Consider the following 144,179-nt stretch of genomic DNA (forward strand, 5'->3'; position numbering starts at 1 on the left):
GCGTCCAGAGCCCTCTAGAGGCAGCTATGTGCTTCCCTGAGTTTGGTTCTGTGGTATAATCTTGGCCGTGGCTCAGGCTACCTCGTCGTCTGCCCCTAGGCCGGCTGGCTTCACCAGGCTCCTCTGCCAGCCCTCCTAGAAACTCTGGGAATAGGCCCATCTTCTTTCAGTAAAACCCTTTGCTGCTTTATCAATCCTGACTTTTTTTTCTTGCAGATATTAATGGCAACATCCTGAAATGTGAAATAAATCAAGTTGTTCAAGTTAAATGAAAATTAGCTTGATGTCTGCTCAGAAATGAGAATTCTGAAGCTATTTGGCAAGAATGAGAAGTTAAATTACAGTGATCTTTGACATAACACACTTGTCAGCTTTAATATGCAACTTATTTCCATTTCTGGTTTCTAATAAGTGCTTAATCACAAAGATGTGAATTATTATAACCTTTAAGACAGCTGGAGGCCTGGCTGCCCCCTTGATCTTTAGGGAAAATTTTCTTGTACTCAATAATTTCTCGGCTCATGAAATCTAAAGCTCCATCTCAAGGTTTCTGTTCATCCTGCACCAACTAGCATTTGCTTGCCCTCACCTTTAAGCTCTGTTGTCCTTACATCCTGCCTTATCCATGCAACATTGACTCCATCTCAGCCACTTTTCACACACAAGCTTTTGTATATACATAGATTTGACTGAAATTTTCTGTGTGTGGAGAGGGGAGGGGGGAACAGAGAAAGGTCACATAGAGTAATGTTGTACTATTGTACTGACTCTAAATTTTTCTTTATATTAGACAAAGCAGGTGTGGCCTGCTTTGAAGCTCATCGATCTCCATACACCAAGAGGGCTCCCCTTTTACCCAGTAATAATCTTATACACTGCTTCCGTTGTTCCTGTACTTCTTTGCACTGACCTTCCCTAGTCTACAAGAGGCAGTCACGTTGCCTTGAAAAAGACTAGGATTATAAAAGCAGGCACAAAAAAAGAAAAAAAAAAAAAAGGTAGCATGGGGTTTGGGAGGTTTTGTTGTATTTCTGGGTTTTGTTCACCTTTTGATTTCTGTTTTATGTCTATAATGAGCTGTTAAGTGGAAAATAGGAGAGTCCTGAGGGAAACAGGGCATGGAATTTAATCATAATAATTTATTAGAAGGAAAATTGAAGGAGAGGCAGACAGTTTCACCTTCAAATCTCCAAGGGAACTAAATGAGGGTTATCTGGGTAAGGAGGTAACTGGGAGAAGAGTGTGTACTGGAGCATCACCTGAGAGGAGGGAGGAGGAAGAACTGAATCAGAAAGATGGGGTGGGGGATGAGGCAGCAAGTGAAGGAGCAGAGTCACCATCAAGCACAGCCGCATCCCTAAATCAGCTTCTCCAAGGAACCTGATGGAATTTGAGCCAGTGCCGGCCACCACCCAGGCCACTGCAGTGACAGCCACAGACAGCTCGATAACTTCACTGACGGTCTATGGCAACATTCTTTCCACTGCTGATGGGTGGGAGACGGCTTGTCACATATGGATCATCTACCAGAAGGACATTTATCTGGACTCTACCACATCCAAAATGTATCCTATAGATACTTCATTTTTCAAAAGTAAAAGTCCCTGAGAGGGAGTTGGAGATATGGAGTTGCAAGCTACCAGTTCCAGCATCTGGGAGAAACTGAACAGTAACAAAATTCATCCCAGTTACACATTTATCAAAGTATGACTTCCAACAAAGACAGTTTTCTCAAAGATGAATTCAGGGTTCAGCTCATAAGTTTTCCAACAACTTCATTGCAGTAAATGAAATAAAAGCTAACATCACTTGATTTTTCACATTAAAATAATCTTCTGTCAAGCAACAATAGGATTCTCCAGGTCTCTGAACTGACCACAAGTCAAGTCATCTCTTTTGGCTCCACATCAGTGATGGTACCTGTAGTAATCAGGGTTCTTCAAGAGGATGTAAACATAGATAATATAGAAGTAAGAAATTGGCTCACATGCTTATGGAGGCTGGCAAGTCCCACGAGGCCTAAAGGTGTAGTTTTAATCCAAAGGCTGGCAGGTTTGTGACCTAGGAAGCAACAAAGTTTCAATTCAAGTTCAAAGGAAGAGGAAAAAACAATATCCCAATTCTAAGACAGGCAGAATGAATTCTTACACAGAAGAGGGTCAGCCGTTTTGTTCAGACTTTCAACTGATTAGATGAAGCTCATCCACATTAGAGAGGACAATCTGTTTTACTCAACCTATCACTTTAAATGTCAAGCTCATCAAAAAATACCCCCACAGAAATACTCAGAATGGTGTTTCTGAGCACACCATGGCTTCATCAACACATAAAATTAACCATCACAGTATTTTTAGCAAAGACCTGAATCTTTGGTGCTATATTTGTCAGCAAGGAAGGAATTTCAAATTCAAACTTCTATTTTAAGGTTATCTGAGCAAAATAAGGAGAAGGCAATGGCAACCCACTCCAGTAATCTTGCCTGGAAAATCCCATGGATGGAGGAGCCTGGTAGGCTGCAATCCATGGAGTCGCTAAGAGTCAGACATGACTGAGCGACTTCACTTTCACTTTTCACTTTCATGCATTGGAGAACAAAATGGCAACCCACTCCAGTGTTCTTGCCTGGAGAATCCCAGGGACGGGGAAGCTTGGTGGGCTGCCATCTATTGGGTCGCACAGAGTAGGACACGACTGAAACAACTTAGCAGCAGCAACAGCAGAGCAAAATAACTTTCAAATTAACTCTACCAAATTGCCAGGAGTCTATACAATGCTATCTTCTCAATATCCCCATTTCCAGACTATAAAACTACTTCATCTAGCACCAGAAAATTCACACATTTGGCCACCTCCACTAGCAACTTGGTCAAAGAGTCTGCTGTTTTTCTCAGTGGTGTCCACAATTGTCACTGCAAAAACTTGAATCAAAAGATTTATTCAAGTATGCGACCAAAAATATTTTCCAGGTAAGTCGGGCCATGAATGGGCTGCTCCCATGTCAAAACTGAGAGTAGATTTACTTTCTTGTCTCTCTCTCTCTCAAAAAAAAGAGGGACTACCCTCACGGTCCAGTGACTGAGATTCCCTGCTCCCAATGCAGGGAACCAGGGTTCAATCCCCAGTTAGGGAGCTGGATCCCACATGTTGCAACTACAGCTAAGACCTGGTACAGTCAAATAAATAAATGTTAAAAGAAGAAGAAATTACTATCTGATAATGAAACCACTTGTTTCAAGGTTTGCTCTTGGAAACCAGTAAATTGTCTAACAGAGAAGAACTTTGTTTCTGGCTCCCATTTCTTGAAAAAACCTCTTTAAAAATGCTACTTATGAATTTAACACTTCTCCTAGCAGTAAGCATGCCTTCCTTCAGGAATTTTGATAGGGTATTGATGCCAACACACACTCTTGTCAAAGGCAGTGAGTCATTGCAACATGTCACCAGGCAGGAAAACCAAGTGCAGTGCCAAGCATCCAGGGACCCCATCTGTACACAGGGTATCACGATTTTTTTTCCAGGCAAAGTTCTGCTTGGCTAAGATGCACTGCACCATTTTGAAGTTGATGACAACCTTTCCAGTTTCCAAGAGAAGTTGGACCTTTTCTTTGGTGGCATCAGCAAGCACATAACAGACGGAAAACAGGAGCTGTCTGCACTAAAAAAACATCATTTGTTTTGTTGACGAAACTAGTGGTGGCAGCTCTATGATCGGCTGTGAAACATCAGGAGAAATGTCAACAGTTACAAAGTGAGTCACATAATTTAGGACAGATGTTCCTTCAATTACCCACCCCTGTTCCAAGTTCCCCCCAGTGTAGCCATTCTCAGGGCAACAGGGTTTATTGAGTCCTCTCTGAATGTAGGTAGCTTCTTTCCTTTCCTGGTATAATTAGCATTCTAGTGGTTTTTCTCTGGGGTCTAATACAAATGTTTATAAAATCTTAACCTTTTCAAATCAAGACTTTTCTGGGACTTTCCTGGTGGTCCGGTGGTTGAGAGGTCGCCTCCAGTGGTTGAGACTTCACCTCCCGGTGCAGGGGGTATGGGTTCAATCCCTGGTAGGGAAGCTGGGGTCCCATACACCTGAAGGCCGAAAGACCAGGCATGGAACAGAGGCAATATTGAAACAAATTCAATAAAGACTTTTTTAAAAAAATGTTCCACATCAAAACAAAAATCTTAAAAAAAGAAAGACTTTTCCTTGAGACCTTCCAGTGAGTTTCAGAATAAACAGACACAAAGTTCTAGCTGGTTTTTGTAGGATTCAGAATCTCGTTAGCAAGAACTCGGCCACACTAAGAAGCACACCAGCTTTTGTACTGGAGACAAAAATGGAAGCAACTGAAATAGACGTCTCATCATTTTACCTCTGCGAGTGGCTCAGTTCCAGACCTGTCCTTCTCATTCCTGCTTGGCTGACAGAGGGAGTCAAGCTTCGGTCCTTAAGCAGGTTCCACCACAGCTGTGAGAGAGGCAGACACGTCCTGCTCCCCATGCACTGTGGGGGCCCCGTTCCCTCCCCTCACTCCTTCCTTCTATGAGCAAGGGAAGAGGTTTAAGGAATGGTCATTGGTCCACATTTTAACAGCAGATGAAGCAACTTTTTCTTGAAGCCTTGCAGCCACGTTCCCGTTGCTTCTCTTTCGTTTCTTTAATCTAATTAGTACATTTATGTGACCCTGGCTCTTTGGAGCAAGTCTCCAACATTCTTGGTGTTTCAGCAGCTTTTCCTGAGGCTGGAAGATAGATCTGGTCAAAATCTTGTCCTTAGACCCACCCATCTTAGTTTCTAAAAAAGCTTATTGAAGCCTTCTGGCCTTGAAATCTCTCCTGTCCTTTAATTGAGCTTGCCAGAAGAGCCTTAAATGGAGTTGTAGGGGGATCAGATACGGGTCCAGTCAGGAAAATAGAAAACACTCTAGTCACTTAAAATAGAAAAGAAATGAATGCAGGGGATTAAGCTAAAACATCAGTGGAGGGCCCAGAGAAGACCAGAGGGGAAGAAGGGATCCAGAGATCAGGAGCTGCAGGAAGCCATGCTGTCCTCCCTGTGCAGAGGGATGTCCGCTGTGGCTGCTGCTACCACTAATGCTGCCACGACCCCTGCAGGCACTCCTAGCTGCTGGAGCCAGAAGTCCAAGGGCTTCTTATCACACAGGAGTCCCCCTTCTTATCACACAGAAAGACGCTAACTGGAAAGCAGTTATCAATCTGGGAAATGAAGCTCCCAGGTTTTCTCCTTAATGGGACAAGACAAACAGGGGGTTGAGTACACCCAGAAAATAAGACATAGTAAGTCTTGTGGATCAAAGATAAAGGACTTTATTCCTCACAGCATAGCAGGCAGTATGATGTTTATGTTCACATCTGTTCTCCTGATCACCCAGCTCAAGTTCTGCAGGGCAAGGTCCAGTGGCCAATGTTGGATACCACACACATGGTGGGCTTGTATCCCAGCTTAGGAGTCCCAAGCTTAGGAAATCCCAAACTTTTGAAAGGAACTGTTAGCAAACCTGTGCAACCATTGCTCCAGAGAGAGAGGTTATTTTTATTACCCTGAAAAGCAAACAAATATACCCTCTACCCCAAAGTAAACATTATTGCTATCTGCTATGACTATCTGCATACAAACATTCTTGAAAGAAATAGTTGGGAACAAATGCTGATATAAATCATGCAGAAATACCAGAAACCCATGAAGAATTATCTCCCACAAAAGCAGCCAATAGATTTTTGAAACAACACTAGGGGAATTATGGGAGAAGGCAATGGCACCCCACTCCAGTACTCTTGCCTGGAAAATCCCATGGACAGAGGAGCCTGGTAGGCTGCAGTCCATGAGGTTGCGAAGAGTTGGACACGACTGAGTGACTTCACTTTCACTTTTCAATTTCATGCACTGGAGGAGGAAATGGCAACCCACTCCAGTGTTCTTGCCTGGAGAATCCCAGGGACGGCGGGGCCTGGTGGGCTGCCATCTATGGGGTCGCACAGAGTTGGACACGACTGAAATGACTTAGCAGTAGCAGGGGAATTATTAGGAAGCCACTATCTGTAACCAGAGAAAGGATTTCCTTCACCTATGAAAGTTGCTCCTTTACTAAGTGAGCAGTTACCTTCCTTCCAGCCAAATCAGGAGATGAACACTAATATCACTGGGGTGACAGATATTAAAACAGACCACCATCTTTCTTAGTATGTGTGTGTTGGTCACTTAGTCATGTCTGACTCTTTGTGACCCCAGGGACTGTAGCCCACCAGGCTCCTCAGTTCATGGAATTTTCCAGGCAAGAATACTGGAATGGATACCCATTCCCTTCTCCAAGGGAGTTTTCCCGACTCAGACCTCAAACCCAGGTCTCCTGCACTGCAGGCAGATTCTTTACCATCTGAGTCACCAGGGAAGCCCAACCATGTTTCTTAAGACATTTGCAAACAGTCAAAGAGGAAGGACAATAAAAAAAATTTCTGGACATAAATGAGGTTTCTTTTGGTAATCAACTCATCTGGAAAGGAAGTACATCAGAATGACTTGAGGATCTCTCTAACAACTTTGTATTAAGAGGTGGGTATCTTGAAACGACTGAGACAGTGATAACTTTTCAAGAATTCCCTGCCAATATTTACAACACAACTAAATGTATAAATATACCAGATTTACATTTGTCCATCAATTGACAGTTTTTTCTTTTCATAAATTCCACTACCAACCAAGCACTGTGCTAAGCACTAAAGACAGAGTTGAACAAGACAGACAAGACCCCTGCCTTCATAAGGGTTATATTCCAATGAAAGAGACACATAGGAAGCAAGAAAAGAAATGTATAGATACAAAAATTACACATTTAGGGAGATGCTGGAAAGGAGATAAATGGGGAACTGTAGGAGAGGCAAAGTTTAATCAGATAAGGTGAAAGTGTGGAAGTAGCTCAATCATGTATGACTCTTTGTGACCCCATGGACTGTAGCCTGCCAGGCTCCTCTGTCCACGGAATTCTCCAGGCCAGAATACTGGAGTGGGTAGCTGTTCCCTTCTCCAGGGCATCTTCCCAACTTTGGGATTGAACCCAGGTCTCCAGCATTGCAAGTGGATTCTTTACCACCTGAGCCACCAGGGAAGCCCAGATAAGGTGAAGGTATATTATTTAAAATCAGTGTAATGGGAAGATGGTGGAGTAGAAAGACCCTGAGTGCACCTCCTTTCACAGGCACACCAAAATTACAATGATTTACAGAATAATCATCAGTGAAAAAGTTCAGAAAGTACCAGAAAAGATCTTCTACAACTAAAGATATAAAGATGGAGCCACAAAAAGATGGCTAAGAGGGGCAGAGTCATGATATGGTAAAACCTACTCTGTCTTGTAGGCAAACCACAGATGAGAAAATAATTACAACTCCAGATGTTCTCCCCAGGGGGAAAGGGTCTGAACCCCACATTGGGCTCCCGAGTCCAGGGTCTTGTGCTAGAAAGATGAAACCCTAGAACATTTGGCTTTGAAGACTAGTGGGGCTTTCAGGAGTCCCAGAGGGCTGAAGAAAATAGAGACCCACTCTTAAAGGGTGCACACAAAATCTTACATGCTCCAGGACCCAGGACAGAAGCAGTAATTTGAAAGGAGCCTGCGTCAGATCCACCAGCTGATCTTGGAGGGTCTAAAAAAAAAAAACAAAAGAAAATCTCAATGAAACTAAGAGCAGGCTCCTTGAAAAGATAAGTAAAACTGATAAAATTTTAGCCAGATTCATCGAGAAAAAAAAAGAGGCAGCCCAAATCAATATAGCCAGAAAATAAAAAGGAGAGGTTACAACTGACAACATAGATATATGAAGGATCACAAGAGATAAAAATGAACAACAGTGGACAACTTAAAAGAACTGGACCAAGTTCCTAGAAATGCACAATCTACCAAGACTGAACCAGGAAAAAATAGAAAATATGAACAAATCAATTACAAGTGCTGAAATTAAATCAGTTATTGTCAAAAAGCAACATATAAAAGTCCTGGACCAGATGGCTTCACAGATGAATTCTACAAAACATTTAGGAAAAAGTTAACACCGTTTTCAAACTATCCTTTTCAAACTATTTCAACAGCTACAGAGGAAGTACTGTTTCTGAACTTGTTCTAAGAGGACAGCCTCACCTTGATACCAAAAGCAGACCAAAATATCACAGAAAAAGAAACTTAGAGGCCAATATCACTGATAAACATAGATGTAAAAATCTTCAATAAAATATTAGCAAACCAAATTCCATAATATATTAAAAAGACCGTATCAGATCCAAGCAGGATTTATCCCAGGGATGAAAGGATGGTTCAATATCCACAAATCATTCAATGTGACAAATCACATTAATAAACTGAAGAATAAAAGCCATATGATCATCTCATTATACACAGAAAAACTTTTGACAAAATTCAGCATCCATTTATGATTAAAAAAAACTCTGCAGAAAGTGGGTTAGAGGGAACATACCTCAACATAATAAAGGCCATATATGACAAACCTACAGCTAACATCATACTCATAGATACTAGAGGAAGAACAAACAAAACCCAAAATTAGTAAAAGGAAAGAAATCATAGAGATCAGAGAAAAAATAAATGTTGCCATTTGCAACAACATGGATGGACCTGAAGGGTATTATTCTTAGTGAAATAAGTCAGACAGAGAAAGACAAATACTGTATGTTACCACTTACATGAGGAATCTAAAGAATAAAACAGACTAGTGACTATAACAGAAAAGAAACAAACTCACAGATATAGAGAACAAACTCGTGGTTACCAGTGGGGAGAGGGAAGTAGGAAGAGGCAAGATAGGGGCAGGAGATTTAGAGGTACAAACTACTATGTATAAAATAAGTAAGGTGCAAAGATTTATTGTACAGCATAGGGAATAAAGCCAATATTTATAATAACTATAAATGGAGTATAACTTATAAAAATGTTGAATCACTGTGTTGTACACTTGAAAGTAATACAATTTTGTAAATCAAATGTACTTCAATTTTAGGAAATCATCACAATGAGTGAAAAAGAGCCAGTTCCACAAAAAGTCAGGGAAGAGTTTTCCTAGCAGAGCAAACAGCCAAAGCAAAGATCTTGAATCAGGAAAGTTGCAGGAGCTGACATAAGGCCTATGTGACTGCAGCCTAGTCTATAAGAAAAGATGAATGTAAAATCTGAATTATAAAACACTTACCACCATTTCTTTCAGAACACTTTGTTTACATGTATAAAATAATAACAGACCTTGATCATCAGTAGCTGATGAAATTTTAATCTTTCTTAAGAGTTTAGGAAGACTACAGTTGTACATATTCCTAGTCTCTTTTGCATTGCCCCCCACACCCCCACCCACCACTCCCTCCCTTGCTAAAGCCATAGAGAAGCCTGCCCTGCCACTTTGCCCCTCTAGATGTCACTGGAGCAAGAAAGCTTGCTGTTACTGTCGTCTCACATCATCTTCTTCAGACTGCTCCCCTAGCACCACAGGAGTGTCTGTCACTCCCTGCTATGGCTTGGGGTGGGCTCTCCCTGGCTCTTGTAATTCCCCCACCTACCCCACAAAACTCTGACCCAATCCCTTGAAAGGCGGCAGCCCTCTCTCCCCTGGAGACTGGGAGGAGTTAGATGCACAGGTTTCCCTCTCCTCTACCACTATTAGGTGGCCCAGGACTAGCTCACCAGGCAGTGGAGGCATGTTCAGACACTTTTCAGAAAGGGTTCTCTACATGGGAGGGGAGACGTTATGATTCAGCTGATGTAGATGCTTCCTCAAGCCTCTTCATTCCAAAAATCTTCTTCCCACTGGAAGAATTTTCATCTCCTGGGTTTTTCTTCTATCTCCCCTTACTATGTCCCAAGTCGGGGCTCACGGCCTCGAGTATCTTCTGCCTCAACCGAGGAGATGGTTTTATGCATCTCACCTCCCAAGATCTTAGAAGAGTTTCAGTCCTGCAAATAAATGAGCATCCATCTTGTAACACAAAGTCTCACCAGTGAGAGCTATGGTCCTGCTGGCTCCTTTCTCAGTTGATGTATAAAATAGCCTACCCACTGACTTCTGGCAAGACTGTCATAAGGTGCCTTGAGACTTTCCTCAGTTCATAGTTAAATAACCCCTTAGGGCAGCCTCATATTCAGTATCCGAACATACTCATGAGACCTGCCTTGAAGACAGGTTCCTAGGACAAGTTGGAACTACGGTAAAATACCCTTGTTACCATGCTCTAAGAAGCCACACGTGGGAAAAAGCAAAAAGCATGTTAATAATTGCTGGGGTCCAGCCCCGGTGGGTAGAGAATTCGAAGGGGAGACAGCTTCGGCGATCAGGAAACAATAGATCAATTAAGCGTTAATTAAAGATATAAAGAGTGGTTAAATAGGGATAGCTCAGTAGGAAAATTCAGTGGAGAAAAGAGGCTGAATAGCTTGGTTTACGTGGAAAGCTAATAATTCCAAGGCAAGGAATTTACGTCACCTATGTAGGCCGCAGGCGTCCTCCTGTTCTCCTGAAGGAGAGGAGACACTAAGGCCTCCCCGGTCAGATCTTAGAAGCCCAGGCATAATTAGTAGGCTTCACGAGCCTCCACATTCCAGATGGGGATTCAGCCAGAAGGTGAGAAAAAGAACGACATGGGGAGACCAGTCTTTCGAGGAAATGATCCCATTTTTTATTTTTCCAGGTTTTATACACTGGGATGTTATACAAAAGTCACGTGGGGTCAGCAGTCCTGACGTTTATTAAAGTCAGGTGCTTCATACAAATGTATACAGAGATCTTAGGGGTGTTACATCATCTGGCCAGGGGGCCTGCTGACAATTTATGACCCTCTCCTTGTGACAGCGGTCAGGCAACCGAACACTTATTTCTCCAAGGGTGATTATTCTTAAAACAGACACCACCTTCCGAAGGTAACAGATAAAGTTACATTCCTATAGGGTTAGGGTGCAGTGGGTTTTAATTAAGGAAAGAATTTGCTTTGCCTAAGGTCTAACATAATTAATATCAAAGGTTAATACTTATTTCTTCTATATATTTATTAATGTGAATAAGGGCAGGGGATGTGGAGACTTAGCAATAAACATTGGCTCAACAAATGAAAAACCCTTCACCAATACAATTTCTAATCAGCCTACTATAGTATACTAATAGTTTTCTAACTTCTCTAAAGAACCTGTTTTTAGAAGGTTTAAAGCATCTCATGCCTCTCACAGTTGGGAGGCTGTGAGCAATCACACGTGGCTGGACAAGCCTGTCAGGCAGGCTAGAGAACCTTCAGAGAAGTTTTTAGGTTGAAACACTCCTATCACGCCCAGGAATTACTATTAACTGGAGCTCTAAGTTAACTCCTTCTCCGAAAGAGGTGGTGGGGGACAGCCCGCCATAAAGTCAGAGGTGTAGGTGAGAGCACAAAGCAGTAAAGTAGGCAGACTCTGGTTTTGGGGGTAGATGCTTGAGAATTTTCAGGGGGACTCCTGAGGCTCGATCCCACCTTTGCGTATGTTCAGCCTCCTTCCTCATGACCTTTGCCACGGGCGGAGGTCCTCATGCTGGCTCCTGGCAAATAATACTTTCCTGAAACTCCTTTTGATAGGTCATAGTTAATTTGTATTCAAAAGAATAGTCAATGTACCTAGGAGGGGGAAATCCCTGTGGCTTAATTTTCTGTCTTCTTGGACAAAATGACTAAAGATTTTATAAAAGTTAATTTCTAAATATACTTCACTCAATACTTTAATGGAACAAACTTGGGGGAAATGATGTGATACACCCCTATCAATAGAAAACAAATTTGAGATGATGGATTCTTTTCTGGTAATCCCATGGTGCCTTTTCTCCTCTAGAGATGAAAGCCTCTCATCAAAAAGATACTGGACATACATACTTTCAGAAGGATTATTTGAGTTATTTTCCCAAAAACTTCTGTTCCTGTTCAAGTCTGCTGGGCACAGCTTTTATCATTTGTAATCGGAAATTAAGAAATACTTCATAGAGTCATTTTAATCATTTTGTGCCAGTTTTTATTGTTATTCAAGCACACAATTCAATAATAGTAACCTACTTTATACTGAAACTGACTGAAAGAATCTATAGACTTGGCTTTAAGGTCTCGCTGTCTTGTCCTGCAAATTCCTTTTCCTCTTTGGGTCTCTGACTATTGATTTATTCAGATAAGTAGATGAGCTTAGTTTATAAGAATAAGAAAACTGGAGACCAATCACCTAGAGGTGACTCCTGGGCCCATCACATCCTAGCAACTGTAACTCTTTTGAAGGGTAAGTTGCTTACTTCATTGACAAAGCCTTCATTTCTGCATCTACAAGAGGTGGGTGATAGTATTTACCCTGTGTAATAGGTTCAGCATGGAGCCAGGTAACCCCCAGCAAAGTGAAAGTGAAAGTGAAAGTCGCTCAGTTGTGTCCGACTCTTTGTGACCCCATGGACTATACAGTCCATGCAATTCTCCAGGCCAGAATACTGGAGTGTGTAGCCTTTCTCTTCTCCAGGGGATCTTCCCAACCCAGGGATTGAACCCAGGTCTCCCACATGGCAGGCAGATTCTTTACCAGCTGAGCCACCAGGGAACCCCAAGAATACTGGAGTGGGTAGCCTATCCCTTCTCCAGAGGATCTTCCCAGCCCAAGAATTGAATCAGGGTCTCCTGCATTGCAGGCAGATTCTTTACCAGCTGAGCTACCAGGGAAGTCCCAACTCTCAGCAAGGACTTGATAAAATGGCAGCTGTAATTGCTTTTTTAAAAGTTACTCCATACACACACCTACAATGTATAAAATAGGTTATCAGCAAAGACCTACTGTATAACACAGGGAACTCTACTCAATATTCTATAATAACCTATGTGGAAAAAGAAACTGAAAAAGAATAGATATATGTACATGTATAACTGAATCACTTTGCTGTATACCTGAAACTAACAAAACATTGTAAATCAACTATGCTCTAATATGAACTTTTAAATTAATAATAAAAGTTACTCCAAGCATCAAAAAAAAAAAAAGTTACCTGCTTTAGTAAAGAAACCTGCTGCTGCTGCTAAGTCACTTCAGTCATGTCTGACTCTGTGGGACCCCATAGACAGCAGCCCACCAGGCTCCCCCGTCCCTAGGATTCTCAAGGCAAGAACACTGGAGTGGGTTGCCATTTTCTTCTCCAATGCAGGAAAGTAAAAAGTGAAAGTGAAGTCGCTCAGTCGTGTCCGACTCTTTACGACCCCATGGACTGCAGCCCACTAGGCTCCATCCATGGGATTTTCCAGGCAAGAGTACTGGAGTGGGGTGCCATTGCCTTCTCTGAAAGAAAGCTGAGATTTAGGCAAAGAATGACAACCATCTAAAGGGAAAGGATCCTGACACTGGTTTTCTTCTGGCTTCTCTGGGTTTACAGGCACATTACAATTTGGTGATGTTTGTAAAACACAAGCCACTTAGTAACCCAGTGCCATGCCTTTGCTGGAACCAGCCATTTGAGTTGTTCAGAAAACAGATTTCTTAACACAACACTGTAAATCAACTGTACTTCAATTTTTAAAAAGAAAGAAAACACACTTCTGTTCTATTTCATTTTTCTCTAAAATGGCAGTTTTATCACCAGTTTGTGGTGGTGAATTGTTTTTAAATGATTGGTTCTCTGAGACCAAGAACGCATTAAAAACAACCCTCCTCTTGATGATGAGTATTATTCCACTCCAGCTACCTCACTTTGGGAAACAGTGGCAGGGGTGGAAGTTACAGGCGGCTGGGCACACAGGTGCCACCCTGCCATCTGCACCTGGGTCGGTTGCAGAGCTCTTTTAAAGTAAGCCTGATGACAGAGGAGGTTTGTTTAAAACGCTCTGCCGCATTGCGAGGCCAATAATATGTTGGGCAGTCTGAAGATAGAACAGGGTTATAGGCCCCTAGACAGCTCATCAGAGAGCTTGTGTGAGTAAATTGGAAACCATACACCTGAAAAAACAGGGCAGTAAATGCTATTGTAAAAGTGATGTAAAGGAACTCTGCTCCCCAAAGAGAAGGATTTTAATGGTTCCTAATACTTACTCACACATGCTGTTAATAGAAATAAAGAAAAAATAATGCTCAGAAGTCATGTCTTTGGAACCAAAATACTTTTTAAATCTCTCAAAATATGTGAGAGGAGATTGTAAGTGAACCACTGTGATGGAGCGTTAACATACAACAAATTTGCTAGGCTTTAATTTATGTAAAAATGACATAATTTTTAATGCAGTAACTAGCAACAAATAAGGAAAAGGGGCCAATAGATTGCAAAATTAAATCAGAAAGTATAGCAGAAGATAAAAGCAAATGAGATTTCATTTCATAGTTTCAATAACAATGTTTTGCATTTAAATGAAACTCTACCTTAAAATACAGCATATGTTAAAAGAAGAAAAACAAGTTTTCTCTTATTTTATGGAGGAGAGCAGAGGTGCTCAGGTGGAGAACTCTTTATTCTACTCCTCAACACATTCACTAAATATTAAAATGCATATATCATTTTCTCATAATCAAATGTCAGATATGGATTCAATTAAATTATGTTTTAACATTACATAAGAATTTTGTGGGAAGCTATAAGGTTTTGATTTAACTGCTATCATAAAAATTTTTAGAAATTTCAAGTAAACTAAAGACTCTGTACAACAAGAGAACAGAAAATAAACAATTTTACCCAAGAAAGTTCTAATAAATCGACATCAGGTTACAAAATCACCAGATGTCACTGAGTGACATCCTAGCGAAACTTCCCTCCATCCTTTAAGGGCTTCCCAGGTGGCTCAGCGGTAAAGAATCCACCTGCAATGCAGGAGGCATGAGAGAGGTGGATTCAATCTCTAAGTGGAGAAGATTCCCTGGAGGAGGAAATGGCAACTCCAGTATTCTTGCCTGGAAAATCCCATACACAGAGGAGCCTGTTGGGCTATAGACCAGAGGGTTGCAAAGAGTCAGACATGACTGAGCAAGCATGAGTGAGCATCCATCCTTAAAGTGATGAAAAAATAGATGAAAGAAGTTTGGCCATATTCTTTACTCTCATAGAAAACATCAATTTTACTGGGAGCATTTCTCTATTTCTCCACAAGCTCAGACTATCAACATCTACTCCCCTGATACATGTGCACACACACACAATCCCACATATTCACACTCACTCATACATTCACATGCACACACAGTCAGTAGCCCTTTTATTGAGGCTCCAGTGATTGGACCACCATTCAACCTATCCCTGGTGCCATCTCTGCTCAGTTCAGTTCAGTTCAATCACTCAGTCATGTCTGACTGTTTGAGACCCCATAGACTGCAGCAAACCAGGCTTCCCTGTGCATCACCAACTCATGTCCATTGAGTCAGTGATGCCACCCAGCCATTTCATCCTCTGCCGTTCCCTTCTCGTACTGCCTTTAATCTTTCCCAGAATTAGGGTCTTTTCTAATGAGTCAGTTCTTTGCATCAAGTGGCCAAAGTATTGAAGTTTCAGCTTCAGCATCAGTCCTTCCAATGAATATTCAGGACTGATTTCCTTTAGGATTAGGACTGGTCTGATCTCCTTGCAGTCCAAGGGACTCTCAAGAGCCTTCTCCAACACCACAGGTCAAAAGCATCAATTCTTCAGTGCTCAGCTTTCTTTATAATCCAACTCTCATATCCACACATGACTACTGAAAAAAACCATAGCTTTGTCTAGACAGACCTTTGTCAGCAAAGTAATGTCTGTACTTTTTAATATGCTGTCTTGGTTGGTCATAGCTTTTCTCCCAAAAAGCAAGCATCGTTTAATTTCATGTCTGCAGTCACCATCTGCAGTGATTTTGAAGCCCCCCAAAATAAAGTCTCTCACCATTTCCATTGTTTCCCCCTTTTCTTTGCCACAAAATAATGGGACCAGTTACCATGATCTTACATTTTTAATGTTGAGTTTTGAGCCAGCTTTTTCACTCTCTTTTTTCACTTTCATCAAGACAGTCTTTAGTTCCTCTTCGCTTTCTACCCTAAGGGTGGTGTCACCTGCATATCTGAGGTTATTGATAATTCTCCCAGCAATCTTGATTCCAGCTTGTGCTTCATCCAGCCTGGCATTTCACATACATACATTTCACTACGTATAAGTCAAATAAGCAGGGTGACAATATACAGCCTTGACACACTCCTGTCCCAATTTGGAACCAGTCCATTTTCCATGTCCGGTTCTAACTGTTGCTTCTTGACCTGCATACAGATTTCTCAGGAGGCAGGTACGGTGGTCTGGTATTCGCATCTCTTTCAGAATTTTCCATAGTTTGTTGTAATCTACACAGTCAAATGCTTTGGTGTAGTCAATAAAGCCGAAGCAGATGTTTTTCTGGAATTCTCTTGCTTTTTCTGTGATCCAATGAATGTTGGCAATTTGATCTCTGGTTCCTCTGCCTTTTCTAAAACCAGCTTGAACATCTGGAAGTTCATGGTTCACATACTGTTGAAGCCTGGCTTGGAGAATTTTGAGCATTACTTTACTAGCATGTGAGATGAGTGCAATTGTGTGGCAGTTTGAACATTCTTTGGCATTGCCCTTTTTGGGGATTGGAATGAAAAACTGACCTTTTCCAGTCCTGTGGCCACTGCTGAGTTTTCCAAATTTTCTGGCATATTGAATGCAGCACTTTAACAGCATCATCTTTTAGGATTTGAAATAGCTCAACTGGAATTCCGTCACCTCCACTAGCTTTGTTTGTATTGATGCTTCCTAAGGCCCACTTGACTTCACATTCCAGGACGTCTGGCTCTAGGTGAGTGAACACACCATTGTGGTTATCTGGGTCATGAAGATATTTTTTGTATAGTTCTGTGTATTCATTTTTCTTTTTAATTTGTTTTTTTTATTGAAGGATAATTGCTTTACAGAATTTTGTTTTCTGTCAAACCTCAACATGAATCAGCCATAGGTATACATATATCCCCTCCTTTTTTGAACCTTCTTCCCATCTCCCTCCACATTCCACCCCTCTAGGTTGATACAGAGACCCTGTTTGAGTTTCCTGAGCAAATTCCTGTTGGCTATCTATTTTACATATGGTAATGTAAGTTTCTATGTTACTCTTTCCATATATCTCACCCTCTCCTCCCCTCTCCTCATGTCCATAAATCTATTCTCTATGATTGTTTTTCCATTGCTGCTCTGTAAATAAGTTCTTCAGTACCATTCTTCTAGATTCCATTTATATGTGTTAGAATACAATATTTATCTTCTCTTTCTGACTCACTTCACTCTGTATATTAAGTTCTAGGTTCATCCACCTCATCAGAACTGACTCAAATGTGTTCCTTTTGTGGCTAAGTAATATTCCATTGTATGTATGTACCACAACTTCTTCATCCATTCATCTGTCGATGAACATCTAGGTTGCTTCCATGTTCTAGCTATCATAAATAGTGCTGCAATGAACAATGGGATTCATGTGTTTTTTCAATTTTGGTTTCCTCAGGGTATATGCATACCATCTTCCAAAGTGGCTGTGCATATCAATTTACATTCCTGTCAACAGTGCAGGAGCATTCCTGCACTTTTCTCCACACCCTCTCCAGCATTTATTGTTTGTAGACTTTTTGATGATGGCCATTCTGACTGGTGTGAGGTGATATCTCATTGTAGTTTTGATTTGCATTTCTCTAATATTGAGCAATGTTGCACATCTTTTCATGTGTTTGTTAGCCATCTGTATGTCTTCTTTGGAGAAATGTCTGTTTAGGTCTTTTCCCCACTTTTTGAATGGATTGTTTGTTTTTCAGGCATTGAGTTGTATGAGCTGCTTGCATATTTTGGAAATTAATCCTCTGTCAGCTGTTTCATTTGCTATTATTTTCTCCCATTCTAACGGCTGTCTTTTCACCTTGCTTATAGTTTCCTTCGCTATGCAAAAGCTTTTAAGTTTAATCAGGTCCCACTTGTTTACTTTCGTTTTTATTCCTATTACTCTAGGAGGTGGGTCATAGAGGATCTTGCTTTGATTTATGGCATCAAGTGTTCTCCTTATGTTTTCCTCTAAGAGTTTTATAGCTTCTGGTCTTACATTTAGGTCTTTAATCCATTTTGAGTTTATCTTTGCGTATGGTGTTAGGAAATGTTCTAATTTCATTTTTTTCAATGTAGCTGTCCAGTTTTCCCAGCACCATTTATTGAAGAGGCTGTCTTTGCCCCATTGTCTATTCTTTCCTCATTTGTCAAAAATAAGGTACCCATAGGTGAATGGGTTTATTTCTGAGTTTTCTATCTTGTTCCAATGGTCTATATTTCTGTTTTTGTGCCAGTACCATACTGTCTTGATGACTGTAGCTTTGTAGTATAATCTGAAGTCAGGAAGGTTGATTCCTCCAATGCCATTCTTCTTTCTCAAGACTGCTTTGGCTATTCAGGGTCTTTTGTGTTTCCATATGAATTGTGAAATTCTTTGTTCTAGTTCTGTGAAAAATGCCATTGGTAATTTGATAGGGATAGCATTGAATCTGTAGATTGCATTTGGTAGTATAGTCATTTTCACAATATCGATTCTTCCTACCTAGAAACATGGAATATCTCTCCATCTGTTTATGTCATCTATGGTATCATTTATTAGTGTCTTATAATTTTCTGTGTACAGTTCTTTTGTCTCCTTAGGTAAGTTTATCCCTAGATATGTAATTCTTCTTGTTGCAGTGGTAAATGGGATTGATTCCTTAATTTCCCTTTCTGAGTTTTCATTGTTAGTATATAGAAATGCAAGTGATTTCTGTGTATCGATTTCGTATCCTGTAACTTCGCTATCACTGACTCGATGGACGTGAGTCTGGGTGAACTCCGGGAGTTGGTGATGAACAGGGAGGCCTGGCATGCTGCTATTCATAGGGTCGCAAAGAGTCGGACACGACTGAGCGACTGAACTGAACTGAACTGAACTGAACTTTGCTAAACTCACTGATTAGCTCTAGTAATTTTCTGATACTATCTTTAGGTTTTTCTGTGTAGAGTATCATGTCATGTGCAAGCAGTGAGAGCTTTACTTCTTCTTTTCCAATCTGGATTTCTTTTATTTCTTTTTCTTCTTTAATTGCTGTAGCTAAGACTTCCAGAACTATGTTGAATAATAGTGGTCAAAGTGGGCACCCTTGTCTTGTTCCTGATCTTAGGGGGAATGCTTTCAGTTTTTAACCATTGAGAATAATGTTTGCTGTAGACTTATCATACATGGCCTTTACTATGTTGAGGTAGGTTCCTTCTATGCCCATTTTTTGAAGACTTTTGATCATAAATAGGTACTAAAGTTTGTCAAAGGCTTTTTCTGCATCTATTGAGATTATCATATGGTTCTTATCTTTCAATTTGTTAATATGTTGTATCACCTTGATTGATTTGCATATATTGAAGAATCCTTGCATTCTTGGAGTAAACCCAACTTGATCATGGTGTAGGAGACTTTTGATGTGTTGTTGAATTCTGTTTGCTAAAATTTGTTGAGGATTTTTGCTCAACATGTCCATGTTGTTCATCAGTGATATTGGCCTGTAGTTTTCTTTTTTTGTGTTGTGTTTGGTTTTGGTATCAGGGTGATGGTGGCCTCATAGAATGAGTTTGGAAGTGTTCCTTCCTCTGCAATTTTCTGAAAGAGTTTTAGAAGGATAGGCATTAGCTCTTCTCTAAATGTTTGGTAGAATTCTCCTGTGAAACCATCTGATCCTGGGCTTTTGTTTTTCGGGAGATTTTTGATCACAGCTTCAATTTCAGTGCTTGTAATTGGGTTGTTCATAATTTCTATTTCTTACTGGTTCAGTCTTGAAAGATTAAACTTTTCTAAGAATCTGTCCATTTCTTCCAGATTATCCATTTTACTGCCATATAGTTGTTCATAATAATCTCTTATAATCCTTTGTATTTCTGCATTGTCTGTTGTAACCTCTCCTTTTTAATTTCTAATTCTGACGATTTGATTCTTCTCTTTTTCTTGATGAGTCTAGCTAAAGGTTTGTCAATTTTGTTTATCTTCTCAAAGAACCAGCTTTTAGTTTTATTAATATTTACTATTGTTTCTTTTGTTTCTTTTTCATTTATTTCTGCTCAGATCTTAATGATTTCTTTCATTCTGCTAATTTTGGGGGTTTTTTTGTTCTTCTTTCTCCAGTTGTTTTAGGTGTGAAGTTAGGTTGTCTATTCAATGCTTTTCTTATTTCTTGAGGTAGGATTGTATTGCTATAAAAATTCCCTCTTAGAACTGCTTTTGCTGCATCTCATAGGTTTTGAGTTGTCATTTTGTTGTCATTTGTTTCTAAAAATTTTTTGATTTCCATTTTGATTTCTTCAATAACCTGTTGGTTATTTAGAAACATGTTGTTTAATCTCCATGTGTTTGTGTTTCTTACAGTTTTTTTCTTATAATTGATATCTAGTCTCACAGCGTCATGGTCAGAGAAGATGCTTGATACAATTTCAATTTTCTTAAATTTACTGAGGTTTGATTTGTGATCCAAGATGTAGTCTATCATGGAGAAGGTTCCATGTGCACTTGAGAAGAAAGTGTAGTCTTCTGCATTTGGGTGGAATGTCCTAAGATATCAATGAGATCCATCTCATCTAATGTATCATTTAAGACTTGTGTTTCCCTATTAATTTTCTGTTTTGATGACCTGTCCATTGGTGAGGGTATTAAAGTCTCCTCCTATTATTGTGTTACAATACAATTGTGTACAATACAATACAATACAATACTCCTTTTATGTCTGTTAGTGTTTGTTTTATGTTTTGAGGTGCTCCTATGTTGGATGCACAGATATTTACAATTGTTATGTCTTTCTCTAGGATTGATCCGTTGATCATTATGTAGTGTCTTTCCTTATCTCTTGTAATCTTCTCTATTTTAAGGTCTATTTTGTCTGATATTAGGATTGCTACTCCAGCTTTCTTTTGCTTCCCATTTTCATGGAATATATTTTTCCATCCTTTCACTTTCAGTCTATATATGTCTTGAGGTCTGAAGTGGGTTTCTTGTAGACAGCATATATATAAGGGTCTTGTTTTTATATCCATTCAGCCAGTCTGTGTCTTTTGGTTGGAGCGTTTAATCCATTTATATTTAAAGTAATTATTGATGTATATGTTCCTATTGCCATTTTCTTCATTGTTCTGGGTTGATTTTGTAGATCTTTTTTCTTCTCTTGTATTTCTTGATTATAGAAGTCCCCTTAACATTTATTGTAAAGCTGGTTTGGAGGTACTGAATTCTCTTAACTTTTGCTTGTCTGAAAAGCTTTTTATTTCTCCATCAATTTTGAATGAGATCCTTGTCAGGTACGGTAATCTTGGTTGTAGATTTTTCCCTTTCAATATATTCTGCCATTCCCTTCTGGCCTGCAGAATCTCTGCTGAAAGATCAGCTGTCAAGCATATGGGGTTTCCTTTGTATGTTACTTGTTGCTTCTCCCTTGCTGCTTTTAATATTTTTTGTGTTTAGTCTTTGTTAGTTTAATTAGTATGTGTCTTAGCATTTTTCTCCTTGGGTTTATCCTGTATGGGACTCTTTGTGCCTCTTGGACTTGATTGACTATTTCCTTTTCCAAGTTGGGGAAATTTTCAACTATAACCTCTTCAAAAATTTTCTCATATCCTTTCTTTTTCTCTTCTTCTTCTGGGACCCCTATAATTTGAATGTTGGTGCATTTGATGTTGTCCCAGAGGTCTCTGAGATTATCCTCAGTTCTTTTCATTCTTTTCACTTTATTCTGCTCTTCAGAAGTGATTTCCACCATTTTATCTTCCAGCTCACAGATTCATTCTGCTTCAGATATTCTGCTATTGATTTCTTCTAGAGTATATTTTTAATTTCAGTAATTGTATTGTTTGTCTACATATGATTATTCTTTAATTCTTCTAGGTCTTTGTTAATTGATTCTTGCATTTTCTCCATTTTGCTTTCAAGGTTTTTGATCATCTTTACTATTATCATTCTGAATACTTTTTCAGGTAGTTTGCCTATTTCTTCTTCATTTATTTGGACTTCTGTGTTTCTAGTTTGTTCCTTCATTTGTGCAATATTTTTCTGCCTTTTCCTTTTTTCTTTTTTTTTAACTTATTGTGTTTGAAGTCTCCTTTTCCCAGGCTTCAAGGTTGAATTCTTTCTTCCTTTTGGTTTCTGCCCTCCTAAGGTTGGTCCATTGGTTTGTGTAAGCTTTGTATAGGGTGAGATTTGTGCTAAGTTTTTAATTGTTTGTTTGTTTGGTTTTCCTCTGATGGGCAAGGCTAAGTATTGTGGTAATCCTGTCTGCTGATGACAGGGTTTGTGTTTTTGTTTTGTTTGTTGTTTAGATGAGGCGTCCTGCACAAGGTGCAACTGGTAGTTGGGTGGTGCCGGGTCTTGTATTCCAGTGGTTTCCTTTGTGTGAGTTCTCACTATTTGATACTCCCTAGGGGTAGCTCTCTGGTAGCATAGGGTCTTAGAGTCAGTGCTCCCATTGCAAAGGCTCAGAGCTTGATCTCTGGCCAGGAATGAAGATTCCACAAATGTTTTGTTATGGCATTAAGTGAGATTGAAACAAATATCCAAAAACAAGAAACCAAAGATGACCCCAGACAAATGGCCATTACAAAATCAGGCAAATAATAATTACAATAATGGAATATACACATATGTATATACACCCATGAGCAAAGTCAAAACAGGCTAACAAAAATAAAGTACAGTAGACTGACCCAGAAAACGAAGGAAACCAAAAACTATATTTACCAGTTAGCTAAAGCACAAACGGGAAAACAAGACTAAAGCAATGTGCCAAGTGGGGAATAAAGCAATGAAAACAAAACTAACAAATATGTTGAGAGGAAAGGAAAGAAAGAATAAATATGCAAAGTTAAATAGAGGTAGATGAATAAGACTTATATATATTAAAGATTAACTGCAAGGAGAAAAGCACAGTAGGAAAGGCAAACAAAGGAATAAATGTAGAAAATTATAATAGGTTTAAAAATATTAAAAATTAAAATTATAAAAAGAAAAAGGAAAAAAATGGAACAAGAAAGATAAAAAGGAAAACTCCACAAAACTGCAAAAGCCCAATGTAGAGGCAGAGGTTTATAACAACAATAAAGAACGTGACTGAGGGGAAAAAAAAAAAAAAGCTTAATTAGATTTGACAGTGCCAATAAAATCGACAACTACAACAGAAGGGGAAAATAAAGGAAAAACAAAAAAGGAAAAAATCCAAAAGAATCTATAGAACAAATCAAAACATGAGAATAATAAATGTTTTGGGGGTTTTTTTGTTTGTTTTTGTTTTTGTTTTGTTTTGTTTGAGTCACTGCTGTCAGAGTCCTTTGCCTTACTGGGAGTCACAGTTCACCTAGGATGCCCTCCAACACTATGCTGATCTCTGGACCTGCTGTGGGAGCAGTTCAGATTCTAGTCTGGTCCTATTCCTGTGTGTTCTTGCCCTCAATGTCCACAGCTATCAGAACCAGTGTGCTTTCTTTTGTGGGAGCTCTCAAAGACCTTTAGTATATTCCATAGACACAGAGTCTGCCTAGTTGATTGTGTGGATTTAATCTGCAGCTTGTACAGCTGGTGGGAAGGTTTTGGGTCTTCTTCCTTAGACACATTGCCCCTGGGTTTCATTTATGGTTTTATTTCCACCTCTGTATTCAGGTCATCCACTGGAGTTTGCTCCTGAGGCTACCCTGGAGGACTTGGGTTTGCCCCTGTGAGGGCCAGGTGTGGAGGTGGTGCAGCTGCTTGGGTTGCAGGGGTTCTGGCAGCACCAGATACTCAGGGGAGTTGGCAGCTAGGGCAGCAAGAAATACAGTGCTCCAGAAGGGTATGGCAACCAGTATTGGCCAATACGCTCCAGTATTCTTGCCTGGAGAGCCCTGCTCCCTGACAGAGAAGCCTGGCAGGCCACAGTCTACAGGGTCGCAAAGAGTCGGACACTACCAAAGCACCCTGCGTGCACAGACACAAGACCTTTTTTGCCTGTGGCAGTTCTGCCCCAGTGAGAGTTGAGAGTGAAGGTGGCACAGCTGCTTGGCTTGCAGGGACCTGGCAGTGCCAAGCGTACAGGGACACAGACTGCCCCCATCACAGGAGTTATGGCCCTATCAGAATCTCTTTCTGAGCCTCTTGTAGCTGGCGATCAGAAGGCCTCTTTGGCCAGTCTTTCTCCATCATTCCACTCATTCAGGCACTAAGAGGGCTCCCTTGCCTGGGGTCCTTCTCTGTTGTTCAGCATGTCAGGCACATAGAGGGGCACCCCTGGCTGGAGTCCTACTCTGTAGATTGGCATTTCAGGCACTTAAAGGGGCACACTGGGTGGGGTCCTATTCTGTAGTTCAGTGCGTCAGGAGTTTGATGGACCAGTCTGTCTATTGTTCAGCTGCCAATGCTGGCTGTAGGGAGAGAGAGGCTATGGTGATGGCTCCAGCCCCTACGCATGACTCAGCAGTATTGCCTTGCTTCCATGGCTGCCTGGCTTTCCTCCACAGGCATTTCCCACCACAATCTCCTCCCTCACTTCCCCTTGATTTGTCTCTCCACAGTCAACAGCAGCCCTTGTCCTGAGATTGCTCCACAATCCCTAAACTCCAGCTCCCAGCCGCTGTGACTTCTAGGGGACCTGTGTCCCTGTCCAGGGTATGTATGGCTGTGGAAAGGACTGTCTGATTCTCATTCCATTTAGGCTGCCACAGATCAGCTGTTTCACTCTCAGACTTAAATGTTTCTCCTCTGACTCAGATAATTGCCGCGATGTGGGGACTGACCCCTGTCAGTTCCCCCAGCAGCCAAGTGCAGGTCCAGTCCTACTAACACTCCGGTTTTTCTCCCTAGTTCCTTCATCCTACCAAGTTTTGTGTGGTTCTATATATTCTTTTCCACTGGTCAGGTACTCCTGTCCACTATCGGCTGGAGTTCTGCATGCACTTCTGTGTCTGAAGGTATATCCCTGAGGTATCCGTGGAGATAGATGTACTCCATGTCCACGTACTCCTCTGCCATCTTGTTCCCTGGACCTCTTCTGTGTATTCTTGACACCTCTTCTTAATATCTTCTGCTTCTCTGAGGTCCATACCATTTCTGTCCTTTGTTGTGCCCAACTTTGCATGAAAAGTGGCAGCTGCGATGGCACAGGCGCGCAGAGAGGAGCTACCCCATGTCCAATTTCAGGGGCAGCGGCCGAGAGGAGATACCTAATGTCCAAGGTAAGGAGCAGCGGCTGCGCTTTGCTGGAGCAGCCGTGAAGAGATACCCCAAGTCCAAGGTAAGAGAAACCCAAGTAAGATGGTAGGTGCTGAGAGAGGGCATCAGAGGGCAGACAGACTTAAACCACAATCACAGACAACTAGCCAATCTGATCACATGGACCATGGCCATGTCTAACTCAGTGAAACTAAGCCACACCATGTGCGGCCACTCAAGACATACAGGGCATGGTGGAAAGGTCTGACAGAATGTGGTTTACTGGAGAAGGGAATGGCAAAACTTCAGTATTCTTGCCTTGAGTACCCCATGAACAGTATGAAAAGGCAAAAAGATAGGACACTGAAAGATGAACTCCCCAGGTCAGTAGGTGCCCAATATGCTACTGGAGATCAGTGGAGAAATAACTCCAGAAAGAATGAAGGGATGGAGCCAAAGCAAAAACAACACACAGTTGTGGATATGACTGGTGATAGAAGCAAGGTCCAATGCTGTAAAGAGCAACATTGCATAGGAACCTGGAATGTTAGGTCCATGAATCAAGGAAAATTGGAAGTGGTCAAACAGGAGATGGCAAGAGTGAACATCGACATTGTAGGAATCAGCAAACTAAGATGGACTGAAATGTGTGAATTTAACTCAGATGACCATTATATCTACTACTGTGGGCAGGAATTCCTCAGAAGAAATGCAGTAGCCATTATAGTCAACAAAAGACTCTGAAATACAGTACTTGGATGCAATCTCAAAAATGACAGAATGATCTCTGTTCGTTTCCAAGGCAAACCATTCAATATCACAGTAATCCAAGTATATGCCCCAACCAGTAACACTGAAGAAGCTGAAGTTGAATGGTTCTATGAAGACCTACAAGACCTTCTAGAACTAACACTCCAAAAAGATGTCCTTTTCATTATAGGGGACTGGAATGCAAAAGTAGCAAGTCAAGAAACACCTGGAGTAACAGGCAAATTTGGCCTTGGAGTACAAAATGAAACAGGGCGAAGGCTAATAGACTTCTGCCAAGAGAACACACTGGTCATAGCAAACACCCTCTTCCAACAACACAAGAGACTACTCTACACATGGACATTACCAGATGGTCAACACTGAAATCAGATTAATTATATTCTTTGCAGCCAAAGATGGAGAAGCTCTATACAGTCAGCAAAACAACACTGGGAGCTGACTGTGGCTCAGATCATGAACTCCTTATTGCCAAATTCAGACATAAATTGAAGAAAATGAGGAAAACCACTAGATCATTCAGGTATGACCTAAATCAAATCCCTTATGACTATACAGTGGAAGTGAAAAATAGATTTAAGGGACTAGATCTGATAGACAGACTGCCTGATGAACTACGGAAAGAGGTTCATGACATTGTACAGGAGACAGGAATCAATACCATCTCCAAGAAAAAGAAATGCAAAAAAGCAAAATGGCTGTCTGAGGGGGCCTTACGAATAGCTGTGAAAAGAAAAGAAGTGAAAAGCAAAGGAGAAAAGGAAAGACATATCCATTTGAATGCAGAGTTCCAAAGAATAGCAAGGAGAGATAAGAAAGCCTTCCTCAGCAATCAATGCAAAGAAACAGAGGAAAACAACAGAATGGAAAAGACTAGAGATATCTTCAAGAAAATTAGAGCTACCAAGGGACCATTTCATGCAAAGATGGGTTCGATAAAGGACAGAAATGGTATGGACCTAACAGAAGCAGAAGATATTCAGAAGAGGTGGCAAGAATACATAGAAGAACTGTACAAAAAAGATCTTCATGAACCATATAATCATGATGGTGTGATCACTCACACTCACCTAGAGCCAAACATCCTGGAATGTGAAGTCAAGTGGGCCTTAGGAAGCATCACTACAAACAAAGCTAGGGGAGGTGATGGATTCCATTTGAGCTATTTCAAATCCTAAAAGATGATCCTGTGAAAGAGCTGCATGTGATATGTCAGCAAATTTGGGAAACTCAGCAGTGGCCACAGGACTGAAAAAGGTCAGTTTTCATTCCAGTCCCAAAGAAAGGCAATGCCAAAGAATGCTCAAACTACCGCACAATTGCACTCATCTCACACGCTAGTAAAGTAATGCTCAAACTTCTCCAAGCCAGGCTTCAGCAATACATGAGCTGTGAACTTTCAGATGTTCAAGCTGGTTTTAGAAAAGGCAGAGGAACCAGAGATCAAATTGCCAACATCTATTGGATCATCAAAAAAGCAAGAGAGTTTCAGAAAAACATCTATTTCTGCTTTATTGACTATGCCAAAGCCTTTGACTGTGTGGATCACAATAAACTGTGGAAAATTCTGAAAGAGATGCAAATACCAGACCACATGACCTGCCTCTTGAGAAACCTGTATGCAGGTCAGGAAGCAACAGTGAGAACTAGACATGGAACAACAGACTGGTTCCAAATAGGAAAAGGAGTACGTCAAGGCTATATATCATCACCCTACTTATTTAACTTATATGCAGAGTACATCATGAGAAATTCTGGGCTGGATGAAGCACAAGCTGGAGTCAAGATTGCTGGGAGAAATATCAATGACCTCAGATATGCAGATGACACCACCTTTATGGCAGAAAGTGAAGAAGAACTAAAGAGCCTCTTGATGAAAGTGAAAGAGGAGAGTGAACAAGTTCTAAGATCATGGCATCTGGTCCCATCACTTCATGGGAAATAGATGGGGAAACCATGGAAACAGTGACGGTCTTTTCTTTTAGGGCTCCAAAATCACTGCAGATGGTGACTGCAGCCATGAAATTAAAAGACGCTTACTCCTTGGAAGAAAAGTTATGACCAACCTAGACAGCATATTAAAAAGCAGAGACATTACTTTGTCAACAAATGCCCATCTAGTCAAGGCTATGGTTTTTCCAGTAGTCATGTATAGATATGAGAGTTGGACTATAAAGAAAGCTAAGTGTGAAGAATTGATGCTTTTGAACTGTGGTGTTGGAGAAGACTCTTGAGAGTCCCTTGGACTGCAAGGAGATCCAACCAGTCCATCCTAAAGGAGATTAGTCCTGAATTTTCATTGGAAGGACTGATGCTGAAGCTAAACTCCAATACTTTGGCCACCTGATGTGAAGAGCTGACTCATTTGAAAAGACCCTGGTGCTGAGAAAGATTGAATGTGGGAGGAGAAGGGGATGACAGAGGATGAGACAGTTGGATGGCATCACCAACTCAATGGACATGAGTTTGAGTAAACTCCAGGAGTTGGTGATAGACAGGGAGGCCTGGTGTGCTGCAGTCCATGTGGTCACAAAGAGTGGGACACAACCGAGTGACTGAACTGAACTGCCCTCTGATGGATAAGGATAAGAGGCTTATGAAAGCTTCCTGATGGGAGAGACTGACTGTGGGGGAAACTGGGTCTTGTTCTGATGGGCGGGACCATGTTCAGTAAATCTTTAATCCAATTTTCTGTTGATGGGTGAGGCTGTGCTCCCTCCCTGTTGTTTGACCTGAGACCAAACTATGGTGGAGGTAATGAAGAAAATGGCAACTACCTACAAAAGCTCCTGTGCATGCACTGCTACACTCAGTGCCCCCAACCCTGCAGCAGGCCACTGCTGATCCACGCCTCTGTCAGAGATTCCTGAACACTCACAGGCAAGTCTGGGTCAGTCTCTTTTGGGGTGACTGCTCTTTGCTACTCCACATTATCTAAAACAATGGATAAATCCTACATAGTTTAAAATGTTCTGAATAAGCATCTCAAAATCACTGTTGAAAAACTTAAAGTCCAGAAATTCTGAATCAGAGAATGTTAAATCTGGGTCTAAATCTTGAACTCAAGACTTACTGCCTACAATCCCTTGTGATCATCATTTATTCTTCTAAGGCTCAGTAGCCTCTGTAAACTATATCAACTTTGCACATTGTTGGAAGAATTAGTAGTTATCTAAGCAAAGCACTCAGCACCAAGGCAGGCACGTATTGAGCTCTTGCTTCTTTGGGAATTGGACTCCCTCATTTTTTGCTGTTTGCACATAGAGTCTTCTTTCATTATTAAAAACATTCTAAGTTTTTTTAAGGAGAGGGTGCTCTGGCCCCTCCAGAATGGTCTGTCTTCATTTTTCCAAGTTTGTTTTCCTGATTGATTTCATTTGGGTTGGGAGGTATATTCATTTGCTGGAGTAACTTAAAAGAGAGCTTATTGTCTTTCCAGAACTTACAATTTGGAAGGCTAGAAGTTGAAGATAGAGATGTTGGCAGAGTCTGTTCCTTCTTAAGGCTGTGACGAAGAATCTGTTTCATGCCTCTCCCCTGACTTTTGGTATTTGGCTGGCAGTCTTTGGCTTTCCTTGGCTTGTAGAACCATCACCCCAAACTCTGCATTTATCTTCACACAGTGTGCTCCCTGTGTGCATGTCTGTGTCCAAATTTCCCCTTTTTATAAGGACACCAATATCATATTGGATTAAAGCCCACCCTATTCTAGTATGACTTCATCTTAACTATAATTAGTTAAGGACTAATTTTTATTAGTCCACCTGCAAGGACACTTTTTCCAAATAAGATCACATTCTAGGTGGGGGATGGGATGCTTCAGACTTCAGCATAAGAATGGGGGGGATGAAGCTGGGGCACAAATCAACCCATAAGAGGTTATAAGACTCTCATCGTTTTCATGAGCTTTCTGGACTATAAACTCCAAAGGAAACAAGCAAAACCTAATTATAACTCTAGTTGTCAGTCTTTTTATATTGCAAGCCATCTGCACTGGAGCATGAAGATGTAACTTTACGTATATGAGAGGAAGGGTCTTACCTCCATAGAAACAGTACATCTTCCTAGGATTTTATCTAATTTTTTAAGAAGTAGGGACTCTGTAATTAATGTTTTACATTTATTATTTACTTTGATATATTACAATTAATAGTTCAGATAAAAATCACTTTATTGACCAGATGGGATTTCAGAAATCACTCAATGGGAAATAAAAAACATGAGAGCGCGTGACCAAAAGCCTAAAAATGGGTTTTAACTAAATACCTAAACATTTTGATGTTGCTCCGAACAAAGAAGCCAAATCCTGAGGACTGGAGGCATTTTTTTCAATGACAAAGTTTTCTTTGGGTAGATATTTTTGTATGGCGGCTTTGTCTCTGTAATCTGATGAAGTGATCCATAGGTCAGGATGGGGGAGCTCAGATGCACAAAAGCTTTGCAGTGAAAATAAAGGAAGTCTGTGTCTGCGCCTCCCAGTTTCCACAGTTCCCTTCCCTCAGGCCGCCACTGCTGCCAGGGTCCTTGGTATCCAGAGTCTTAAAAACAAAAGGTACATGTAAACTGACACCAAGGATAGCAGCCTGTCCAGCTCCTGGCTTTTTCCTCTTTACCTTGTGTCTTGAAGATCCTGCCCTATTATTAGCTGTTTCATGTGTTGTAATTGCTGCACTCGTGTTTCCAAAATCATGATTCCTCTTTGGGTGGAACATTATCTGTATAAGCAATGCAGTTTTCTCACAGTACTACAGTGCGCCCCCTCCCCACCCCCATTTCTACGGAGGGCCCAGAAGGCAGGTTCATACCTAAAACACAGTATCAAATGGAAAGCTAGACAGACTTAACCAAGGCCTTCAATGGTGCCATTGTACTGGAGACGTTCTGCTTGGTGATTTGCAGTTAAAAGAAAAATCAGGCTTAGGAATTATTGCTTCCCTACATAGCCTCCCTCACTACTTTCTTCGCTAATAAAATTTACAGGTGAAAGAATCATTAATTCTACAACACGATTGCTGATAGCCACAGTGACACCCTCCTAGGGCTAGAATGTAATTTATTTGAAACTTCCCTATTGTTCAGCATTTATATGGTTTGTAACTGCTAAACATCAAAACAATGCAGTTATGCACATACCCGTGAATATTTTTTTGGCACAAATTGCCAATTTCCAGGCTTCCCTGGTGACTCAGTGGTAAAGAATTCACCTGCTAATTCAGGAGACATGGGTTCGATCCCTGGTCTAGAAAGATCCCACATGGCACGGAGCAACTAAGCCCATGTGCCACAGCTATTGAGCCTGTGCTCTAAAGATCCGGGGCCACAACTGTTGAGTCTCGCCAGCCCTGAAGCCCGGGCTCCACGACAAGAGAAGCCACTGCAATGAGGAGCCTCCTCACTGCAGCCACAGAGTAGCCCCCGCTTGCTGCAGAGGAAAGTCCAGGAAACAATGAAGACCCAACACAGCCAAAAAGAAATAAATTAAATCACTTTTTTTAAATTGCCAATTTGCATCCCCAGAAATAATTTAAACATTTGTTCTTAACATTTGGGACCATGGGCTTTGAGAATCTGATGGATTTTACCACTCTTCAGAAAAAAATATAAATACACACAAAAATCTTTACACAATTTTAGGGAATTTCCCCCTCAAAAAAGAACTCCAGGTAAAGAAATTAATGCCAACTATGCTCCTACCAACAATGATCCTTTCTTATACCTTCAATTTCTTTTGAAACTACTTATTGATTTGATAGATGAAAAGGTATATCTCTTTTCTTAATTTGTATTTTTCGATTCTTATGAAATATGAACACATTTTTGAAAAGTTGACTGGTCATATATGTTTTTTATACATTGCTTATTCAAGGCTTTTATATAATTCAGATTTTAACTGTAAAATTAAAATTTGTAACTCAACACTATAAATGGCAACCCACTCCAGTATTCTTGCCCAAAGATTCCCATGGACAGAATAGCCTGATATGCTACAGTCCATCGGGTCGCAAAGAGTCAGACACGACTGAGTGACTAACACAACACTATAAAAGCAAATGATAAATTGGAAATATCCAGCTCGAGGCATTCCCTGAACTAAAATAATGGAGTCTTTGAAGTATCAGATTCCAATGTTGTATGTCTCCTATTTCCCACTAGAGGGCAGTATTAGCTCATCTATTATTTTCTGGCTTCTGCAGCACAGACTGCTCAATTTACGGTCTTTAGAAAGTATTTTTCTAAAAAACACTTGCAAAGAGTTATAAATACTTAATTGTTTATATAACACATGATTATTTAAATTTTTTGTTAATTTATTTCAACACAAAATGTACAAATGGAATTTCGATCATTATTACCACACTTAGTCACTCAGTCGTGTCCGACTCTTTGTGACTCCATGGACTGTAGCCTTCCAGGCTCCTCTGTCCACGGGGATTCTCCAGGCAAGAATACAGGAGCAGGTTGCCATGCCCTCCAATCTTCCCAACCCAGGGATTGAACCCAGGTCTCCAGCATTGCTGGTGGATTCTGAGTGAGCCACCAGGGAAGCCCATAATCAGATGAAAACTATGTCTTTATTAGCATTCATTATTATATAGATTTACTGAAACTATGGAGTTTCCCAGGTGACACAGTGGTAAAGAATTCGCCTGCCAATGAGGAGACTCAAGAGACGCAGGTTCAATCCCTGGGTCAGGAAGATCCCCCAGAGAAGGGAATGGCAACCCACTCTAGTATTCTTGTCTGTAGAACCTCATGGACAGAGGAGCCTGGTGGGCTACAGTTCAAGGGGTCACAAAGAGTCAGACATGACTTAGCAATTAAACAACAACTGAAACTATTATTACTTTCAGAATTTGTTCACAGTGCGATTTATAATTGAAACTTCATAAACCATTAGGATAAACTAAGGAAAACAACTGACTCCTGAAGAAGCTTCTTGAAACGCAACCAGATTAATTCTTGATTCCAAATGTTTTATCCCACTGGCTGACGAGGTACTAAAAGATAAAACATGATATTTTTCTTTTAATAAATTTTTGCTGATCATCTGCATTTGCAGGGCACTGTTCTGGGGCCTGCAAATATGGTAATGAAGGAAACAGAAATCCCTGACCTCAAAGGGCTTATATGCTAGAAAGGTAGGGCAAGGAGCCTATACAGGCATGTGTGTCTTATATACACACTAGAAGGTTACAGGTGCTGAGAGCAAAATAAGACTGGAAAGGAAGATAGCACACTGGGGACATGAGGATACTATTTAAATAGAGTGGCCAGTGGAGATTTCTTGGCTTTCCATATGAACAGAAAGCTTAAAGAACACAGAGTCACAAAGATCCGAAGAAAGATCACTCTGTGCAGAGAAGGAACACGGGCACAAGGGGTCTGACTGGTGGGAAACAGCAAGGAATCAGAGTGGCCAAGAGAGAAAGTGAGCCAGGAAGAGAAAAGGGGCCAGAGAACAGGGGGCCTTGGCAGCCAGCATCAGGACTCAGGGTTTTCCTCTGACGTAGAGAAAAGTTGGGGCTTGAGAAAAAGTAGCCTACCAGGCTCCTCCGTTCAGGGGATTTTCCAAGCAAGAGTACTGGAGGGGGTTGCCATTTCCTTCTCCAGGGAATCTTCCTGACCCAGAGATTGAACCCAGGTCCCCTGCATTATTGGCAGAAGCTTTACTGTCTGAGCCACCAGGGAAGTCACAATAACTATAATAACTATAAGTTAATAATAACTATAAGTGGAGTATAACTTTAAAATTATGAATCACTATATTGTACACCTTAACTTAATATTATACAATTATACTTCAATTAAAAAATTCTCACACTAACTATAAGAAAAGTAGATTATTCCACCATGGAACATTTTCCTACTTTTTTCTCATTTTTTCTTCTTACCTAATTGACAACATCGTGCAAATTAATTACCTTCCTCAAAATTTTATTCATTCATTCTTGCCCAGAATCATGAAAGAAGACAGTTCTTATGTTTTTACTGAAGGACAGATGATTCTATGGGCAGGAATTACTTATACACTAAATGAGTCTCTCAGTCTAACTGTACCTGAAGGATTTCTCTCCACTGTCTTCTTAATCCCCTCACCCTAATATAAGATCACAGTCTCAAGAACTTGTACTGTTTCTATGTATTCTATTATCTTCATCGGTAACATATGTTAATAAAATGCATATTAAAAAAATATATATTTCCACTGCCATCAGTTTCCCTTGCAAACCTGAGTTATTGTTTCTCTCATGAGTTCTCAAAAAGACATGTTTTTTAACATGGCTGCCTTTTCTTTCTTGTCTAGATCTCTTTTTCTTTGCTTTTGTTCATTAACAAAATGGGTTACTTTAGGCTCCACAAACCACCCACTCCACATCACAGGTGTTTTATGGGGAAAAAGGAAGGGTGTGGCATTAAGTAACACAAATTCATGAATAATCTCCTATGAGATAAATACCATTTATAAGATAAATACCATTTATTTATAAGATAAATAACCATTTATCATAAATTTCTTAATGGACATCTGCACATTTGTTCTCATACTTGATAGTGAAGAGGAGTTTAGTAAAAACACATTTATAAGGAGGAAGAAATGAGCATTCCTTCAAAAACTAGGAACATTTTTCTCCATTGCAGCAGTGAAGAGCAAACTGAAATGATCAAACCAGAATTGCTTGGCCAGGCTTTAATAACCCTGTGGTTCTAACTCTTGGGGCAGGCATTACGGAAGGAATGTACTCTCCTTACAGGAAATGCTTTGTGCTCTCTTCAGTGGTGACCGTAGTTATTTGACTGTTAGAAAGCTTATCTGAGAGGCCTTCATTCTGGGGTCCCTGGGCCCAACCTACCCATTAGGCAATTCCAACAAGGAACAAAAGACCCATTGAAAATGAAAGAAGAGGAAGAATCAGCCTGGAAGTGGCAAGGGGAAGATGGACATTAAGAGCAACTCAGAAAAACAAGGAGCCTGTGCAGCCTTCTCCCACTCTTCTTTCTAAGGGCTCCCTGTAGGAAACACGGAATCCCTCCCAGCAGCCCCTCAGGGGGCTACACTCCCAAAGGCAAACCTTCTCACTGCCAAAACCTCAAACACTGCGATAATACCATCATTACGGTCTTGCCTACCCTTCAAAGTTTACTGTATAGTTTTACAGCTTAGAAATTCTTGAAACTGAAAAAACCCAATTGATGTAAATTACATTAATAGGCCCCAGGATTAGGCAGCCAGATCTGTCTGGCAGCCTGGGAAATTTTACCATCCTACACTCAGCTGTGCTCAGAAACCCTTCTGCTTATTTATGTTCTAGAATTCATGACACTTCTTAGGGAGGGCCCCTACCCCGTTAAGAGAGAAAACCACAGATATAACTCAGATTTTCAGAGTACAGGCCCAAGCATTTTAAACTTTCTCTGCTCCCTCGGCTCTTCTTCAAGATGGCAGCTCAGAGAGCGGTGGTGGGGTCCCGGGTACACGATCACCATCCCCTACCTTCCGTGTCCTATTCCAAGCACGGAGCCACACTGGCATCTCCTGGGCCCCAGGAACTGTCGAGTCTTTCTCAACTGGGTCTGCTGAGGTCTGACCTTTGACTTCATTTTACCCCCACCCCAGGTGGGCCCACCCTTGCTTAGTGTCACGTTGCCCTACTGGAGTCACACCCCTCCTTTTAATTTCACCCAATGCCCTTAGCTATCTAGACAGTTCTCGACAGTATTCTCAGAAGTTTCTAGAAAGGGATATTCAGGGGAATCAGGCTCTCACTCCGTCTACTTAACTCTGCAGTTGCTCACACGGTCATGAGAAGAATCACCTTGTGAGATTGCTTCTCTCAATAAGAAACGGCGCAAAAGCCACCCTTCTTTCACCTCTTCTCTCCCTCCACCTGAATGTCTCCACGTTCAGCACTGTAGTCTAGAAAAGTCCCCCAGACACTTTGTCACCATGTGTTCCCTCTGCCTCTGATACCTCCTTCCTCCCACAAGGATGGGGTCTAACCAGGACGTACCTACAGAATCCTCAAGATGCACTCGGTTCAAAGGGTGACCAGATGGAGCCCATACTCCACTTCTCTGAAGCTTTTGATGTCATGGTTCAGGCTTGAAGGTGAAAGACTAAAAGAGAAAAAATGATTATAAGACAAAACAGAAGTACATCTGTTCAATATCATATAAAATATGATTTCTTTATATCTATTTCCTCAGAAGCAAGGTTTCTGAATTCCTTTCAAAAGTTCCTTCACTAGCTTTTTGCTTCCTAATGTGCCAGCATATCTTTATTCCAAACAGAACTTTTCATTATCTTATTTGAAAAACAAAACAAACCCACCTAACTCCAAGATTTGACATCACATCAAAAGCAGCCAGCAGTGTTAGAATGGAGGCAGCAGAAGAGCCACATGTGAGAAATGAAACACAGGGTTTGATTCATAGAGAACATGATTCATGGAATTTGAGGCAAATACAAGTATTTTTGAAAAATTCAAGGCCAGCATTATTAATGAAGTAGATTAGCTTTATATGATGGTGAACATACACTCTTACTTTAATAATCTTCAATATCACACAGTGAGCACACACCTCCCAGTTTCAAAAGGTGAGCACTGCCCTATGAAACTTATCATGTAAGACCAGTTTTTCTAGCTTCTTTTAAAAATTAATCTTCTAATGCTTAACTGAATGAAGCTTTAGTATGACTCAAGGTCCTTTGATTTACTTTAGGAATTCAGTCCAAATATTGATGCAATTTTTGGCACAAAGAGTCATTTGCAAGGTCATAGGCTATAAGCAAAAATACTAGCTTTCTCATTACTTGTCATTTCTAGATAGCATATGTTCTTTTGAATATTAATTAGGACTCAGAGAAAAGTTGGAGATCACTTCTAGAGCCTCCTTATTAAAACCTCAAACAGATGCCAGGTGAAAAAAATTTGCATAGTGACTGTTACAGGTACTATTTCTACAAGTCATTTCTAAGCAAAATAAATTTTATTCAATTAAACTTATTTAAATATCTGCTTCTTATTACTTTTAGTAGATTCTCTTCAGTATTTACAAAACAGTGTCACTGTCTTGCATGGATGGCTTAGATTCACAGTCAAAAAGAGTAAGTTTCTGCTTTGGTATCTCCAGAGTTTTAAAAGGGAGGGAAAAGAGTTATGCAGCTATGATGAGATGTTTTGAAAAATAAAGCTATGAAGAAATTCTGGGGAAAACAAGCATAAATAGGAGCGATAGGTTTGCTTATGCTCCTTAAGCTTTCCTGAAACTGTTAACCAGGATGTAAAATGTCATTGAGAAAAAACAGTATTTTAGGGACTAGAGCTTCTTCAGTCCTATTTTTCATTTTTTTTAATTTCAAAATCCACTTTTCTGGAACAAAGAGACAGTAGGCATGCATATTTCATTATAAACTTCTACAACTCTTGGTTGATTCCTGTATTAATACACCATGAACAAATTTCTGCATATGCTTATTCACTTAAAGAATCCATCTTCAATTCAGGAGACCCCGGTTCAACTCCTGGGTCAGGAAGATCCCCTAGAGAAGGGATAGGCTACCCACTTCAGTATTCTCAGGATTCCTTTGTGGCTCAGCTGGTAAAGAATCTTCCTGCAATGTGGGAGACCTGGGTTCGATCCCTGGGTTGGGAAGATCTCTTGGAGAATGGAAAGGCTACCCACTCCAATATTCTGGCCTAGAGAATTTCCCAGGACTATATAGTCCATGGGGTCTCAAAGAGTTGGACATGACTGAATGACTCTCACTTCACATTCATTCCAACACACAAGCATGGACACACATACACACCAGATTACCAGCTAGGGCAGGGATAGTATCTTAATCTCTTTTAATATCCCATAATTCTTATTCCGGTTCTTGTAAGCAGTAGATGCTTAAAAAATGTACATCAAGTTTAACTGAAGTTTGCTTCAGTCGTTTAAAACTTTAGCTCATATTTTCTATAGAGCTAATACATGGTGAACTTGACATAAGCAAACACTTAAAAAGAGAGAATTCCTAAATAACTAAAAAAATTTCCATAATTTTATGGTACACTGACATGGTATGCAGGCTAAATTTTATTTTTTCATCAGTCCTATTATTTGCTTTGTTTCAGCAGAAATTTTGCTGGTAAGTCAGTATGGCAAATTTCCAGGGTTTTAGATTGTCTATGCAAAACCTGAAGCTGCGTTGACAAAAGGTATATCAAAGAAAGCAATTGCACTGGCTTCTGATTAAATTAGAACTGGATAAGCTTTATTGCTTTCCTTTTTAATATCTTGCCACTGAAGGCTCAGTGCAGGAAGGTTGAATTTAATTGTGTTATATCACGTTTCAGAAAGTACGGCTGTCCTTCCAGATTCTACCCACATTTCCCTCTAGGATAATTTTCTTTAATTAAAGAGATAAGTGTCTGCCTTTTTTCTTTTGGTTTTTTTTTTTTTTTTTTGGCATCAAGAGTGGCTCAAAATTAAAGACCCAGAAAAAGCAATGCACACACGTGGGATAAAGACAAAAGAATATAGCTTTGATGAAGCAGAGTAACTAGACAGGAAGGAAGGAAGGAAAGGGATTAAAGAAGTGAAAGATATTTAAATGAAAATGAAAAACAAAAATAGCTGGAGAAGTGAGTTTCTGAGGATTTACAGACAGAGCTGGGATTCTGCGTCTTCTTAATTTGGTTACTCTGAGACACTTATCACCGTCTTGACCGCTGTAGTTCTCAGAGAGTGTTGGTCGTACTTCTCAAAACTGAGTGTGCCTATGAACCACCTGAGGATAGGATCTTATGAAAGTGCAGATCCTAATCCAGTGAGTCTGTAGTGGATCCTGAGAATCTGCATTTCTCACAAACTTCCAAGTGATGCTGATGTCCTCTGGGGACCACACTCTGAGTACTAAAGTGTTAGCTGACACAGTTTAGAATGAACGGGTTTCTCCATGTTGGCAATCTTGACATTTTAGGCTGAATGATTCTTTGTTGCGTGGAGATGTTCTATGCACTGTAGGGTATTTAGCAGCATCCTTGTCCTCTACCTACTAGATGCCAGCAGTAAATTCCCCCATTGTGACTATCAAAAATATCTTCAGACACTGCTAAATGTCCCCTGGGAGGCAGAACCACTCTAACTGAGACCACTGAAATATATTAAGACATGTGGGGCTATAATGGAGAAAGGCTGCTAGATAAAATGCATGTTTCTTTATAAAAGCAGCCCTAAGTCTTCCAGTTCTGTTCCAGCCCTAACCCTTATGCAACCTTGGCCTGCCTTTAGAAGCAGTTGTGGGAGCCTTTACGCCAACACCTCAGATGAAAATATTACAACTCAGGCAAATGCAGCCTGGCCTCCCTCCAGGGAAACCTGCCATCGGAGGGTTACCCACTCTGTTTGCTGCAGACCTGGAAAGATTTGAGAATATTCTTAACGTCTAGGAGGAATAAAATTCTTTGCACCTTTTCTTAGGGTTTAGATAAATGTTAAACTAGTAGAAATTTTTACTATTTTCAGCAATATTAAATATATCACCTATACAGTGTTATCTCAGAGATTCATTATAACTAGGGAAGCAAATAGCAAACATTTTTTACAATATCTCAGAAAAATAAGAGAAGTTAGAGTGGCCTTTAGGCTGAATTTGAGTTTCTTCTTCATGTCAAAAAGGGTAGTAAAATAATCTTTTTAAATCATTTTGATATTGTCATTTTCTTTTTCTTCTCCATTGACAACCAAATTAGTCGAATTTTGTTTTCCTTTACCTTCTTCATTTATTCTGTGATTCAATTATATTGAATAAATTGAATTGAATATTTCTTGGGCTCTATAAAAGACAGAAATGGTATGGACTTAACAGAAGCAGAAGATATTAAGAATACACAGAAGAACTGTACAAAAAAGATCTTCATGACCCAGATAATCACAATGGTGTGATCACTGACCTAGAGCCAGACATCCTGGAATGTGAAATCAAGTGGGCCTTAGAAAGCATCACTATGAACAAAGCTAGCGGAGGTGATGGAATTCCAGTTGAGCTATTTCAAATCCTGAAAGATGATGCTGTGAAAGTGCTGTACTCAATATGCCAGCAAATTTGGAAAACTCAGCAGTGGCCACAGGACTGGAAAAGGTCAGTTTTCATTCCAATCCCAAAGAAAGGCAATGCCAAAGAATGCTCAAACTACCGCACAATTGCACTCATCTCACACATTAGTAAAGTAATGCTCAAAATTCTCCAAGCCAGGCTTCAGCAATACGTGAACCATGAACTTTCAGATGTTCAAGCTGGTTTTAGAAAAGGCAGAGGAACCAGAGATGAAATTGCCAACATCTGCTGGATCATTGAAAAAGCAAGAGAGTTCCAGAAAAACATCTATTTCTGCTTTACTGACTATGCCAAATCACTTTGACTGTGTGGATCACAATAAACTGTGGGAAATTCTGAAGGAGATGCGAATACCAGACCACATGACCTGCCTCTTGAGAAACCTGTATGCAGGTCAGGAAGCAACAGTGAGAACTGGACATGGAACAACAGACTGGTTCCAAATAGGAAAAGGAGTACGTCAAGGCTGTATATTGTCACCCTGCTTATTTAACTTCTATGCAGAGTACATCATGAGAAATGCTGGGCTGGAAGAAGCACAAGCTGGAATCAAGATTGCCAGGAGAAATATCAATAACCTCAGATATGCAGATGACACCACCCTTATGGCAGAAAGTGAAGAGGAACTAAAAAGCCTCTTGATAAAGGTGAAAGTGGAGAGTGAAAAAGTTGGCTTAAGGCTCAACATTCAGAAAACAAAGATCATGGCATCTGGGCCCATCACTTTATGGGAAATAGATGGGGAAACAGTGGAAACAGTGTCAGACTTTATTTTGGGGGGCTCCAAAATCACTGCAGATGGTGACTGCAGCCATGAAATTAAAAGACACTTACTCTTTGAAAGAAAAGTTATGACCAACCTAGATAGTATATTAAAAAGCAGAGACATTACTTTGCCAACAAAGGTCCGTCTAGTCAAGGCTATGGTTTTTCCAGTGGTCATGTATGGATGTGAGAGTTGGACTGTGAAGAAGGCTGAGGGCCGAAGAATTGATGCTTTTGAACTGTGGTGTTGGAGAAGACTCTTGAGAGTCCCTTGGACTGCAAGGAGATCCAACAGTCCATTCTGAAGGAGATTAGCCCTGGGATTTCTTTGGAAGGACTGATGCTAAAGCTGAAACTCCAGTACTTTGGCCACCTCATGCAAAGAGTTGGCTCATTGGAAAAGACTCTGATGCTGGGAGGAATTGGGGGCAGTAGGAGAAGGGGACGACAGAGGATGAGATGCCTGGATGGCATCACTGACTCGATGGACGTGAGTCTGAGTGAACTCTGGGAGTTGGTGATGGACAGGGAGGCCTGGTGTGCTGGGATTCATGGGGTTGCAAAGAGTCGGACACGACTGAGCGACTGAACTAAACTACTAAATTACAAACTGAATGGAAGATAGATAAATAAGATAGGGTCTCTAACCTCAAAGACATTATCTATTTAGTTAAGGTAAAACTAACACAAACAAAACAACCAGAGAAAAATGCAAACAGTTCTGAGAAATGGGATATTTCCTGCTTTATCAGTCAGCAAACTGCACCAGCCATTGCAGCTACCATGGATGGTGAGCTAGTGAGTCCTGAGCAACTCAGAAAGGAAAGAATACCTGACATCTAGCGGCCATCAGACTGTAGCCATTCCCTATGGTGAGCCCTGAGGAAAGGAAGCTCAGGATCTGAAAACAGGATACTGGCCCCAGGTAGCTGAGGTGCATATCAAAGGAATGATGTAAGAAAGCCTAGACCCTTGCATTTTCCCATATATAGAGAAGCACCTCCCCTCTCCCCCATCTCCTTGGAGCAGTTCTCTTAGGGTTACTTGAGATGCTCTCTCCCAGGCTTGGAGTCCTAAAAGTGAAGTGAAAGTCATTCAGTCATGTCCGACTCTTTGCAACCCAATAGACTGTGTAGTCCATGGAATTCTCCAGGCCAGAATACTGGAGTGGGTAGCCATTCCCTTCTGCAGGGAATCTTCCCAACTCAGGAATCAAACCCAGGTCTCCCACATTGCAGCAGATTCTTTACAAGATGAGCCACCAGGGAAGCCCTGGAGTCCTAAAAATTCCCACCAAATAAATCATAACTTTCAACTTTTAGGCTGTGGGTATTTTTTTTTGAGTAGACAGTTCTAAAACTCCTGACTCTTGAGCACTGTCCCTCGTGTAAAAGGCTCCCAACTAATCCTTGTGTGAGTGGACCAACCATGAGTGTTCTGGTTTCCAAATGCCACAAAGGCTGACAGATGGAGGCCCACCAGGGTGATACTGGTCAAAGAAGGCTTCCTGGTGAGCCCTGCACTGAAACCTCTGCTTTGCCTCAGCAGAGCCTAGTTTCCAGCACACAAGGCTGTGTCCCTGGAATGACCCCAACACCTCCTCCCCTGCCCCATTAAAATGCCTGCCTGAGAAAGTACAATGCTGCCAGCAAATATACTGCTTCCCTGCCAACCCCTGAGGATGGACCTTGACCTCCCTTTCTTAGAGCATTTCCTTAAAAAGGGCTCACAACTGCTAATCCTTCCTCTGTTCCTGGGAGATGTACTGCTTCTCCTACAACCCAGGAATGTCTTCCTAGAGGACCTGGGAGCCATTCCTTTGAAGTGTACACATCCAAGGATGGGGCCCCAGTCTCCCAGTCTCCACAGGCGGGAGGCGGAACCCTAATGCCATCATTGCCAGCCAGTGCCCAGAGCTGTCTAGGCACATTTCCAAGGTTGCACTGGATCCCCTGCCCTCTCTCCTCCCTACTTTGCTCTGTTAAGTGACTGGTCACCTCTACACAAGTCAGAAAGGAACTCAGCTCTTTCCCCTACTGTCAGTAGCTACAGAATCAGATCCATTTTCACAGCTTTAACTCCTGTCCAGCTTTGTTTACCCTTGACAGGAAGAAGGTGATTGGGACAATAGAATTTCCCTGTCATGGGTTCTTTTGATGAGCCTTCTACACTCCATTTCTAGATGTTGTTAGTGCCTGGCATTCCAAGTTCTCTGCAACCCAGTCACTCCCTACCACCAGCTCCCCTGTACCTGATGATTGTTTCTCCATCAGTGTCTCATCGTAGGAGTGTGGTCCTGGGGGCATGTGGTTGCACATGCCTGGAGGGAGCTCGTATCTGAAGTCACCCCACTGTATCTCACTCCCTTCAGTGCTCAAAAACAGTGGCCCACACCACGAGCCCCTACTAGCAAATTAACTGAAATTTCTGCTCCTCCCAGGTTTGGTGGAGAGGGAACGACTTCTCAGTTCAGAGATGAAAACACTGACCTTGGTGCCTCCTCCTTCCCCATCTATCCTGCACCCCTAAGATCAGAGATAACCTCCCCACGTAATAATTGAGGAGATGAAGTCCCAAGGCTTACAGCTACTACAACTACCACCACAACTTTTACTCTTGCATTCATACTCTGCACCAGGAATTGTTTCAAATGAGTCACAAATGGCACCATTCTCCCCATTTTACAAAGGAAAATGCTGAGGCTCAAAGAAATTAAGAGTCTTACCTGAGGCTATGCAACCAACAAGAGGCAGAGCTGGAACTTAAACTCACTTTTTAAAAAAAACTTAACCAAATTTCCAAACATTTCACAAATATGAAACTTAAGCCATCTTATGCCCCAAGTTTAGTAAAATATTAATACTACCACCCCATTTTGTCAGATACATTTTAAAAATATGTACAAAATTATTAGGCCTGTGGATGTGGGTGATAGAGACCATGACATATAGTTACAAGTTTTCACAAAGATTTATGTCAGTTTACCCATAATCACATGTTTCTTAAATTTGGCAAAATTTCAGCAATAGTACACTGGAAAGATGAAAACTTTAAGATAACATGTTACCCTAAGAAAAGCTATTGCTTGTAAATTGTGTTTTATGTACCTCGGTTCAATAAAAGACTAATTCAGTAAAGAACTTTGCATATATCAAAAATTCCATAAGGGGGCAACATGGTGCCATCACATATTTCACATTAAAAAGAAAAAAAACTATTTTACATTTTTTTTAAAAACCCTCTTTAACTGCAAAAATTTCCAGAACCACAACCACAGCTTACTCCAAAAATAATATGCTAAGAATTGATTTTAAGAATTACTGCCAGGAATTCCAAGTTCTATGAAACCTTCCCAATGGCAATCAGAGCTATGTATCAGAAGCATAAAAGAATATTAAGAACTGAAGTTATACCTTGGGCAAGTTATACCTCTTTGGGTCTACATGTTCTTATTTATAAAATAGGCCTAATCCCACCTGCTTACTAGAGAGTAAAGTGAGTGAAAGTCATTCAGTCGTGTCCAACTCTTTGTGACCCCATGGACTATGCAGTTCATGAAATTCTCCAGGCCAGAATACTGGAGTGGGTAGCCTTCCCCTTCTCCAGGGGATCTTCCCAACCCAGGGATCAAACCCAGGTCTCCTGCATTGCAGGCAGATTCTTTACTGCTGAGCTATCAGGGAAGCCACTGATAGCTTACTAGGGAGGGCTGGAAGAAATTCCCAATGTAACACTCTGTTGCCATGTAAGATTTGATTAAAAATCTTGCCTGGAAAATCCCATGGACGGAGGAGCCTGGTAGGCTGCAGTCCATGGGGTTGCAAAGAGTCGGACAGGACTGAGCGACTTCACTTTCACTTTTCACTTTCATGCATTGGAGAAGGAAATGGCAACCCACTCCAGTGTTCTTGCCTGGAGAATACCAGGGACGGGGGAGCCTGGTGGGCTGCCGTCTATGGGGTCACACAGAGTCAGACACGACTGAAGCGACTTAGCAGCAGCAGGTTAATTCAAGTAGATGGTAGCATCACCTGCTTGCTTCCAAGATTCTCAAGATGACCTAAACCCAGAAGCATAAAGCAGGAGATGCTATGCTATGCTAAGTCACTTCAGTCGTGTCCGACTCTGTGCGACCCCTTAGACAGCAGCCCACCAGGCTCCCCCGTCTGTGGGATTTTCCAGGCAAGAGTACTGGAGTGGGGTGCCATTGCCTTCTCCGAAAGCAGGAGATAACCTCCTACAATTTCTTGATATAAAGGAAACCAAGGTCCTTCCTCAAATCCAATTTGCCCCCAACAGGGATTAGGGGCCACCTGGAGACATGGCTCAGAACCAGTGGCACCTAGGTGAACGAGCTCCATCAGGGCTTGGGGGTTTTCTACTGGGCCACAAGTAACAAGTAGCCAATAACTGTAGATTGTAGACCTGTCACAGATTAAATTTATGCATTTAAAACTGCTCTTGAGATTATCATACTAAATGAAATCAGAAATAGAAAGACAAATACATTATATCACTTATATGTGGAATCTAAAATACAACACAAATGAACTTATTATCTACAAAACAGAAAGAAGCAGACTCAAAGATATAGAGAATGGACATGAGGTGTCCAGGAGGAGGATGGGGCAACATGGGTTGCTGAGTGGGGGAAGGATCGATTGGGAGTTTGGAGAAGGACATGGCAACCCACTCCAGTATTCTTGCCTGGAAAATCCCATGGACAGAGGAGCCTGGCAGGCTACAGTCCGTGGGGTCACAGAGTCAGACACGACTGAGCAACTCCAATGTCACTTTCTTTCTTTTGAGACAAAACTAGTACATATAGAATGAATAAACAACAAGGTCCTACTGTGTAGCATAGAGAACTATATTTAATATCCTGTGATAAGCCATATGGAAAAGAATATTAAAAATGTGTATATCAATATATGTAAAACTGAATCACTTAGCTGTAAAACAGAAACTAATACAACATTGTAAATCAACAGTACATCAATTAAAAAAAATTTTAAACAAAAAATAAAAATGGCCCTTGATTAACATTTTTGAAGATAAGTTTACAGACTTTCATGAAATGATGTGCCAAGTAGGTTGACTTGATTTACTCGCCTGCTTTTCACGTTGAAGGTAGAAACTTTAGGTGTTGAAGGCCAGGGCAATACCGACTGATGCTAATGATTCAACCATGAATACCTTGCTTTGCACATCATATTTAAGAAAACTAACTTTGAATACTGCCTTACTGTTTGTGATTTTATGTAAACATATTGCTTTGAAAGTGAAAGTGTCAGTCACTCAGTCGTATCCGACTCTTTGTGACCCCATGGACTGTAGCCCGCCAGGCTCCTGTGTCCATGGAATTCTCTAGGCAAGAATATTGGAGTGGGTAGCCATTCCCTTTCCAGCGGATCTTCCTGACCCAGGGGTTGAACCCAGGTCTCCTGCACTGCAGGCAGAGTCTTTACCATCTGAGCCATCAGGGAATCTTGCTTTACAGTTTAGGATTTTATGTACCGGTTTATCTCTAGAACTAATTCTGAAAGCATTTTGAAATTCCAAGGTGCCTTGCATATGTGAGGGCAGTTTCTTTCACCCATCTCAAAATGAGACTACTAAAAATCAAATGAGTCCAACATCTTGGAGATTCCCACCAAATCCCTTGGTAACCAGATGTAAGTCATCAGTCAGGGTCCCTGAAGAATTGATAGGGTGAGACTAGGTTATTCAGCCTAAATCATAATATGAATTTTCAGAGGGGGTCCCTGGGAGATAAAAATCTGTTTAGCATTTTCCACAGATGTTATATATTTTAGAGACAGGGATGGAAAACATCTCATTCCAGAAAATTCATCAGTTGGTGAAGAAAAAGGGCTTCCCAGATGGCTCTAATGGTAAAGAATCTGCCTGCCAATGCAGGAAACATAAGAGATATGGGTTCCACCACTGGGTTGGGAAGATCCCCCAGAGGAGGGAATGGTAACCCACTCCAGTACTCTTGCCTGGAGAATCCCCATGAACAAAGGAGCCTGGTGGGCTACAGTTCATAGGGTTGCAAAGAGTTGGACACAACTGAAGCAACTTAGCTTGCACACAAGCATGCATAAGGAAGAAAAATATATATAACCTTTAGTCAGAGTTATAATAGGCCCAACCCTTGAGGAAAAAAAAAAAAAAAAAAAACAGAGCATGTGTTCATCCATCTACTGAGTCATTATTTGCACATTCAAAACTTGCAGGTATCAAATGTACATATTTGCTTTGAAAAGAATTTTTGGAGCTGGAAAATGTTCTATTCCTGGTGACAACTTTGCCATCTCCTGACTTTTGTTCTACCATAAGTAAACATTTCTCAAGAGAAATTTTAATTCTTACAACTTTAAGGGTTCTTACTATTGTGCTAAAAAAAAAAAAAAAAATGGAAAAAACAAAAGAATTTTGCGCCTCTAGGTCCCACCCTCCTCCATAAAGCTTCACTTTAGTTTTGATTCTGAGTACTGACCCTCCGGCAAGGTGCAAAAGAAAGTTCTCGAGGAGCAGTGAGAGAAGGCAAAGCAGAAAAAGGAAAGTAGGATACAGCAAAGGGAAAATGTTCTATTTGTATTCAAAGAAAATCCTGTGACTATGGTGTTGTGATTGAAAAGAGCTACCCTTTGGGCAGGAGATATAAAGGCACAGGGTATAATACATATGAGTGCTATTTGGGAAAGAGTTCAGAGAATATTTGAAATCAGAGTTGTCCTAGACCCATGTTTTGTCTTTGGAGTTAACAAATTCTTTTGCTAGTCTCTGTGGTGTGTGGCTTCAGAAAGTCTTAGCACCATCTACAGCCTTCTTCACTTAGGCTACACACACACACACACACACACACACAAACATACATATGTTAAAACGATAGCCAGATTTCTCCAAACACTGGGGTATCTTAATGCACACTGACATTTTTGGACTGGTTTTTGTATTTAAATGAGGTTTTTGACCCTGCAATACCTGCTGAGCCAGTCATGCCCCTATAAGGCATCCTGGTCCCCTGTATGGGAAAGCTGGTTATTATCCCTGGTTCATGTCTTCAAGCTGTCAACCTGGGGACCTCTGTGCTAGCTTACACTGGGATTTTCACCCAGCTGATTCCCCTCCATGACATTATTTGGAACATTTCTGAGTGTGTTTCATCATCTGCCATTCTGCAAGCCTGAAAACAGAGAACACCAGGATTGCCCAAAGGGATTCAACACTTGTAGGAACTTGAAACATGAAACATGCCATCAGCATCATCCCTCCCAATCTTGACCATCACTCTGAGTCTGTTGCTCCCTTTTTCATGGCCCTAACCCTACACCTCAGCATCAGGGACAGCCCTCCACATTTGAGTCCCACCTCCTGATTCATGCCAGGGGACCCATGGAGAAGCTAGAGTTAGCATCTTTGGTGGGCATCTCCACCGTGGTATTTGCTGTGTTGGAGAATAAATTCAAAGATACACAAGACACATCCCACACCCTTAAGCTGATAACCATCAAGTGTCAAAGGTAATCTCTCAAGTTAACAAAATGTTCTCATACCACATCCTCAGGCATGAGGAAGTGTTATAAAACAACTAGATTGTCAAGGATGTAGATAGGTTTTATGTCTTTTGTGATGTAGGTTTTAGGCCTTGTAGATAAGCCCCAAAAGGAGGTTAGGTGAGAGTGGGAAGATTTTCAATACCAAGGAAAGTAATTCAGCTGGACTTGCTGGATTATTGATAAAGGTTTTTAGGCAAGAGGTAGTATAAATGATATGTGAATTGGTAATACTACCCTATAGACAGCCTGCCAGGATATTTGCAGGGGGAAGTGTCTGAAAGCAGAAAGGCCAGCTGGAAGGCTAGTGTAATTCTCTATCAGGGAAAGCACCAGCGTCTGAGCCAGAGAAAGAAAAATTAAGAAATAGGAAGGCTTTGCAAAGGAAGAAGCCACAGGACAGGACACAGAATGGATAAATGCAGTATAAGTCAAATTTCAACCACGAGTTCCAGAGAGAGAATTGAGTGATACAACAACCAGAAATCCTCTTTGAGTTAATGTAAATCTGTCCCTATGGCACCAAGAACCTGTGGTTCCCCAAATGGAAATCACGGTGGCCTTAGAAGTGAATCCTACTTTCCCCAGTTGTTCATTTAACTAGAATTTATTTAGTACTTCCTATGTGCTAGGCACTGGGCTTCCCAGGTAACTCAGTGGTAAAGAATTCACCTGTCAATGCAAGAGAAGCAGGAGCTGCAGGTTCGATCCCTGAGTTGGGAAGATGCCCTGGAGGAGAAAATGGCAACCCATTCCAGTGTTCTTGCCCAGAGAATCCCATGGACAGAGGAACCTGGTGGGTTACAGTCTATGCAAAGTGTCAGACACAACTGGGCGGCTAAGCACACGTGTGCGTGTGTGCACACACACACACAGGAGCTAGGCTTTAAGAAACCAAAAATAACGAAATAAGCTCCAGACTCCCTAGGTGTTCATCACCCAGTTCCATGCCTTACAGGTAATTATTTTGGTTTTCTCATCCCTAAAACATATTAATTGAACAGCCACTCAATTTTCATTCATGATTTCCCCCATAACCAATTATTATGCAACTATCTGTGTTGTTGGGTGTTGTCATTATAGACATGCCTGAACCAGCTAAGTCTGCTCCTGCCCCTAAAAAGGGCTCTAAAAAAGCTGTGACCAAGGCCCAGAAGAAGGACGGCAAGAAGCGCAAGCACAGCCGCAAGGAGAGCTACTCTGTGTACCTGTACAAGGTGCTGAAGCAAGTCCATCCGGACACCAGCATCTCGTCCAAGGCCATGGGAATCATGAACTCCTTCGTCAACGACATTTTCGAGTGCATTGCTGGGGAGGCATCGCGCCTGGCGCATTACAACAAGCACTCGACTATCACATCCAGGGAGATCCAGACCGCCGTACACTTGCTGCTACCTGGGGAGCTGACCAAGCACGCCGTGTCCGAGGGCACTAAGGCTGTAACTAAGTATACCAGCTCCAAGTACGTATAATATGCCTAGCCGCTGTTAACGGAGAAGGCAATGGCACCCCACTCCAGTACTCTTGCCTGGAAAATCCCATGGACGGAGGCCCTGGTGGGCTGTAGTCCATGGAGTCACTAAAAGTCGGACATGACTGAGCGACTTCACTTTTCACTTTTTCATTGTTTGAATGCATGTTCTCCTTGAGGTATCACTAGCCACTGCTAGTGAATAATAATATGTGAATTATTGATTATGCTCCTCTTTCTAGCTGCATTGTCAAAGAGAACACACAGCTGAAAAAAATCATCATTTTAAATGGAATATCAAACACCACAGAGAACCAGAGGCAATGGATCTACTCAGCTTTTAGCAAAAAGTATCCTTCCCCATGATTTGTCAGATGGAATTCTGTGCACCACTAGGAGGATGGGCCGTACGCTACACTGTCCTCAGAGCCAAAGGACATATGATTCTGGAGCATTTATTTTATTTGAATATCTGGGGTAATTTATTGATTTGAAATAGTTTATATTAAAACACTTACACCAAAACATTATGCAGTAGAACATATATCTTGCACAAAATTTTCATTTTAATCAAAGATTAAAAATAATTTAGTGCTGGCCTGTTTGAGAGCATGTGAAAGGATTGAGGGAGCAGAGAGAGTAAAGTAAATATACTGGCTCTTAATGCTCTCCAGGGAAACATTTTGGAACACTGATGGACATGTCCAGCACAGCCCAATGGCTCGTATGCTTTAGGATGAAAAACAATCCCGGACCACTCAGTGAGACCCAAAACAGACACACTGGGTATCAGTATGTTTTTAAAATTCCTTTCCTTTTCCTCTATTTTTACTTTCAGTAGAGCTCATATGTGCTTTATAATTCTGATCCTACTGGCTACCTATTTTCAGTTCAGTTCAGTCTCTCAGTCATGTCCAACTCTTTGCGACCCATGGATGGCAGCACACCAGGCTTCCCTGTCCATCATCAACTACCGGAGCTTACTCAAATTCATGTCCATCACGTCAGTTATGCCATCCAACATCTCATTCTCTGTCGTCCCCTTATCCTCCCGCCTTCAATCGTTCCCAATATCAGTGTCTTTTCAAATGAGTCATTTCTCATCAGGTGGCCAAAGTATTAGAGTTTCAGCTTCAACATCAGTCCTTCCAATGAATATTCAGGACTGATTTCCTTTAGGATGGAACTGGCTGGATCTCCTTGCAGTCCAAGGGACTCTCAAGAGTCTTCTTCAACACCACAGTTCAAAAGCATCAATTCTTCAGCACTCAGCTTTCTTCACAGTCCAACTCTCACATCCATACATGACCACTAGAAAAACCATAGCCTTGAGTAGATGGACTTTTGATGACAAAGTAATGTCTCTGCTTTTTAATATGCTGTCTAGATTGGTCATAGCTTTTCTTCCAAGAAGCAAGCATCTTTTAATTTCATGGCTGCAATCACCATCTGCAGTGATTTTGGAGCCCAAGAAAATAAAGTCTGTCACTGTTTCCATTGTTTCTCCCATTTATTTGCCATGAAGTGATGGGACCGTATGCCATGATCTTCATTTTCTGAATGTTGAGCTTTAAGCCAACTTTTTCACTCTCCTCTTTCACTTTCATCAAGAGGCTCTTTAGTTCCTCTTCACTTTCTGCCATAAGGGTGATGTCATCTGCGTATCTGAGGTTATTGAAATCTCTCCCAGCAATCTTAATTCTAGCTTATGCTTTATCCAGCCTGGCATTTCTCATGATGTACTCTGCATATAAGTTAAATAAGCACAGTGACAATATACAGCCTTGACGTACTCCTTTCCCAATTTGGAACCAGTCCATTGTTCCATGTCCGGTTCTGAGTGTTGCTTCTTGACCTGCATATAGATTTCTCAGGAGCAGGTAAGGTGGTCTGGTATGCCCATCTCTTGAAGAATTTTCCAGAGTTTGCTGTGATCCACACAGTCATGGACTTGACAATTCCATGAAATCAAAGAGCAAGCTATGAACAGAATGACTGCATTAAAACTGACAGCAGTATGCATGCGTGCTAAGTTGTTTCAGTCATGCCCCACTCTTTGCGACCCCATGGACTATAGCTTGCCAGGCTCCTCTGTCCATGGGATCCTCCAGGCAAGCATACTGGAACAGGTTTCCATTCCCTTCTCCAGGGGATCTTCCCAACCCAGGGATCAAACTCACATCTTTTATATCCCCTGCATTGGCAGGTGGGTTCTTTACCACTACCCCACCTGGGAAGCCCCAACAGTGTTATATATGAGGTTAAATACTTTTGAAGATGGATACCATTATCTGCATAACACAGGCCATCCCCCTCACCATCCATGAACAAGTGATGTGTCCTAACTAAAATGTCAGCAGCTCAAATTCAAGGTTTGTATATATTGTCTGCTTTTGGTTTCACCCCACCTCTCAAGGTCTTTAAAGAATTTAATAGCCCAAATTCTCTGCCCCTCTAAAATGTCTGTGTAAATCTTGACACAAAGGAAGTCATCTCCATAGTAACCATGGATGAATCTAGATGGGAGAGTGATTTTGTTTCTCTTCAACTGAAATGAGACAATCTGGTTCAAATTGTATGATTTTTGATGCTAGAGATGATGGATTCAAACTATTAAACACAAAATTATTGAAATCTGTCCTCTGTGGCATTTAAGTAAAGTGGGCATAGGATTTTCCCAGAGTTTAGCAGTTCTTGTGTCTGATTTCTGGGCCCTTTTGCAGCTAACTGAGCTTGGGTGTAACAGCAGGGTGACTTCCACAGGCAAAGCTATAGAATCTCACAGCTTAGAAAGGCTCTTAATGAGGTCCAGAGCAGAGCAGGCCTGCATCCCCATGCAGAAGTGTTCACAGGGTATGGGCAGCCCTGTGATAACTGGGAGGAGAGAGGGAAGATGTCAACAGTGCTCTCACTGAACAGCAACAGCAAAGCACTGATGGAAGTAAGGCGCTCAGCAGACTGGTTTCCCCCCAGACAACGGTGCTCCCTCCCACCCCTCTATTTGGAGGCATAATTTGGGGATGTTTTACACTTCCTGGAGAAGCAAGGTGTGGGAAAAGGTGAACTGTTCCCTTGGCTCGCTGGGGAATTTAACCTGCCTAGTCCCCACTCAGGTGCAGGTGGATCCAGCTGCAGCCAGGAGCCACAGTCCCAGAGCCTGACTCCATCCCGCCCTGCCCCAGCACATCTGACAGCCACTCAGGGGCTCGCAAGGCAAGCAGGTCCCCAGGAACATGAGGCTCCTTCAGCTCCAGGAGGAGAGGAACTGTGGGTGGGAATGACTAGCTGACTTTAGTTAAAAACGTTAATATTGATAACTTTAAATATTTAGCTATATAGTATATAGTATATGGCTGCTTTCAAACTGCTGAATTTTATCAAGCATCAGTAATCAATTTCCAAGAAATATTATCAGGGAAACATATTAAACCAAAGCCCAGTGATGGGATCAGCAAAAGCCAGAATGTGACCACTCTACAGGACAAATAAACAGATTGCAAGGAAGAGGAAAGCAGAGGCTGGAGAAACAGAGACTTCTGAAACCACTCAGGCAGCGACACTGCTAAATGGACACTTGCTGGGATGGAGTAAGCTGACTGTAACATTATTCATGAGACAGTTGGAGTGATTTAAATACCGACTGGATATTTGGCGAATCTAAGAAGTTATTGCTAATTTTTTAACATGTGGTAATGGTATTGAAGCTCCAATACTTTGGCCATCTGATGCAAAGAGCCAACTCATTGGAAAAGCCCCTGATGCTGAGAAAGATTGAAGGCAGGAGGAAAAGAGGCTGACAGAGGATGAGATGGTTAGATGGCATCACTGACTCAATGGACATGAGTTTGAGCAAACTCAAGGAGATAGTGAAGGACAGGGAAGCCTGGAGTGCTGCAGTCCACAGGATCAAAAAGAGTCAGATATGACTTAGCGACTGCGACTGAACAACAATGGTCTTGAAGTCACATTTTAAAAACAGTCTTTCATATTTTAGAAATATACAATGAAATACTAATGAATGATGTGATGTGATAGCTGGGATTTGCTTCAAAATTATCTATTGTCAGGGGAAAGAAAACATGATTAGATAGAGAAGAAACAAGTCTGGCCAGGAGTTGACCCCTGTTGAAGCCAGAACAGCATATGAGGGTTCATGAGAATATTCTTCCTAGTTTTCATAGTTTTTTCTCCTCCCAGCCTGCCTGTCTTTCTCCCTTCCTTCCTTTTAACCATATCTGTACACTAGACTGGAAGAAAAATAGAAGTACTTTGGATCAAATGTTTTTCCATGTTAAATGGGGACATTATTTATACCAAAACATTTACTATATCAAGACAGTGTATGCTGCTGCTGCTGCTAAGTCACTTCAGTCATGTCCGACTCTGTGCGATCCCATAGACGGCGGCCCACCAGGCTCCCCCGTCTCTGGGATTCTCCAGGCAAGAACACCGGAGTGGGTTGCCATTTCCTTCTCCAATGCATGAAAGTGAAAAGTGAAAGTGAAGTCGCTCAGCCGTGCCCGACTCTTTGAGACCCCATGGACAGCAGCCTACCAGGCTCCTCTGCCCATGGGATTTTCCAGGCAAGAGTACTGGAGTGGGGTGCCATTGCCTTCTCCGAAGACAGTGTATAAGGGAAAGCAATTCTGAATCCAGAATGAGCTTTCAATCTCACCTTACCAGCTGGGTGACCTTGAGCAAATCATTAAACCTTGCAGAACCACACTGACAATTTTCTCACTTGTCAAACCATAATAAAACCACTCTGTTTGCTTTGTTGTAAAAGTCTGCAAGAATGTTTGAAAAGTGCCAGGAATAGGATAGGTTTTCAGTACACCGAAGTTACAACAATTGATCCGAGACACCAGTATTCCCATCATTTTTGCAAAGATGTAAATTTTTCAAGCAAAAACAGAAGACATCATTCTTGATTTGGAAACTTTCACATTTTACCATTTAATTAGCAATTTTCTTGGGTTTGCTTTTAATGTAAATTTCTTCCTTTAATCTGAGATAACATCCCTAGAAAACAGCAAGCAATTTAAAGTTCAATATTAAATGTAGGTCCGATAATAAAATAGTCTTAGGTTATTAAATTTTACCTGATTCTCACACCAGCTTCTGGCGAAATAGTTTCTGTGTGTGTATTTATCTGTAAGCATATCCTTGTGTCAGGATTTTTGAAATCCATCAGCTCTTTTGAGTTTAATAATGTGAAAGAAAGGAGTAAAGGAGGAATGCTACCATCAGCACCACATACACCACTATCCCTCCTGGAATATAGGAGATGCTCCATTGGAGCTCTGTTTGCTTTGTTTCCCTCACCTCTTTGCATCCTAATCACTCCCCTCTCTCTCCTGCACCTTCAGTTTTTCCTTCACTACTAGGTCATTGCCTTGAGCATAAAATATGCCTTAATAGTCACCTATTTAAGGAAAAAAAATCTCTCCCTTGACCTTTTGTCCCCATTCAGCTTTCGCCCCATCCCTCAGCTCTTTACAGCAACGCCTTAAAAGATGGACAAATCCTCCCTTTCCATTCTCTCTCCAACCACTCTAACCATCTTTCTTTCCCCCTGTGCCCATGAAACAACTCTTATCAAGGACCTTCAGCAAACATAGCAGTCAGTTCTTTGTCCTCATCCAACTGCATTTTGACACAGCCTTCCACACTCATCTTCACAAATCACTTTCTTCTCTTAGCATCCATGGTCCCTCACTCCAAGTTCTCCAGTTCCAACTTTTACTTCTGTGCCCAGCTGCTAATTATAGAAGCCCAGGAATCAAGATTGCCGGGAGAAATATCAATAACCTCAGATATGCAGATGACACCACCCTTATGGCAGAAAGTGAAGAGGAACTAAAAAGCCTCTTGATGAAAGTGAGAGTGAAAAAGTTGGCTTAAGGCTCAACATTCAGAAAATGAAGATCATGGCATCTGGTCCCATCACTTCATGAAAAATAGATGGGGAAACAGTGGAAACAGTGGCAGACTTTATTTTGGGGGGGCTCCAAAATCACTGCAGATGGTGACTGCAGCCATGAAATTAAAAGATGCTTACTCCTTGGAAGGAAAGTTATGACCTACCTAGATAGCATATTGAAAAGCAGAGACATTACTTTGCCAACAAAGGTCCGCCTAGTCAAGGCTATGGTTTTTCCAGTGGTCATGTATGGATGTGAGAGTTGGACTGTGAAGAAAGCTGAGTGCTGAAAAACTGATGCTTTTGAACTGTGGTGTTGGTGAAGACTCTTGCAAGTCCCTTGGACTGCAAGGTAATCCAACCAGTCCATTCTAAAGGAGATCAGCCCTGGGTGTTCTTTGGAAGGACTGATGCTAAAGCTGAAACTCCAGTACTTTGGCCACCTCATGCAAAGAGTTGACTCATTGGAAAAGATTCTGATGCTGGGAGGGATTGGGGGCAGGAGGAAAAGGGGACGACAGAGGATGAGATTGCTGGATGGCATCACTGACTCAATGGACGTGAGGTTGAGTGAACTTCAGGACATGGTGATGGACAGGGAGGCCTGGCATGCTGCGATTCATGGGGTTACAAAGAGTCGGACACGACTGAGTGACTGAACTGAACTGAGGACTAAGTCTTCAGTTCTTTTATCTTCCACCCCACTCTACCCCACCATAGATGTCATCAAGGCCCATGATTTTAGATGCTATCTATTCACTGAAGACAATCATATTTTCATTTTCAGCCCTGACTTCTCTAACTAAGCTCTGGGCCATAAATACTATTATTTAACCAACATTCACATTTGGGTGTCTAATTGGCATTTCAAAGCTAACATTTCCAAATGGGATCCCAAATTTTCCCTTAATAATTGCACCTCTTTATGTTCATGGTGGGAAAAGAGATTATCTGTAGTTTTGTAGATGTCCTTTTAAAGATGTTTGGGTTCTATAAATCATTCAACAGACATTATATTATAGACACTGAGCTGAGAGCTGAAGATACCAAGAGGGATGAGATAGAACGTCCACCATCAAGAAGTTCGATACAGAATAAAAATGTAGCTAAATGCCCTGGCTTTGACATGTACCTAAACTTTGACATGTGGCTTTAAAATGTGCCTGGCTTTGCTAGTTGCCTAAACTTGGCAACTTCTTGCCTTTGGTTTCCTCATCTCTAAGGTGATAATGGGCTTCCCCCAGTGGCTCACTTGGTAAAGAATGCCTGTCAATGAAGGAGAGACAAGAGACACGAGTTTGATCCCTGGGTTGGGAAGATCCCCTGGAGAAGGAAGTAGCAATCCACTCCAGTATTCTTACTTGGAAAATTCCATGGACAGAGGAGCCTGGTGGTCTACAATCCATGGGGTCACAAAGAGTCAGACACAACTGAGTGCATATGCACACATAAGGTGATAGTAATAAAAATAATAATTATACTTTTCTAATGTGACTGTTATGAGAAAATAATAAAGCAATAAAAACACAAGTGATTATGTCAGTACCTGGCACATTAAAAAAAGCACTAAATATATGTCACCTTTTAAATAAGTGGTTGAAATTGCATGCCTCTCATCACCTGAAACTCAAAGTGTCTTTTCCTTTATGCCTGGAAGGGAGATAAATATATAAATAAATAGGAAATTATGCAATATACTTGAAAAGCAACACAAAAAATGATGTAAATTCTGAAAGAAAATGTTCTCCAACAAAATGCCCAAACCAAACAATTGTCATATAACCATACACTGCATGGGATGTCTTTTTTCTCTGTCCTATGCTCCCTTTTTTCATCTTTGTCTGATGGTCATCTCTTTCCTCTCAAGTATTCTTCATGAAAAAGGCACCCAGCTTTTAGAGGCATATTCATTCTTTCTCCCTCCTACACACAGGGGATCTGTTACATTATAAAGCTGAGCAAGCAGAACCACTGTGTTTAAATGCCAATTATGGAAAACCATAAATGAAGCCTATCATTCAGTTTCCTGCAGAAACACTTTGCTTTGATTCCCAGACTATTAGGACTGGTTTCCTTTAGAAGCATGGCCTTAGGAATACAGAGGGAAAGTGTAAAGGTAAGCACCAGGAAGCAAGGCTGCTCTTCAGAGCCGCAGGTCCTCATTGGATCACTTGAGATCAGCTTTTTACAATCCTGGTTGAAAACATTTCAGTAATGTCATGATAATAAAGCATTGCCCTACGATGCAGGAGACCTGGGTTTGGTCCCTGGGTCAGAAAGATCCCCTGGAGAAGAAAATGGCAACCCACTCCAGTATTCTAGCCTGGAGAATTCTATGGACAGAGGAGCCTGTCAGGCTACAGTCCATGGGGTCGCAGAGTCAAACATGACTGAGTGACTAACACTTTCACTTTTCAATGTCATGAACTGTCTGAAATTTCCTCAGATGCTCTTACTCACCAAGCTAATCATCCAACCTTAGGTTTTTCTAAGACACCTCCCAATTTTTGCTATGACCATAATTTAATGTATCCTACTGTTAAGATATAATATATCAAATTTTCTCATAATTTGTAATGTTCTACTGGATGGCACACTTAACCTCAAACTACATAGTACACAGATAAATTTTTTCATTGAAATCTTTGCATCCACATAAAGCACTGGAAAACTGAACCCATCAAATTTCACATCAATCCTGAGGTGTGTGCTCTTTAAGGGTCATAGGCGAAGAGATGGAGACCCAGAGACATTGCTGAATCCATAACACACCAGGAATGGGGGTGATGGAGCCTGAGGGTAAAATGCTTCCCCCTTTTGTTTTTTCTTCAAGATTTCTTTACCTGTACAGCCTAATCAGCTTCCTGAACAAGGGGCATCATCCTAAAGATGTCTGCATTCTTCTTAAGAAGGGATAAGAAAAAAGTGTCTTCATGGCACGTAATTAGCTATATTCATTTTCCCAGCTCTCTTAAAGCCAACAAATTCCTCTGTGTCCTTCTTTGCTTTATTTTCATGAGGACTTTATTGACAAGCAAAGTTTCTTGCTTCTATTCAGAGTCTATAAATTATGAATTAGCATCTTCAAAGATAAAGGGGAGGATAAGTGCTTCCATACATGGAAATTTCACAGCAAAGTCAACAGCACATTATTAGTGCTCCCTGAAAAAAAAAAAGGAAAGGAAAAGGAAAGTGAAGTCACTCAGTCGTGTCCCACTCTTTGCGACCCCATGGACTGTAGCCTACCAGGCTCCTCTGTCTATGGGATTTTCCAGGCAATAGTACTGGAGTGCGTTGCCATTTCATTCTACAGGGGATCTTCCCGACTCAGGGATCGAACCCAGGTCTCCCACATTGTAGACTGATGCTTTACCATCTGAGCCACTAGGGAAGTCCTCCCTGAAGACCACCCTTAATACAGCACAGAAAGAGCCAGTTCTGTGTCAGAAACTTCTCACTGGAACCTGGGAGGGAAGCATTAAACTATTAATACCTCTTTCCAGATGGAGAAACAGACTCAAATGAAGAAGATCTACAGATGGAGTTGCTTAGACTCCCTCAGCCAGTGTATGGCCAAGCTGGAACTTAAAAGAGGCTTCTCCTACTCTGTGCCCATGCTTTTCCCCTTTTGTACTCTGGAAGACAAAGCTTGTCTCTTAGAGCATCTTTGGAACATCTGAACAAATCTGAAGATCCGTACCCTAACCCAGTTCCACCCAGATCCCCTGTTCTGCTTCAACCCTTGGACCAGCCTCAGACACTCGTTGGCTCAAACGTCCCTGGTGGTACAGCGGATAAGAATTCACTTGCCAATTGAACATGGGTTCAATCCTTGGTCCAGGAATATTCCACATGCCACAGAGCAACTAAGCCCATGTATGAGCCACAACTACTGAGTCCAAACTCTGGAGCCGTCGAGCCATAACTACTGAGCCGATGTGCTGCAGCTACTGAAGCCTGCATGCCTAGAGCCTACGCTCCATTACAGGAGAAGCCACCACAATGAGAAACCCATGCATAGCAATGAAGAGTAGCCCCAGCTCACCACAACTAGAGAAAGCCCACACGCAGCAACAAAGACCTAGTACAACAAATTTCACAGTTGCTTACCAAAATATTAGTCCTCTATATGTCACTAATTAGGGCTTCCCCAATGGCTAAGTGGGTAAGGAATCTACTTGCAATGCAGGAAACACAGGAGACACTGATTCCATCCCTGTGTGGGGAAGATCTGCTAGAGAAGGAAAGGGCAACCCACTCCAGTATTCTTGCCTAGAAAATCCTATGCAAAGAGGAGCCTAGTGGGCTACAGTTTATAGGGTTGCAAAGAATCAGATACAATTGAGTGACTAAGTACGACATCACTAATTGGTTGAATAACCTCATTTGAGTGCCTAGCTGTAGCTCCCAAAAATGCATTTAACTGAGGTTACTTTCTTTTATTATCCAAAGTTTATGATTGGATCTGAACATAGCGATTTTTCAGAAAAGCAAATAGCATAAAAATAAAGCAACACTAAGTTTAGAAATAATGAGTCATATTCTAATAACAAAGTGGCATATGGGCCATTCCACAGCATATACACATTTCCTCTATATCAGACTCCCTAGATTTCCATAGGGAAGAGAAGCTGCTATTTAAAATTTAGCTCAAGAAAAGCAAGCAGCAATAAAAAGAATAATACCATTTGTATTGAATATATCAGCCTCTTCCAAAATGTTCCTGTTTCTGCTCACAACTGCCCTGCAAAGCAGAAATTAGTCCCATTTCAGAGATAAGAATATCAAGGCCCAGGAGTGACTAAATTACTTGCCAGAAGATGCATACCAAGAAATCGAATTGATGTGTGTCTGACTCTATAGCTTTTTTACTCTATCCTGACAGATTACATGTATTTCCCAGTTGTACTTACTATACTAATTAGCTATCTCTTCAGTTGTAGGTAATTTTCTTATTACACAACAGTCATAATATAATTTGTTGTTGTTTATTCACTAAGATCTGTCTGACTCTTTGTGACCCCATGGACTATAGCCCACAAGGCTCCACCATCCATGGGACTTCCCAGGCAAGAATACTGGAATGGGTTGCCATTTCCTTCTCCAGGGAATTTTGTCAATCCAGAGATGAAATCTAGGTCTCCTGCATTGGTAGGCAAATTCTTTACCACTGAACCACTGGGAAGCCCCTGTGATAATAGTAATATCTAAAGTTTATTGAGTATTTATCAAGTGTCAGGAATTTAACATGTAGAATGAAGCAGGGCAAAGGCTAATAGAGTTCTGCCATGAGAACGCACTGGTCATAGCAAACAGCCTCTTCCAACAACACAAGAGAAGACTCTACACATGGACATCATCAGATGGTCGACACCAAAATCAGATTGATTATATTCTTTGCAGCCAAAGATGGAGAAGCTCTATACAGTAAGCAAAAACAATATCGGGAGCTGATGTGGCTCAGATCAAAAACTCCTGATTGCCAAATTCAGACTGAAATTGAAGAAAGTGGAGAAAACGACTAGACCATTCAGGTATGACCTAAATCAAATCCCTTATGACTATACAGTGGAAGTGAGAAATAGATTTAAGGGACTAGATCTGATAGACACAGTGCCAGATGAACTATGGATGGAGGTTCAAGACATTGTACAGGAGACAGAAATCAAAACCATCCTCAAGAAAAAGAAATGCAAAAAAGCAAAATGGCTGTCTGAGGAGGCCTGACAAATAGCTGTGAAAAGAAGAGAAGTGAAAAGCAAAAGAGAAAAGGAAAGATATACCCATTTGAATGCAGAATTCCAAAGAATAGCAAGGAGAGATAAGAAAGACTTCCTCAGCGATCAATGCAAAGAAATAGAGGAAAACAATAGAATGGGAAAGACTAGAGATTTCTTCAAGAAAATTAGAGCTACCAAGGGAATATTCCATGCAAAGATGGGCTCAATAAAGGACAGAAATGGTAGGGACCTAACAGAAGCAGAAGATATTAAGGAGAGGTGGCAAGAATACACAGAAGAACTGTACAAAAAAGATCTTCACAACCCAGATAATCACTATGGTGCAATCACTCACCTAGAGCCAGATTTTCTGGAATGTGAAGTCAAGTGGGCCTTAGGAAGCATCACTACAAACAAAGCTAGTGGAAGTGATGGAATACCAGTTGAGCTATTTCAAATCCTGAAAGATGATGCTGTGAAAGTGCTGTACTCAATATGCCAGCAAATTTGGAAAACTCAGCAGTGGCCACAGGACTGGAAAAGGTCAGTTTTCATTCCAATCCCAAAGAAAGGCAATGCCAAAGAATGATCAAACTTCCGCACAAGTGCACTCATCTCACATGTTAGTAAAGTAACGCTCAAAATTCTCCAAGCCAGGCTTCAGCAATACGTGAATCGTGAACATCCAGATGTTCAAGCTGGTTTTAGAAAAGGCAGAGGAACCAGAGACCAAATTGCCAACATCTGCTAGATCATCAAAAAAGCAAGAGAGTTCCAGAAAACATCTATTTCTGCTTTATTGACTATGCCAAAGTCTTTGACTATGTGGATCACAATAAACTGTGGAAAATTCTGAAAGAGATGGGAATACCAGACCACCTGATCTGCCTCTTGAGAAACCTGTATGCAGGTCAGGAAGCAACAGTTAGAACTGGACATGGAACAACAGACTGGTTCCAAATAGGAAAAGGAGTATGTCAAGGCTCTATATTGCCACCCTGTTTGTTTAACTTATATGCAGAGTACATCATGAGAAACACTGGGCTGGATGAAGCACAAGCTGGAATCAAGATTGCTGGGAGAAATATCAATAACCTCATATATACAGATGACACCACCTTTATGGCAGAAAGTGAAAGAACTAAAGAGCCTCTTGATGAAAGTGAGGAAGAGAGTGAAAAAGTGGGCTTAAAGCTCAACATTCAGACAATTAAGATCATGGCATCCAGTCCCATCACTTCATGGCAAATAGATGGGGAAACAGTGGCTGACTTTTTTTTCTGGGCTCCAAAATCACTGCAGATGGTGATTGCAGCCATGAAATTAAAAGACGCTTACTCCTTGGAAGGAAAGTTATAACCAACCTAGACAGCATATTAAAAAGCAAAGACATTACTTTGCTAACATAGGTCCATCTAGTTAAGGTTATGGTTTTTCCAGTGGTCATGTATGGATGTGAGAGTTGGACTATAAAGAAAGCTGAGCACCAAAGAATTGATGCTTTTGAACTGTGGTGTTGGAGAAGACTCTTGAGAGTCCCTTGGACTGCAAGGAGATCCAACCAGTTCATCCTAAAAGAGATCAGTCCTGGGTACACATTGGAAGGACTGATGTTGAAGCAGAAACTCCAATACTTTGGCCACCTGATGTGAAGAGCTGACTCATTGGAAAAGACCCTGATGCTGGGAAAGATTGAGGGCAGGAGGAGAAGGGGACAACAGAGGATGAGATGGTTGGATGGCATCACCGACTAGATGGACATGGGTTTGGGTGGACTCCAGGGGTAGGTGATGGACAGGGAGGCCTGGAGTGCTGTGGTTCATGGGGTCCCAAAGAGTCGGACACAACTGAGTGACTGAACTGAACTGAACTCATGAAATGCTTCAGTTTAGTTCAATTCGGTCGCTCAGTCGTGTCCCATTCTTTGCAACCCCTTGGACTGCAGCACGCTAGGCCTCCCTGTCCATCACCAACTCCTCTGTTTTCCTGTTTCTTTGCACTGATCACTGAGGAAGGCTTTCTTATCTCTCTTTGCTATTCTTTGGAACTCTGCATTCAAATGGGTATATCTTTCCTTTTCTCTTTTGCTTTTCACTTCTCTTCTTTTCACAGCTATTTGTCAGGCCTCCTCAGACAGCCATTTTGCTTTTATGCATTTATTTTTCTTGGGGATGGTCTTGCTCCTTGTCTCCTGTACAATGTCACAAACCTCCACCCATCATTCATTAGGCACTGTGTCTATCAGATCTAGTCCCTTAAATCTATTTCTCACTTCCACTGTATAATTGTTAGGGATTTGATTTAGGTCATACCTGAATGGTCTAGTAGTTTTCCCTACTTTCTTCCACTTAAGTCTGAATTTGGTGATAAGGAGTTCATGATCTGAGCCACAGTCAGCTCCCAGTCTTGGTTTTGCTGACTGCATAGAGCTTCTCCATCTTTGGCTGCAAAGAATATAATAAATATGATTTCGGTGCTGACCATCTGGTGATGTCCATGTGTAGAGTCTTTTCTTGTGTTGTGGAAGAGGGTGTTTGCTATGACCAGTTCGTTCTCATGGCAGAACTCTATTAGCCTTTGCCCTGCTTCATTCTGTACTCCAAGGCCAAATTTCCCTGTTACTCCAGGTGTTTCTTGACTTCCTACTTTTGCATTCCAGTCCCCTATAATGAAAAGGACAACTTTTTTAGATGTGAATTTCTGTAGGTCTTCATAGAATTGTTCAACTTCAGCTTCTTCAGCATTACTGGTAGGGGCAGAGACTTGGATTACCATGATATTAAATGGTTTGCCTTGGAAATGAACAGAGATCTTTGTGTCATTTTTGAGACGGGCATCCAGGTACTGCATTTCAGACTCTCATTGACTATGATGGCTACTCCATTTCTTCTAAGGGTTTCTTGCCCACAGTAGTAGATATAATGGTCTTCTGAGTTAAATTCACCCTTTCCAGTCCATTTTAGTTCACTGATTCCTAAAATGAATGCTTAAACCTAGCAAAAGGTAGACATTATTCAGATCAGATCAGATCAATCGCTCAGTCATGTCCGACTCTTTGTGACCCCATGAACTGCAGCATGCCAGGCCTCCCTGTCCATCACCAACCAGCCCGATTTACAAATGAAGAAACTGACCAAGAGGAAGTAAGGGACTTTCCTAAGGTCGTACATGGAGCAAGCAACAGAACCAGCATTTGTGCCCAAATAGCCTAGAAGGCCATATGATCAGCCCAGCCATTGCGGTGTCTTTTCTCAATGGGTGGCTTACTTTCGAGAAACCCAAAGTGCCAGGCATTACACAATAGGACTCAAAACCTTATTTCAGAAAGGAGTGGAACATTCCCAACTTCTCTAGGAAAGGTCAACAACCAGAAGCTAGTTCAAGATTGTGAAATAACATCCATCTTCAACCATTCCTGTCTAACTCATAGTAGCATTTGGGGCTATCAGTTTATCTGTAGTAAATTCAAAGACGACAGAACTTTACAAATCCTGAAAAAGCCATAATGTCAGGGCATAACTTCATCATAACTGACCAAATCCTACAAATTTTCATTCATCTAGTCCAATGATCCATCCCAAAGCTTCCAAAGCACAAGTCAGATTCTCAAAGCAATAGCTCAGTGTGCAGCAATAGGAGTAGAAGGCAGGGAAAAGAGAAACTGTAAGCTTCAGGAAAAAAAAAAAAAAAGAAAACAAGCATTGCTGATACTCTCCTTCAGCTTCTTCTTTCTACAGAAGTACTGATCTAAGGCTCATATCCCTATTACAGGGTTCTCAGATTTTAGCATGGATATGAACCAGTGGGACCAGGGGGAAGTTCCAAGTCCTGGGGTGAGTCTCATGCTCCTGGTCTAAAGCCCACACTTTGAAAGACACCGCCCTATAGATATTAATCCCCTCCCAAGCCTCTGCTTAAATAGCTCCAACCACAAAAGACACTGAAGTGAGATTAACACTGCCCACTCAACAAAGCAGGAGGTCATAATTTTACTTACTCACCAAGTAGAGGAAATGCTACCAAATGTTAAAGTTGAAAAATACCTTATAATAATAAATTCTTAATATATCTATTTCTGAAAAACAAACAACAAAAGTTTCTATAGTTCACTAAAAAAATAAAAGGTCACATTTTTAAAATAATTACCAGAAATCCCAAGTCAAAATTGTCCGTATGCAATGTTTATGCCTGGTCAGAAGAAAACCCTTGAAGATCCAGAGGCTAATGCACAGGTTCTGAGTAAATGTTGACAGCCAGAGTCTCAGTTGAGCTCATTTAGCTTAACAAGTCTCTACGTCCAGTTCACAGTGAGAAGCAGAGAACAATAAAATTCTATAATTCTTTTCCATTAGTCTCCAGACTTTCTCTGCTCAAAATGATAAAGGATGAGCAATGGTCAATAGTGTAATAGACATAACCCAGAGCTGCCTGCTTATTAGAGCTTACTATAGTGACACAGAATTAAGTGGCACTTTTTGCGTTTTTCTGGGGTTATTTTGGAGAGATCCTTCTTCTCAGGTTTAACACCAATTTACCAAATCCTAGGCTGAAGAGGGCCTTAGAAATATTTTGGTTTAACTTCTCATCAGCTTGTGTTATAAGAATCTTCCCTACAATACTCTTGGGAGATTTAAGTATGACAGTTGTCAAAAAGGTGAAGACAGAGATCTTCAAGACATCTCATTCGGGGCAACTTTACCTGGCTCCCTGACCTATTCTTCAATGATAGGATTGTTGTTTAAAATAAATCCTTCAACACAGAGAGTGAGAGAAAAATATCATGACCCCATATTGAGAGAAAAATATAGTTATGTTGTTTTTTACCTAAAAAGATATGGAAAGAAAACTTCAAATGAACAAGGAAAAAAATAAAAATAAATAAATAAATCCTTCAAAACTATGGTATCTAAAACAGGCTTGATCAATTAATTTACCATCACAGAAATAATACTCCGTGAAGGGAGGAAATCAGCCTGTGTCTGTCACCAGCTGAATACCAGAGTGGACATTCAGTTCAGTTTAGTTGCTCAGTCATGTCCAACTCTTTGCCACCCCATGGACTGCAGCACGCCAGGCTTCCCTGTCTATCACCAACTCCTGGAGCTTGCTCAGATTCATGTCCATTGAGTCAGTGGTGCCATCCAACCATCTTATCCTCTGTCATCCCTTTCTCCTTCTGCCTTCAATCTTTCCCAGCATCAGGGTCTTTTCCAATGAGTCAGTTCTTCACATCAGGTGGCCAAAGTAACAGTGAACATTAGTTGGATAAATAAATGAGTGAATGAGACCATCATAGGTCTTCATAGCTCTAATAACATTTTGTAACTTTCCAGAATAACTCAAATGACTTGTTCTATTGCTGAGGATCCCACAATCCTTAGCTTGAGTTTGAAATCATAAGGAACTGTGTTTTCTACACAAAACGCTTACTACTGATGCCAAAAGGGCATTTTGAAATAGAGAAAACTTAAAGTGTGTTAAGCCATGGATGAAAGTATGAAACATTAGTTTAAATTAGTGTAGTAACTTTTTTGAATTTTTAATTTTAGTTGGATTCTAACAAGGCTCTCTGTATATATGAACATGAAATCTACTCAGGAGGAAAACTCAAGCCTTAGTTAACCCATTTAACTTTAGATTGTAATTTTGTCACTTAAAAAAGCTTCCACTGTCAACTTCACTATTAGGAAGAAAACAAATAACCACTAAGTACCTGCTATGTGGTGGGAAAGACTCTTATAAGCATCATCTTATTCAGCATGTCAATAGGCACTAATTTTCAGATAGCCAAGTAATCTAGATATCCAGATATCTATTGAAACCAACAGTAAGTGAATCAGGCACATTTTGTGTTTAAATTAAATGGCCCAACAGCTAAGTTGAAAACTAAATTTCTAACACCTAACATCTGCCTTGTATATGTGTTAAGTGACAAAAACTGGAGAAAATAAACATTAGCTTTAGGAGATAAGAATAGGAAAAATGTTTCCCAGTCAGGCCAGAATACTATTTGAGATAGCTAGAGATGACAGGCATTTCAAAGGATGGTGATTACTTTCTTATGGACAAAAAAAAGGGCGGCAGGGGGAAGTCAACCATAAGGGCTGCAAACGACATTTTAAAAGGATTTAGCAAGGGTAGAGATGGTCATCCCATCATTCGTAAGAGGTCCAGGAAGTAAAAAATCTCCCGTTATACAGTAATGTTTACTAGGATGGTTAAAAGTCAGTGGCCGTAAACCAGAACTGGAGTCTTCAGTGTCAAAGATCTTGTTTGGAAAAGTTTATAGTTCTCCCTTAAGAATGCCTCTGTTTGTTGTTGTTGTTGTTTTAATGAGCTTCAGTCTTGTTTAAAACTACGAGGTTTTACAGTTGTCTTGAAATCTGCTAAGACAAAAAAACCTTGCTCTATGCCTCCATGAAAAGCAATGTTTACATTATCTGTAGCTTTATTGTAAAAAGATTTAAAATTGGCAAGTGTTGGATTTTCAGTTTTGTTTTTCACCTTTAAAATTACTTTGACTATGCTGGATCCCTTGCATTTTCATGTGGATTTTAGAAACAGCTTGTCAATTTCTGTGAAAAAGGTGGCTAAGTTTTCAATAGGATTGCTATCCCTCTCTACCGATTGAATCTGTAGATCAATTTGGGGAGTATGCCATCTTAACAAAATTAAGTCTTCTGATCCATGGACATCAGATGCCTTTCCATCTATTTGAATTTGGAAAATTTCATTGAATTTGGAAAATAAATTTTCTTATTTGAATCAGGAAAACCATGATTTTTGCAGGCCAGGAGAAGCACATACTGCAAGATGTTATCTAGGAATACCTGACTACTTGTAAAGCCAATCACTGAGCTAAAAAAAAATTAAAAGTAAAAGCCATGATGAAAGAAAAATTCCATTATAGAAGATTTGGGGGAAATGCACCATTACTGAGACACAGTGACACAAACCACTATATTGTTTCAGAGTAAAGAATGAAATCCTGAAGCAGAAAAAAAAAATTATCTTAATATATTTTTCAAAAGTAAAGAGAGATTCCCAGTGCTCATTTTGTTTCAGCTATTGATCTACCCCATAATTGCTCCTTCCTTTGTCATTATTGATTTCAAAATCAGTAGGAGGGCTGCACATTTATTCATTTGTTTATCCCTCAAATGCCTGCAGAGAGAGGGACAAAGGAGGTAAGGAGGGTGTCTTCTTGCCTCTGCAGCTTCTAAACTTAGAGGCAACCTCAGAGCCAAATGCCTCCAAAGGGAGGACACAAATACTAATATATTGCTGACTGAAAAGATTTGTCCTGCTTATGAACATCAAAGAACAAAAATCTGTGCTCCAAGATCCTTTACAGCTTCAGAGCTACCATCAGTTCCTACCATGAGTCCAGATTCACAGTTCTACTCTTTGCTTCCCAAAATCAGGTCCTTTCTTGTTGAATTCAATGAGCCTAACCCTGGTGCTACTCTTTTGGGACCTGAAATAGCCGTAGCCCTTAGAAGGATTTATGTTTTGATTTGTAGTTTCCAAAGGCCTCTCAGACTTTTGAGTACACCCTCCACAAAATCGTGTGACACGCGAATAGTCACTGCAGTTAAAATAACTTTCACTCTTATAACCTGGAATTGATTATACATTATTCACACAAACAGTTTGAGGGAAATGCCTAGATAACCAAAAACTTTTTAAAGATTACCTCTTATTTACTAAATAGGGCACTTCCTAATTAAGCAACTTGCTCTTTCATTCTAACCTCAAATTCAGAAGTCAGGCCTGTGGCTTAGCACAGTTATAAATTTCATGAACTGCTAGAATGATCTGAACATAGTAGAACTAAAAATATTACACCCATATAGGCCAACGGTCTATTTCATGGCCTTCATTAAGTGTTTAGAACTTCATTAGAACTGGACATGGAAAAACAGACTGGTTCCAAATGGGGAATGGAGTACGTCAAGGCTGTATACTGTCATCCTGTTTATATGTAGAGTATTTATTTAACTTATATGCAGAGTACATAATGCAAAATGCCGGGCTGGATGAAGCACAAGCTGGAATCAAGATTGCCGGGAGAAGTATCAGTAACCTCAGATATGTAGATGACACCACCCTTATGGCAGAAAGTGAAGAGGAACTAAAGAGCCTCTTGATGAAAGTGATAGAGGAGAGTGAAAAAGTTGGCTTAAAGCTCAACATTCAGAAAACTAAGATCATGGCATCTGGTCCCTTCATTTCACGGCAAATAGACAAGGAAATAATGGAAACAGTGACAAGACTTTATTTTTGGGGGCTCCAAAATCACTGCAGATGGTGACTGCAGCCATGAAATTAAAAGACGCTTACTCCTTAGAAGAAAAGCTATGCCCAACCTAGACAGCATATTAAAAAGCAAAGACATTACTTTGCCAACAAAGGTCCGTCTAGTCAAGGTTATGGTTTTTCCAGTGGTCATGTATTGATGTGAGAGTTGGACTATAAAGAAAGCTGACCACTGAAGAACTGATGCTTTTGAACTGTGGTGTTGGAGAAGACTCTTGGACTGCAAGGAGATCCAACCTGTCCATCCTAAAGGAAATCAGTCCTGAATATATATCAGAAGGACTGATGTTGAAGCTGAAACTCTAATACTTTGGCCACCTGATGCAAAGGACTGACTCATTTGAAAATACCCAGATGCTGGGAGAGATTGAAGGTGGGAGGAGAAGGAGATGACAGAAGATGAGATGGTTGGATGGCATCACTAATGCGATGGACATGAGTTTGAGTAAGCGCCGGGAGTTGGTGACGGACAGGGAAACCTGTTGTGCTTCAGTCCATAGGGTGGCAAAGAGTCAGACACAACTGAGGGACTGAACTGAACAGACAGATTAAGTGTTTACCTTTCCTTTATATTCATTGATTTGCCCCTTAAACAATTGATAGGTAACATGTATATGGTAAAGAACAACTCAACTCACATTTTCTTCTTCAAGTTCTTTTGTGTTTAACTTTTATTTCAGAAACCTTCCCCTACCAAATTTTCCTACAGAGAACAAAAACCCTATTATTTTCACCTGGTTACCTCAAGGAATACTTCCTAGAGTAAAAAGCCAATTTTTTTTAACTATTTATAATTAAAATTTCTTCACTTGGGGTCCAGGCAGCCATTATATCCATCCAGTTCTGACCTGAAAAGCAGCAGTCACTAGTTTCTTCTCGGCCATAATGTCTGATACTCTTGATAACAGGCATTTCTCTTATTGCACCTCCTGTTCTCATCATCAAGAAATGTCCAGTAGGCCTCCTTTTCCCTTTCTAATGCGAGTTGTGTCATCAGTATCTTGTAGTCAAGGCTAGTACTCTTCTCTTGGTCCATTTGCCTAAACTTGACAATGTCCTCCTGGTTGGTAAGCACTCCCTATAAATGCTAGACACCCACATGCTGCTCTCCTTTCAGTCTCTTAATTACCTGTTTCATCCCATCACAAGCTTCGTTATCAGTTGCTCGACTGAATGCTTAACTGGATGTTCAAATCTAAAGCCTGAATCAGAGACCATTATAGGAGGTGTCAACTTGTAAAGTAGAAGAGAGAGTCTACAAGGTTTGCCACATCTTTAACTCCATCTGTTGACAGTTACACCTTAACTTTTATTAAGTCAAATTTCTTGTAACCTCACATTGGCTACAAATCACTGAAATGTGGCATGAAAATAACTGTAAGCATTTTTACAAACACTTTGCTAACTTAAAAGTTCAAGAAATACATCCCCAGAGTGAAACACTTATTTTAGCCCTAAAGAAGCTGGATAATATGACAGTATACATTTTTAATGTAATTCAATAGAAATCACTTAGTGCCATCCCCCATTTTACCCTGAATTTCTCAATATGCTTCTTAGGCTAAAAGCTTTCAGAATTAATACAACATTGGGAAAAATGTTTGTGTTCTAATTTTATATTTGACATGGACTGAGTATCTTTGGTCATGCCAATTAAACTTCTTGGCCTTTATATATCCATCAGTTAACTTTCTTATTAAATAGGTCAATACTTGTTCTGTTTTCTTAAAGGGATGCTGCAATAAAAATGAAAAATACTGTAAACTTTCTGTAAGTATAAAATGTATTTTCTCAATTTACTTCAATAAGCACAGGGATCAATAACCACAATTCAGGACACTAAACCAGGTAAGCAGGATACTGGATTAACCAAGACATAATTCCTGAACATCACTAATCTTTATTCAAATTTGGGGCTTAGAATAAGAGTTTAATAAAAGAAGTATAAGACTTGTAAACTGAAAATTACAAGACATTTTTGGAAAAAAATCAAAAATCTACTACAGAAATGGAAAGACAGTTCATGTTCATAGATCAGAAGATTTAATATTGTTAAGATGGCATACTCCCCAAATTGATCTGTAGATTCAATCTGTATAAAGAGATATAAATTCCTATCAAATTTTAGCTGCCTTTTTCAAATAAGTTGACAACTGCTTCTAAAATTCATATGAAAATGCAAGGGATCCAGAATAGTCAAAACAATCTTAAAAGAGGAGAAAAAAACTGGAAAACCAACATTTTCCAATTTTAAAACTTATAGTAAACCTACAGTAATCAAAACAGTATGATATGGCAAAAGGCTACTAGAGGAATAGAATTGAGTCTCCAAAAATAATCTCTTACATTATCTGCCATAATAAAAATTAAACTAGGAGGCTTACAAACAATAGAAATTTATTTCTCACTATTCTGGAGGCTGAAATCCAAGATTAGTGTATTATTATGGTTGAGCTCTTGAAAGCACTCTCTTCCAAGCTGCAGACTTCTGACTTCTTACTGTGTTCTCATGGGGTGAAAAATTAGCTATTTAGCTTTCTGGCTGCTTCTTACAAGTGCACTCACCCCATTCATGAGGATTCCACCCTCTTTACCTAAGCAGTTCCTAAAGTTCTTAATTCCAACTACCACCACACTGGGGATTAGATTTCAAAATATGAATGTTGTGGAACATAAACATTCATATTTTTTAAAAATATTTATGAATTTATTTATGGCTGTGTTGGGTCTTTGTTGTGGCATGCAATATCTCCGTTGCGGTGCATGGGCTTCTCTCCAGTTGTGGTGCATGGGCTCAATTGTCCTGTGGCATGTGGGATCTTAGTTTCCTGACCAGGGATTGAACCCACATCCCCTGCATTGGAAGGGAGATTCTTAATCACTGGATCATCAGGGAAGTCCCTTGGGGGACACAAACATTCAGTCCATACAAATGGACACTTATTTGGCAAGGGTGCTAAGAAAATTTAATGCAGAAAAGTAGTCTTTTCAATGAAATGGTGTTGGGACAGCTTGACATCCACATGCAAATGAATGAATTTGGATACTTACCTCACACTCAGCACAAAAATTAACTCAAAATGGGTCATACACCTAAATGTAAAATCTAAAATTCTAAAAATCCCAGAAGAAAACATGAGAGGAAATCTTCATTACCTTGGCTAAGCAATGTTTTCTTACCTTCAGCACCAAAAGAACAACAGATCAAAGAAAAAAAGACAAATTAGACTTCATCAGATTACTAAAAACCATTTATGCTTCAAAGAACACCATCAAGAAAGCGAAAAGACAAGTGACAGGATGGAAGAAAATGTTTTCAAATGGTATACTGGCAAAGGACTTGTACCCAAAATATGTAGAAAATCTCTTTACAACTCAACAATAAAAGATCCAATTAAACAACCAATTTTTAAAAACTAACAAAAACTTGAATATGCATGTGTCTAAAGATGTACAAATAGTGAATACATTTATGAAAAATTGCTTAGTATAACGATTCATTAAGGAAATGCAAATCAAAATCACAATGAGCTATCATTTCACACACACACCAGAATGGCTAAAATCACAAAGACAAACAATAGCAAGTGTTGACCAGGATGTGAAAAAAAATTGGAACCCTCATACATTACTAGTGGGAACGTAAAATTGTGCACCCAACTTAGGAAATAGTTTTGTGGTACTTCGGAAAGTTAGAGTTACCTCATGACCCAGCCATTCCATTCCTAGGTTTATACACAAGAGAAATAAAAATATACCTCTACCAAAAGTATGTACACAAATGTTCATAATACTCCCAAAGTAGAAACAACACAAATGCCCATCAAATGATGAATGGATAAATAAAACATGGTATAGTCACACAATAGAATGTTATTCAGAAATAAAAATGAATGGAAAATTGATAAATGGTACAAGATGAATGAACCTTAAAAATGTTATGCCAAATAAAAGAAACCAGTCACAAAAGACCACTAAATGCGTGATTCCACTTACATGAAATGTCCAGAATAGGCAAACCATAGAGTCAGAAAGCTAAGTAGTAGTTGCCTAGGGTTGGAGGTAATGATTAAAAAATATGAAATTTCTTCTTGGGGTCATGAAAATATTCTGGAATTAGTAATGATGGTTGCACAGCTCTGTGAACTCACTAAAAACCACTGAAGTTCATCTTATAAATGAGTGACTTAAATGGTATGCGACTTATATCACAATGCTGTTTTTTAAAAATACACATATAACAGAAGAAAGCGACAGCCATTTAAAAAATAAAAAGATGAAGAAGTCAATATAAACTTTCAATGGCTAGTTTGGTGGGATTCTGTTTTAATTTACACAGATGCATGCTGTGTCTGCCTGATATTTAAAAGTCTAGACCTGCTGGGAAGAATTTCTTAGGTGATTAATACATGGTTTGTGAGAGGCTCCACTAAATTTCCCTGATGTCCTCCAAAAAAATATCATACAAATTTCAACTACAGGTCACAGATCAGATATTAAAAACTGGGGCAGATGAACCAAAAAGGACCATGGCTTAATTTTCAGTTGCCGTTGTGTTTCCATAAGCTTCTTTTCCTGTTGTTTACTCTTGACATATGCATTTTCTTGTTGCCTTATTTTCTTGTGTTTTATTTTCACTCTGGATTTGTTCTTTTTATCCCTGGCCCCTAAGTTTAACTTGACAGTCATTAAAAATAACTTTACAATGAATGTCAAATTCTCCACAGAAAAATGTCAAGATACTAGAACAGCTGTGAATTTTCATAGTGCATAAGAGTCAGAGAAAGAGGTTTTGTTGAAGATGGCAGACAACTCACTCAACAGGGAGCAGGCAATGATGGTATAAGATTCTTCACTTTCTTATTACACAGTTATTCATTATAGCTAAAGAGTCTTACTCAATTAATTAAATATAAGAAGAGAAATCAAATCAAAAGCCTTGAAAGAAGCAATAAATCCCTTAGCAAAGGATGGGTGAACTATGCTTATTCTGGAAAAGATGCAGTCTTATGTCAAAGTCAAAAGCAGTGGTTGGATCAATCAAAATTCTTGGCCACTGTGATGATCAATTTTATGTATCTACTTGACTGGACCATAGGATGCCCAGAAATTTACTCAAACATTTATTATTAATATGAGTTTGTCTGTGAGGGTGTTTCTAGGTGAGATTAACCTTAGAATCTGTAGACTTAAGTAAAGCAGATTGCCCTCTCTATTGCAGATTCTTTTGAGGCTTCCTCTAATCAGTTGAGGACCAATAGAACAAAAAAGCTGAGTAAGAGGTAAAACTCTTCCTGCCTGACAGCTTGAGCTGCAGGTCGATCTTTTCCTGTCTTCAGACCTGAACTAAAAAATCAGCTCTTAGGGTGTATGCCCAGTAGTGGGATGCTGAATCTAGAAAAATGGTACTGATGAACTTATTTGCAGGACAGGAAGAGGGATGCAGACATAGAGAACAGACTTTGGACACAGCTAGACAAGGGGTCGGGGCTGAATTGAGAGAGTAGCAGTGAAACATATACATTACCATATGTAAAATAGCTAGCTAGTGGGAAGTTGCTGTATAACACAGGGAGCTCAACACAGTACTATGTGACAATCTAGATGGATGGGATGGGGTGGGGAGTGGGGAGGAGGTTCAAGAGAGAGGGGACATGTGTATATTTATGGCTGATTCAGAAGCCGACACAGAATTGTAAAGCAATTATCCCCCAATTAAAAAAAAAAACCAAGCTTGCCAGCTTTTGGACTGGAATTTACACCATCGGTTCTCCTGGGTCTCCAGTTTGCCAGCCTTAGATATGGGGACTCCTCGGCCTCCAGAATCCTGAATAAGCCAACTCCTTAAACTAAATGTCTTGACAGATTAATAGATAATTGGTTGTGCTTCTTGGAGAACCCTAACACAGCCACATTAGACAAATCTGTTTTTCAGATACTGAGGGTTCTGTCATTATTGTATTCAATCAACTTTTCTTACTCATAAAATAGAAAGTTTTCACATTTAAGCTAATTTTTCCTTTTAAAACCTGAACGTTCTTATTTTTTTATCAACTACTGTTTTAGCAAAAGTCTTTTAAAAAGATGAGGGAAATAAATAGCTCTGTCCCTGAATATGTGATACTGAGTTAAAGTATATTTATGTTGGTCTGACACATTAGGGTAAACAATGGGTCTCTCTGGAAAAAAAAAATGGTTTGTCAATAGTAGAGTTGAGTAAGTCCTAGTTATCGGCACAAAAAGGGAGGAACAAAAGATAGGGAATGATAGTTACAAAGGGAAAGGGAGCGATGAAAGGAAGGAAGGAAGGAAGAACCTAATCATATTCCTGAAAGAGTAGCTTAAAACTATATATGTTATTAAAATAAAATACTTTTAAAAATGAAATTATTGTATTAAGTGTTGTCTAAGGGCCAGATACTGAGTTATAATCTCATTGAATTCTCTGAACAGTAGTAATGAACACTTATGGGACATTTATTTTTCTACATGGTTTCTGTATATTAACTTAAATAATTCAATATGGTTATTATCCTTTATGGCAGATGAGGAAACTGAGGCTTTAGAGAGATTTAAGTTAGCTGGCCTTGTTCACAAAAGTTAAGTGGTCAAGTTGGGATTTAAACATGGGAGGCTTGGCTCCAACATTGGTTCTCTTAACACACAGCACAACACAGCCACTTTCTTTGAGAAAAGTATCAGGAAAAAAAGACATTTGAGAAATCATGGAGAAATTGTATAAAGTGAACTAAGAGTATAGGGTTAAAAAGCCAGGCTTTGGCATCCAAGTCTTATAATTGCATCACCTTAGGAAAGTCACCACCTCCCTGATTCTTGGTTTATTGTCTATAAAAATGAAATAAAAGCTACCTTGCAAATTTGTAGCAAGAAAAACAGATGATTAAGGAAAACCTTGATAGCAGCTCAATAAATGATAGTCATTATTATCATTACTACTCTTTTGAAGTTTTGCAGACAGGTCAAAGACTCCAGTCATACAACTTCCCTGTTTTATTTGTTTTTAACCTAACAGTCCTAATTAATGAAGAAAATAAAATGTTGATAAAGGAAAATTGAAACAAAAGAATTGATAGTAATGAGGGCTATCAGGTGCATTTTTATATCAACATAGGCAGAAGAGGGGGAAAAAACGTTTTCCATTTTACAGGAAAACAGAATTATCTACTTATTCTGAAAAAAAAAAAAGAATAAATATAAAAATTAGAAAAGGGACTTTGTACTAGCTAGCAGATAATTGGAGATTGGTTCCTTTAGTTGATTAATGTATTCCAATAATCTATTCAAGTACTTGATTAATTGTGATATGGTTCTGGAGAAGTTAGTTAGCTGGGTTAGCCAAAAGTGTATAGCTAGTTGGTAACTCAGTGAAGACTAAAAACACTGCTATATGTAAAATACATAACCAACAAAGACCTACTATATAGCACATGGAACTCCACTCAACATCATGTGGCAGCCTGGATGGGAGGGGAGTTTGGAGGAGACTAGATACATGTATACGTATGGCTGATTCCCCTCGTTGTTCACCTAAAACTATCACAACATTGTTAATTGGCTATACCTCAATACAAAATAAAAAGTTAAAAAATAAAATATGTAAGATTCATTAACATATGACAATCCCTTCAAATACCTTTATAAATCTATTGAGTGTTATGAAGAGTTCTGCTCTGGGAGAGTATTCCACTGTCAACTGAAAAATAAAAATAAAAACAAGAAACACACAACCTAAAAGTTGCAAGCTATGATATATTTGGTGACCTTATTGAGGACTATTGCCTGGGAGGGCAACCTCTCAGACAGTTCCTTGGAATTGTTCCAAAGAGTGAAAGTGAACGTGAAGTCGCTCAGTCCTGTCTGACTCTTTGTGTTCCCATCGACTATAGTCTACCAGGCTCCTCTACCCATGGGATTTTCCAGGCAAGAATACTGGAGTGGGTTGCCATTTCCTTCTCCAGGGGATCTTCCTGACCCAGGGGTCTAACCCATATCTCCCACATTGCAGGCAGATGCTTTACTGTCTGAGCCACCAGGGAAGCCTAAGAGGTAAGAGAGGAGTCTCCGTTTATGAGTTTTTGCTGTGGAGGGGAAAAAGTAGTAGAACATCAAAAGATTACTGTTAATCACAAACAACAAACAAAAGCACACATCTCAAGTTAAGGATTCTAGTGCTTTTCTACCCACAGGAAGATGCAAGAGTCTGTAGTCATTGAAATTATTTCTTTATTATGCATCTTAATTATCTAGAGCCAGTATCCTGTTTTTCTCCATCCTAAATTCCCCTCAGGGCACACCAATAGGCAGACTCCCATGACTGATGGGGTGCAATATTGTTTACTAAAATGGCAGGCAACATTTTTTTGTCATACAACAATAAAAATAAGTGGTGCTAATTTACAAGGTTTAAAAGAAATAAGGAAGGGTTAATTTCCACACCATAAAAGCAAACCAGAAGGGAGTAAATAAAATTTGCTTCAAACTTCTGTTCTTGCTTTTAAATATATGTTACTTTTTTTTTTCTTTTCCCCCTCCTGATAATAAGATCAATAGAAGAGAACAAGAGTTAATAGCTAAAAGGAGATACTTGCTGCTGATATAGCTGGTTGGAGCCCTATTATTTTCTCTCAGTTCCTTTGACTTTTCATTGTCTTCTCTGTCTTATCCACATTGATGCAGTTATACCTTGGACATTGTATGAAAAGACAGTGTTTGATGCTGCTTAAGAATAGATGCTTCAGAAAATCTTCAGTTAAATTGATCTCACTGCTGCTCTGGGAATTTCTGTATTGTTCTCTTAGGGTATCTTTATTGCTAAGAATAGCCTTTTAAGGTCATAATTGTGCCTATTATGATATATCTCATATGTTTGTTGATGATTAATGGGACAGGCAATTAGTACCTTAATGAAATACTGCTTTTCCAATATTTAGAACAAACTACTGATTCTTATTATGATCTTTATCCTAATATTAAATCTAGGAATGGCTAAATGTCAGAATCTTTCCATTAAAGACTTCAACTGAAGCACTGCATCTCTGTTAAACTGTAATCAGTGAGTTGGCACAATGACACTCATGTTGCTAGAGTATAGCCACATAGGAACTCAAAATATACATTAATTAAGAAGGAAGGAAGGGAGGGAGGAAGGGCAATCCTGCTTTTGCCATCCATCTTATAAGAGAAGGGTGAGTTATTTTTAGATTCAGATTTAGATTCCAAAGGTACTCAATCATGATGTTTGGATTCCTGATTGCTGAGGAGTCATAGAGGAGGTACCTAGGTCACTGAAAGGAAGGGAAGGAAGGTAGAGTCCTATTGACAAAATAGGAAACATGTCAATGGACAGAAGAGAATATCCTGAAAGATGATGTTTAGAGAAGGGGGAAGGTGTCAGCACAGGGGAGAGGGGGTGAACAGGGAGTAGGGAAGATAGAGAACTATACAAGTACTTTATAAACACAGGCTCTTTTAATTTTTCAAAAGAACCCCATGGAGGCAATATAATTTGCACATCATAGATAAGAAAAATAAAATTTAGAAATATTAGACAATTTGTCTCGGACTACAGAGTTTCTTGGGCTTCCCTGGTGGCTCAGACTGTATAGAATCTGCTCCAATGCAGGAGACCCACGTTAGATCCTTGGATCTTCCTGATCCCCTGGAGAAGGGCATGGCAACCCAATCCAGTATTCTTGCCTGGAAAATCCCAAGGACAGGGGAGCATGGCAGCTTACAATCCACGGGGTCACAAAGAGCTGGACATGGCTTAGGGACTAAACTACCACCACCACAGTTTCTTAGTAGAAAAGCTGTTAAATAGAACCCAGACTTTGCCCCAAAGTGCATACTCTTTCTACCACACCACCCTGGGCAGGTTTGGAGCTTGGGAAAACTCACATCTCAGGCTGTTAATTTTGGTTCCCTAGAGGTAAGACCATCCTCAGCAGATGTGTACAAGGCTGGATACCTGACAGCTGGTTATTTTCAATGCATTCTCACATCAAGCCCTTTCTCCTTCCTGGTGTTCTGAACTCCAGAGATCATTTCCAAATAATCTTTCTGGGTCATAAATACAGCTTTTACAAAGTGATCCTATTCCCTTCCCTGTAATTTTTGTCCTCAAACCTCCCAGGTAACCTGGAAGGCATAGAGTCTTTTAACTTTTAGTACTTTATAAAGTTTTCTACTCTAGCACACATGTGTTCTTCAGTTATTCAACAACTGCTTTATGATAATCATGATGAAAGGCCTGGTTCAAAATTCAATTGATACAATTAGAATTACTTTATATTCTTACACTATTACATGCTAAACAATTTTGCCTACTTCTTCAAACCTTATTCCACTTTCCATAAGCTGTGGTACAACTTAACCATTTGTTACTTCACAATTTCTAGTTATCAGCACAAAGGGAAGCTCCTCCTTGAGGGCAAAAAACATTGTCTGTTATTTTGTTTTTAATATCCTACTCACCTGTGGTTGTATACCATCTTTCTTTTTTTAATAAGGCTTGTATTTTTGTTTCTTGATTTTTTCTTTATCTTTTCAATAAAAGTTTTTTCTTTTTTTGATCAATTTGCCTTGCTTTTTATTTTTCCATTTTATTAATTTCTATTTTTATTTTCAATGAATTAACATAATTTTTTGCAATTTCTTCTAAGTTTCGTGGTTTGTATGTTGTTTTGCAATAAATACATTGAAGATTGTATAGCTTTTTTATACTCTCCTGATTTTATGTAGGATTTTTGCTTTCTTCTGTTTCTAAAGAGTTTGTAGTTTCCCATTTGTGCTTCCCTTTAATCTAGGTTTAACACATTCTTAAATTTTTTTTTTACATTCTTAAATTTTTAATTGTGCTCTATCAATCAAGGGGAAATGTGCTATTTATAATTTCTGCCACTTAAAATGTGTCCATCTAGAAAAAACAGTGTTGACAATGAATTGACCAGCAAGGACCTATTGTATAGCACGTGAAACTCTGCTCATTGTTACATGGCAGCTTGAATAGGAGAGGAGATTGGGGGAGAATGGATACATGTACATGTATGTCTCTTTGTTGTTCACCTGAAATTATCACAACAATGTTAACTGGCTATGCTATGCTATGCTAAGTCACTTCAGTCGTCTCCGACTCTGTGCGACCCCATAGATGGCCGCACACCAGGCTCCCCCGTCCCTGGGATTCTCCAGGCAAGAACCCTGCAGTGGGTTGCCATTTCCTTCTCCAGCGCATGAAAGTGAAAAGAGAAAGTGAAGTCGCTCGTTGTGTCCGACTCAGTGACCCCATGGACTACAGCCCACCAGGCTCCTCCATCCATGGGATTTTCCAGGCAAGTGTACTGGAGTGGGGTGCCATTGCCTTCTCCGAACTGGCTATACACCAATGCAAAATAAAAAGCTTAAAAAAATAAATGAAAAAGAAAAAAGAAAAGGGTGGATCTTTATTTGTGATCTAGTTAAGTTTTGAGAATATTCTGTTTGTACTAAAAAAAAACCAAACACCTATTCTCCATTTGGGGGGTGCAAAGATGTGTGTGGTTATATTACATATATCATTTAAAATGATTTTTAATGGTATAGATGCATCTGCAAGAGATACCAGTTTCTCCCCACCTACAGTTCAAATAATGCCAGGTCTCATTGCCATTTCAAAAACCTTTGACAGGAAGAAGAGAGACTTGTTTCTACATTTCCACAAATGTACAGTCACAGGGAGGATGCGGGGAGGCTGTCAAAATCTGATAAGAAAACTAAACAATAAATAATAAGACCTAAAAACGAGTGTAAATAGTATTGATCCCACCACAAAATGGTTTGGTGACCTTGGACAAGTCACTCCTCAAGGTTTCTATTTCCTTATCTCTCAATGGGAATGGTCATACCTGTGCTCCCAACTTGACGAGCTTTGTCAGAGGAAGCCAAGAGGTAAGAAATGTGAACATAAAGTAATAAATAAAAAATATTAGCAGAGGTTGCTAATATTTAGATACAAGATAAAAGATAACAAAATGTAAAACGGCCAACACAGACTCCAAGGTGCTCATTTTCTATTGGTTCCCTTCCCTGGACCCAACACCTTCAGGTTCCTTTGAGGACACCTCCCTCCTGCTTGGAGAAACCCCCGCCCAACTGTGTGAGTCTCTCTGTCCGTTGCAAAGGCAGGCAGCTTGGAACCTACTGGAAGCGAGTTGTGGAGGGAGCAGAAACCTGCCCGCAGCTAAAATTCGCGCTTCAGCACAATGAGGCCGAGCAAGTACGGCATCTTCCTTAGGCTGTGGGGGTTGACTGGCAGCTGTTGCCCAAAGACTTATCAATCAAAGGACGCTTTCGCTCCGGACTCCCCGAGGTCTTGGGCATAGCGTCAGCTACGGAGATATTTGGGCTGGAAGCTTCAAGGGCCTCTGCGATCTCATCCAGCAATCGCGGCATTCTGTCTAAGCACTATGTCCTCGGTAGAAAAGGGATCCATGGTGTTCTGCATGAGGGTTTTCAGGGAAGATGCTCCTCACGGTCCCGCGCCTCCTGGGGAAGATAATTGAGCGCCGAGAGCAAGAGCGCTGGGTTCGGTGGTTCCGGAGCCGCGGCAGCCTGTGCGGTGTGTGTAGGCACCGGGCCTCCTCCAAGCCCTCTCTCCCGAAATTGCCTTCCTGCCGCAGTCCGGGCCCAAATTAATTCTCTTCCCTGGGCACGATCCTTCCGTTTCCCCGATGGCATCCAGCCTTTCAACCATTAACCTCCCAGCTACGGGGAGGAGGGGAGGTGCAGGATGGACGGAGTGAAGGGTGGGAGGCATTTTGCACGTTCAGAAGCACCAAAATTAACTGCCAAAGCTAAAAGGGTTTGCTTTCTTCCGTTTCTGACAGACGAATGCAGTGGGATGCCTGCTGGGCCGACTGCCGCCCCGGCCCGGAGCCCTGGGTCCACTTCGCAGCCTGCTGCTGAGTTTCAGACCGCAGTACTCAGCATCCGCCCGGCTTTGACCCCTTGCCGAAGTCTGCAGATCGATAGATGCTGGGCGTAGGTTTTCCCCTAGGTTAAAGCCCCAAAGCTCCCACCTTCGCCTTCTATTTATTTGCCCGCTCCCACCACTACCATCGAAGTACGTGCCCCTCTGGTAGTGTTGGCGCTGCCACCCGAACGAAGGAAAGGGCGCCTCCCCATCCCCTCCTCCCCATCCCCGCCGCGACTCGGGGTTTTACTGCGGCAGCCGGAGGTGACAGCGACGCCTGAGCCTCCTCCGTTGCTCTCAGAGCCCCGGCTTCCCCAGCCCCCGGAAAGCGCCTCCTTCTGAGAGGCTGGTCCCTGGAGAAGTGCTAACGTGCTGCAGGAAACCAAATTTAAAAATGTAGAAGTCGCTGGGCTGCATTCCTCGGAGGACGAGCCTGATCGCCCAGGACCGAGTGTGGCAGCGTGTGGGAAGTTGGGACCATAGAGCAAGGGGGGAGGGGAGTGGTGCAGCCGGCATTCTCTTCTGAAAGGAGTCATTGGGAGCAGTGACCGGTTGGACACAAGTTTGCCTGGGAGTGTTTTCCTTTCGTCAATAATTAATCGCCGGCATCAGGCTGACAGAATTGGAGTTTTAGCAATAGTGCAGAGGGCGGGGCCGAACACCTAAGTCCAGGAGCTTTGAGGTGCCCAGCGCAGTAGGAAGCTCGCAGCAGTTGGGGAGGAGCCAAAGCACTGGTGCTCACCTAAGCCGCAGGAGATATACCCAACCCAACCGGGAGGTAAGCATCTTCCAAATACATGCTTGAACGGTAACGTAGCTTTTAAAGGATATAATTCCTGTCTTTAGAAGGAAAAATAATACCGATCCATAAAGCAATGTACCAGCTTATTATTTAACTGCACTAAAAATTTTAAGAATTGAATGGGTTTTTCCATTTGCCTTTAACTATGTTAGAAACTAAGATGTTTCAGTCAACAGAAGCCAAACTTTACTACTGAAACTTTCCCAGCCAAAAGAAGAGAAAATTACTTTGTTAATTACTTTTGTTTTTTATCTTTGTATAATGCAGTAACACTATTCAGAGAAATGTCATTGGTTGTTGCTTGATTTCATTCTTAAATATTTTGTTTATCTTGTTTCATGTTTTTATACAATACTTTTTGCCCATAAGCTACTTGAGGCAATAATACACACAAGTCAATTGCCCCCAAAGTAAAGAATTTCCAACAAGGGATACATTTTAACATTTTATCATGATTATTAAGCTGTATTGCTGTTTGTTTTAGTTGACAAGTCTTGTCCGGCTCTTTTGCAAACCCTTGGACTGTAGCCCACCAGGCTCCTCTGTCCATGGGATTTCCCAGGCAAGAATGCTGGAGTAGATTGCCATTTCCGTCTCCAATTAAGCAGTATGTATTTTCTTTAAGATGATTAAGTGACCACTTATAAGTAACTAGACTTCTAAACCCAAGGAGAAAAGTACATATAGATAACTTTGACAAGGGAATGAGGATATGGCATAATGGATAGAGAAGAATTTAGATATGAGCAGAGATTCTAGATCTGTGTCAACTAAAATGACATTCAACTGACTGGCAATTAACATATGAACCCAGCCCTTGATCAAATAAAGAATTTGAAGAATTATTAACTTTAAATTTTAGCCCTAAAACTACAAATAAATGCACCAAGAAATTTGGGGCAATTGTTTTCCTGTATAACTTTGTGGTCTGGTAGTTCTTTTGAATTAAATAAATGTTAAGAAATGCATGATTATTTTTGCTTGTGAGTTTTGTAGATTAGTGTGTAAAATCAATGAGGTTTTAATAACTTAATTTTCACTTCTGAATTATTCCTATACTTTTTAAAAGACATCTTTTATTGTTATTTTAATTGGTTTTTATTGGAGGATAGTGCTTTACAATGTTGTGTTAGTTTCTGTTGTAGAGCAAAGTGAATCAGCTATAACTCCTCTTTTTTGGATTTCCTTCCCATGTAGGTCACCACAGAGCACTGAGTAGAGTTCCCTGTGCTACCTGTGTTATCTGTTTTATAAGTTGTTGTTTAGTTGCTCAGTTGTGTCTGATTCTTTGCTATCCCATATACTGCAACTCACCAGGCTCCTCTGTCCATGGGATTTCCGAGGCGAGAAGTAGTGTGTATATGTCAATCCCAATCTCTCGATTCATCCAATCCCTCTCTTCCACCCCTGGAATCCATAAGTCCATAAAACAGGCATCATTTTGATGATTGTTTCAATGGCTGTTGATGGTTTTACACATAGATTACTAGAGCAACAGCAAATGTGTGAAATGTACTATTACTCTCATTACCCAAAGATTTCTATACAACTATTTGATAACAACAAATTAGCAATGATTTGCCAACCAAATTCATGGGCATTCTAGAAATGTAGTGGATATGAAGTTGAAAGTCAACCAATCCTCAACTTCAGTTAGCTTTCTTAGACCTCTGTTTGTAAATTTGCAAATATGTAAAAACTGTCCTTTGTAATTCTATATCTACTGGGCTTTTATGTCAGCATAAACTATTTTACTACCAAGTATACAAGATGGAAAATCTTCATTAAAAATTATCCAAATGGGACTCAACTTCCAATATGGTGGTATGAGGAACTCTGTGAACCTACCCTCTCAAGCAAAACAACAATAACTTTAAAATTACTGTTGAAAATTGTACATAAACAACTATTTGGTCTCTAGAAATTGTCCTGAGGAAATAAAACAAATGAAGAAAACTTTGTTAAAGACAATCTATTAAGTTTCAGTAAGAACAGCAAGAGCTTGGATTCTGAGCTACAACCCACTTCCTTCACCAACTCCACCTGGACATGATGGTGCTCCACTCTGAGGGGGAGTGCAGCCAAGAACACTGGGCTCACTTTCAACCTAGATCACAGTTGAGGGCTATGTTATGTCCCAAGAAAATAGGCCACCAGCATCTCATCCACCACCAGGGTTGCAGAAGCTCTATTTTAGTCAAGAGCAAGTGAACGGTCTGAGGCTCTCTTCTTCCAGCCATCCCCTGTTCTTAAGGCAAAAGAGAAAAAACTCAACAACTAAAAAAGAACTAACCCATTTTATAATGGGCAAGGGACTTCAGGTATTTCTCTAAAGAAGATGGGTAAACAGCCAATCTACACATGAAGAGGTGCTTACCATCATTAGCCATTAGGGAAATAAATATCAAAAACACATGATACCACTTTATACCAACCAAAAAGACTCTAATCAAAAAGAAAGATAGTAACGGTTGTTGGAGAGAGAGTGGAGAATTAGAACCAGCATTGCTGGTTTTTTATTGCTGGTGGGAATGTAAAATGAGTGAGTTGCTGTGGAAGATAGGTTGTGAATTCCTCAAAAAACTGAAATTTACCATTATGGCCCAGCCATTTAACTCATATAATTTCACTCCTAAGTATTATCCAAGAGAATTGAAAATCTAGGTCCATGTAAGAACTTGTGCACTGATGTTCACTGCAGCATTACTTATAATATGCAAAAAGAGACCTCAACTCAAGTATCCATTGACTGGTGAATGGATAGATAAAATGTGATATGGAATGGAATAATGGAATATTATTCAGCAATGAAAAGGAAAAAATATGTGCCACAGCATGGATGAACATCTAAGACTATACTAAGTGAAAGACCATATATTGTATAATTCCATCTATATAATATGTCCACAACAGGCAAACCTATAGACAGAAAGAAGATTTTGTGTGTGTGTGGTTAAGTATGACTGAAGTGGGGGGGCAGGGGTGAAGTTGAGCAGGAATGGGGAGTTACTGCTAAAGGGTACAAGGTGTCTTTATGGGCTAACAAAAATGGTCTAAAAGCGATTAGTAATGGTTGCATAACTATTAGTATACTAAACATCACTGAATTGTGTGCTTTGGGTGAATTGTATGGTGTTTGAATTATCTCTCTTTACTGAGCTGTTTTTAATAAATTATACAAGATATTAAAAGAATATATAGGTTCAGAATTTGGAGTTCATGAATCTTCATGTACCACTAGACCAATAGTTTACATGAAGCTCTTTCCTAAGGGCCACATTGAAATAGATGAAATAATTGAGTGATACACGTAATACAAATGTGATTTTCAGCCTTGGAGAAGGAAATGGCAACTCACTCCAGTGTTCTTGCCTGGAGAATCCCAGGGACGGGGGAGCCTGGTGGGCTGCCGTCTATGGGGTCACACAGAGTCGGACACGACTGAAGTGACTTAGCAGCAGCAGCAGCAACACACCTGCCCAAGCTTTTCTCTGTTTTGAAATGTCAAATGTCTTTAATGCAGTCCTATAGAGAACTGGTTTGCAATACCCTAACTTTTTTAACTCATGCACTCATTAGATTAATACAAGTTCAGTGAGGCCAGTCATTCCTCCCGTTTCTAGATAAGTCTAGTCCTTTATCAGTTCTTCAGGCCAGTTGTTGAGAGAAGCCACAGTAGGTTAGAGAAGGAGGGGACCTGAATCTCAGCCAAAAGTGTACTTGTCTGACACTTAGACAACCCCAGTTTCACTTGCACTAGAATGGCTCGGAAGTAGAAGTCTTAAGAAGAAAGGAAGAGCTGGAGCAGCCACGATAGTACTCAGAGCACACTGACATGTCACCGCTGGGAAGCATCTCTAGTGGTTTTAACAATCTCAAATATAGAGGATTCCAAATAATTAATATTCTCCTCTACTCAACTTCTATATTTTGAGTTTCTATAAACTACCTGATCCTCTACTAAAAACCATGGAATTGGAGATAATGTTTTGTTAAAAAATGGGAAGATAAAATTAGTCAGTCTGAGTTTCAGAGGGGTAGTCACTAACACCTGAACTTGTTGCCAGGAACAGGTATGAGCACACTGAGCCAAAGCATACCCTTAGCTTTAGGGATTCAAGCAAATCCACCTGCATCAGGAAACCTCAGGATTTTCCATTCTCACCAGGTCAAGCTTATCCTTCCATATATATGTTTAGAAGAGCGTACCATGCTGATGAAAATGGGTTCCATGCAATTTTTGACCATTGAGGGTTTTATAGAGATTGTATTGTCATGTTTTGTCAGATTTCTGTAAAATAGTTTAAATGTCCAACCAATTGTCTATAAATTAAATCCATGTAGGAAAAATCTGATTGTAGTTATTATTTATTAATATTGCTTTGATCAGGATTAATGCTTCTTTTATTCAACATATTTATGGTGCATCTACTCTGTACCAGGACAATTCTAGGCCCTGGATGAGTAATAAAACAGACAAAATTCCTACCCTTAAGGAACTTAACATTCCAGAGGGGCTGTCATATAAATATGTAATTTTTAAGTGAATTATACAGTGCATGAGTAGGAGATAAGGGCTCTGGAAAAAAATTAAACAGGGAAGGGAACAAGTTACAATTTTAAACTGTGGCATCAGGCTAGGAAGTACAGTTATGTAATTCGATAATATAAAGATCATGTATGGGATGGGCCATGAGGATTACCTGCTCCAAGTTAATTATTTCCCCCAGGAGCTTCATTTCCCCTTCCCGTCAGCATTGTTTTATTACCTTGAATTTACTGCTGTTTCACCAAAGAAAATATTACATTAGCCCTAACATTCCAAGCAAGAACAAGGAAGACAGAACTTCTTGCCTTTTTTAAAGAACTACAACCCAAATAAAACACCGCCTTATGACAACAAAAATTATTGTTAAGGAAAATCATTAGCCTGGTATTTCAGTTTCTTCTGGCTTTTCTCTCTTGCTGTGCCCTGGATTCTTGTAGTCTGCAAGAGGATTGTGTGGTCAATGATTGAGAACCACTTTCCCAAAGTTAACACCTTTTGAAAGAGTGAAGAGAGTACGGGAGAGTTTGAGTGGAAAAAAATGTCCAGGCCTCTCTGGAAAGGTGAAAGGAGAATAGATCTTTCAGAACTACAGAACATAGGAACCCCACCGATCAACCGGAGAAAAGGGAAAAAGCAACCTGTTTTCCCAGGCCAACCCACAGTCTCTCCTCAGGATTAAAGATACCTGAGATATCTGATATCTGATACTTAAAAGATACCTGAGAACACACTGTTCTAGTAAAATATAATGGGTGTGGCAGCTCGCCTGAAATAGGACTTTAAGAAAATGGCTTAAAAGGGATCAGGGACTTGATTATTTTTTAAGTCAAAAGGGAACATTTATTTTAGGCTTCGACCAGAAGTGTTTAAGAGTCAGGTTAGAAATAAAAACCTCCCGTTGTAATAGAGTCGTTATGGAGCATTCAAATTCTCATTTATTTAGTAAATATATTTTAATTGAGCAGCCACCATATGTCAAGTACTGGGGGAACAACACAGGCCTTGCTTCAAAGACCTTTCTTTCGGGTTACCTCATATGCCCTTTGTCACAGAGTAGTCAGAGCACACAATGATGAGGACAAGAACTTTTTGACCTGCTTGTCCTGACACTCGCTTCTAGTTTAGATTAGAGCCTCTTTCCATGCCCCAGAGGACCCTCCACTTCCCTGTCATAGCACCTATCACAGTGTATGGGATGCCTGTGTAACTGTCTCTCCTCCTCGCTAAAAAGTGGTCTGAAGAGAGTACGTCAGTGTTATTCACAGTTTATATATCCCTGCTGCTACTGCTGCTGCTGCTAAGTCGCTTTAGTCGTGTCCGACTCTGTGCGACCCCGTAGATGGCAGCCCACCAGGCTCTGCCGGCCCTGGAATTCTTCAGGCAAGAACACTGGAGTGGGTTGCCATTGCCTTCTCCAATGCATGAAAGTAAAACGTGAAAGTGAAGTCGCTCAGTCGTGTCCGACTCTTAGTGACCCCATGGACTGCAGCCTACCAGGCTCCTCCATCCATGGATTTTCCAGGTAAGAGTACTGGAGTGGGGTGCCATTGCCTTCTCCTTATATACCCCTAGTACATGCTTACTGAATATTTGACTAGATGGACGGATGGATGGATGATTTGCCAGGTTGTAACCAGACGTCTCTGCCAAGAGAGGCAGTCTGGAAGAACAGTAGTTAAGAGTGTGTTCTCAACGTTAACTGTGAGACTTTGGGTCACTATTTAAGTTTCTCAATGCCTCAGTTTCCTCATTTGTAAAATGGATATAGAAATAGTGCCTCTGGTGTAGTGTTGTTTAAGTGGACTAAGGTAATACATATAAAATTCTGACACATAAGTTGCTCAATAAATATCCACTATCATTATCAGTACAGAATGGTGGTTTCCTTGGTGACCATTTGCTATCCAAATATCACATCCCTGCCCTTTTGGCTCCATTATAAAATCAAAGGATGTCCATTAGGGCTAAAGTTATCACTTTGGGCTCAAGATCTCTGAAAAGATTAAAAGGAGAATTTGGAAATGAATATAAGTAGAAATTGAATAAGAAAATTAAAAAAGGAAAAGTGCTCAAGATGGCATGTCCAAAGCAATTTTTCTGAGGCAATAATACCTCTGCTTCTCTCACATCCACCAGCCAACATGCCAGTTCATCTCTGTTCTAGAACATACTTGTGCCTCATAAGATGTCATGCCCGATAATTTACTGATGCAGAAGAAGAAAGAAAAGTGGGAAAAAATTTTATTTGAAGTCAAGCCTTATCTAAACCTGAGTGTTATATAATCTTTTTTGTTTCTTTTGGAAGTTTAATAATCCTTTTTGTGTGAGATCTGTAATCAGGATAATCCTAGTACTTCTTCAAATACTGTGCTTATTACCTTCTAAATAAGGTGAAATGCCAACTTGTAACTATCTGTGGAAACCTAGTAATTTTAACATTTCCCTCTACTGCTGTTAAAGAGAATTCTTTTCGCCTCTTCCCCAATCATAGGGGAATCTCTCTCTCTTTTTTTTTTAATCTTTTCCTAAAAGCAAACTGATTCTCCTTTATTAACTCATCCATTGAAGAGTAATTTTTAATTAAAGCTAGCTTAGAGTCATTTTATGGATAGAAAAAAATTAGAGTAAGAATTTGTAACAAACCCTGATACTTCAATTACCAACTCTTTTTAGGCTGCAGATATTTTACTCCACAAGGGAGAGCTTGGTCATTAAATTTTTAATAGGATATCTTATTGCAAAACTTTAAACAAAGGAAAAATCAATCAGGTTGGCCTAGTTCTGATCTTGATGGGCAGGAAAATCATGTTATAATTCAGGACAAAAAGAGTGGTTCTACAGGTTTCCTCCATTTAGGAAACCCTGATGCAAATGTAAAATAGATGATATGGTACCCCGCTCCATGACCTACAGGGTGAATTCTTTCTCCCAGACTCTTGAGAGTCACCATTTTACCCAGTTACATCACTTGTGCTTTATGAGTTCAAAAGAGTCACCTACAAGGACTCTCTTAGGAGAAACTATAAAATGCATGTAGAAAATAAGAGGAACAAATAATATTCTGATAAAAGTTACCATCTTTGAGCCATTATTAAAACCAGGCTCCATTAAGTATCCTTTACCAATGTTATATAATCTTTACAACAACACAGAAATAACTAATCATCTCTGTGTTACCAACACTTAACTGATGTTTATAGAGGTTAATCAATATCCTGAATATCACATGACAGCAAACTCCAGTTTGCCAATTTCAAAATCCATATTCTCTTATTATGGAAAAAAATTAATGAAGCAAATCATTCTCCAATGGGATATTGAATTCTATTACGGAAATAGCACCTTAGATTTGATGAAAGCTTAATAATATCTTCTTCAACCCTTCCTCCTGATTGTTAGCAACCCCCAGAAGGTATTATCCAGATCTGTGAACAGTTCCCTAATGGAATTCTCATTACTTCAGTCAGCTAACCCTTTCCCCTTTAGATTACTCTTACTGTTTAAAGTTTTTCTTGAGTTTTTTGTTTTTGTCTGTGGCCATGTCACACAGCTTATGGTATCTTAGTTCCCCAATCAGGGATTGAACCCAGGCCGCCACAGTGAAAGGGCTGAGTCCCAACCACTGAACCACCAGGGAATTCCCTAGTTTTTCCTGAGATTAACCTCTGAAAACAATAAAACAATTCCAAACCTTTCCCTCCATCATAGCTTATAACACCATTTAAAATCTCTTAGATCTTTTAAGACTTCCATGATACATTCCTTCCCCCCAAATCTTCTTGCAACCTTTCCTGTTGGAAGCCTTCCAGATTTTCTCCATCTGGCTTCCTGAGGACATGGTCAGCTTCCTGGAGTGACTGTTTTCATCAGATGGAAGAAGGATGCTAACCAAAGCCAAGAGCTGTGGCCCCCTTTTCTTATCTGTGGCACAACACTTCTATAAATATAAAGAATATTGGTGCTATGGTCCAAATGTTTCCCCCTCAAAATTCATATGTCAAATCCTGACCCCCATAGGAGATGGTATTAGGAGGTGGGTCCTTTGAGAGGTGCTTTAGTTGTGAGAATGGGATCTTCATGATGACATTAGTGTTCTTCAGGCTCTGGAGTGATCCCTTGTCCCTTTGACCAGCCAGAAGGTAGTAACTAGGAATAGAAAGAGGACTTGGCCAGAACACAACCACACTGGTGCCTTGATCTTAGACTTCCTAGTCTCCAGAACCATGAGAAATGAATTTCTGTTATTTATAACAGTCTATGGTATTTTGTTATAATAAACCAAACAGACTAAGACAACTGGATCACTTCTTTGTAAACCATTTCATGACACTATTGGTTCATAATGAACTTGAAGTCAAATAAAATTCCTTAGCCTTTTTTATTTTAATTGATTGTTGGCCACATTTTCCCCTATGTTATCCTTGGACAATTAACTTTTTTAACTGAAGAACAAGACTTCGTATTTTTCTCAGAGTTTTACCCTTGGTCATTCTTGGGATTCTGTAATCAACTAAATCTTTTATAACTCCATCCCATAACTCTGGTTCATCTGCAAATTTGACCACCTATACTTTCTCTGGGCTGGATGAAGCACAAGCTGGAATCAAGATTACATGGAGAAATATCAATAACTTCTGCAGAGATGCAGATGACACCACCCTTATGGCAGAAAGCAAAGAACTAAAGAGCCTCTTGATGAAAGTGAAAGAGGAGAGTGAAAAAGTTGGCTTAAAGCTCAACATTCAGAAAACTAAGGTCATGACATCTGGTCCCATCACTTCATGGCAAATAGATGGAGAAACAGTGGCAGACTTTATTTTTCTGGGCTCCAAAATCACTGCAGATGGTGATTGCAGCCATGAAATTAAAAGACGCTTACTCCTTGGAAGAAAAGCTATGACCAACCTAGACAGCATATTAAAAAGCAGAGACATTACTTTGCCAGCAAAGGTCCGTCTGGTCAAGGCTATGGTTTTTCCAGTAGTCATGTATGGAGGTGAGAGTTGGACTAAAAAGAAAGCTGAGTGCCAAAGAATTGATGCTTTTGAACTGTGGTGTTGGAGAAGACTCTTGAGAGTCCCTTGGACAGCAAGGAGATCCAACCAGTCCATCCTAAAGGAGATCAGTCCTGAATATTCATTGGAAGGACTGATGTTGAAGCGGAAACTCCAATCCTTTGGCCACCTGATGTGAAGAACTGACTCATTTGAAAAGACCCTGATTCTGGGAAAGATTGCAGGTGGGAAGAGAAGGGGATGACAGAGGGTGAGGTGGTTGGATGGTATCACCGACTCAATGGACATGAGTTTGAGTAAACCCGGGGAGTTAGTGATGGACAGGGAGGCCTGGTGTGCTGCAGTCCATGGGGTCGCAAAGAGTCAGACACAAATGGGCGATGGAACTGAAGTGATACTCTCTCTGACATAATTCAGATGGACAAAAATGCTACAATGGTCAGGACAAGATGCAGAGCCCTAGAACTCATCACTAAAGTCCTACTCACCATAAGTGAGTAAAAAACTCACCTACTTTATAAAATGCTTCACCAATTACAAAACAATTTCACAAATATCATTTCATTTAATTCTTATAATTCACCTGTGAAAAAAATATTATCATCATTCTATTGTGCTTGTGCTCAGTCATGTATGACTCTGTAGCCCCATGGACTGTAACCCGCCAGGCTCCTCTGTCCATGGAATTTTCCAGTCAAGAACACTGGAGTGTGTTGCCAGGTCCTCCTCCAGGGGATTTCCCAATCCAGGGATTGAACGCGTGTCTCTTCTGTCTCCTGCACTGGCAGGCAGATTCTTTACCACTAGCACCACCATTCTATACACAAGGCCAGAGCTTCAGAAAGACTATCTGACTTGCCTGATGTGATACAGCTAATAAATGACAAAACAGGAAACAAGCCTTAGAGCTTCTGTCTCTGCTTCAAGTGCTTTGTCAAAGAAGAATGTTTAAATACAATGATTAACTAATATTTTTCCTTTTCCCCTCATATAGATATCAACAGAGACTAATTAAAATCATGAAATATTTTTTCTATAAATAAAATCTAGTGTTTTTGTTTATAGAAAATATAGAAAACCCAGAAACCTAGTGTTTAAAGCAGATTAAAAGCAGTCTATCCTGATATAAGTGAGATGGGGGCTCTTAGATTCTCTCTCTTGTCCCACCTGGGGCCTCCCTTCAACCCCATCATAGATAGTAATGTGGTACCTTATAATCCTCAGAGTACATTGGGAGTCACTAGTCAATGGCATGTCCTCAAACTGTAACCTTCTCTAAAACTAAATTTTAAAATAAGGCTGGTTTCTGATACCTTGTTTTTATTAATATAATACATTCTAGAATTCTGTGGGAGATCATCTCTCTAAGGTTTAAAGACCTTTTATATAGAATAGAATTGTTTTAAAGTTTGAAGTCATCTTTGAGTTTATTTAATTCAAATCTTAATTTCACAGATGAAGAAACTGCAACCCAGAGAGGAGAAGTAATACACACAGAATCATTCCCCAGGGGAAACAAGGACAAGACCCCAGACCTGGACTCTCCTAGGTACGTAAATTCTTCTGGTTATATCATGGAGTATTGTTTTTAGAAATCTGCCCTTTTTCCTTAGAAGATGACATCTTTAATGAGATAAAGTTTCTGGTTCTCACTTAAGCAACCATGAAACATTTACGATATATTTGATTTTACAAAGGCACTTAAGATATATAGGACTGAAATGTGCAATTAGCTTTAATAATGAGGCTTTGAAACAGTGGTTCTTAACTTACAGACATTACAGGCTCCTTTGAAGTGGGCTTCTCTGATGTCTCAGATGGTAAAGAATCTGCCTGCAATGCAGGAGACACAGGTATGATTCCTTAGGTTAGGAAGATCCCCTAGAGAACAGAGTGGCTACCAACTCCAGCATTCTTGGCCTGGAGAATTCCATGGACTGAGGAGCCTGGCGGGCTACTGTCCATGGGGTCGCAAAGACTCAGACATGACTGAGGGACTAGCACTTTGAAATGGATATCAAAAAATGTCTATGCAAAATTTGAAAACATTTCAAGGGGTTCATAGATTCCACATCCTCCCCCCTCGCACACACAGCAAGTTATTGGCCTCCTGGTTAAGAACCGCTGGCCAATTCTAGTACAAATGCCAAGGTAAGGATTACATAGCACCAGCTACTATCTTATTTATGGGTCTGCTGGTTAAAGCTGCTCTGTTTCTGCATCCTTCATTTTTTATTTAAATGGAGCACTGTCTTATCCTGGAAGACTTCTGATACAAGAAAGGAGTAAATGTTTCAATAAGTTCTCAGTTAACCAAATTAAGAGAGAAATTTGATAAAATAAAAACATTTTCATAAAAAATGTTAATGCAAGTAAGGCTAGTCAATCTTCATATGGGACATTCATTTTCTTTCAACTTATTTTATTTTTAAGAAACAAAGAAAAGGAAATGGAGTGGAAAAAGCCTTGACTACCACTGGCCACATACCCACTTTTATTAAATCTGTGTTGTAGTGGTTTAGTTTCTAAGTCATGTTTGACTCTTGTGACCCCATGGTCTGTAGCTCACCAGGCTCCTCTGTCCATGGGATTTCCCAGGCAAGAATACTGAAATAGATTGCCATTTCCTTCTCCAAAGTTCACACATTTTGCCTTGAAATGATCTCATTCTCATTTATTCTTTGCCTGGTATTCATAGCCTCAGCAATAATATATTAGTGTAGCATATAATAATCGTAACAGTTAACATTCACTTAGGCCTTCTTTCTATGTTTTATTCTAAATACTTTACACCTTTTAATAGTCCCAGAAATTGTATGAATGAAGTTCTACTATCAGTCCTTTTTTTCTAGTAGAGGAAATTGAGTCTGAAGGATTGAGCAACTTAGCCAGGGCCAAACCCAGAGAGGATCCAGAGATAGGCCTCATAAACACTCACCACCCTGCCTCTTGGCAGTATTCTCACCTGGATTCTCACCCAGCTCCTCACGTGGTCACTGTGAGACTTTGGGCCTCAATTTCTTCATCATAAAATAGGAATCATTTAAGTTAAACATTTAGCCAGTGCCTGCCACAGTGCTACTTAATAAATGCTGTTTCTGTTCCCTAAAGAGAATTCCACATGATACGATTCTAGTACCTTTAAGGAAGAGATCTGAATTCATTTCCTAGGGCTGCTGTAACACTGGACCACAGTGTCAGTGACTGAAAGCAAGAAAATTATCCTCTGATAGTTCTGGAGGCTAGAAGTCTGAAATCAATGTATCAGCAGGGCTGCAACCCCTCTAAAGACTCTAGGGGACATTCTACTTTTCTTCTTTCAGCTTCTGATGGCTTATTGGCTTATGGCTACATAATTCCAATCTCTGCCTGTCTTCACTAGCCCTCGCTTCCATGCCTGTCTTCTGAGGACACTTGTCATTGGATTTATCTTAAATCCAATGGCCTGGGTAATCTAAGATGAGCTTTTGCAGAGATCTATAACTGAATTACTTCCACAAAGACACTTTTCCCAAATAAAGTTATATTCACAGGTTTTTGGATGTGGATGTATCTTTTGCAGGGTCACCATTCAACCTACTACAATGTCTTAACACAAATATTTTTCTGTCTTGGCAGATTTCCTCTGGTATTCTTGACAAACAAGCCCATATTTTCTCAAAGAGGGCAAAGAATGTTTCATCTCATCCAGTTTGAGCCTATAGTTAAATTGGTAACAAATCTATTGGTTGAAATATTTTTCTTAATATGCCCAGTTGCCATTAGCCTTCTCCTTGAGAATCAACAATGTTCTTAGGAAACAAACAATTGTTACTTATTTAGAAGAATAATCTTGGAGCTCAGCCCTTTTCTGCTTTTCACTAGAAGCATGCAGGTACCCACACACCTGGGAGCAGGTGAAGGAGAATGAAGCCAGCATAATATGTCCATACCATTCTGCCCAGAAGAATGAGGAATCCACTAGGCTAAATTGGCACTGATGCTTCTTTCTTTTAGTATCTAACTTAAGTTACTCACTTCTAAGTATCAGATTACAAAATCTAATTAATTTAATCGCCTAAAAGCAATGATGTCTTGACATAACTCTATAACTCCTGCCCCTCCATTCTCAACTCTCCCTATCCCACCCTAGAAACTGACCTACATTGTTAACCAACCCAGTAGGGAAATCTCCCCTGAGCTGGGGGTTAGCAGAGAGAACATCTCGACAATGCTGTATCTATCTCCATGAGCCTTGGAGTCAGCCTAGCTCTCCATTCGTTTTCTTAAAAGCAGTGATAACTGAGGTACAGAAGCAAGTCAGGTGAGGGCAGTAAAAGGGTATTGAAAAAAAAGCGAAAAACCAGTAAGAGTATCTTACTATTCTCACAAAGAAATCACACCTATGCAAGTTCAATGTTACTAGTTACCAAAAAATTGAACTCATCACCAAAAGCTTTCCAGATAATGCAATACGATGTAAAGAATAAGCCAGAAGAATGAGGAAAAGAAAGAGGAGAAGGAGGAAGAACAGAAAAATAAAAGCAATTGAAAGTTTTATGAGTAAATCTATTCAATGTCATCCAAAAAATTGCCCCCAAAGGACCAAAAAAAAAAAAAAAACACCAGAAAATTAGTACTAGAAAATCCTATTGGAAGAGTCTTAGTTGACCAACTGCTTATGCAACCAGATTTCCTTTGGCGGAACACTGGGAACAAATGCTTCACAAGTATGCTTTTGACAAATCAGTATTGTAGTAACTCAACCTTCCTTGCCTTCAGATCTTCCTTGGGAAAAAAAGTCTTCTATTTCTGAAGACAAATCGAATATAATGGCAATAGGCAGGGATGAGATAAAGGCTTGATTTTTTGTGCTTCAGGTTTCTAGCTCCTAAGGAAACTGAGTCCTTAGAAACAAACAGTAAGCGGGTATTTCCTTTACCAAAGTATAGGTTTGATGGTGAAGACCTGGGGATGAAAAGAGAAAGTCAGAATTGTTATGATGTTCATGGCACATAGTTGCCAGTAAAGAGGTCTGTAATGACAGTAGAAAGGTAATAGCTTTAGTCAAATGATTTAGCCACTTTTCCGCTTACTTTTAAATATTCTGGGTTTGGGAGTCTTATGAGCCTCTTATTTCACAGTCTTGTCAAAAGCAGGTAAGCATATCACAGAATTTATAATTCCCACAAGTACTGTAGGAAATTAAACCATGAAAATTTCACAGATGCCAAGAATCAGCCTAAATAGATCAACCCTCCTCTCAGAAGATTCTTTGCATTTCAGCAGTTTCCAATTTTCCTCTTATACCCTGAAAGCCAAGGAGAGGAAAACCCCAACTGGGACTTTAAAATGATTATTTGAAGATATTTTAGGGTTATTCATTTATTCAATTACAGATGGTCCATCCAAGCAATTTTGCTAGACTAGTAGAGCCCCAATACAAATTGAGACTCTCAATGGCTTTTAAAAGATATTGTTGTGAGTATTTTTAACGTATCTTGAAAAACTGAAATTTCATACCCAATGAACAAGTCCCAATTTCTCCCTTTCTCCAGCCCCTGGTAATCACTATCCTACTTTGTTTGCTTGAGTTTGACCACTCCAGATATCTCAGATAAGTGAAATCATACAGCATTTGTCTTTTTGTGACTAGTTTATGTCACTTGGCATAATATCCTTGAGGTTCATCCTTGTTACAGCATGTGTCAGAATTTCTTTACTTTCTAAAGATAAATAATGTTCCATTGTAGGTATATGCTATTAATACATTTTGTTTATCCATTCATCTGCCAATAGACATTTGGATTGCTTTTTGGCTATTGTGAATAATGTGCTTTAACATGTGTGTACATTTAATGACATTTAAAAATGACTGTTCGTGTCTTTAAGTCAACTGTTAGTGTTGTAGCTGTATTCACGTTTTACTTCTAAAAACAAAAAACAAATTGGTAACCTTGGGAACAATATCTGCAGAATGAAAATACAACCCAGAAGCTGTATTTTTCTTTCTTTTTTTTTAATAAAACAATAAAGAGGTTCATCCTAAGAAGTGACATTAGAGTTAAAAAGTTGGTCCAGAAGTCCTACTCTCCATTCCAAGGCTTTTTTTTTTTTTTTTGTCCTCACATGGCTTGCAGAATCTTAGTTTCCTGACCAATAACAATCCAGACATGGTGAAATCACAGCATCGTAACCACTGGACCATCAGGGAATACCCTCTGCCCTGTTCCTGTATGAGTCGATGACAGGATCCCAGGAATAACTATATCATCCCCTATTACAAGTTTCTCTTCCTATTCATAACATCTACTCAGCATTAATATATGTACTGCTTTTTTTTCTTGGTTTTATTATGTGCATCACCTTTTTAATAGCCACATGACATTGAAATTGATCTAATCTGAATTTTGTATTTCCTAGATGATTATGAAATTTTCTCTTAAAATGAAATTCCAAATTTCCTTTCCCAGAGAGAAGTCCTTCATTCATAAATTTCTCTAGAGTCTGTGATAAAATGTGAGACAGCAAGGACTGCTTTGAAATTAGTATTTCAACACACACTGTGTTGCCCAGTGGCCTCAACTGATAGTTGGACTAGAAATACGTGTTTTCTATTGTTTTGCTTTTGTTGGTCTTAATGGAAATTGGAAGCCAAAAATTTGGTTCCACAAAAATACTCTACTGTTGTGTATTACTCAAACTAACACCACACCACCAACAACTGGGCTAAATTGTTGTCGAGACATTTTCCTCTTAGTATACTATTTCAGTAACTCACTTCTAAGTATAAGACTATAAAACTGAGTAACTTAGCTGCCTAAAAGCAGAAACATGCTTCAACTTACAATTGTTTATTTCTTCCTCTTCGAGGAGTCTATAAATTGTCCATCTAATTCATGAAAGTATAAAGAAAGTTCCTTAATTGCCCTATAGTTATTTGATTTGCTTCTCACAAACTTTTAAGGTTTTTTTGTTTTTGTTTTTTAAAGCTCCCTCTGAAGACCTGGACTTCAAATCCATCACTTCTGGTCTGATATCCAATATTCACCTTGGTATCTGACTTGCCAAAGGGTGACTGGAGAGTATTTTAAGATGAAAAGGAAATTCTCCAGAAAATGTTAAGCAAAAATAGAACCTTCTGTGGGATAAAGAAAAAACTGGAGTCACCCACAGAAAACTTAGAGCCAAACTTAGAGGAAGTCAATAAATGATTATGTCTGATTCTTACACAGACACAATGTGAGCTTTTCCTTTAATAATACAAATTTGTACCTCTGTCAATCACATTGTGTTCATGTAAAGAAGCAGTTTGTGGTTAGGTCCCTAAGATACGAACAATGACACAAGCTTATGCAACACACAGTCCACACAACGGTTTGTGGTGGCCCTGCCCAAAACACATTTAAAAATTGTGTGACGATTATAACACCTTTCAAGTAATGGTTTGCAGCGATGGCTATATATGTGTGTTGTTTTATTATAAGTTCTTAACGTACTAGGCAATTCATCTAGCAAACATAAATAGGAATGAGGTTTTTCCCCCAAGCACTCCATTGTTGAGGTGACCATTATAGGCTATTCTATGAAGAATCTTTGACGCTAAATTATAATTTAATAAAATCTTGCAAATAGTTTAAAGTTGTACCAATCCACAAGGAACAATAACAAACATCTATTACTATGACTCTTACAAATATTCCTAAAGAACTCACAAACTATGCCTATATTCCTTACTACATCACTGAGACAGACAGAGAAAATTACCAATTATCTCCATTTCACATAGAGAGGCTGTGACACAGAAAGACTTTGGAACTTTCTCAAAGACACAAAGTAATGAATGAATTAAGAGAAATAAAGAGAAAAATAGATGAATAGAAAAAAAGCTGTAATACACTTCAGATCTTCAGGTGTTTTCATCCTGGAATTATTCCCATTAGAACCACTTTTCTACCTACCGATCTTAAATTGTTACTCACCTAGAATACTCCCTTGTAAAAAGTCATTTTAATGGGATTTAAGACAACTTTAGAAGTGTTTTTATTTCCCCCACAGAGTCCATGAGCTTTGAACAGTACTAGAAAATTAAAAAGCATTTGTCATAATAAAAAAAATTAGTACCAACTCCCTTCCATCTTACAAAAAACAGATTACACTGAATTTGACAGTACTTAGAAAACAGTATGTCTAAAACTCATTGCCTGAAAGCAGATAATGAGAATTCATAAGTTCCTTTTATGGGCCCACATTGTGCTACGGAAATATTAAATAAATACAAGTGTGGTCCCTGTGCTTCACAACCTTACAATTCAGTAAGTCAGTCAGTCAGCCAACCAGCTCATGAGCTGGTATATAAGTATCCCACATTCCAGACATTGGGGATAGAGAGATGACTGTGGCATATCCTCAGTATTCAAAGACCCCATAGTCTAATGGGGAAACATTGTATTGAATATGTGGCTAATTATAATACAGTATAATTGCTACAATGGTAACCCATAGAAGAAAGCAATATACATTCCTTGGGAAAGGTAGTCTCCTGAGAATGTTTCGTAGAAGAAAGAATATAGGAACTACATCTTGAAAACAAATAAGATTTTCTCTAAAAGAAAAAATATTTCTAGAAAAGAAAAGCAGGTGAACACAGAAGCTTAAGAGTGAATGGCATTTAGCAGGAAAGTTCAGAGAGCTGGAGGTCTTAGATGAATGCTTCATTTCATAGAAAATGGAGAGCTATGGAAGGGTTTCAAGCAGAAAAATAAATCTGTTATTTTAGAAAGTTAATTCCAGCAACCGCATGGAAGAGTGTAAGGTGAAAAGGAGACAAGTGGTAGATGGGCTATTACATTAGTCCAAACAAGAGATGAAGAGTCCACAGCACTGCCCAAGAAAATTTTTAGCAGTGATGGAAATATTCTGTATCTGTGCGGTCCAGTATGCTAGCCATGAGCCACATGCGGCTACTGAGCACTAAAATTTTAAATTGCCACATGTGGCTAGTGTTTGCCAAACTGGACAATGCAAAGACATCTTGAGTTAAACCTTAAAGGAGAGTTTTTCCAACTGCAGGTTGCAATTGGTGGGTTAAGAAATTGATGTGGTAGGGAGTTCTCCGGTGACCCAGTGGTTAGGATTCTGGGCTTTCACTGCCATGTCCCAGGTTGGATCCCTGGTCGGGTAATTGAGATCCTACAAGCTGTGCAGCACAGCCCCCCAAAAATTGATGTGGTAGTTCACAACTGGTATTTTGTAATGAAAGAAGACAATAACACAGAAGACAGCAGAAGAGAAATGAGTGGAGTAGAACAGAATAGGAGATAAAATGTCAGCACGCCCTGAAGAGTATTATTTTGAGAGATGTTTATTTCAGTTAAAGGTATATGTATGGGTGTGTACCATGGATCACAGTGTAAAGTGCACTTTTATATTGTGTTTGAAAATGTTTGAAAGTCAGTCTTTTGTGGAAGGCTATTATTTAGCTACATTCAGAGTTATGAGGAAGAGATTTCCAGACAGGAAGGACAGCATAAGCAAAATTCACTGGAGTTTGGAGTAAAGATAACTGGATGTTTTAGGACTTTTTTTTTTTTTTTTTTTTTGCTTTTGTTAGAACATTAGAATATTTTGAACATTTTTAGACCTACAGAAAAATTGAGACAATAATACAGTGAATTACCATATGCCCTGCACTCAGCTTCTGCTATCAGCATCTTACATGAGTATGACGTGTTACAATTAATGAGCCAGTGTTGATATGCTATTATTAAAGCCAATACATTACTCAAATTTACTTTGTTTTTAGCTAAAATCCTTTTCTTTCTTCAGGACTCCATCTAGGCTAAAATACTACATTTAGTTGTCATGTTTCCTTAGGCTGCTTTGGGCTGTGACAATTTTTCTGTTTTTGCCTATTTCTGATGACCTTGAGAGTTTTAAGTGCTAAGAATTTTAAGGGCAGGCATTTTGTAAGAGGCTCTTCTGTTGAAAATTTGCCTGGTGTTTTTTCTCATGATTAGACTGAGGCTGTGAATTTGGGAGAGGAAGACAGTAGAAAAGTGCCATTTTCATGCCATGATATCATGGATACCTACTGTCAGCCTGAGTTATCACTGCTGATAGTGGCCTTGATCAGCTGACTGAGCTTATCAGTCTCCTCCTCTGTAAATTTACTCTCTTTTATCACCATTTTCACACTGTAGTCTTTGGAAGGAAATCACTCTGCTCCTCTAAATGAATTAGTTAATTAAAGGAAGGCTTCAACTTGAGTCAGTCACATTGAGCTCTTTCTAAAGAAAGCTACTTCCAAGTACAGACACAATCTCTTTTTAGATACAGCATCTCCCTCTGCGGCAGCAGGCAAGATACTTTTCCCACTTCTCAGGTTTTCAGGTTCCAAATATGAAGCACAGAAAAAGCTGAGTGATTGACGTAGAATTCCAAAATAAGTTGGGAAGGAGTTAGCCCACGATCAATTGTAGATCCTTCTGACTTTTCTCTTTAGCCCCAGATTCTGACATTTTAGAAGGAGATTTAAACCACAATGTGTTAGGTCCCACACCCACCTAAGGAGGGAAGATTCATTTTTTAGCCAATGTTTAGAAAGGAAAATCCCTTTCTTAGAAAATCCAATCATTTGGAGTACTTTCTTTAGGCAGAGGAGGGCTGCAGGATCAAGTCTTTTGCAGTGTTCCCAAGGTAAACACCGCCCTGACAAATCATCAAGTACTCATCTTTCATTGTGGTTGCCTAACTTTTTACCACGTCCATTCCCATGGAGAGATCCAAAACCAAAAAGCCTCCTGAGCAAGCCCAGCCTCTACTTTTGTCCCCACTCTGAAGGTTCCTTTAACAGTGTTCTCATTTTGTGACTCATGTATGACATGGGTTTATGCGAGCATATGGGTTTTTTTATTGCTCTATTTATTCTAACCTTCTTCTCTGCTCAGGCCAGAAGAAAGTTTTGTCCCTGACTAATGTGGATCCCAAGTCCCAGGACTTCTCCCTTTCATTGTGAGAGACGAGATTAAAACTTACCTTTCCTCACTGTATACAATCTAGTGAGAGAAAAATCACTCAGTGATCATATTCAGAAATAAAAAAATCATTTGGAAATTAAAAATAGCCACTAACTCTCCAATCAGTTATGACATAACTTCTTAGGGAAATTCCAAGTCCTCCTGTTTTCTACTGTCACTGTGTCCCCATTCATTCCCTGGATTCCCTGCAGGAATCTCTCTCTCCGTCTGGTTCCCAAGACTCTCTTAATCATTCTCTAATACACTTTCTCCCAGCTTTTTCTTCCCTCAACTTGGCAAAACTCCACTTTGGGTCTTTTATCCATGCTAAGTTGTACACTGCTAACAGTAACCTTGGCTTTTGCCAGTTCCCAGTAATATCTGCAATATGTGGGCATTCAGACCTTTATTTGACTGAAAGAGAATCTGGGGTTTCAGGAGTCTTGAGTAAGAGAAGAGTAGAATCTGGGGAAATTGAGAGAAGGTGGGGCTTAAGTTCTTCCAGATACCTACACACTTGATACCAATGTCCTTGCTCAACTTTGAATCTTTGAAGATCACAGAAACCCTCCACTGGAATGTCTACTTCTTTCATCCAACATCAGTTCACAAAACACAGGGTATTCACCACCTGGAATAATCTAGTCACTTTAATTCAGTTTGACAAACCAATTTGACGTCAAGCAATTTAATATCCATTTAATGTTTAGCCTCATAGGCTTGACACTTTTCTTTAAAATTAATGACTGGGTCTAGGGGATTCTACTGGAGAAGGCAATGGCACCCCACTCCAGCACTCTTGCCTAGAAAATCTCATGGATGGAGGAGCCTGGTGGGCTACAGTCCATGGGGTCGCTAAGAGTCAGACATGACTGAGCGACTTCACTTTCATTTTTTCACTTTCATGCATTGGAGAAGGAAATGGCAACCCACTCCAGTGTTCTTGCCTGGAGAATCCCAGGGGCAGGAGAGCCTGGTGGGCTGATGTCTATGGGGTCACACAGAGTCGGACACGACTGAAGTGACTTAGCAGCAGGGGATTCTACAGTCCATCCAGCCACTAACATTCTAGGATTCCACTTTAGCTACTTAACACATGGTAAATATTGTCTAAAATGCATATATGTGGAATATATCCAGCTAAATTATAATTATCATTCTTGGGAACAGTGGCCATGATTGTCTCAGTCACTATGGAATCTCCAGTTCCTAGTGCAATTACCAGGATAGTAGTAAATAAAAAGGAAGGTAGAGAGAGGAAAGTCTTTCTCTGGTTAGATTCCATCTTCCTATCTATGTACTTCTTCCATATACAGATCCCTTTACTTGATGCTTTGCTTGCATTTTTGCTAATCCTCACAGCAACCTTAAACAGAAGGGATTGTTATTTCCATTTACAGATGAGGAACTTGAGGTCCAGAATAATTAAGTAACTGTGCCAAGGTTACATGCCCAGCAAGTGGAGGAGTCAGAACTTGAGCCAGTGCTTAGGCTTAGTCACATATACATACATACATATGCATATATGTATATATACATTTATTTACACACACTTACACATATAAATACACATAGAAATTGAATCACTTCTATACACCTCAAACTAACACAACATTGACAACTATACTTCCATTAAAAGAAAGAAACATTAAAAATCAAATGGCCCAGAGAAAGCTTTTCCTCTGGCCTCACAATCCATCCCTCCAGGCAACAGGGCTGGCCTTTGTCCCACCCCCATTTTTTACCAAGCACTTCACTGACTTTGTGTCCTGAAGGGGCTCCCAGTCCTCCCCACTCACCTGAAGGCATTACGCACAGCTTCAGCTGCTAGAGCCAAACCCATCCAGGCCACTGTACTACTGAACACAAACCACCATGTGCTTAGGCAGTGTCACCTTTGAATGCACAACCTCCTTAAACATTTAAGAGGGTTTTAAAAAATCATCAAGTTTAGAGGAAAAAGTAAAAGGAGGAGGAGGAAGAGAAAGAACAAACTACTTGCTCCCTCTTTTCCATATACAGGAAATCATCTTTTAAAAAACACAATTAAAAACAAGGAGATGCATAGTATGCTTAAATAGAGTAAGCATTTTATGTCTTTTTTTAGCGTTACTAGGATATGCCATCAGGTCTTTAAGGGCAAGTTAATTTCACACTTCACAGTGAAAATTAAGACATTAAGATGTTTGCTGTTATCTAGTTCTAGGTTGGGCTTTCCTGGTGGCTCAGTGATAAAGGATCCTGCCAATGCAGGAGATGCAGAAGATGCGGGTTCAGTTCCTGGTGAAGGAGATCCCCTAGAGAAGGAAATGGCAACCTAATCCAGTATTCTTGCCTGGGAAATCCCATCAACAGAGGAGCCTGGCAGGCTCTAGATCATGGGGTCACAAAAGAGTTGAACACAACTTAGCAACTAAACAACAACAATAACAGTTCCAGGTTACCTGTGGATAATTAATTTCATGCCATTTTTGTCATCTTATTTCCCAAATTCAGCCTGTTTTCCTAACTTGCTTCTTAGCATTTTCCATGCCCTTTCCCCACATTTAGTGCTCATTCCTGGCCCTCATCACTGCATGTTTGCTACGTGGTCCAGTTTGCTGCTGCCAAGAAGAGCATCTTCTGTCTGCAATGCCATTTTGGAATAGATTCCTTTTGAAGCTGTTACTACTCAGAAAAAACCACATAGCAATACTCAAAGTGCAGTTGTTTAATGAATGAATGAATTCTCCTTCCCACATTACTCATCTTAAATTGTCTAAAGTGGTTTTCTTAAATCTTGCATGTTGTCCCATAGGAAATTTAAAAATAGACTCAGTAGGAAGGAAAAACATATTATCTAAGCAAATCTAGAATCTAAATATAGTGTATATTCTAACAATAGGTTGTAGCAGATGGTTTACCAATAATAACCAACTCTTCTCACCTTTTCATGACCAACAGTAAATAGATGATCTTTAAAACTGCATCTCATTAATAAGGGGGAAAATAACCAAAGGAAAACGGGACATCAATGCTTTTTATTGATTCTCCTACTTTGTGAGACTGGAATGAAATGGGACCATAAAAGCATGTCAGAGGTGACAACAGAGAGGGCTGGGAAATGATCCAGGGCACTGTAGAAATGGGTGAGAATACAAAAATTCAATCTTAATCCTTTAAATTGTTAGCAATATGTAACCAAGGCTTTTCCAGGTATCCAGCTTTGGAGTGATGCATGTTGGTATGCTTTAGAGCCGTTGTTTCCTTGATCGTTTGACTTTAACAGCTAAAAACAATGAACACTGACCACCTCAGGGTTTCTATGACTTAGAAATGTGGGCACAAGTGAGCTTAGTGCCTCGGCTCAGGTTCCCTCACAACGGCACAATCAAGGTGTCCACTGGGGCTACTCAAGCAAGAACTTTAATTTTTTAAGAGAAACCAATGGCTAGGCAATTAATTAGTACATTAAAAAATTTTTTTTTAATTAATACATTTTTAAAAGCTACAATGTATAGGGGAAAAAGTCAATGATATTTCTAAAAGAGTGATTTATCTCATTTATAAAAGTAAAAAGAGTAATTGAAAATATTTTAAACAGATTTCCAGTACATGGTTGATTCTGAATGAGTAATTCCTATGGGAGGGCAGAGGCAGAGATTTACTGAAAATTCAAAAGCATTTCAACTTGGCTTTAGAATGCAGGGAAGGCAATGTGTCTATATGAACTTAAAGTCTCATCCTCTCAAACCCACTACAGCATTCCCGTATTAAAAACCTCTGGAGCCCCCTCACTCGTAGGTTCAAGCTTAGGGTGTATGGCCTCACTCTGGTCATTTCCTCCTCTTTAGTTTTCTCATACTCCCAGTCTCCCTCCCCAGATCTCTGTGCTCCATTCACTGCCCCACCCAACCTCCTATCAAACTCCTTCCATCCTCTAACTTTTGAACAAACACAAGTTGATTCCTCTGTCTTGGCCATTCTCCCCACCTGACTTATCTGTTAGACTCACAGTCATCTCTTGGATTTTACCTCAAATATCTCTTCCTCAGAGACATACTTAGGCTGGATTAATTTTCCCACAGCCCCTTTATACATTGCTCCTGTCCTTTAGGGCATAATGTAGTTGATAATTATATATTTACATATATTGTTTGATTGCTACTTGTCTTCCCAACTGGATCAAGCTTCTTAAGGGGAAGATCTGGGCTTCCCTGAGCCATCATTCTGCCACCTTCACCCAGCACAGTCTGGAACTTCATACATGATGAATGGACTCTCACATTCCTAGTCACTTACCTGGCACCACCCTAAACTGTCTAGGTAATGAAGAGGGAGCAAGTATGGGTATCCATGAATGAGATTCTTAAAAATCAAATTTAGTTTGAAACATACAGTTGTCTAATGAAACAGCCTAATAGCTCAAATAGTCATATCTCCTAATTTTCTCTATCAGTCTATCAATGGAAAATCTTGGTTACTTGGATAATATTATTCACTAAAATTATCACTCCTTCTGTCACTCATTTTCTCTAAGACCTTTGACCTTTGCTCTTTCTCTGCAACTAGAGTTAGGAATGAAGAACACTGGAGGTAACTCCTCACTGAAGTCCACCTGCCACGGCAATGCATTTATATCTAATTACTTAGTTCCCTACTCCGGCTTCTAGAAAAGATGAGAGGCTCACTTTTCTTTTCATAGGAAAGTAAAAACAACTTCAGTTTCTATTATCTACTTATTTGGATTATTCTGACCATTATTACAAATAATCATGACCTAGTAACACAAAGGCTTTCCCATTTTAAGTTTTGTGGAAATTATCCTTATCAGAAAGGGTTGCTGCTGCTGCTGTTGCTAAGTCGCTTCAGTCGTGTCCGACTCTGTGCGACCCCACAGACGGAAGCCCACCAGGCTCCTCCATCCCTGGGATTCTCCAGGCAAGAACACTAGAGTGGATTGCCATTTCCTTCCCCAGTGCAGGAAAGTGAAAAGTGAAAGTGAAGTCACTCAGTCGTGCCTGACTCGTAGCGACCCCATGGACTGAAGCTCACCAGGTTCCTCCATCCATGGGATTTTCCAGGCAAGAGTACTGGAGTGTGTTGCCATTGCCTTCTCCAATCAGAAAGGGTTACTTATTATCAAAGCCAAGCTATTGAAAGTCAGCAATAGCAAACTGTATCCCACTTAGGTCCAGACTGAGTCATCTCTATTTTTTTTTAAGTTAGTTACATGTTGTTCATTTATTTACTTATTTGTTCAGCAAGTATTCACTGATGACTGTCTTTATGCTAGGCCTTAGGATCATGAGAATCTCCCCATAACCTGAGGAGTCCACGGTCTTATGCAGCAAAAATATCTTGCTTTTACTCAAATGAGAATCAAAAAAAAGAGAAATACGTTCATGTCAGAACATAGGAATGATCTTCAAAAGATGTAACTGTGATTTGAATAGTAAAAGTCATCAAGGTGGACTTAGATGATGTGGCACCATGATATTCTCAGGAATAAGCAGAACAAGCACAGGTCAGCTTATATATACAAGGACATCCACCATGTCTATGGGTGTCTGATGGCCTTCCTTCTAGGAAGTTTTAACTGTGATCCTATCCGAGGGCCAGCAAAACATTCTTTTGGCTTTCATAAGTTCTCTACCCCCAAACCAAATGACCACCCAAAGGTACACTTTCGGCTTCCCCTTTGTTTCCGAGGTTCTAAGACCAACCACATGTCAAGTGCCTCGCTAGAAAGACTCATAGGACTCAGCATATATTCATACTCACAGCTAAGGTTTATTGTAGCAAAATGATGAACAACAGGATCAGCAAGGAAGAGAGACATGGGCAGAGTCTGAAGAAATCCATATATAGGCTTCAGATGTTCCCTCCCTCCCATGAGTGGACACCCAGAGCGTGCTTCTTTCTTTACCAACAAAAAGTACCATGATACATGTCAAGTTTCTGCCCAGGGCAGCCCATTAGAGACTCAGCACCAAGATTTTTACTGGGGCTGGCTATATGGACACTCTCTGCCTGGCAATTACAAAAATTCCAGGCTCCCAGAATAAAGCAGGTGTTCACCATAAATTACAGTGTTTACACAGTCTGGGCATGGTGAATCATCCTTATCCATTAGGGAATGAAGAGAACATTCCAAAAACCAAGTTCCCAGATGCCAGCCAGGGGCCCTTCTAAAGATAGCGGCCTCAGGCTTGCTGTATTAACTCTTTCCCACATACTATTTTTTAAACTTCTTCTTACAAAATATAATCGTAGGAAATAGAAAATTCATGTTTATTTCTCTCGATGTACAGAGCTAAATAAAATGTGGTTAGCCTCAATTGTAAATACTACTATCACTAGAATTATTACTAGCATTAATGATTTTTAGATAAATATTACTGTTAATAATATTGCTATTAATTCTAGTAGTAATTATTAGTAGTAATGACAATATTATTAATTCTTATGATTAACATGCTGTGTATTATATCCATGTAATATTCCTATTAGTAATTCACTCAATGATCATTAACCTTCTTTGAAAATTTTTAACATGCTGAGATCATGAAAATCTAAGGAGATTCTGTGTTCAGTGCCTTATTCATGTTTTGTTCTAATCTGTTACCTTTTTTTAACAGGACAGACTTTCTGCAGCTTGAAGGAACCAGCCATGGATTTCAAGCGTGTGAAGGACTACTTATCCTGGCTCTACTATCAATATCAAATCATTAGCTGCTGTGCTGTCTTGGAGCCTTGGGAGCAATCTATGTTCAATACCATCATACTAACCATCTTTGCTATGGTAGTGTACACTGCCTATGTTTTTATCCCAATCCACATTCGCCTGGCTTGGGAATTTTTCTCCAAAATGTGTGGCTATCACAGTACAATTTCTAATTGATCTTTTCTGCATTCTGCAAACTGGCATTGCATATGTGTATGCTGCTTCCAACGCATTGATTTAGGTGAATACTGTGGCTTCTTTCACTGTCTAACCTCAAAAGCTCTCCCCTCTCTATGCAGTCTTAGATCCTGCCTGAAATTTGAGATAGATGTCTCTTTAGGTTCTTTTATACACACCATGTTGTGCATCAGACCATGGATAACACAGTGACCTTACCTCACGTACCATATTCTTTCAACTTAAATCTATGAGTTCAGATTTTGTTTTTAATTGGTAAATTGCCTATAAGCTTTTTCTGGAAAAATAGGCTCATAAGAGATCTATCAGAATCATATTTAAAATGCTCCCTTGATACCTATTCTATAGTGAAGGATATATTTTTTAAAAATTTGTTCATAAGCTACAAAGTATCCTATCTTTATTTACAATATACAAAAAGATCTGAATAAATTATATAGACCCCTAAAGTCTTATTTTCTAGAAACCTGCTGATACCTAAAATTCTTTTCCTTCAAGTGCATAAGAATTGAAGGCATTGGTTTAAGGCAATTAACTCCTTTCAGACATGTTTCATGAATTGTTTCAAATGTCTCTAAAAGTCTGGCTTTATAACAGTTTAAAATCAACAATGTTGATTTTAGATAACACAGTAAGTATTATAAAACAAAATAATTTTAAGCATAAGAAAAAATACATAATCAAAGTAAATTCAGATGTTGTGATTGTGATGCTGCCTTGCCTTGCATGATGCTGGGGGAAAAGAGACAAGAAATTGCATCCTTTCTGTGCTTTCACTCAGTGGAGAGGGGGGTAGGGATCATATATTGGGCTACGGGAAGAAAAGCTAATAAATAGGCTGGAAGTAATATTCTACCAGCAGGAACTCGACAGCTTCAGTTAAATGCTTTGATATAGTGGCTCCTTTGCAGAGCAAAAACAAGATTTATTAAATTTCCTTCAAAGTGTTTATCTTAGAAACAAATACAAGTTTTTAATTATACTGTTGAGTCAAATGTGAATGCCAAAGAACAAACCTTGCAGTTTTCCTTTCCTCTCAATAAATATTAATGTTAGTAATTCTGGAGGGTAAAAATATAAATAGTTTTTGGACAATATTTGCACCTTTCTTTGTGTTATGAAAGAAAATTTCAAGGAGAACTAGAGGGAAAGATGTTTGGCATGCCAAATTACCTTGCATGTTTGTTAAAAAACAAAAACGTGTTTTGAAGATAAAACAGATCTGAACATGTATTTGTTGATTTTTGCAAAATAAAATTAGGTTTAATTTTATAAATAAAATATCCATCTCCAGATTTGCTTTTTCCTCCTATTGCACTCAATATCTAGATGCTTACATCCATACTTCTCTGCAAATATCATTCTTACTAATCCAAGGTGGCAACTGATCTTAAGATGGCAGGGTAAGACTACATTTATCAAGAGTCTTCTACATGGCAGACATGTTTTACATATTCAGATAGGTATTAAGGTCTCCCAGTTACAGATAAGAAACCTAGAACTTAGAAAAAGTACATTTCTTGTTCAAGGTCCTTTAACTACTAGTGGCAAAGCCAGGAAGCAAATCCAGGTCAGGACCATACTGGGCCCTGAAATATTTGCCACATAGAAGCCCATGGGAGGACAATGTAAGCAAATGAAAGTTAATTGGCTGAGGGCCCCTGACATGCTAGAAAGCAGAATGTCATCAATAAAAGGGGTGAGGGGCTGAGGATACAGTCAAGATCAGAAGAACAGTAAGCCCAGATCTCAACTCTGCTTCTGCTGTGTATGCAGCGCTGTGTTCGCCATTTCTATGTTGTCCAGGTCCATGGGCCTGTTTTAAAAGAACGCTTTCACTTTTAAATATTTCACAGAGGATTCTCAGTTAGGCATAAACCTGGATGCATTCCCAGTTCACAATGATTCAACCCTTTATATACAGGGACCCCTGCTAAGTACTCTTGGAATTCAATCACTGACCTTCTTAAATGCATTGACCTTCTTAAAATCCTCCTTCTAAAAATAAGAATTAAAATAAATGTGAATAGACACAGTAAAGCTTAATAAAGGATATTGCAAAGCACTGCCCCAGGATGTCACTTCAAAGGTAAGCATTTCCTCTGAGCAATCAAAATAATAAATGCAGGGTCCAAAAGATATAATCGACCGTAGTTTGAAAACAACCTATCTGCATGCAGAAGGAAGAAAGCTCTACTTGCTCTTCTCTGTCAATTTTGCAGACTAGGCAGAGATGCTCTTTACCTTGACCGTAGTTAGCCTAGATAAGCAATACTTTTTCTATGTTTTCCTTTGCTTCTATAATGTGTATATTTCATGGTATGTACAGAACTTAAAAAAAAAAAAAAAGCTAAGAGTTTCATGATTCCAATGGGCTTGCATTTGTCATTCACTAAACTAGGAATCATAAAATATTCCTTCATTGGTATTGGCCAAATCAACAATTGTTTCCACCTACTTGTGCAACAACAAACACAAAAGGCCAAGAAATCAGGCAGTTTTAACGTTGAGATGGCACTGGTTGGTCTTTATTAACAAGTCATGCGTGCATGCAAAAAAAAAAAAAATCTCTAGTCGACATCCTCTACTTCTTTCTTCTATCACTAACATATTTGGATCTTCTCACTATTCGAGCATGTGCCTCTGAAAGGCAGGAAATTTGTCTTATTTCTCATTTTTCTGGCCTCCTCAGTTTTCTGGCCCAATGCCTGGTACAGAGCTAAACAGATACACGTAGTACGGAACATGACATAGTTCCCCAGACCCTGTGTCCACACAGAAATAAGGAGGCGTAGTCTTGTGTTGAGTCACCTTAGGACATACAACTTCTATTTACCAAAGGGTAAATTCTTCATTTACCCATTCATTCAACAAATGTATTAAAAGTCAACCATGTGTTGATGGGTAGAGGAATAGAGAGATGGATAAATACAAGATGAAGAAAGTACAGTAGAAACTAGGGGTTAGGTATTCAGGTGTTCATTATAAAGTTCTCTATAGTATATGCTTGAAATTTTTTATTTCAAAAATGCTGCAGGAAAAGTCCATCATGTCCATTATTGCACTTGCCACCAGGAACCAAAGATAAACAAGACAGAAATATCCCTGAATTTATGAGTCATACAATGTGCTAGGCAAAATGATACAATAAAAAAATAAGCAAATGAACTATTTTCAAATTATTGTAAAGTCTTTTGAAAGAAAGAGCAGAGTGCTGGAGAGAAAGCAAGAGGATGGGAGAGAGGGGACTGCATTAGAGGAATTCAAACTTCTCTCAGGGCAAGTCTTTCAGCAGGTGAGCAACGTAGGGTGGGAGGTCATTTACACTCTGAGATGAGGACACCGGCTGTTGTATGTGAGAAGATGGAATGGGGGCATGAGTCTGAGCAGGTGGAGCCAACACAGATGAAAGCCAGACTAAGGTGGTGGCATCAGAGACAGAAACACTGTGTGATGTGATGTAATTTTTGGAGCTATAAAGTCAACATATCTTGCTTATGGGTTGGAGCAAAGGAGTAATTTCAGTAAATACATAAAGTATTTTTTTTAAATCATCTAAAGGAAACTTCCTCCTCATTTTGGGAAAGTTATTTGCAGAGCGATTAGCTGCCCTAAAAAAAGGATATAGTCTTTTTGAGAGGTCCAAGGAAACAAACTTCATATATTTTTACCTACTTTTGCTAGGTTTTGAAGCTTCACTGTATCTCATCAAGAGTCCTTACACTTCTGATTGAAAGCAAAGACTACAATTTTCCACCAGGAAATAGAATGTTATTCTCTAGGTACATTGCATCATCGAAGTTGACTAACCAAAACACCAGTAGCATCACGATTCCTGCAGATTCAATAAACCAACACTAAGTTCTAGAGCTTGAAAAGGCTTTGAGAGCAAACTTCAGGGTTTGGGTTCTCTTTGATTCATTCTTGAATTATTATGTTGATAATAATGAATGTGATAGTATTAAGGAGATTTAATGGTAGGGTTAGCAGGGAAGAGAGGACCAATTATTTATTTCAATTATTTTCTTGGAGATTATAAAGAAAGAGAAGGCAAAGGAGTTCCAAAATAAAATTACAGTTGCTTTTACTGTAATGCCAAAGTCTATTTTTATAGCAATGATGACACATTCCATTGACAATAATCATACTCCTAATCACTTCCACATGAAATTTAAAATTCAAATTGCTCCTTTTTATTGTTGAATTTCTACTTCTAACAGAGGTAACACTTAACCCAGATATCTGATTGTGGGGTAGAGGGAGACTGCAAAATGGAGGCAAGAGCTCCCTATGCCCCACCTTCCATCCTCTGCTGGCACAGCCATCCCCACACACAGCAGGTGAGTTCCCTGGGTGGCACCATCTACATCACTAGGGAAGCACTGATTGGAGAGAGCCTCATGTCACTCAGCATGGATTCCCACTCAATGATGACACTGGACTGGAGAAAGGGAAGAGGAGAATAAATGTGGGAGAGTAGTGAAGAGGGAAAAGGAAAAGGAAGAAGCATTATCCTTTTGTTTTCAGAGCTTACATGGGAAGGCCTCACTTCTTAAACAGCATATTAAAAAGTAGAGACATCACTTTGCCAACAAAGGTCCATCTAGTCAATGCTATGGTTTTTCCAGTAGTCATGTATGGATGTGAGAGTTGGACTATAAAGAAAGCTGAGCACTAAAGAACTGATGCTTTCAAACTGACAGCAAGGAGATCAAACTAGTCAATACTAAAGGAAACCAACTCTGAATAATCACTGCAAGTACTGATGCTGAAACTGAAGCTCCAATATTTTGGCCACCTGATGCAAAGAGCTAGTTTATTGGAAAACACCTTGATGCTGGGAAAGATTGAGGGCAGGGGGAAAAGCGGGTGACAGAGAATGAGATGGCTGGATGGCATCACTGATTCAATGGACATGAGTTTGAGCAAACTCCAAGAGATAGTGAAGGACAGGGAAGCCTGGCGTGCTGCAGTTGATGGGGTCGCAAAGAGTCAGACATGACTTAGTGACTGAACAACACTTCCAAGTAAATTGCAATGCTGCTCCTCTGTCCTTATCTCTCCAAGAACTACCCTAATCTTTTATTTTTTTTCTAACATGAGTCATAACTAAATTGGAGAAGGCAATGGCACCCCACTCCAGTACTCTTGCCTGGAAAATCCCATGGATGGAGGAGCCTGGTAGGCCGCAGTCCATGGGGTCGCAAAGAGTCAGATACGACTGAGCAACTTCACTTTCACTTTTCACTTTCATGCATTGTAGAAGGAAATGGCAACCTACTCCAGTGTTCTTGCCTGGAGAATCCCAGGGACGGGGGAGCCTGGTGGGCTGCCGTCAATGGGGTTGCACAGAGTCAAACACGACTGAAGTGACTTAGCAGCAGCAGCATAACTAAATGCTTCACATCTGGTTCATATTAATATTTCCATTTCTTTAGTTAAAATAATTCACTTTTACCCAATGTTAAAACATGAATAATCAGGCAACTGATCTCTCCTTTATCCAGTGGGTCCTTGGTCTTCCCTTTTCTTATAGCCTGGCTTTATAAGGTTCCCTCTGCCTCACCTCATCTCCACCCCACTCCATCACTATTTCTCAAGGTTAGGTCACTTCATTAGAAAATCAGAGTGGAGTGAAGTCTCTCCAGTGACTTTTCCAATTGAAAAGTCTACAGTCTATGAAGGGGCTTCCCTGGTGGCTCAGAAGTTAAAGTGTCTGCCTGCAATGCGGGAGACCCAGGTTCGATCCCTGGGTCAGGAAGATCCCCTGGAGAAGGCAATGGCAACCCACTCCAGTACTCTTGCCTGGAGAATCCCATGGAGGGAGGAGACTGGTAGGCTACAGTCCATGGGGTCGCAAAGAGTCGGACACGACTGAGCGACTTCACTCACTCACTCACTCACTCACAGTCTATGAAAGTCTAGCTTCAGCTTCCTGAAGCTTTGGTTATTGACAAGCGTCTGACCTCTCTCTGAAATCCTATGGCCTTCCTAACCCCAGCATTAACCCTCATTGTTGTGGAAATAATATAGTCTACAAATAAAACAAATGAACAAACAATTATACAAAATCCCAAAGAGTAATCAAACGGTCTTTTACCTGAGGCTGGGGTGAGAAAATCTATTCATTCAATGAATAGTGGGTTTATGGGAGAGGCTTCTCTGAGGGCTTCAGCTTGCATTTCAGTAGCTACATACACCTAATCCATACCCCATCCACCCAATCCCCCATAGCCCCTCAGTCATTTTAACCTCCTCCTAGCCCTCACCCTGTCAAGTATTACATGTAGCCCCAGGAAGGTTTTACTGTCATTCACTGCAATCTCAGTTGTCACCACCAGGTGAGAGAAAGATGAGGAATCAGAGGTGAGGAAGTACAGCTCTAAGTAGAATTTAAAAAAGAGGGAAGGGGGTTCATGCCCTGGTCTAGCCAATAGAAAAAAGATCCAAAAAAACCAGCTGTTGGATATCTTCTGTTAGTTTATTTCTTGCACCTTATACAAAGGCAGTACCATCCTCCCCACCCAAGTTACATTTTCATGAACCATAGAAAGTACCTGGCTCCAAAGAAGGAGAGGGAAGAAGAAAAGTCCATTGCCGAAATATGCATATTTTGTGCCTCTCCTATAATATTTTCCACAAAATTATCCAGCTGTCATTTCTGGAGAGCAGAGACTATGCTTTTTTGTCCCATGTATTCTTGCAAAAGTTCATTAAGTGAATTTAATTGATGAATAAGTCATTTTTCTGAATCCATGTTAGGAAGCATAGTCGTATTCCAGACATGATTTGTCATTATAAATCGTATTGAATGATTCATCTATAAGGAGAGCTTCCAAATTCTGAACAAGTAGGTGATGGTTTTGAGAAATTGTTCCCCATCCTTTGTATTTTCCTACCTGTTGCTCCTTCTCTCTGCTCCTACATTTATTCTCACAGCAATCCCTACAGGAGAGTTGTTTAAAAAGAGGATCAAAAAAAAAAAAAAAAAGGCTAATTGATACATTTGCTCCCCAAGGACCACATCATTGGTTCATGTTTTAGGATAAACATTAGAATCATCTGGGAGCTTTGAAAACCACCACTGCCTGGCCCCACCCAAAAAACTAGTCCACAATCCCTAGAACAGACCCCCAGCATGGGAGGGTTAAAAGTCCACAGGTGAATCTAATATTCAGCAAAGATTAAGAACCACTTTACCAGGGTTTCAGTAATGCTAAGTAAGTCACTCACATTCAGCTTAGAGCCAGACACTCCACTTACTTTCTCCCATTTGCCAGGTTCCCTGAACATGTGCATGATATGGTCAAGTCTCTACTGTTGGTCTAGATTCACTCAACTGTAACAAACACCACTTCCCTACAGTTCTTTAGTAAAAGTACTTAACACTCCCATAAGGGCTTCAAGTGCTAAATCATTAAGAATATCACACTCTCTGCTGGATATTGTTCCACGTAATGATGTCTTCAATCATTTCATTGTGCATCATTTTAAAGCTGTAAAATATCACAATTTATGCTTACAGACATGAAGCTCTAAGTATCCTCAGTCTGCTGTTGAGCTTGGTGGAGCTTTTCAATTTGCAACCTGAGTACAAGATCATGTCACAATAATTTGGTTAAGCCTGATAGATAGTGCCATCAGGACTGCTGCAGAGCAAGCAAGGCTTATGAATTTCACTACAATGGTGTAGGGCATCTCCTGGATGAATGAGTGTATCATGTTTCCTATTGTTTTTAATTATTTGCATATACATGTCTTTAATAAATATGTGATATTGTTAAAATCAGAAACAAACAGAGACCAGCCTGGAAAATTCCCTGAGCAGAAAAAATCAGTTCAATCATTCAAGCAAAGCTTAGTTTATTTTATAAGACCGACTTGACCTGGGTCATTTCTTGCTCATGCCTCTGAAAATCAAAAGCAAAACTTACAACTGTTTCCCCAAACAGATTATGTGGCAACCACTAACCCAGTTCCCTATCATTTAACAAAATTCTAATATCATAACCAATCATGGTGAAGAATAAAAAGGCACTGTCTTTCCAATGAATAATTTGTGTTTTAGCAATACACTTTGAGCCTCATTCCATGTTTTGGTTTGAGGGCTCCTGGTATGTGAACTGTCTTTGTGATGCATGCACAATAAACTTTTACTGATTACCAGTTCAATGATTCATTGGTTTTACTTCTGTTACTGATGAGCTTTTGACAACCCATCTACACACATGCATATACACATACATACACATGTATTTTATATATATGTATATTTAACCATTTATTAATAAAATTACATCAATGTACTTGGTGTCAGAAGCCATTCTAATTAGGAACTAAGCTAACCAACTGATATGTTAGGAAAATAAATACCGTTATATATGATAGAATGACAAATACCAGCCAAAGAGTAGAAAAGTCCAAGTTCCAGTTCTCACTCTGGCTGGCTGTGTAACATTTGGGCAAGTCACTTAACTTCTTTAGACTTTAAGTCTCTCTGTGGTGCCACAAGGGACTCACCGGGGAATGCCATATGTGGTTTTATCTTTTTGGTTCCTCCAATCATTGGCAGGGCCTCCCAGGAGGCCCATGTTGAGACGCATTCTAAGGTTGCATCTTCTCACTGGAAAGAATACCATTATCAATATATCAGAATCTGTCATGAGCTCAGGAGTAGGGAAGTGGAGTGTAAGTTCCACTGGGCCAAATATGGAAGGATTACTTTCCCAGACCATTGCTGTGAATAGAGACTAGTAGAAATAAAATGAAAACAACTATTTACATCACCTTCACCACTAGTTTTTATAGCCTTATAAAAGTGTGTTCCTGAATCCTGGTAAAAAGTTGTCTTTATCCAACTACCTTGAGCTTCATCTCAAATTCTACCTCTTTTACTAGACCAACCACATGCCAGAATATTAATCAGTAATACTTCAGTAGCATTTACAATGTGTCAAGCAGTGTTGTAAGCATTTTGTACATATAATTCATTAAATTCTCACACCAACCCTCTTGGGTAGATACTATTTATTCCTATTCTACAGGTGGAAAAAGTTGAGGCACAGGTTAAGTGACTTGCTCAAGATTACAGTCAGTGAGAGAGCTGAAGTGTGAACCAAGGCAGTCTGCTCTAAAGAAATGTGTTTAACCATTGGATGAAATGGTACCTTCTGAATTTCCAGGTCAACCACCCCCTATACCATAGTTGTTTTTGGGTTTTTTTTGGTTTTTTTTTTTGCATTCTATCATTTTCTGATTGTGTGAGTACAGAAGATCTATTAGTATGGAAAGCACTCTGAGATTGAGACATAATTTTATAGAGGGTGACCATATATTCTCGTTTTCTGACTGTGTCTTTGGAAGGAGGTGGGGAAATTCAGAGAAGCATTCCTTCATGAAGTGATGCCTGAGTCACTGAGTTATTTAGGGATAAAAACCAATTAGTCACATTAAAATTGGGAGTTAGGATCAGTTTGTTCTCTAATACAAAGATTCTTCCTTGCCAATTTATCATATTGTTTGGACTCCAGAATACATCCTTTTGTAAATGAAGTTGACTATCCCTTCCCCAAATTCAAAGAAAACACTAAATTACCTGTAAGAATAAAGTTCAGTCCTAGGGTAATAACGGTACCCCCAGAACTGGAAGTGCAGACCCGGGAGAGGACATGGTGAAGAAGAAATCTCCAGCCACTGCTGAGGAGAGCAGCAGGAAATGCCAACATGTCCTGGCAGAACTGGAGAGTGTCCTTGGACACCTAGAGGGTCTTTTTGCCTGAACGTTAGCACAAGTGCTGATGCTCCTTGGGGGCAATGCCTGAAGTTCCAAGGAGTTCCATTTTAATCAATAGAAATTGATAAAAGGCCAGATGAAGAACTCAGGCAGTGCTTTATTGGGACTCACGCTGCTGCAAAGGGAGAGAAAATGAAGAACAGGTGCCCTTCCTCACACTCTCCAAGGAAGGCATGCTGGGGGGAGGGGAGGGCGGATAGGCCAGTCAGGCTAGAAGGGTGGCTTACGTGGTCTGCTCACCCTCTTGGTAGTGCTGTGTGCGGGTATCATGGGTAGGACCTTGCTTTTGCTCTCAGCACATCAGAAAGCTTAGTTGGTTTGTGGCATTTTGTATTTGATTGTTCATAATTTGCCCCACCTGCCCATGAGCGTAGTTATTTTCAGTCCCTAATTGTTTCTTTATGTTCTCTTGCTTGAGAAGATATTTGTCCAAGTACAAGTGCAAGCCCTCCATAAAGAGTCCCAGGTCCCAGCCGGTCTCATTCCTACCACCTTGACTTGTCCTGCTTGACCATCAATAACATGGACCCGAGCTTAAGCACAGCAGCTTGTTTGCGCCGTCTCTTGCGAGCCATTTTCCTTGTGGATGCCTTCGGTGAGCTGCAGCAACTCTGCTCATGGGCACCATGGGCACAGCACAGGGCAACTGTGACTGTGGAGACTGGTCTGGACCCAAGCTCAGCTATAGAGTGCCCAGCCAGGGTCACAAATTGACCTTGTTCTGCAGATGACTCTCCATCCCAACCACAGCTTGGAAAGATTACATTTGGCTCCCGGCACTAGTGACACTAAAAGTCTTCCGTGAGTGAACTGGATGCTTCTCAATCACGAACACAATGGCTAAATTATCTTTCCTCTGGTGGCACCAAGTGACTCATCTTTTGTTTGGAGCTGGTTACTTCCTGGTGAGAGGAAGTTTCTGTCCTTCTGGTTGCCTTCCTGTCTCTCTTCCTGGTGGGCTGATGGTATGGTTAGGGCTGTAATACTGTCATAGAACATCTTTTTGAATCAAAGACTAATTTTCCCAGAGATTGTGGAGTCGAGTATTTCTATTTGAGGTAGGAAAGCAAACACGGACCCATAAATAGACACTCATATGGTCCTTTTCTCCTATTTCTGTGGCTTTTCATAATTTTTACCAGGGACATAATGTGGGTATGACTCATGAACCTAAATATAATGCGAATGGATTCATAGTAACTTTTCCTGAAACTAAAAAAAAATCAGTCCCATCATAATCATGGTAGCTTACTTCACATGTGGAAAGCTTTAAAAGGTCACTTCCAGATGATGTCCTTGGGTTGTTAGAAAGGGAGGGAAAGATTTAATGAAACTCTTGATTCCAAAAAGTTAGGAATCTTTAGGGCTCCAAAAAATATTTAGAGCCAAATATTTCAGGACACAATTGAATGAGGGAAACAGTTTCTTCTTACAGTCAAGACTTCAAACTCTCCAATAAATCAAAGGTAATGAGCTGGTAACTCCATGAGGATGGGAGGGGAAAGATGCTACATTTTGGTGAGTTTCAGACAAATAAAAATTGATTCTACTTATACTCTGAGACCTAGTTTAGGGAGGATTGAGCTAATAGGAAAGCACGCTAATCAGAGAAAGAATAAGAGGGAACCACATTGGACTTCATCTTTATTTGTTTCTGGTTTGGTGATCATGACTTTAACAGTCATATATTTTAAAATTTATTATAATAATGAATAATTTTCAACCTGACCACAATGGTGCCTTATTCTACAGCCAAGCAGAGATACAAGCCTTGTAAGACACATTTACCTGAATGCATTGAGAAGCTCAGAGAAGAAAGGCAGGAAGGACACTTTTCACTTCTCCAAAGCCACACCAGGATGGCTCTGAGTTAATTACCATAAGAGGACACTCAAACCCAGTTCAAAAGTCTATCTGCTTTAAAGATGATCATATATCCAGGAAACTTGAAGGTGCCTGCCTGCCAGATGATGGGCAAGGGGAAAAATTGATAAAACTTATCAGGAGGGTGGAAGCCTGACTCTTCCACAGACAAAAATTGACTTATAAACAACAAGAAACCAGTCAGAGGTGATTTCAGTTTACCATCAGGATGTGGGCAAACAGGAAAATAATCAGGGGCTAGGAGAACAGAAAGAGGGAGTCCAGACCGAAGTGAGAAAATTCAGCACCTGGAGTGGGAATACTGCCCAAACCTCCCCATTTCCCAGCCCTGGTAAGGGGTTTCTGAAGGTTCTAAATTCCAGAGAGGTAGAGGACTAGGGGATTTTTGGTCAAACTATCCAGTGTCCAGTGCCGAACACCAGCTCCACCACTTTTGGAGTGCATTTTTGGAACCATTTCTGACTTTGAAAAGATACCTCTCATGAGTCAAAACATTTAAGAGGGCAGCAGAACAAGTCTCCACCTGAAGTCATCTAACATCAGTGTCCACAATCAAAGTGGCCCTAAAACTAACAGCAAACCCAGTGTGCCCATTTGCATCAGTTCGGTTCAGTTCATTTCAGTCGCTCAGTCGTGTCCAACTCTTTGTGACCCCATGGACTGCAGCACACCAGGCCTCCCTGTCTATCACCAACTCCCAGAGTTTACTCAAACTCATGTCCATTGAGTCGGTTATGCTATCCAACCACCTCACCCTCTGTCGTCCCCTTTCCTCCCACCTTCAATCTTTCCCAGCATCAGGGTATTTTCCAATGAGTCAGTTCTTCATATCAGGTGGCCAAAAGATTGGAGTTTCGGCTTCAATATTCAGGACTGATTTCCTTTAGGACGTACTGGTTGGATCTCCTTGCAGTCCAAGGGACTCTCAAGAGTCTTCTCCAACACCACAGTTCAAAAGCATCAATTCTTCGATGCTCAGCTTTCTTTATAGTCCAACTCTCACATCCATGCATGACTACTGGAAAAACCATAGCCTTGATTAGACGGACCTTTGTTGGCAAAGTAATGTCTCTGCTTTTTAATATGCTGTCTAGGTTAGTCATAACTTTTCTTACAAGGAGTAAGCGTCTTTTAATTTCATGGCTGCAGTCACCATCTGCAGTGATTTTGGAGCCAAAAAAAAAAAAAAAAAAGTCTGCTACTGTTTCCAGTGTTTCCCCATCTTTTTGCCATGAAGTGATGGGACCAGATGCCATGACCTTAGTTTTCTGAATGTTGAGCTTAAGCAAACTTTTTCACTCTCTTCTTTCACTTTCATCAAGAGGCTCTTTAGTTCTTCTTCACTTTCTGCCATAAGGGTGGTGTCATCTGCATATCTGAGGTTATTGATATTTCTCCTGGCAATCTTGATTCCAGCTTGTGCTTCCAGCTCAGTGTTTCTCATGATGTACTCTGCATATCAGCTAAATAAGCATAATGACAATATACAGCCTTGCTATTTGGAACCAGTCTGTTGCTTGATGTCCAGTTCTAACTGTTGCTTTCTGACCCACATACAGATTTCTCAAGAGGCAGGTCAGGTGGTCTGGTATTCCCATCTCTGTCAGAAATTTCCACAGTTCACTGTGATCCACACAAAGGCTTTGGCATAGTCAATAAGCAGAAATAGATGCTTTTCTGGAACGCTCTTGATTTTTCAATGATCCAACGGATGTTGGATATTTGATATCTGGTTCCTCTGCCTTTTCTAAAACCAGCTTGAACATCTGGAAGTTCATGGCTCATGTATTGTTGAAGCCTGGCTTGGAGAATTTTGAGCATTACTTTACTAGCGTGTGAGATGCGTGCAATTGTGCAGTAGTTTGAGCATTCTTTGGCATTGCTTTTCTTTGGGATTGGAATGAAAACTGACCTTTTCCAGTCCTTCAGCCACTGCTGAGTTTTTCAAATTTGCTGGCATATTGAGTGCAGCACTTTCATAGCATCATCTTTCAGGATTTGAAATAGCTCAGCTGGAATTCCATCACCTCCACTAGCTTTGTTTGTAGTGATGCTTCCTAAGGCCCACTTAACTTCACATTCCAGGATGTCTGGCTCTAGGTGAGTGATCACACCATCATGATTATCTGGGTCATTTTTTGTACGGTTCCTCTGTGTATTCTTGCCACCTCTTCTTAATATCTTCTGCTTCTCTTAGGTCCATACCATTTGTGTCTTTTATTGAGCCCATCTTTGCATGAAATATTTCCTTGGTATCTCTAATTTTCTTGAAGAGATCTCTAGTCTTTCCCATTCTATTGTTTTCCTCTATTTCTTTGCAATGATCACTGAGGAAGGCTTTCTTATCTCTCCTTGCTATTCTTTGGAACTCTGCATTCAAATGGGTATATCTTTCGTTTTCTCCTTTGCTTTTCACTTCTCTTCTTTTCATGCCTATTTGTAAGGCCTCCTCAGACAGCCATTTTGCTTTTTTGCATTTCTCTTTCTTGGGGATAACCTTGCTCCCTGTCTCCTATACAATGTCATGAACCTCCATTCATAGTTCATCAGGCACTCTCTCTATCAGATCTAGTCCCTTAAATCTATTTCTCACTTCCACTGTATAATCGTAAAGGATTTGCATATTTCTCTGCAAATTGGAACATTTTTCATGAAGATGTCATGGCCTTTCCTCTGCTAATTTGCTTAGCAAAGCTTTTGTTCACAGAACAAAGTTGAACCAGAGCACCACCCTATGTGAATGATCACTATTTCCCATACTAGTATGCTTTCTTTCCCGTAGCAATTTTTTATAATGTGTGACATGATTTATTTAATGTGAATTCTCCCTTCAGACAATAGTGCCAAGAGGGCAGGAACTGTGACTACTTTTGTCCACTATTGTATCATCATCACCTGAAATGCTATCTGCCACCAAGGAGCCCTCAGTAAATGTTTGCTGAAGAGTTAATACCCACTCAAAAAGTCATGAGGACTATAAGAGAAATATATATATGAAGTACCCATTCCGGTGCCTGGCAAATGAATCAATATTTTTTGAGTAGAGTGAACAAGTGGAGATTTTACTGCACTAGTTCTTGGTGCCCACTCTGGTTACCTTCCTATTGTACAGCTTTCTTTCATTACACACTTTTCAAATGAGCGCTCAATGCTCATGTCCAGTTACTGTCCAGCTTCTGCCCTTTCCACTTCACTGAAATAATCCCCTCAAATCTGTTTCAAATCCAAGCAATTGGCAAACTCTCTCCTCCCTGAAACTCTTCTCTTGGTGTCTGTGACACCACTACAGACTCTCCAACTTTTCCAGTGCTTTCTCTGTTTCTGTCACTGACTCTCAACTTTCTCCTGTTCTCTCAGTGAGAGTATCAATGGGACTCACACCTTGATCACCTGCCTTTTTTTTTTTTTTCATTAAAATTGGACTCAGTCAATCTTAGATATGACTTACTACTTCTTGCTAATGACAAAAAATTTCTCATCTTTCCTTTTTTGCCTGAGCTACTAATGTAATCCTATACTCCCCAAACCTTGGGGGAATTGTACCTCCTTTGTGCTCCTAGAATCTTTTCATTCTCCCTACAAACATAGCATGTATGTCTGTCTCTACCAGATTTCCTAAGGATAAGCCCCATATCACAGGTTTGTTTTAATCCTCAACACCTCACATTAAATCCTAGCACAAAGCAAGTAATGATTTGTTGAATGAATGAATGTTGATAAAACTATAATTAAAACATTTCCATCTGAATCTCTTGCAATTTCTCAAACTTTACATCGAAATGATATCCTTTTCCCCTAAATTCCTTTGCCTCCTGAATTTCCTGTTGTCAGTGGTAGCGGTATTCACCCATCTGAGACTAAAAGCTTCATGTCCTTTGTGACTCCTCTTTATTTCCCTCATATCTCATATTCATCAAATCTTAACGTTTCCTATGATATTCTATGCCATATCCATTCTCCATCCCCACTGCTGCTGCTGCTGCTGCTGCTGCTAAGTCGCTTCAGTCATGTCCAACTCTGTGCAACCCCATAGACAGCAGCCAACCAGGCTTCCCCGACCCTGGGATTCTCCAGGCAAGAACACTGGAGTGGGCTTCCATTTCCTTCTCCAGTGCATGAAAGTGAAAAGTGAAAGCGAAGTTGCTCAGTCGTGTCCGACTCTTAGCGACCCCATGGACTGCAGCCTACCAGGCTCCTCCATCCATGGGATTTTCCAGGCAAGAGTACTGGAGTGGGTTGCCATTGCCTTCTCCCTATCCCCACTATCAACATGCAAACCTAGCATGATCTCAGGTCCCATCTGGGTTATTACAACAGCCTCCCTATTCCCAAACATGGAAAGGCTATTATTTGCAGCAGACTTGTACTCTAATATCCTTGACCTGCTTTTCAGGAATCTCCATAATCCAACCTCCCCTCTTCCCCTACTACTGCTTACTGATCCAACTTCAGGTCATCCACCGCCTGAAGTTGGCATCTACTGCCCACTCTAGGTAGGCTGTCCCTGTCATTGACCACCCCCGGGTGGTTTGTTCTCTCTATGAAATCTTTTCCTTCTCTATCATCTGTGGAATTCTGCTCGCAATTTAAGACTGACATAGAATAATTTATTTTTTAACAGCTTAATGGAGATTACCTTTGATATATAATTATATATTTATTTATTTAAGATGTATAAATTGATGTATTAATACTCAAATAATTTTGTGTGCAGGAAACTTACAGTGACCATTCCAGTCCCTAACCCCTTCTCCTCCAACAGTGCTTAAATCCTATACCAGGATCTCATTCAGGGCTTCATTGAAGGTTTTGCCCTGATTTCTCAGTGTTCACCTTGTTTCTTCAAAGACGTTGTGAGCGAATAAGTTCAGTAGAAGACAGCAGCTATGTTCTGAGTTCTCAGCAAGAGGTAAGTAGACACTTGATGATTGATTAATTTTATTAGATTTAGATACAACTGTGACTCATTTAAAAGATGAGATACAGTCCCTCAAAGCAGATTACCACAGCTAACTGGGAGAATCAAAACTCATTTTGTCTTCCTATAAAGTTGGAAATGAGTTCTCAACACAAAAAATTGCATGCTCAGAATTTTAAAAAATAACATTTAAAAAACAACACAATTTTTAAATCACACTTGCCAAGGAATAGCAAGATATTTTGATGGAGAATGAGAAAGGGAATACACAATAAAATTGGTAAAATTCCTCATGCAAACTACAACATACTGATGTTCTAAAAGAACTTTATCCTGTCAACTTGCCTGATCCTCTAAAGTTAGGCCGAAAGATTTCAAATGTTTCTACCCTTTTCAAGAAGACAGAGTCTCTGTCCTCTCTATTTTTTAAAAACTTTCTATTTTTAAATAATTCAAAAATTTCAAAAGTAGTACAGTTTCCATATAACCTTTACTACTGTCTTCTGATGTTAACATGTTGTATAACCTTAGCACAAGTATCAAAACCAGGAAATTAATATACCAATATTCAGTCAATACAATTGACAACTATAGATCTTATTTGAATTTCTCCAGTATTTCTCTTAATGTCCTTTTGCTGTTCTGGGATCAATTCAGGATCCAACATTGCATTTGACTGTCTCCCTAATCGCCTCCAACCTTGGACAATTTCTCAGTCTTCCTTGTCTTTTATGACCTTTAAACAGTAGTAGATGAGTATTTTGTAGAGTATCACTCAATTTGGGTTTGAGTGATGTTGCTGCTACTGCTGCTAAGTCGCTTCAGTCGTGTCCAACTCTATGCGACCCCATAGATGGAAGCCCACCAGGCTCCCCCGTCCCTGGGATTCAACATAAGTGATGTTATGATTAAAGAGAAGTTTATATTTTTTTTGACAAGATACCTGCAAAAGTGATCTTGTGTAATTCTCAGTGCATTATATAAAGAGGTAGGAAATACTGTTATGTCTCACTACCACTGACATTGACCTTGACCATTTGGATTTCTTCATTGCAAATTACTGTTACAAGTTATCATTTTTCCCTAGGGAGAGACAGTTTTGAGATTTTGCTAATATCCTGTTTAGAAATAGCTTTCAACACTGATTTTATCCATCAGTAAATCTTGCCTGCAATAATTATTACTGTGGTATTTGCCTAATGGTGGCTTGTACTTCCCTCATTCCTTCTATATTTATTATTGGGATTCAGTAAAGAGGAATGTTTCCTAATATAATATTGATTTATGCTCCTCAGCAGATGTCTAGTATGGATAGCATAGCCCTGGGAGCCTTGGAGATCCTAGTCTAGTAATAGCTCTGCTCTAATAAGCTTTATCAACTTGGGAATGTGTCTGTTTTGTACTTCCAAGACAAAGAAAGTAGCCCAAAGGATGTTTTTTTTAGAAAAAAAGAAGAGGAGGAGGAGAGGAGAAAGGGAAGGAGGAAAAGGAGAGAGGGAGGGAAAAAAGGTAAATTAACTTTTTGTGTCTTTTTCTTAACTACCAGGAACTTTGAAAACAAGGAGCATTTTAAAGGGACATTTTCAATGAGATATTCTCATATTGAATTGCAAGGAAAAATCTAGAAACAAAAACACATGTCTGGCACTAGTGCCTCCTGGATGAGTTACACAGCAGGATAATACATTTCTGAGGTTATTACATACCAATACGATCACCATTGTGATTTTCCCTCTCATCTTTTAGAATGAATATATCTTGAAACAGGAAAAAGGGGGCTCAAGCCACAATACAAACTAGCAGAGTGGTAACTGCCTCCAATCTTGATGACCTTTGTACTCCATGCAGGAAAGTATTAATGGAACATAGTGCACACTGATTCTCAAACTGGGAAATGCTCACTTATACTAGAGTGAGGGGGTAGGGATTGGAGGGAATGGTATCCACAAACACCTTGAGATTATTATAATTCTTTATTCTCATATGACTGGAACTCTTGAAAAAAATAACATAGGTATATTCTGGGTCACTCAGGATTGACCCAATCTGGGTCACTCAGTACCGACAGCAGATACTAATTCCAGTGCTCATAATTTTGCACAGTGGTTTATAATCAGGTTATTATTAATTGATCATTTGAAGGGATAGCATTTAACTTCTATGTGCTAATAGGCATAACTGAAGGCATTTGAGCTGGCATGTCCTAACATCCAAATGACAACATGTTGTCATTTTGTTGATGACTGATGAGTGATACTGTACTTATGTTAACCAATTACAAAGACAAATCTTGAGTTTGAAGTGATACTCAAAACTGAAAGACATTCTCATGGACTAAAACTCTATTTCTTAAGTAACTTAATAAACTGAGATTTTGCTATATATCATGAAAATTACAGTATGTAAAACATGCTCTAGTGAAGCAGTCTAATGATGAAAGAATTGAGGCAGACCTAGAATGGAAATGAGGCACCAAGGTCAACTACAGGCCAAATTACCTCATTTTGTGCAGTCTAAAAGCTTAACAATAATTTGAGGAGGGAAATATTTGTTGAAGAGTTGTATCATTCCATATACATTAATCCAGATTAGTAATATAATCATTAGTACCATCTAGGAAGAAAGTGTATGTAGCTCTCTGATCTAATTAGCTTACAAAAGTTCACTATCAGAGCATGTAATTGTAGAAATACATGGAAAATGTTTTTGTTAATAGTCCTTCCTATTATCAAACTGAACCACTGACAATTTACAGGCTTCACAGGTGGCGCTAGTGGTAAAGAACCTGTCTGACAATGCAGGAGACATAAGAGACAGAGGTTCAGTCCCTGGTGGGGAAGATCCCTGGAGGAGGGCATGTCAACTCACTCCAGTATTTTTGCCTGGAGAATTGCATGGACAGGGGAGCCTGGCGGGCTATAGTCCATAGGGTCACAAAGTGTCAGCGACAACTGAAGCAACTTAGCACACATGCATTGCCATTTTAATTCAAGTAAGTTAAACTGAATTACATTAACATTGATAGTTTAATTTTTATTTTGAAATTTTGTTGGTTCTTAATTTATTCTGGTTTTATAGTTGTGTACCACCTAGAAGCACAAGGAATTTTATACCTAATTATGTAGCTATATGTATTTAAGCCACAGAATAATAACATAATTCAAGTCACTATGGTAGGCAGGGGTCCAAAGAGGAAAAAAAAGACCAGAGTAATAAGTTGAACAAATTATAACCAAAATGATCTTATTTTTGTAAAATAAAATAGCTATATAGGTGCTTATAAATATGCAACTTTGTATATATATAGAAAAAAAGAGTCTGGAAGGAGACATCAGTTCAGTTCAGTTCAGTTCAGTCGCTCAGTCGTGTCTGACTCTTTGCGACCCCATGAATCGCAGCATGCCAGACCTCCCTGTCCATCACCAACTCCCGGAAGAGGGACATGTTTGGAGGGACAGAGATAAAATTGAACTTCTGAGTCTATCATGTCTGTACATGTCATGTACATGTATCATGTTCCCATTTAATACAAATAAATTCATCTAAAAAAAAAAAGCATGGACCTTCACTTTAGAAAACATGGGACTAAACTTTAATTCTCATGTTTCTTATGAGCTGTGGGATTTGGGGCAAGTCATCTAATTTCTCTAAATCTCAATTTTCCTACTCTGCAAGATAGCACTGATACTAGGCATGGGACTATTGTGAAGATTAAATAAAATAAAGTATGCAATGTGCTGAGTATACCGCCTGGCCCATAGGAGATGCCCAATAGATAAAAGCCACATTTTTTTTACTGTATCAATTATTACTACTAATATTAATTACAGCTGTTTTATGAGATTAGGTTGACTCTGAAGTAGCCAAATGGGCTACCTGGCCCATGCCACAATTCTATTTCTGCTGGACATTAGTTACTTGCCTCTTCAGGTCCACTCCTCTGTCTTTTCCACCTGCTCAGCACCTTTGAAAGGCTGACCCTTATGAAGGCATCTATGGACTCCCATGCCTTCCAGCTTCCAGACAGGTGCAGCCAGTGGGTGCACTGGCAGGAGATTAGGAGGTGGGATAAGAGGAAAGTCTGGTATTTATCCTGTATTCATTCTCACAGCTCCTCCTTACCAGGGAGCTAGCAGTTGGATTTCTCCTCTACCAATTCCCACATCTTCTGTCTCTAGTCCTCTCCTGGTTCTGATAAGCCCTCCCTCCCACTGCCTCTTCAGCCTAGGATGGCCAGGTCTTCCCAAGTTATCTAGTCCAGGCTTCTCCGTAAATGTTCCTTTTCTTATACTATTTTCAAATTATGCTGTTGGAGTGTAGCATCTGTTTCTTCCCAGATACCTTTATATTCACCATTCCATAGTTTGATCCATGAGATAACCTGGATAGATATCAGGTTGTATGTGAGATAGCACAACCCAGACAACTTCACTGCAGGAAACTCCCAGTGGAAATTTCTGCAAATCTCACCAGACCAGCCATGTACATAGGCAAGAGGGCAGTTCTTACTTTGTGCCATTTCAGTGGAATGGAAAAAAACCCCTCTCCTGCTGGCTTAAAATTCCACTGCTGTAGCAACTACAGTTTGCTAACTGATAATTACAAAAGATGAAAGTTTCCTAATTACAAGTTATAATTCCAAACCACCCATTCACAATTTGTCCATAGAGGCAAAGGATGGAATCTTGGAAATGTACATATCTCATTCTAATTTTCAAGTTTTTTCTCTACGTGTGAGTTGCTCTTTAGTATTTCCTGTGCGGTCAGTTCACCTTGGGTCAGTGAGAATCAGCCTCTTGACAAAAACAGTAGCTAAATAGTAACTGGACCACTGACCCTCCCTTTACTACGCTTTCATCCTACACCAAAAATGTCACTTCCCTGTTCAAAAACCTACACTGGATTCTCATTTTTTTAGTCAATTACTGCTATAGAACTAAGTGTGGGGTACTGGTCTAGTCAATCTTATAATTTACTAGATTTACTCATTTAATCTTTATAATCTTCCTGTGATACCCATTCATTTTAGATAAGGAAATTGAGCCAGAGATATTAGGTAAGTTGCCCCAAGTTCCGTAGCCAGTAAATGCTAGTAAGTAGAACTGGCCTTCAAATCCAAATAGGCTGCCTCCATACTCTGTAGTTTTAACCTCACCTCCCTAAAGCTTGTTTGTCCAAGAAACTAGTGTATACTTCTTAATATATTTTTAGGTTTCTCTACAATAAGACCCCAACTGGCTCTCCCTTATTATCTCACATCATCTACTTAGTATCCATTTATCCAACAAAAAATCAGTTGGACCCTATGTGGAGATGCAGCCTAGAGTGCACAAGTGCTCAACTGCTTCAATCATGTCTGACTCTTTGCAATACTACAGACCATAACCCACCAGGCTCTTCTGTCTGTGGAATTCTCCAGGCAAGAACGCTGGAGTGGGTTGCTGTGCCCTTTTCCCAACCCAGGCATTGAACCTGCATCTCCTATGGCTCCTGCATTGCTGGCAGAGCAGCCTAGAGGAATGAGAGATGTTAAAAAAGAATTCATCAAATTAAATAAGTTATGGCAGCCTCCAACAATGGAATGCTACATAGCAGAGAAAATGAACAAGCTACAGCCATAGGCAACAGTATGGCCCAGCTAAGACTGAGGCAGCCAGTGCTGGTGCAGGACCAGCAGTTTCAACTAAAGGTGAAGGTACTCCAGGAATGTGCTAGAGAAAACATGGCCTGGATGGGACAGGGGCTGCTTCCAGTGTATCCTGAGCCATCCCAGCCCCCCAGAGCCAGGATCCCCCAGGATGAGATGGTTTTCTCTACTTTCTTGCTTTGCCTATTGTCTGTTTTAGCAGTTAAGTGCATTACTTATCGATCTTGCAGCTCATTCATTCCTCCTGAAGAAAAGAATAACAAAAGGGTAGCATGATCCATCTCAAAAGAAAAGGTTACACCTAGTAAATGAAATCAACAGTGAAGTCCTGTATCTTTTTAAAGTAGTCTATGACAAATGTTGGCATTCAGCCCTGTCCTGCACATATGCCTATATTTTGGCTCATGTAATAAACCTAATGAGGGAATTTCTTGGCAGTCCAGTGGTAGGACTCCATGTTCCCTCTCCCGAGGGCCTGGGTTCAGTCCCTGGTCTGGGAATTAAGATTTGGCAAACTGTGGCAGAGCAGCCAGAAAAAATTAAAAAATAAAGTAAACCTAGTGAATTGACAGAAGATAAATTAATTCCATCACTATCAAAGAAGACAGGAGTATTAATGATAATGAATTAGGATTAAACATTTTTGTATGCTGCAAAATCTTATGACAATATTTTCTATTCATTGTGCATCCAAAATTTGTGATAAGGTAGTCTAGATTATTCAGTTCAGTTCAGTTCAGTCGCTCAGTTGTGTCCGACTCTTTGCAACCCCATGAATCGCAGGATGCCAGGCCTCCCTGTCCATCACCATCTCCCGGAGTTCACCTAGACTCACGTCCATCGAGTCGGTGATGCCATCCAGCCATCTCATCCTCTGTCGTCCCCTTCTCCTCCTGCCTCCAATCCCTCCCAGCATCAGAGTCTTTTCCAATGAGTCAACTCTTCACATGAGGTGGCCAAAGTACTGGAGTTGCAGCTTTAGCATCATTCCCTCCAAAGAAATCCCAGGGCTGATCTCCTTCAGAATGGACTGGTTGGATCTCCTTGCAGTCCAAGGGACTCTCAAGAGTCTTCTCCAACACCACAGTTCAAAAGCATCAATTCTTCGGTGCTCAGCCTTCTTCACAGTCCAACTCTCACATCCATACATGACCACTGGAAAAACCGTAGCCTTGACTAGATGGACCTTTATTGGCAAAGTAATGTCTCTGCTTTTGAATATGCTATATAGGTTGGTCATAACTTTCCTTCCAAGGAGTAAGCGTCTTTTAATTTCATGGCTGCAGTCACCATCTGCAGTGATTTTGGAGCCCAAAACAATAAAGTCTGACACTGTTTCCACTACTTCCCCATCTATTTGCCGTGAAGTGATGGGACCAGATGCCATGATCTTCATTTTCTGAATGTTGAGCTTTAAGCCAACTTTTTCACTCTCTTCATTCACTTTCATCAAGAGGCTTTTTAGTTGCTCTTCACTTTCTGCCATAAGGGTGGTGTCACCTGCATTTCTGAGGTTATTGATATTTCTCCTGGCAATCTTGATTCCAGCTTGTGCTTCTTCCAGCCCAGCGTTTCTCATGATGTACTCTGCATATAAGTAGATTATTACTCCTGGTTAAATAATTGTTTTTCCCAGCTTTATTGAGATGTAATTAATATACAACAGTGTATATGTTTAAGGTGTACAGCGTAATGGTTTGACTTACATATACTGTGAAATGAACATAATAAATTTATGTGGGACCCATAATCTTATATAGATACAGTTTATAAAAAGCAAAAAAATTTTTTTCTGGTGATGAGAATTCTTAGGATTTACTGTTAATAATTTTCATATATATACATATATATATATCAGACAGTAATGTTAGCTATAGTCATCATGTCATACATTACATCCTTTGTACTTATATATATACCAAAAGTTTGTACCTCTTGACCTCCTTCTTTCAGTTCTACTTACTCCCCCACCCCTACCTCTGGTAACCATAAATATAATCTGTTTTTCTATGAGTTTGTTTTGTTTTAAGATTTCACATATGACTAAAATATTAGTTTCTGTCAATCTCTATCTGACTTGTTTCACTTGGGATAATGCCTAAGTTCCATCCTTGTTGCTGCAAATAGCAGGATTTTCTTGTGTGTGTTTTAATGGTTTAGTAATATTCTATTACATGTATACCATAACTTCTTTATCTACTCATTCATTGATGAGGATTTAGACTGTTTCCATGTCTTAGATATTATAAATAATGCTGCTAAGAAAATAAGAGTGAAGTTATCATTTCTAGTTAGTGCTTTTCTTTTCTTTGGATATATTCCTAGAAGCGCAATTGTTGGATCATGTGGTAGTTATATTTTTAATTTTTTGAAGAATCTCCATATAGTTTTCCATAATGGCTGTACCAGTTTACAATCCCACCAACAATAGTACACAAGGGTTCCCTTTTCTTCAGATCCTCACAAGCATCTGGTATCTCTTCTCTTTTCGATGATGGCCATCCTGATTGGCATAAGGTAATATCTCACTGTGATTTTGATTTGCATTTCCCTTACGGCTAATGGGTTTCCCAAGTGGCGCTAGTGGTCAAGAACCTGCCTGACAGCTCAGGAGACATAGGAGACATAGGTTCAACCCCTGGGTTGGGAAGGTCCCCTGGAGAAGGGACTGGCAACTTACTCCAATATTCTTGCCTGGAAAATTGCATGGACAAAAAATTCCACGGCGGGTTACAATTCATGACGTCTCAGAGTCAGACACAACTAAAGCAACTTAGCACTCATGCAATGGCTAAAAACATTGAGCATCTTTTCATGCACTTGTTGGCCATTCCTGTATTTCCTTTGAAAAGAAATGTCTATTCAAGTCATTTTCCCATTTTTTGAGTTGGACTGTTTGTTTTGCTATTGAGTTATATGAGTTTTTTATATATTTTTTTATGTTAACCATCCTCCTGAATATATGGTTTACAAGTATTTTTTTCCACTCTGTAAGTTGTCTCTTCACTTTGTTGATTGTTTCTTTTGCTGTGTAAATAATTATTTATGCTCATTTATTTTCTGGCTACCCTGCTATTCATGTTTGATACTTTGGCAAGCAATCATTTATGTATAAATTAAGTCTCAGTTAAGTCTTAAAAGAATGAATATTTCTTTTAACAATAAAGCCATTAACTTTTTTCTGGTTTTAATGAATTGATGAAATCTAAATTTTTAGATTTTAGAATATATCCAAACTACTTTTTTGAATACCAACATTTCCAACATAATATACACATTAAAAAAATCCCTCACAAACATGTATATAAGATGGTAGCATAGGAAGATCCTGACTTATCTCCTCCCACAAACACAACATACCTATGACTATATAGAGAATAACTGGATGAACAGAGCTTCCACAACAAAAGGCAAAAGAACCACACTGAGCTTGAGAGGAGAGGCAGAGATATGGGGCCTCACCAAGAAAAAAAATGCACATCCCAGTCACAGTGATCCACAATTGAGAGAAATCACAAAGGTACAGATCTTTTCCCTAAGGAATGAGAGATTAGAGCTCCACATCAGCCCCTAGATCCTACACAGGAGAAATGAACCCTTAGAATACCTGACTTTGAAAATCAATGGAAAATATACCAAAGAAAACTATAGAACTGCAGGTAACAGAAATCCACTCTCAAAGAGCTCATGTGCAGGCTAACTCAACCCAAGATCCAGCAGAAAAACATCAGGCTGAAAAGCACATGAACCATAGGTGAAGGGGACTCACTAATCTTAATACATCTACTTGAGAGGCAAGAACCAGTTGGGACACTCCCCAGGGACTGAGACACTGATGGGAGCCATTTTTGTGAACTCAAGCTACCTTACTAATGCCAGCACTGGAGGGTGCCATTTTGGAATTCTCCTTAATCTGTTAGCATCATTGGGCATGCCCAATGAGGGTCCTGCCCATCCCTACAGCTCAGCCGGGCCTCACAGTTGGGGAAAGGCAGGCAATAGCCCAGCCCACCAGCACACCACAGCAGCCGTGGCCCCACCACAACAGGAAGGGGGACATAGACCACATAAGGAGCATCTCTTGTGCTGGTGGACCAGTGGGACTGCACTTCTGAACTCCACAGGACATCTCCTAAATAAGGCCACTCCTTCAAGGCAAATCAGATGGCTGATTTACCTAATATACAGAAACAAACACAGAGCTTTACACAAAATGAGGAGAAAGAGGAATATGTTCCAATCCAAGAACAAAATAAAACCCCAGAAAAAGAACTAAACAAAATGAAGATAAACAATCTCCTTGATAAAGAGTTCAAAGAAATGGTTATAAAGATGCTAACTGAACTCGGAAGAAGAATGGATGACCATAGTGAGAACTTCAACAAAGAGATAGAAAATACAAGAAAATATCAAATATAAGTTATAACAACTGAAAAATACCCTAAAGGAGTTCAACAGCAGATTGGACGAGGCAGAAAAATAAATCAGCAAGCTGGAAGACAAAACAATTTAACTCGCCCAGAGAAGGGAAATGAAAAAATAACTTTAAAAGTGAAGATACCTCAAGGGACCTTTGGGACAAAATCAATAGAATAAAATTCACATTAAAGAGATCCCAGAAGAAGAGAGCAAGGAAGGACTAGAAAACTTACTTGAAGAAATGCTCGCTGAAATCTCTAGTCTGGAGAAGGAAACAGACATTCAGGTCCAGGAATCCCAGAGAGTTCTGAATAAGATAAGCCCGGAAACACACACCTGACACATTATAATTAATATGGTGAAAGTTAAGGATAAAGAGAGAATCCTAAAAGCAGTAAGAGAAAATAACTTGTTATGTACAAGGGAACTCCCATAAGGCTATCAGTGGTTTTCTCGGCATAAACCTTAAAGTCCAGGAGATGGTGGGATGATATATTCAAAATATTGAAAGAAAAAACTGCCAGCCAGAAGTACTGTATTTGTCAAAGCCATCCTTTAGAATTGAAGGAACATAGAGACTTTCCCAGACAAACAAAAGCTGAGAGAGTTCACCGCTAATAGTTCACCACCTTATTGAAATGGCAGTAAGAAATACTAAAAGGAGTTCTTCCAGCTGAAATAAGATGATGCTAATTAGTAACATGAAAATATACAACACACTCTTCAACTATGTACAAAAATAAACTCAAAAAGAATTAGACTTAAGTGAAAGATTGAAACCACAAAAATTCTAGAAGAAAACAGGCAGTTAGCTCTCTGACATTAGTTTTAGCATTTGGATATATCTCCTCAGATAAGGGCAACAAAAGCAAAACAAATGCGATTACACCAAACTAACAAGTTTTTGCACAGCAAAGGAAACCATCAACAAAGTGGCAAGGCAACCTATCAAATGAGAGATATATATGCAAGTGATCTATTCAATAAGGGGCTGATATCCAAATATATATAAAGAATTCATACAACTCAATATAAAAAAAAATCAACAACCCAATTAAACCATGAGCAGAGGATCTGAATAGACATTTTTCCAAGGGAGGCATACAGATGGCCAACAGACATATATAATATGCCAGTAATATTACAGGTCTTCAATAAATATTAACAATTGCTAAACAAATGAACATATAAATTGTGTAAAAGCAAAGGACACAGTAGAACATAGCAAAAGAAGGTGGGATATACTTGAGTTTGGCTTCTCTAAGAAAACATTATTCCCAGGATGGCCAAGCAGACAAGAGGAGAAGCGAGACCCAAGAGCCGGAGGAGGCTCACGTGTGAAGATGCAGAGCTGGGACCAACTTGCTCACTGAAAGATCAAATGAGACTAGTGGGTATGGAGTGACAGAGCAGGGAGCTGCAGAACCCACAATCCCGAACACGATACACATGTTTCTGCCTCATGCCAGTCTCTCCCTAGCAGGCAATCCTCTAACATTTTATCCAACATTCAAGACTCATCACCAATCCCAACCTTCCTAAGAAATCTCTCCTGATAACCCCAACCAAGTGCAGTAGTGTTGGGGGAGGTTATTGAAAAGACATGATCCTTGAGCTGAACCCAGCCAATCAGAGGCTGCTTACCCACTCTCTGTTCTTGGAATGTACACTCTACCTACCACTCACGCTGTGGCAGCTGTTCTGAGGACACAGCCTTGAGAAAGCATGGAATCCTTGGGACAGTCTGGACAGAGGATGCGACTGAACCCAGTTTAGGCCTCTATGTAAACTTTTCAGATTCTAGCAGGTGGGTGCAGAAATCCACTTTTTAAAAAATATATATTTATTTATTTGGCTGTGCTGGGTCTTAGTTGTGGCATGTAGGATCTAGTTCCCTGACTAGGGATTGAACCCAGGCCACCTGCATTGGGAGTGTTAGCCACTGGACCATCAGGGAAGTCCCCAGAAATCCTCTTATCATGCTGCTGCCCAAAACAAGCCTCTTAAGTAAATTCCCTTGCTTATTAAACCCACCACCTACCAATCTGGAATGATTTGCCTCTTTCTTGGGTCTCTCTCTGCTCTTTGTGTACAGCGGTCAGTTTCTGATTATACCCAGGAAACTCCCGAGGAGACTGAAAGCCTACAATTGGCAAGTCAGGCAGGAGACTGAGGAAATGGGCTTTGAAAAAGAGGCATCCACGGGGGAAATCCTGAGTTGACCATCAATCTCTGTGTGGGGATGGGTGGCCTGTAAATCAGATGCTTGTGGACTGCCACCTGAGTGTGGGGATGCCTGGAAAATGCCAGCTGGCACTTTGGGTTTGGCACATAGCACACTGCACTAAAGAAGGAAAATGAAGGGCTGCTGCAATGGGCTGGACTCTACTGTGGGCCATGCTTAGTCACTCAGTCATGTCTGACTCTTTGCGACCCCATGGACTGTAGCCCACCAGGCTCCTCTGTCCATGGAATTCTCCAGGCAAGAATACTGGAGTGGGTTGCCATGTCCTTCTCCAGGGGATCCTCCCAATCCAGGGACTGAACCCAGGTCTCACACATTGCAGGCGATTTCTTTACCGACAGAGCCACCATGGAAGCCTAAAAGTGAAAGTGTTTATTGCTCAGTCTTGTCTGACCCTTTGCAAGTCCATGGACTGTAGCCCACCAGGCCCCTCTGTCCGTGGGATTCTCCAGGCAAGCATACTGGAGTGGGTTGCCATTCCCTTCTCCAGGGGTTCTTCCTGACCCAGGAATCAAACTGGGGTCTCCTGCATTCTTAAAGAATCTGCCTGCAATGCAGGAGACCCGGGCTCGACCCTGGACATCAAAGCTCCACTGTAGGCCAGAACTTGAGTCAAAAAGTTGGAAGAAAAGCTGAGGTTAGAAAAAGACATGGAACTGTCCATTACTCTTAGGTTTGGGGCCACCGGACAAGACGGGAGGATAGGACAATAAGTTTGAGAGCTTAGCATACCATTTTGCAAAGATAAGAGGACACAAGTTGTCATGGATAGGTCCAAGTGCTTGTGATAAAGCCTGATTAGGACGCTTAGGATTTCATTAAGAGGTGAAATCCCTGGGAATGTGAAGAGAATAAAGAGAATGCTATGGTGATTGATGAGGAAGCAGATGAAACACTTGATGCCATCCAATTACAAAGGGAAATTTTAAATAGCAATTACTTCAAAACCCTTGCAGAAAACTCACATTTTCTTCTCTGTCTTTTGAAGCTGTAAATCTTTATCAAGTCTTGGAAATATAAACACCCTGGGAGATAACCAAAACACTGCTCACGGAGACTGGAAAAAAAAAAAAAAAGACAGGGAAAGAGACTTTTTAAAATACTGACTGTTGCAGAAGTCCCTTTGCCCAAAAATCTAGTCCACAGCCTCCATAAGATCAAAAAAATCAATAAAAAGCTCTAGCCATATGAATGGGTACCTGACTCATAGCTAAAGATTTGGGATAAAAGCCATGGAGTTTCTGTTTTTGTCTGTATGTTTATAGAAGTCTATAGATGTATGTTTGTGTATGTGTGATCTTTTCCTACCTGCAGAGGGTATTACCAAAATTGTTTGTAAAAGACCTTAGCTCTTTTACAAAACTACTAGAAATGACAAGGGTGAAAGAGAATGACTGTATATGAAAAAAAAGCTTTAAAAAATAGAATGTGGGGTTTTTAAATAAAGAAAGATATGAAGAACATTGTTTAATTTTTTTGGCAAAGAAAGTAATTTTGTCCTAAAGTAAAATGATTGTTCCAAGACTGAAAAAAAGATAGGGCAAAACCTGGAATGGATATAAAAAGTTGTAGATTTGTAGGAAAAAACTATTGAGAAACAAGTTTTGTGTGTAGTCAAGCTAAAATTGAAATAGATATATTTAAAAAGAATAAAACAGAGTTTTAATATCAAAGTATAATACAAAATTAGAATCTGGTTTTCTCCCTGTTAAAAGGACAAAGCGTTCTTAAATTATTGGTTTGCTCTAGTAAGGAATTATGAACAAAGTTTTTTCTTTACCTTAATCTGTCTAGAAAACAAAGATTTTGTATTTTGTTTTTATCAGGTCTGATTACTTAAGAAAATTGAGTCTTCTCTATTAAAGAAGCTAAGTGCTTTACAACTATATAATTTTTGGTATATGTTAAATGTCATGGGAAGCATTGTCAATTTAAGAAGGGGTGAAACATTTTCTTTAGGTTATACTTGTATGAAACTGATATGTCATAGTATAATGTTATCAGTCATAACTTTAAAATATATGTGACAGAAATAACCAAGTTCTTTGATAATTGCATTATAATGCATTATAATGAACTCTGATCAGACCTTTAACTTGGTCATTTTTTGTCTTTTGTCATTAGCAGACAGTTATTATTTTACTCTGATGCTTTGACAAAAGTGTACCTGCAAAAGTGTTTGTCCTTGAAAAGAGTCATGGAAAAGATTTTGAAAACTACAGGCTTCTGATAACTAAGATCAATTTGCCTTCAAATAGGAGCAGCAACAATGGACCTTTCAAGTGCTTCATTACCTGCACAGTCCCAAACTATGTCATGTGACCTGTCCCTGTTACCCTCCTCCCCCACATCAGGAACATGGCCCATTACACTGATGATATACTGTCTTGTTTTGTTTGATGATAATATCACACTAACATGTGAAGACTTGTCTCTGCTGTAGGACACTTTACAGACTTTGCTAGAACCTCTGCAAGGGAGAAGATGGGAGTGAACTCACAGAAAAGTCAAGGCCCGGGCACTACTATAAAGTTTTGACAGGAGTTGTTTAGTAGGGTAAGACCTGTGTTGTCCCAGAAGCTGTGTTTGATAAGATGCAAGTCTGTACAATCCGTAATGTGAAAGAGATGCCAGCTTTCATAAGGATTTTATGCTTTTAGAGGACTTTTCTTCCCTACCCAGCACAGTGTTAAAGAAAGGGCACACGTGGGACCAGGGGTCAGAGTAGCAAGCCACCTGTGAGAAGGTAAAAATACCAGTAAAGCCAATTAAAGCTCTGGGCATGTCCCAAGCAGAGCTGCCGTTTGGGTTGGATATGTCTATGACTCCAGAAGGTATGGGTCAGGCACCATGACAGAGAAAAGAGGGAGAGAATGCCCCTCTGATTGTGGTCCCAGCTCTGGCCAATGGAAAGCAAGCACAGGTGATTCATGAGTGGGCCCCTGTGGGTCAGGATGTGTGGAAGGCATTTGGGTTTGCCCCAGAGGCAGTCCTCACTGTTTTCTGCATCCTGGCTCATAAGGCACTGACACCCCCTGGCAATACAGAAGTTGATGCTCCAGCTCAGGTATGAGCCCTAGCAACTGATCCTTTAATGGATACAGTGGATTTGGGTGTATAAAAGGGGTAGCCACCATAGTGCTTGGATAGGATGGCATGTTGCCAAGGATGCCAAATTGCCCTTGAGGTACAGTGACTTGGTTAATGAAGTAACAGCATGTCCTGTGTGCTCTAAACAATGCCCAAGGCAACATTATGGATGATTGGACCCATCTACCACAGTTCTCAACTGGGGAGGGATTGGTAAATTGATTATATTGGCCCCCTCCCTACAAGTGAGGGCTCAAAACATGTCTTGGTTTGTGTGGACACTGTGTGTGGTTTAACCTAAGCTATGCAAACCAGGCTACTACTGTTAGGGGATTAGAGAAGCTGAGGACCATGTATGGACACCCTCCTAGAATAGGCAGTTATCTGGGGGTCACATTTCAAAGGGCATCTGTGTAAGACTAGGCAAAAGAACATGACATTAAATACTGGTTCTATCTCCCCTACAATATGCAAGACAATAGGGCTGGTAGAAACCAAAAATGGAATATGAAGACAATATATTAAATTACTATCAAATAAAATCACCTTGGCAGGGTGAACTAAAATACTCTCTCAGGCTTTGAGACATTTGAATGATCAATCAGTAGGGCCTGTTGCCCTATATGCCTGCTTAGGGATCCCTGCCAAGGCACCCAGTACTGTAAAGTTATGGAAATGGTAGGGAAAAAAAACATTGCCCAGGCTCTCACCATGGATCAACCTGTTATGCTGCTGAGAACACCAAGCCCCATCACTCCTGGGAATTATCTCCTGGAATTTGCAATGGGACATCTCACCCAGATCAGAGACTTTGCACCCCTGGATAAAAGGGAATTATTCAATCTCCTCTGGGATCCCACTGTCCTGCTGCAAGCTGGACCTATTGAAACACATGGTACCTGAAATGGAACACACAGTACTGAAAGACGGGAGAAAGTGGGGATCCTGATCTAGTATATCTCACCCCCAGTCCACCTCTTCATGCCTAAGAGTGCTGCCTACCCAGTCAGTGTGTATGGTGTGCACAAGTAGGCCGGCTTCCTAAAGCTGTCATCTCCTGTCTCCTCAGGGCTAGGTGGGCATGTTCTGTTTCCCACTGGTACACACATAGGC

At 40.1% G+C, this 144,179-nt stretch overlaps 2 protein-coding genes and 1 pseudogene across 2 annotated transcripts; all 3 read left to right on the forward strand.

Moving 5' to 3' along the window:
* Positions 1–49,485: 49,485 nt before the first annotated feature.
* On the forward strand, positions 49,486–82,125 carry LOC102270243 (uncharacterized). Its single transcript, XM_070360960.1, has 4 exons — positions 49,486–49,866; positions 52,595–52,724; positions 65,286–65,347; positions 81,937–82,125. The coding sequence occupies exons 1-4, from the start codon at positions 49,486–49,488 to the stop codon at positions 82,123–82,125; spliced, it is 762 nt and encodes a 253-aa protein (XP_070217061.1).
* On the forward strand, positions 81,864–112,324 carry SPTSSB (serine palmitoyltransferase small subunit B). Its single transcript, XM_005888127.2, has 4 exons — positions 81,864–82,107; positions 82,718–83,581; positions 94,625–94,718; positions 110,787–112,324. Exon 4 carries the CDS (start codon positions 110,819–110,821, stop codon positions 111,047–111,049), a length of 231 nt encoding a protein of 76 aa, XP_005888189.1. The 5' UTR covers positions 81,864–82,107; positions 82,718–83,581; positions 94,625–94,718; positions 110,787–110,818; the 3' UTR covers positions 111,050–112,324.
* An 8,414-nt stretch (positions 112,325–120,738) lies between these two features.
* On the forward strand, positions 120,739–121,672 carry LOC102268582 (MAD2L1-binding protein-like; annotated as a pseudogene).
* Positions 121,673–144,179: the final 22,507 nt, after the last annotated feature.

The sequence above is a fragment of the Bos mutus genome, chromosome 1 (genome assembly GCF_027580195.1).
Source record: "Bos mutus isolate GX-2022 chromosome 1, NWIPB_WYAK_1.1, whole genome shotgun sequence".
In the NCBI taxonomy this organism is placed as follows: domain Eukaryota; kingdom Metazoa; phylum Chordata; class Mammalia; order Artiodactyla; family Bovidae; genus Bos; species Bos mutus.

What these genes read in the sequence shown, in the direction of transcription:
- LOC102270243 (XM_070360960.1), top strand. Translation starts at nt 49,486, where the DNA reads ATGCCTGAACCAGCTAAGTCTGCTCCTGCCCCTAAAAAGGGCTCTAAA. An exon ending in AGTATACCAGCTCCAAGTAC is followed by an intron (nt 49,867 to 52,594) that starts GTATAATATGCC and finishes GCCCTTTTGCAG; the next exon opens with CTAACTGAGCTTGGGTGTAA. An exon ending in CATGCAGAAGTGTTCACAGG is followed by an intron (nt 52,725 to 65,285) that starts GTATGGGCAGCC and finishes TCCCTATTACAG; the next exon opens with GGTTCTCAGATTTTAGCATG.
- SPTSSB (XM_005888127.2), top strand. Translation starts at nt 110,819, where the DNA reads ATGGATTTCAAGCGTGTGAAGGACTACTTATCCTGGCTCTACTATCAA.